We start from the raw sequence: 144179 nt of genomic DNA, 5'->3' as shown, positions 1-144179 counted from the left end.
TACTGTTCGCTAGCAAGTTGAAACTGTTCTAAGAACACACGTGGTGTCCTGAAATGTTCGTAAAGAAACAAAAATTAAAGTGTTCTAAAGAACACACTATATCTGTCCGTAATGTTCGCTATGAACTTACAACTGTCCTAAGAACACAATTGCTGTCCTGAAATGTTCGTAAATAAACGAAAATGATGTGTCCTGAACAACAGTACAACTGTTCGTAGTGTTCGCTAGCAACATGAAACTGTACTAAGAACACACGCGGGGTCCTGAATTTTTCGTAAACAAACAAAAATTAAAGTGTTCTAAAGAACACTATACCTGTCCGGTACTGTTCGCCAGCAAGTTCAAACTGTTCTGAGAACGCTATTGGTGTCCAGAAATGTTCGTACTTAAACGAAAATGGAGGTGTCCTGAAGAACACTATACCTGTGCATAGTGTTCCCTACCCAATTGAAACTGTTCTAAGAACACAATTGCTGTCCTGAAATGTTCGTACATAAACTAAATTACATGTGTCCTGAAGAACACTATATCTGTCCTTACTGTTCGCTACCAAGTTTAAACTGTTCTAAGAACACACGCGGTGTCCTGAAATGTTCGTTTCACGTGTGACGCACTTTTAATTACTTCAGAACCCAAACAGTGTCCGTAGGACATGAATGCGCATGCGCTAACCAATCTCCGTGCACTTGGTGTCCTGCAGACAGGCACTTCCTTCACAGACTAGTTCGCAAACAGATCATATGACCGCACCCACGCTCATCGTGTGTCCTGAAATGCGGACACTGTTCGTGTCCCCGAACAATTTAAAAGTACATTTTCAGTTAATCCATAATATTTTTCAATAAAATCTCACCATGCCACAAGTCCCACATAGCAATCTTGAGTTTCTATATACTTTTTGAAACTTTCCGATCCTTTTTTTGTGTTCGATCTGTCCGCGCACAGTGCGCATGTCCGCGGACCGCGCACAAGCACCCCTATAAAAGACCACGCCCAAGAGCTTATTCCCATTGTGTTTCTGGCTATTCTTCAGAACACAGTGATTTTTGCTGCCACCTGCAGACTACACCATCATCGAGAAGGCATCCTTGGCTGCTGAACTGCCACTTGGTGCTGCACCTGCTTCACCACCACCTCTCCAAGGGCCTGAAGAGGGGAACAGGACTGAGGATGCAGAGGAGGAAGAAGAGGATGATGAGAATGAGGTAGAGGAAATCCCTACTACCCGCACTAGGCGTGAGTCTTGGGTGTGGCGGTTATTTACCATTCATGGGAATGGTCCTAAGGCTCGTGCGAACCATGTTACCTGCAATGAGTGCAAAATGATACTCAGTCACGGGAAGCACGGTAACTACAGCTTTGGGACCACTACTATGAAGCGACACCTGAGGTCATTTCACTCTGGGGCTATTCGCAGGGTTGTACCTTGCGAAGAACGTACAAGGTTGATTTCCTCTACTTCATCCTCTGTTTCTGATCCTGTCACCACAAGGACCACCTCTGTGGGACAGTGTCTTTCTCAAGCTGCCTCACAGGCCATACAGAATGCTGATGACCCTTACCTTTCGAGGTTCACAGTTGTATGTATGTACTGTGACACAGTACTCTGCAGGGGGGAGCGACTTCGGAGTGCTTTTGAGACTATCGTCTCAGAGCACGAGAAGACCTGCTCACTACCCAAATAAAACCCACTCTACATCTTCCTCTCTCAGCTCGCCCTTTCTTATCCCTGTGGTTGGTGTCCCCCCTTTTACCCTCCTTTACCCTCCTCTCCTAGTGTGTCGTGTCTGAAAAACCAAAAAAAATACAAAATTACAAAAATCAAGAAAAAATAAGGCTCTTTTCAGAGCCGCCTTTCCCAGTTAAAAAATAGAAGTGAAAATAAATGAAGCAGGGCTCTTTGTATTTTTTCAGAAGTCCGCGGACAGTTCGCGAACATTAAAAAATTGGGTTGCTACTCCATCACAAACATTGTAATTTTCTCTGGAAAGAAGTGGTGGCTCTGAAAAGAGCCTTTGGGTGGTGTTTGTAAGTCAAAAATTGTAAATGCTTAACATCTACTTCAAAATCGTTGTTGCAATTCCAAAAAAGGTTGCAATGCATTTTGTACATTTCTCAGAAAAATCTGATTGCCAGCATAAGTAAGATGGACTCCATCTCTGCGAAAAATGTATGTACTACGAAACATAATATTTTCATTGTGAAAAGAAGACATGCCAAAATCTCTTAGAAAGCCACAAACAGCCTTATTAACATTGCGCTTTGCTTTTTCCATTTGTGGACCAAATGGAGAAGAATGAAGCCACATTTGTCTCTGCGCAATCCGTGAAAATATCACTTGAGATTTAGGAAACATGTCCATAACCTTCCTCAGTCCTTCTTTCATAGCAAATTGCAAAAAAATTCCAGTCACATGTCCTAAACTGTTCCCTCCACAATGAATTACAATTATGTCTGGATGTTGCTCTGTCTCCAAAGTAGCACAGAGAGGTAGCAAGTCCAACCACTTCATTCCACGTACTCCATGCCAGTGTACTTCCACATGTGAGAATCCAAGATCTACAGCTACTCCACAGCTTTCTGCATGCACCTTCAACCAATGTATCCACGAATCTCCTAAAATCCAAACAATCTGTTTTCTGAAACACACAGCCATAGCTATCTTTTGTTCTCTCAGCAAAAAGAGTATCTGAGAAATTCTCTCCTGGCACAACACACCCACCAAACTTTCCTGACCAATCCCTTTCAGTGCTTATTCTCATTTGCATGACTTCTGAACCCAAAAATCCCCGGATGTAACTCCCGATGTCCGCGAACTACCGCCATGTCGCGGACATATCGTAACATGAACAGCCCTTCTACCATTTCCACTACACTCTCTCTGCCATTCCCTCATTGGATGTACCTCAAAAATCACATGACCATGCACCAATCACATTCAAGACCTCTACATCTAACTGGATCATCATAGATCAGCACTGCAAATGTACTCTGAATCTCTCTGAGTACAAGTGTCATATCATTGGCAAGCAGCATCTACCAGAAATACTGTACAAGTCTTCAAGATTTCTACTTGCAGCTCCATGCATATCCATATGCATGAACACAAACTTCAGGTATGCATATTTTCTGTATAGTAGATTACATAGCTCTCAACCATTTTTGTTTTACAGGCGGGTGAAATCACCCGATTTTGTTTTTGGCGGGTGAGACGCCCATTGGAATGAATGGGCGTGCAGGAGGCTTAGCGGGTGAGTCTGCCCTTTACAAGGCGTGTGACACCCGCCAAAAGCATGTGAGTTGAGAGCTATGGTAGATGAACACATTTTCAAACAGACTTTTACCTTGTAAAATCTGTAAAATGAATTTACTGTACTTTTTTCAATTTCCTAAAATCAACTATCACCTATAAACCTTTATACTTTTTACTTTCTTTATACACACACACTCAAATCATGTTAAACTAACATTTTTTAAATGAAATATATAGACTACATGTATTCAAACAAAATTGCATGCAAACACAATCTATGTTTAAACCTTTATAAAAAATACTTATACAATTTCATAGTTTTTGTTTTTATTTATTTATTTACTTAATTACTTTAAATTAGACATGACATTGAGGCGCTATTACCTAGAACAGTTTACTTACATAAATAGTGGTATTCACTAATATATTATAAATTTCACAAGACATAGTAAAGATATTTTTTTTGCTACAGTTAGTCATTCAATACAATTTGTTCATTAAGAATATATCATATGTACTGAACTGATGCAATGTATTTTATGTAAATAAATTAGTTTGATGGTTTTACAGAAGGCACTGAGGATTTCAATTAAAAAAATCAATATCTAAATTAAAAACAGTGCTATATACAAACAAAGTTACTAATTTGAAGTTTTTAGAATTGCAGTGAAGACCAGTTTCCTGAAAAGAAGCAGCCAAATTCGAAGAAGAAAGAAAAACTAAGAAGTTACCTGTTAATTTTAAAAAAAGTAAGTAAAATATCACCAAAATATTTGTATTATTAATCAAATATACTATAACATTAATACGAGCTATTTTGGTTTCTTAAAATAGAGATTTTGTACCATTTTGTCCAAAAAAGTCCATGTCTTAAACAGCGATTTACAGCCAGAATGGCCCACAAATTTCTATTTTTGGACACACAAATTAGCCAACTGAACCACTACAATTTTCATATTATAGAACAAACAACTGTTTTAATTGTATACATTAGATTTACTATTTGTACATTTCCACACCACTAGCTTACTTTTTTTTTGTCATCTGAACCCCAGTTTAGTAACACATAAATTCAAGAATACCTATCCCTACTAATTTTAGTTCCCAATGCACAATCACACACCATTACATACATCTTTATCATCTTACTCAAACACTCATGCACACAGCATACATACATTCCAGAACACCCCATACCATATCTTCTTTATTTTTTTCAACAGACCCTAAAGAATGCCTACCAAAAGACAACTCCGTAGAAAGCAACGCAAAAGTAGAGCAAATGAAAATAAAGGTGTCCAACATAAGCATCCATCTCTAGCAGAATTTGTAAAAAAAGTTGAAACAAAACAGCTAACAATCATTTAGTGAAACACAAGAAGTTTCAAGTACAACAACTTCGCTTCCTCTATCAAAATGTAAAACAAACCAAAAAACAATTAACAGAAAATCAGCTATCAGTACAGATAAAACTACTTCAGATTTTAATATAGTGCAAAGTAAGCATACCAAGAAAAGTATTGTAGCCAAAATATACCGTCACAAAGTCCTTCAAAATCTTATAAAAACAGGAGAGAAATCAGGTTCAAAGCTTAAAACCTATTGTAGGAAATTAATCTTAGAAGCATTGATGGACAGTGCAATTCTTCTCAAAAGAAATGTATTTATTTTACTGTTAAACAAAATGAAACCACTAACAAAACTAATAACTAAATTACAAAAAAGACTTCTCAATAAGCAAAATGTCAACAGAAAGAACTTCTTAAGTATCTGCGGAGGTGAATGGAATCACACTACGAGCACAGAACCATATTTTAATGAAGAAGCGTACAAACAAAAGCAAACAAATTGTCATGATCTCTGCTTCCAAAAGGTCAGGGTTTTCCCAACTCCCTTGGAAGCAGATCCATAACTCAGGTTCCGAGTGCCAACCAGTCCCAATTAGGACCTTTTGGACCCAGTCCTGGCGCCAGTGGCACCAGGCTCATAAATATGCCCAGTCCCAGCGCTGGAAGCGCCGGGCTCATAATGCTTGGGTGGACTTACCTGCAGCAGACCATGCTGCTTACTTGCCTGCCAGTTGAGCCTCTGATCCTCTTCTGTTTGGAACTACTTTTCCTGTTGGGTGGGGCAGGAGCCACTCCCTAGATTCAGAACACTGGAACTCTTCTGGAAAGCAGGACCCTTTTCTTACCTAGGCGTGGCTGTGGAAGGAGACACCTAAGCACTACAGGAGGCTATTTAAACCACACCCGATGGATGAATCTTGCTTTGCGTTATTCTGCATCCTCTGCAGCAGAACGCTCATCGTGTCTTCTGCATCTGATCCTGGGCCTAAGGAAAAAGGCTTACCATCCTGAATCCAGTCTTCAGCAACACCTATAAAGACAAGAAAGAACAGGTTAGCATTACGGTCTTCAGTGACAGCTCTTCACTTACCTGGTCCATCGGCTGTCACCAACGCCTCACGCTGCATTCCGGCATCTGAAAGACAAAGGCTTACCTACTCTTCGTGCGCTCCGGAGGTCTTCACACTGCATTCCGGCATCTGAAAGACAAAACAAGGTGCGTTTAAAGACATTGGGGAACTTTAATACTCACGTGCCATTACTCCTTTCCACATCTAACCCAGTGGGTATTCCGGCACCCTGCAGCCGCTCCGAACTTGTACCTGCAAAATAAAAAGACAGTTAGAGCGCATCGTGAAGCAGGCAACAAGCGCTTACTTACGTGCTTCCAGGCGCTTCTATTCATCACACGGGCTCCATCTTCAACTCACTTCAGCCCGTCATCCGCCATCGCCGGAACCCTGCAAAACAAGAAACATCATTACTAAAGACTTTAAAGACATTAGAATTACTCGAAACTTACCGTTCGTGCAGTAAACGACGGACAGCAGTCCTCTGAAGTCAAGAGGCCTGCTCCCCTTATCCAGTGAAGAAACTGGTTACAGCACCCTGCCCCGAGGCAGATGGAGAGCACGGCGTTCACTTACCTAAGGTGAGAGCGTTAACCTTTGGGGTTCTACAGGAGAAGAGAAAGGGAAGAAGAGAGAGACATTCAATAACCCAGTTCCTTAATCCCATATTTTCTATCTGCAGACATCTTACCCTTCGAGTCAGACATACAGTGCACAGAGGTCCAGCCCAAAGAGCCAGCCGTGTGTTACACATCACCTTTGAAGATACGGTATACGCCCAGTCAAGACCGGCGCCTCTACGGGAATCAGGTGAGCGTTTCACAAATACAATTGCCATAAATAGCAGTGGTCGAGGTTATGAAAAAGTGAATAATACCATAATGGAACAAGAAGTACTCCTTACAAAAATATGTCCTGAAAACTTAGAATTACCCCTCCAATCAACTGAATCAGAACGTCTAGTGTATAAATGGCCATGCACGTCAATGTGTAACATTCCCAAACAATGTTTCAAATCTTTACACCAATTCCTCAATAAATATGTATAAAGCAAATACAAAATCAAAATTAAATTACTGCAAAATATAGATACCGGTCCAGTGCGCAAGTACACAGGACTACAAGGACATTCATTGGCCTGCATTACAGGACCTACTTGTAAAACCACTTTCCATGATATCAAAAGGATATCAACACATTATTCAACTATAAGAAATCTAGTCTATAAACTGTACTATGCTAAAAGTCCTGCCTTAGCACTAGCAAAGTTAAATAACATCCTTCTACATGGTACAGCAGAAGACCTACTTGAAGAAATTCACAATATCCAGAAAAAATATTTTGGACGTGAAAGCCATTTACAGAATGAAATAGCTTTAAACCAATTAAGCAACAATTCTACACATGGCAACCTTTTGCTAAACACATACAAAAAAGAAATACTAAAATTTAAAAGTACATCAGCTGAAGTACCAAACCATGTATGTGTATGTTGTCATAGAATTTTTTATAAAAGTAACACAAAAACTGTGGACCTATCATACAAAATAGAAGACAATGAAGATTCTAAATGGTTTGAATTAGCTCTCTACCTTCTAGCAGAAAACAAATATGAAATAACTGAGCCCTAATACTTTGCAGTTATTGCACTACAACACTTGACAACAACCAAACTCCTTCACGTTCTATCACAAATAATTTGGAATTATACCCAGTACCAAAACCTCTACAACAACTTAATTTATATGAGAGCATCATAATTCAAACAGTACACCCATTTCAAGCAATAATACGCCTTCAACCAAAAACAGCAAATATACCTCCCTCTGAATTGGTAAAAGGCATTTGTGGAAAAATAATTTATTAACCATTAAATCTAAAAGAAAATGTGCATACTCTAGGAGTGCAACGTCCAATGCAGCAATCTTTAATTATATTAGTAAATGGAGTACCTACAAAAGACAAAAAAATATGGCAACAGCGGGTAGATTTATATAAAGTTAGACAAGCCTTCCAATATCTTAAAGAGAATAATGAATATTACAAAGAAATTAATATTGAAGAAAACTTGAAAGATACAACTGAAATAATTCAAGAAACACAAGAAGCTGGTCAATTTGAGCTACTAGATCCTGCTACAATATCAAATACTTTAGACCATTATACAATTCATCCTTTGCACTGTAATGACACCGTACAAGATGTAGTAGAAACTTACCAAATGCGTCAAACAAAAGGATCGCCAATCAGTATATGGGAAAAAAGTATAGAGGCACGTGCTTTTCCTCTACTCTTTCCTACTGGCAAAGGAGGAAGGTATGATGATAGACCTATTCAAATATCAGCTTCAGAATACCGCTCATTACGGATGTATTCTGAAGATCCCAGATTTAGACAAAATGTGGAATACATATTCCACCTACTCTTTGAAAGTGAACTAGCAACTTTATGTTACGGAGTTGCACACATATTAAAATCAGGATCACACTTTCAAAATATGACAGCTACACAATTATTAGAGAAAGTGCAATAAAAGGATGAGGTTTTACAATCAAATATTACAAATCTATTAGTAAATATGCGTGGTACTAAAGAGTACTGGTTTCGACGTCATGGCGTTGTACGTTGTATGATCAGAAACCTTGGCCCACCCACTTGGTTTGTTACATTAAGTTGTGCAGAATATGCATGGGAAGATTTACATGATTTCCTACGCATATCAAATAAAAACAAAACAAACATAGATATTCTAACACCTGGAGAACTTTGTTCTTTGGATCCTGTTAATGTTTCAAGATATTTTCACCACCGCTTCATTGCTATGCTACATTTTATTTGTAATAAAACTGTTCCTCCCCTTGGAGAAGTGCAACACTTCTTTTGGAGAAAAGAATACCAAGCCAGAGGAGCACCACATATCCACATGCTTTTATGGATTAAAGATGCTCCTAAATTTGGTCAAGACAGTGATGCCACTGTTTTACAGTTTATTGAAAAATATGTCAGTTGTGAAATTCCATCAGAAGCCACAAATAGTGATCTTCGTGCACAAATTTTACAATTTCAAAGACACAAATGTGGAAAATATTGTCGTCGCAAATACAAACACAAAGGCAAATACTACACCAAATGCCGATTTGGTTTCCCTAGACCAGTTATAAATACAGGTCAAGTAAACAACCTCATGTCTTCAGTTAGACATAGTGTTAAAGGTAAGTCACCTAAAAATACATATTACATAAAAAGAAAAGAAGAAGAAAAATATATCAATGATTATAATGCAATTATTGCCCACTTATGGAACGCAAACATAGATGTGCAGTACATTGCAGACAATTCTACTGCAGTCGCACGATATGTCACATCATACTTAACTAAAGCAGAAAAGACAGAGCTCCAAGACCTCTGGAATGACCTGTCATCAGATAAAACAGTATCTCAGAAATTATACAGCTTGGGCATAAAAATGCTCACCCATAGAGAATGTGGATTTTATGAAGCAGCTGATCGTTTAACTGGTACTTCATTGTATGGTAAATCTGAAAATATAGTATGGCTAAGTCTTGGTCCAGCTAAATCTAGAAAAAGAGTTCTAAAATCATATGAAGATATAGAAACAATAGCCAAACATGTTCCCAACAGCCAAGACATTTTTAAAAAAACAATTTATTGGACACATACCACCCAAACAGAAGCAATACTTTGGAAAACATGTGTCCATACCAAATAGCCCAAAACTACACATACAAAAATAATATGAAACCTGATGAAAAAAGGTAAATATAGAGTGACAGACTGTGAAGGCAGCTTAGTTAAACTCACTAAACCAAATTTAATTAATCATATCAAATTGTCATTGAAGACTCCTCAACATAAAGAAGTATATTACATGTCCCTGCTACAACTCTTCAAACCATGGAGAAAAGAAGAACAATTACTAGATAACTATGACTCATATGAGGATGTTTTCAAAGCAAATGAAAGCACTATAACTGATGTAAACTTTACACAGTACAAAACAATGTTGCACAATGAACAGCAACATGAAGAAGAACTCCAAGCCCAACTAGATAAGGATACTCCTGACAGTAGTCAACCTTCTGTAACAGGAAGCCAAGAACCACTGGGAGAACCACTAATAACAAATGAGGCCGAATTAGCTATGATAGAAGTAGAAAACACCATGTGTCAGTATGAAGATAAGGAAGACTTAACTATACTACAATCAAAACTAAACAATGAGCAACGTAGCATTTTTCAAGAAGTAACAAAACAAATTGCACATGGTGTAAAACATGAAAATAAAGAATGTTCCTGCCATAATTATAAACCTATACTACTGTACGTTAGTGGTGAAGCTGGTTCATTCCTAATCAAAATCATTATTGAGTTCCTTCAACAATTGACAAACAACAAACTGTCAGCTGTTGTCACTGCCCCCACAGGTTTAGCTGCCTACAACATAGGTGGTGTTACATTACACCGATTACTACTATTACCAGTAGAACACCAGAACAAATTAGACTATTACAGACTTTCTGCAGAAGCTGCAATGGAATTACGCAGAGTATTGAAACAAATGAAAATGCTACTAATAGATGAAGTGAGCATGGTCTCCAACCTGATGTTAGCTTTGATTCACCTCAGATTACAAGAAGTACTCAAAACAGACTATGAAGAGCTCTTTGCAGGAAAACACATTATTGTTTTTGGAGATCTCCTTCAATTAACACCAGTAAAAGGTGAACCTATTTTTAAAACATTAGGGCACAAACTCTGCCGTAAAACTGTTGGCAGCATTGGAAATGTCAACCTTTGGCAACATTTCCAATACAGAAAATTAACAGAAAACATGCGCCAATCTGCAGATCTCACTTATGCCAACATTTTAAAAAGTTTGAGAGTTGGTATACTTTCTAAAGAAGCAGAAGCAACATTGAAAACCCAGCACATTAATGCACTTTATGGCGATAATGCATGTGCTACAGATGTTATGGAACAATTAGTCCACAAAAATGTCAATTGTATGGCCTTAATGCCTACTCTTGCAAGCTGTCTCAAATTCAATGAAATAATGTTAAGTAAAGAAATGCAACCAATAATGGAAATTAGCGCCACAGACAAACTAGATGTACATGGTATGACACTACCCATGTGTGACCAAGCCACAACAAGACTAAATAATTTAGAAAAATCAATCTCAAACACAGCAGGCTTAGAAAAGATGTTAAAATTATCCTTAAATTGCAGAGTAATGCTTAAACATAACCTTGACGTGGACCAATGACTAGTTAATGGAGCACTGGGTACAGTTGTTGGCTTTCAAACATACCCACGTGACAACAAAATTCAGTTTGTCAATATACTCTTTGACAAACTTTCAGAAATAAAACGGATTGGACGCTCAACAGCTAGATTCCTTCTCTTCAAAGATATGTATGTACGCAGAGAACAATTTTCTCTAACTCTTGCATATGCAGTCACGATTCATAAATCACAAGGTCTTACCCTAGACAAAGCAATGATAGATATTGGTAACACAGTCTTTAAAGAAGGCATGAGCTACGTAGCACTATCACGCTTACGTACACTTGACGGTCTATTTCTAATCAACTGTGATGCAAGTAAAGTAAACGCTGATATTCCTTGCATTTTAGAATATAATAGACTTCGCTCACTATACACTCCCCATCTAAACACATATTCTGTTCCACAAAAACTAAAACATTGTAAAAGAAAACTAAATCAAACAGAAATGCAACAGGACGTCACTGCAAATCCTCCAAAGAGAGTAAAAGAAACTAATACTTCATCAAGTACCACAAACAAAAAATAATCAATTAGAGTACTTCTTTAAAGAAGGAAGACAAACTCCAAAAAAAAGCAGTTAGATACAGAACTACCTGGACCATTTAAATTCTCAAATATAGTTGGTGTAAGTTGCTATGCAAATGTAGCAATGAATATTCTATTTCAATTACCACCAATTGTTGACAACATTTACTTACACAGTACAGACCCATTGTGTTTGCAAATGTTAGTACTTCCCAGAAATGCAGCAAACAATCCTGACAACACATATAGTGTTTTTGGAATAAGACGACAATTGGACTACTGTGCTGGAATGGTGAAATTCACTATAAACTCACAGGAAGATCCACAAGATTTTCTAATGTACTTACTACAAGTACTGGAAAACAAAAACATACCTATAAATGAAATCTTTCAGATTTCATACATGTGGAAACATACATGCACTCTCTGCAACAATGTGACACAAGAAGAAATCCCCAATGAACGCTTCATATATATATCAATACCAAATTGTGAATCCATTCCATTTCAGCAACTTGTACACAATGCAAACCATGGTGCATTATGCTCTACCTGCAATTCAGATAATTGCTCCACGTTAGTAATACAAACACATAGTAAATAGGTAAAACTAATGCTTCTACGTTACAATGCAGATGGTACCAAAAACAACTGCAAGCTGACTGGATTCACACATGGTCAAATATCACTTGGTAAGAAAACCTTCACAACAATAGGTATAATCTACCACGCAGGAGCCACAACCAATTCAGGGCACTACACTGCATATAATAAAAAGAAATGTGGATGGTTTGAATGTAATGATAGTACCATTACTCTAAAGCAGAGATTACCAGCAAATCTTACAAACGCTTATTTGATGTTCTTAAAACCAAAATTTGATAAATAAACTGTATTTAAACCTTTAAATAAATTTGTGATAAAAAAATATAAACTGTTAGAATACTCTAAAAGCTATCTAACTGCTCAAAGATTCTACAACAACTAATCAGATAAATGAATACCACTAAATTAGACCAGAAAATACACAGTTAGAATACGCCAATTGGTATCTAACTGTCCCAAAATTATAAATTTGTGTTAAAATAATATAAAGTGTTAGAATACTCCAAAAGCTATCTAACAACTCAAAGATTCTACAACAACTAATCAGATAAATGAATACCACTAAATTAGGCCAAAAAATACACAGTTAGAATACGCCAATTGGTATCTAACTGTCCCAAAATTTAACAATATCCAAATAGATAAATCAAAACACTAAAATATATTAAAAAAATAGACAGTTAGAATACGCCAATTGGTATCTAACTGCTCCAAAATTGTATAATATCAAAACAAATGAAGAATCTGTTACTGCTCCAAAAAAAATACAACAAAGCAAAGTATAAAGCATTAGCCAGAAACAACAAGTGAACACTGAAAACAAACAAACAAATAAACTGTAGCATAACAGAAAAAGTTTTTTTTTTTAAATCCAACATGTATTTTTTTTTCTCCCACAGACCCAATGATTTTAGCAACAAATACAGAAACTGAGCAAATTGCACAGTACTCTGATTTGTACTCTACTAAATATGAGGGTCGAAAAAAAATAAAATTATATTGCTTATACAATGTAATAAGTCATTACAAAATACTAATACTAACATGCTATTTTCTTTTATCACAGAAATAAAGAAGAAAAACATGGACTCCCATTACTAGACCAAACAGTAAGTATACAATAATAAGGACAACCATAGCAGCATATCACATCCATCGTATCTAATACCTTTGTTCCTTATACATTTGTTTTTCACCCAAGGTTATAAGCAAATATGAATGTGATATGCTGCGGTGGTTGTTGCCAGGGCATAGAGTCTTGGGTGCATGGCCAAATGGCCATGCACCCAAGACTCTATGCCCTGGCAACAACCACCGCAGCATATCACATCCATAGAGTCAAACATTTCAACTATGATCTATGGGAAACTTTTAATGTCCGCGAACAATGTGAGTGTTCTTAGAACACTTTGAACTTGCCAGCGAACAATATGGACACCGTTTTCAGGACACCCCCTACGAACATTTCAGAACAACGCAATAGTTCTTAGAACACTTTCAACTTAACAACGAACAATACGGACAGCGTCCTAAGGACACCCCCTACGAACATTCCAGGACACCGGTAGTGTTCTTAGAAGCGTATTCAGAACACCACCATCTTATTTATTTGCAAACATTTCAGGACACCGCGAGTGTTCTTAGGACACATTCAACTTGACAAAGAACAATACGGACAGCGTCCTCAGGACACCCCCTACGAACACTCCCCGGACACCGGGAGTGTTCTTAGAAGCGTCTTCAGAACACCACCATCTTGTTTATTTGCGAACATTTCAGGACACCGCGAGTGTTCTTAGGACACATTCAACTTGACAAAGAACAATACGGACAGCGTCCTCAGGACACCCCCTACAAACACTCCCCGGACACCGCGAGTGTTCTTAGAAGCGTCTTCAGAACACCCCCATTTTGTTTATTTGCGAACATTTCAGGACACGGCGAGTGTTCTTAGGACACATTCAACTTGACAGAGAACAATACGGACAGCGTCCTCAGGACACCCCCTACGAACACTCCCTAGACACCACGAGTGTTCTTAGAAGCGTCTTCAGAACACCACCATCTTGTTTATTTGCGAACATTTCAGTACACCGCGAGTGTTCTTAGGACACATTCAACTTGACAGAGAACAATACGGACAGCGTCCTCAGGACACCCCCTACGAACACTCCCGGGACACCACGAGTGTTCTTAGAAGCATCTTCAGAACACCCCCATTTTGTTTATTTGCGAACATTTCAGGACACCGCGAGTGTTCTTAGGACACATTCAACTTGACAGAGAACAATACGGACAGCGTCCTCAGGACACCCCCTACGAACACTCCCCGGACACCGCGAGTGTTCTTAGAAGCGTCTTCAGAACACCCCCATTTTGTTTATTTGCGAATATTTCAGGACACCGCGGGTGTTCTTAGAACACATTCAACTTGACAGAGAACAATACGGACAACGTCCTCAGGACACCCCCTACAAACATTTCAGGACACTGGGAGTGTTCTCAAAAACGTCTTCAGAACACCCCCATTTTGTTTATCTGCGAACATTTCAGGGCACCGCGCATGTTCTTAGAACACATTCAACTTGACAGAGAACAATACGGACAGCGTCCTCAGGACACCCCCTACGAACACTCCCGGACACCGCGAGTGTTCTTAGTACAGTTTCACTTTGCTTGCGAACAAAACGGACACATATTGACTCCTTAGAACACCCCCTAGTCAGTTTATTTAGCAAATTTCAGAACACCTGTGATGGCCGCAAACAAATCGAACACAAAAAGAACGTCTAACACATAAAAAACACAACTTTCATCCTATCTCATACACTCCCACCCTCCCCAAACACTCCTACACACCAACACACTCTACAAAATACACATTTTGAACAAAGTTTCACCGCACTGTCCGGGGACGTCCACGAATCCAAGATGGCGGGCGCTACCAAAAAATCTGACACGCTTCACGCTCCACGCCGTCCAATCAGCGAACACGTTGCATGTCCGCGAACATCACGCAAGACAATTGGCCAATCAGGACACTGTCCGCGGAGCGAACAGGGAAGTGTGTCCGCGAACCGAACACAGATATCACTAATTTTTTTTTACCTACTTTTTGGTCATTTTAAAAAAAACTACTGGACGGATTTTCACCAAATTTGCAAAAGCACGCTTTCGGGACCAAGCCGCTACTCCTGGTCCAAATTTGGTGGAAATCTGTCCAGCGGTTTGGGCTGTAGGCGCGAGCAAAAAAAATTTCCCATTCACTCTATGGTGAGTGAGTATAATGTATACAAATATGAGCATATAGAGGGAAGGTAGAGTAATAAAAATAAAACTATGAGAAAGTGCTGATAACCATAATGATTATCTTCATGCACAGAAAGGATTGCTCTCTTTCAAGCCTGTATCTTCCGCTATGTATATGTTTCATATGATGTGACTGGACCCTAAGTCTACAAATATAGTACCTTTTCAATTTTTACTTCCTGACTGTTACTGAAGAAAACTATGTGGCTTCGATATGTCAGTAAAGGATAAAAAGGGAGAGCCAGCCATGTGATGTCATCAGTGATGTCATCAATGACATTTGTGATGTCATCTTTGATGTCCTGGGTATTAGTGTTAGCAGTGCACGGTGGCGCGAGTTATGCTTGCTTATGTTACCATAACTGCCGAATTTCAGGGGTTTTTCGGTTTTACTTTGAGCCATAACGTCCCTTAAACAAAGTTTTTTTACTGAATTTCATAGGCTTTGAGTAGCGCAACTTATAATAACGTCCCTTTCACAAAGTTTTTTCACTGAATTTCATAGGCTTTGAGTAGCGCAACTTAACCATAACGTCCCTTTCACAAAGTTTTTTCACTGAATTTCATGGGTTTTTAGTAGCACAACTTAACCATAATATCCATGACTTCATATACATGTAACATAGAACATACTAACCCCCTCATAGTGATTTTCATGTCCGCGGACTACCGCCATGTCCGCGGACACATGAAAATCTGAGCGTGGTGAATGTAAATTTAAATAGTGTGCCCCATTTCCCCTTTGAATTGGCTCTGAAAAGAGCCATTTTTTTTTTTTTTTTACAGATGCTTGACAAACACCTGTTATTTTGTATTTTTGTTCTTGTTTTTTTTTCTTACTTTACTCCTAAAATCTTCAAATAACATTCACCAATGCAACCCTTACATTCCAAAATAGAAAGGCATTTCCCGTAAAAGATAAAGAAATGCCATCTTCTTTAAAATTAACAGCATTACTGGCATCAATATTCTCATTGTTACAGTAGAACATACCAGGTCTAAGCATGAAGGCACACATGCCTCGGTTGATGACACACCTAGCAATATTTTGCTGAGGACAAAAAACTGAACTATTGACCCATATTGCCCTAGGTAGTAATCCCGAAAAAATTACTTTTGCATTTGGAAGGATCTTCATTACTGCTTGAACAAAGCATTCCAAATCAGCCAACAAAGTAGGGGCACTGACGCTGCCCAAATGGAAAACACCATAGTGCAAAACTACCACATGCGGACTGTTCATCGTGGCCATATCCTCACAAACTTGTACAATTCCCTGTACATTGCAATCAGGCACACTGCTTCACACCACCTCCACTGCTTTCACATCAAAGTTCTTTGCAACATGCCTGCATTCAGCGTACTGCTGTAAACCATGCACAAACATATCTCCGAGCACCAACACCCTGACTTTCTCCACTTCTGCCATCTTCACCACACACAGTCTCTTTCAACACAAATCCACAACCTCGACATCTGATTGGCTGATCCGTACGTCCAGGGAGAGCGAAGTTATAAGCCGCCCAAAAAGTGCTCTTCCCATGGAAACAGCAACTTAACATAACTACATGGCCACTACCGTGGCCATGTAATATATATATATATATATATATATATATATATATATATATATATATATATATATATATATATATATATATATATATAGAGAGATTTTACATGGCCACGGCAGTAGTTATGGTTAAGTTGCTGTTTCCATAGGAAGCACTTTTTGGGCGGCTTATAACTTCGCTCCCCCTGGACGAATCCTCACCAAAATTTGCAAAAAACGTATATGGCCCACTCTGATTTTTTTTTGCAAATTTTGGTGAGGTCTGTTCGAGGGGGTTAAAGTTATAGGGGGGGTCCCAAATTTTTTTTTTCCCATAGACTGAATGGGGAAAAAACTTTGCTCACGCCTACAGCTCAAACTGCTGGACGGAGTTTCACCAAATTGGGACCAGGAGCAGCGGTTTGGTCCCGAAAGCGTGCTTTTGCAAATACGTCCAGTAGTTTTTTTTTAAATGACCAAAAAGTAGGTCAGAAAAAATTAGTGATATCTGTGTTCGGTCCGCGGACAGGACAGGGATTGGGCAAGCAGCTTGCGTGATGTCCGCGGACATCTGACGTGCTCTTCCATTGGCTGTGGGGAAGCGTGCAGTGCATCTATTTTCAGAGACGCCCGCCATTTTAGTTTATCTTTGCATCAGGCCTGCGGAGGGCCGAAGAGCGGGATCTGCGGCCTGCACAGTAAGACACCAGCAGCCTTGCGTGTCTCCCTCCTGTCCCCCCAGGCCCCGATCATGCCCCGTTTGTGCTCGTGTCCCTCCCACCACCCGCTCATGCCCCGTGTTGTGCCCGTGTCCTCCCCCACCCCCGCTCATGCCTCGTTTTATGCTTGTGTCCCCCCATCCCCTGCTCATGCCCCGTTTTATGCTCGTGTCCTCCCCCACCCCCGCTCATGCCCTGTTTGTGCTCGTGTCCCCCCCACCCCCCGCTCATGCCCCGTGTCCTCCCCCACCCGGCTCATGCCCAGTGTTGTGCCCGTGTCCTCCCCCACCCCCGCTCATGCCCCTTGTTGTGCCCGTGTCCCCCCCACCCCCTGCTCATGGCCTGTGTTGTGCTCGTGTCCCTCCCACCCCCCGCTCATGCCCCGTGTTGTGCCTGTGTCCCCCCACCCCCCGCTCATGCCTCGTGTTGTGCCTGTGTCCTCTCCCACCCCCGCTCATGCCCCGTGTTTTGCCTGTGTCCTCCCCCACCCCCACTCATGCCCCGTGTTGTGCTCGTGTCCCTCCCACCCCCGCTCATGCCCCGTTTGTGCTCGTGTCCCCCCCACCCCCACGTTTGTGCTCGTGTCTCCCCCACCCCCCACTCATGCCCCTTGTTGTGCTCATGTCTCCCCCACCCCCCGCTCATGCCTCGTGTTGTGCTCATGTCCTCCCCACCCCCCGCTCATGTCCTGTGTTGTGCCCGTGTCCCCCCACCCCTCCACTCATGCCCCGTGTTGTGCCCGTGTCCCCCCTACCCCCACTCATGCCCTGTGTTGTGCCCGTGTCCTCCCCCACCCCACGCTCATGCCCCTTGTTGTGCTCGTGCCCTCCCCCACCCCCCTGCTCATGACCCGTGTTCTGCTTGTTTCCCCCTCACCCCCCCTGCTCTTGCCCCGTGTTGTGCTCATGTCCCCCACCCCCCGCTCATGCCCTGTTTGTGCTGGTGTCCCCCCACCCCCCGCTCATGCCCCTTGTTGTGCTCATGTCCGCCCACCCCCGCTCATGCCCCGTGTTGTGCTCGTGTCCTCCCCCACCCCCTGCTCATGCCCCGTGTTTGTTGGGCCTGTGTCCTCCCCCACTCATGGCCTGTTTTATGCTCGTGCCCCCCACCCCCCGCTCATGCCCCGTGGTGTGCTTGTGTCCTCCCCCACCCCCCGCTCATGCCCTGTTTGTGCTCGTGTCCCCCTCACCCCCCGCTCATGCCCCTTGTTGTGCTTGTGTCCCTCCCACCCCCTGCTCATGCCCTGTGTTGTGCCTGTGTCCTCCCCGACCACCCGCTCATGCCCCTTGTTGGGCCCGTGTCCTTCCCCACCCCCCGCTCATGCCCCGTTTGTGCTCGTGTCCCCCCACCCTCTGCTCATACCCCTTGTTGTGCTTTTTTCTCTGCCAACCCCGCTCATGCCCTATGTTGTGCTCATGTCCTCCACCACCCCCCGCTCATGCCCCTTGTTGTGCCCGTGTCCTCCCCCACCCCCTGCTCATGCCCCGTTTGTGCCCGTGTCCTCCTCCACCCCCCGCTCATTCCCCTTGTTGTGCTCGTGCCCCCCCACCCCCCGCTCATGCCCCGTGTTGTGCTCGAGTCCTCCCCCACCCCCCGCTCATGCCCGTGTTGTGCCCGTGTCCCCCCCACCCCCCGCTCATGCCCTGTGTTGTGCTTGTGTCCCTCCTGCCCCCTTCATGCCCCGTGTTCTGCTCGTGTCCCCTCCACTCCCCGCTCATGCCCCTTGTTGTGCCTGTGTCCCCCACACCCCGCAGATGCCCCGTGTTGTGCTTGTGTCCCCCTACCCCCCTCATGCTCTGTGTTCTGCTTGTGTCCCCTCCACTCCCTGCTCATGCCCCTTGTTGTGCTCGTGCCCCCCCACCCCTGCTCATGCTCCGTGTTGTGCCTGTGTCCTCCCCCACCCGCTGCTCTTGCCCCGTGTTGTACTTGTGACCCCCCACCCCCACTCATACCCGGTGTTCTGCTTGTGTCCCCTCCACTCCCCGCTCATGCCCCTTGTTGTGCTCCTGTCCCCCCACACCCCGCTCATGCCCCGTGTCGTGCCCGTGTCCTCCCACACCCCCTGCTTTTGCCCCGTGTTGTGCCCGTGTCCACCCAAACCCCCGCTCATGCCCCTTGTTGTGCTTGTGTACCCCCACCCCCTGCTCATGCCCCGTGTTGTTCCTTTGTCCTCCCCCACCCCCTGCTCATGCCCTGTTTGTGCCTGCGTCCTCCCCACCCCCTCTCATGCCCCATGTTGTGCCCGTGTCCCCCATCCCCGCTCATGCCCGTGTCCCCCCACCCCTGCTCATGCCCCGTGTTGTGCTCGTGTCTCCCCCACTCCCCGCTCATGCCCCGTGTCTTCCTGCCGTTCCCCCCACCCCCCGCTCATGCCCCGTGACTCCCTTCTGTACCCCCACCCCCCGCTCATGCCCCGTGTCTTTCTCCTGTCCCCCACCCCCCGCTCATGCCCCGTGTCTTCCTCCCATCCCCCCACCCCCTGCTCATGCCCCGTGACTCCCTCCTGTACCCCCCACCCCCTGCTCATGCCCCATGTCTCCCCTGTTCCCCCCACCCCGGCTCATGCCCCGTGTCTTTCTCCCATCCCCCCATCACCCGCTCATGCCCCCTGTCTCCCCCTGTCCCCCCACGCCCCTGTTCATTCCCCGTGTCTCCCTCCTGTCCCTCCCACCCCCCGCTCATGCCCCGTGTCTCCCTCCTGTACCCCCCACCCCCCGCTCGTGCCCCGTGTCTCCCCTGCTCCCCCCAACCCCCGCTCATGCCCCGTGTCTTTCTCCCGTCCCCCCAACCCCCTCTCATGTCCTGTGTCTACCTCTTGTTCCCCCCACCCCCATTCGTGCCCCGTGTCTTCCTCCTGTACCCCCACACCCCCGCTCATGCCCCGTGTCTCCCTCCTGTACCCCCCCACCCCGCTCATGCCCTGTGTCTTCCTCCCATTCCCCCCACCCCCCGCTCATGTCTCGTTTTGTGCCCATGTCCCCCCCACCCCCGCTCATGCCCCGTTTGTGCTGGTGTCCCCCCACCTCCCGCTCATGCCCCTTGTTGTGCTCTTGTCCCCTCCACCGCCCACTCATGCTCAGTGTTGTGCCCATGTCCTCCCCCACCCCCGCTCATGCCCCGTGTTGTGCTCGCGTCCTCCCCCACCTCCTCTCATGCCCCGTTTGTGCTCGTGTCCGCCCACCCCCCGCTCATGCCCTGTGTTGTGCATGTGTCCTCCCCCACCCCCTGCTCTTGCCCCGTGTTGTGCTTGTGTCCCCCCCACCCCACGCACATGCCCCTTGTTGTGCCCATGTCCCCCCATCCCCCGCTCATGCCCTGTGTTGTGCCTGTGTCCTCCCCCACCCCCTGCTCATGCCCTGTGTTGTGCCTGTGTCCTCCCCCACCCCCTGCTCTTGCCCCGTGTTGTGCTTGTGTCCCACCCACCCCACGCTCATGCCCCTTGTTGTGCCCATGTCCCCCCATCCCCCGCTCATGCCCTGTGTTGTGCATGTGTCCTCCCCCACCCCCTGCTCTTGCCCCGTGTTGTGCTTGTGTCCCCCCACCCCCCGCTCATGCCCCTTGTTGTGCTTGTGTCCTCCCCCACCCCCACTCATGCCCCATGTTGTGCCTGTGTCTCCCCATCCCCCACTTATGCCCTGTGTTGTGCCCGTGTCCCTCCCACCCCTGCTCATGCCCCGTGTCTCCCTCCTGTCCCTCCCACCCCCCGCTCATGCCCCGTGTCTTTCTCCCATCCCCCCACCCCCGCTCATGCCCCGTGTCTCCCTCCTGTCCCTCCCACCCCCCGCTCATGCCCCGTGTCTTTCACCCAGCCCCCTTCCCCCCGCTCATGCCCCGTGTCTTTCTCCCATTCCCCCACCCCCCGCTCATGCCCTGTGTCTTCCTCCCGTCCCCCCCACCCACCGCTCATGCCCCGTGTCTTCCTCCCATCCCCCCACCCCCTGCTCATGCCCCGTGTCTACCTCCTGTACCCCCCCACCCCCTGCTCATGCCCTGTGTCTTTCTCCTGTCCCCCCAACCTCCGCTCAAGCCCCATGTCTACCTCTTGTTCCCCCCACCCCCCCTCATGCCCCGTATCTCCCTCCTGTCCCCCCACCACCCACATCTCCCTCCTGTCCCCCCCACCCCCCGCTCATGCCCCGTCTCTCCCTCCTATCCCCCCACCCCCCGCTCATGCCCCCTGTCTCCCTCCTGTCTCCCCACTCCCCCACTCATGCCCCGTGTCTCCCTCCTGTCCCTCCCGCCCCCTGCACATGCTCCGTGTCTCCCTCCTGTACCCCCCCACCCCCCGCTCATGCCCCGTGTCTCCCCTGTTCCCCCCGACCCCCCGCTCATGCCCCGTGTCTTTCTCCCGTCCCCCCAACCCCCGCTCATGCCCTGTGTCTACCTCTTGTTCCCCCCACCCCTGTTCATGCCCTGTGTCTTCCTCCTGTACCCCCCCGCTCATGCCCCATGTCTTCCTCCCGTTCCCCCCACCCCCTGCTCATGCCCCGTGTCTTTCTCCCGTCCCCCCACGCCCTGCTCATGTTCCGTGTCTTCCTCCTGTTCCCCCCAAACCCCACTCATGCCCCGTGTCTTTCTCCCATCTCCCCACCCCCGCTCATGTCCCGTTTCTCCCTCCTGTCCCTCCCACCCCCCCGCTCATGCCCCGTGTCTCTCTCCTGTTGCCCCACACCCCCTGCTCATGCCCCATGTTTCTCTCCTTTTCCCCCCACCCCCGCTCATGCCCTGTGTCTCCCTCCTGTACCCCTCCACCCCCGCTTATGCCCCATGTCTTCCTCGTGTTCCCCCATCCCCCGCTCATGTCCCGTGTCTCTCTCCTGTTCCCCCCACCCCCCCGCTCATGCCCTGTGTCTCTCTCCTGTTAACTCCCACCCCCCGCCGATGCCCTGTTGTGTTCTCTTTATACACCCCGCCTTCCCTTTCCATGGTGTCTATCTTGGTAAAAGATTTTCCTTTCAACACCAGTACTCCGCAGGCGTACCGGTTTGGGAAGAAAAAGCTTTTTTTTACCACCCCGCGTTCCCACTTTGAGAACCTAGGATGCTAGTGGTCTTCATCCATTGAAAAAGACGTTATGGTTATGTTGCACTAATAAAAACCTATGAAATTCAGTGAAAAACAAATGGGTTAAAGGGACGTTATGGTTAAGTTGCACTAATAAAAACCTATAAAATTCAATGAAAAAACTTTGTTAAAGGGACGTTATGGTTGTGTCCTGAGGACGGTATGCCTGTCCTTTTTGTTCGCAGGCAAGTTGAAGCTGTTCTAAGAACACATCATGTGTCCTGGGATGTTCGTCAATAAACAAAATGGGGGTGTCTTGATGACGGTGGATGTTCGTCAATAAACTAAATGGGGTTGTCCTGAGGACGGTATGCCTGTCCGTACTGTTCGCAGGCAAGTTAAAACTGTTCTAAGAACACACGCGGTGTCCTGAAATGTTCGAAAATAAACCAAATGGGGGTCTCCTGAGGATGGTATGCCTGTCCGTACTGTTCGCAAGCAAGTTGGAATTGTTCTAAGAACACATCAAGTGTCCTGGGATGTTTGTAAATAAACAAAATGGGGGAGTTCTGAGGACGCTAGACCTGTTTGAATTGTTCGCAAGCAAGCTGAAACAGTCCTAAGAACACACGCGGTGTCCTGAAATGTTCGAAAATAAATTAAACGGGTGTGTCCTGAGGACGGTATGCCTGTCCGTTTTGTTCGCAGGTAAGTAGAAAGTGGTCCAAGAACACTCAGCTGACATTTAAAGTGCTCACATGGCTTAGTTAAAATGTTTGACTCTATGGGTGTGATATGCTGCGGTGGTTGTGGCCAGGGCATAGAGTCTTGGGAGCATGGCCATATGGCCATGCTCCCAAGACTCTATGCCCTGGCCACAACCACCGCAGCATATCACACCCATAGTGGCTTATAACTTTGGGATCCAAGAACAAATTGATAAGCAACGAAAAACTATTTAAAGAGAATGTTATGGTTAAGTTGCACTAATAAAAACCTATAAAATTCAAAGAAACAACTTGGTTAAAGGGACGTTATGGTTAAGTTGCACTAATAAAAACCTATGAAATACAATGAAAAAACTTTGTTAAAGGGATGTTATGGTTAAGTTGCGCTACTAAATACCTATGAAATTCAGTGAAAAAACTTTGTTAAAGGGACGTTATGGTTCCAAGTAAAACTTAAAAAAATGAAATTTTCCAGTTATGGTAAGCTAAGCAACCATAACTGGTGCCACCATTGTGCACTGCTAAGACTAACACCCAGGACATCAAAGATGACATCACAAATGTCATTGATGACATCACTGATGACATCACATATCTGGCTCACTCTTTTTACCTTTACTGATATATCTAGGCCAGTTACAGTCAGGAACTAAACATTCTAAAAGGTACTATATTTGTAGACTTATACTTCAAATATGTACTTACAGTAATTCACTTGGTGTCCACTCACAGCATATGAAACATATACAAAGGGGAAAACACAGACTTGGTAAAAGCAATGCTTTCTATGTATGAAGATGATTAGTAAGGTTATCAACACTGCCTTATAGTTCTGTTGTTTTTTTATTACTGTACTTTCCCTGGATATGGTCATATTTGTACACATTGCACTTACACTACTTTCCGTAGGGCCTAATCACAATATGTGATAGTTATACATAGGGACGTATTAGCTTTGAAGCACAGCAATCAATTCTGTGCATGAAGATAATCAGTTAGGTTACTTCACTTTCCCTGTATATGCTCATATTTTTATGTGTAGATTTCTGTTTGTGTTTTGTGTTCAGTAATGCAATAATGTAGTAAGTGGGTTGTATTAGGTACTTATTCAATGTTTCACAGTATGCAAAACTCTAATAAGAAAGCATTTATAGTTTTAGTATTTAACATGGCAAGATTTTTAATATTGCATCACCATCATGTGTCCTGCAAACTATGCCTATGTTACTACATGTGTACCTTAGTATATTGGAAAAAACTTCATAATAAAAAGGTATTTGGATTAATTCATTGCTTAATGCACTATGTACCTCATGATATTGATTCCAATGATCCTTGACACTACTTTTATTAACATTACAATAAGAATCCCATGTACAGACTTTTCATGAAAGGTAAATGCATATGTGATGTCAGCAGTGATGTCATCAATGACATTTGTGATGTCATCTTTGATGTCCTGGGTGTTAGTCTTAGCAGTGCACGATGGTGGCGCGAGTTATGGTTGCTTATCTTACCATAACTGGCGAATTTCAGGGGTTTTTCAGTTTTACTTGGAACCTTAATGACCCTTTAACAAAGTTTTTTCACTGAATTTCATAGGTTTTTAGTAGCGCAACTTAACCATAACGTCCCTTTAACAAAGTTTTTTCATTGAATATATATATTACACAGCCACGCTAGTGGCTGTGTAGTTATGGTTAAGTTGCTGTTTCCATAGGAAGAGCACTTTTTGGGCTGCATATAACTTCGCTCCCCCTGAACGAATCCTCACCAAACTTTGCAAAAAAAGTATATGGCCCACTCTGAATTCATTTGCGAAGTTTGGTGAGGATTCGTCCGGGGGGGGAAAGTTATAGGGGGGGTGCCAAAACTTTTTTTTTTTCCCCTGGACTGAATGGGAAAAAACTGCGCACGTCTACAGCCCGAACCGCTGGACGGATTTACACCAAATTGGCGGCAGGAGTGGCGGCCTGGTCCCGAAAGCATGCTTTTGCAAATTTGGTGTAAATCTGTCCAGTAGTTTTTTTTAAAAATGACCAAAATGTAAGGCAAAAAAATTAGTGATATCTGTGTTCGCTTCGCGGACGGACTTCCCTGTTCGCTCTGCGGACAGCACCCCGATTGGCCCATGGCTTTGCGTCATGTCCGCGGACATGCGACGTGTTCGCTGATTGGACGGCGAGGGGCGTGGAGCGCGTCAGATTTTCTGTGGCGCCCGCCATCTTGTATTCGCCGTCGACCGCGTACAGCGCGGTGAAACGTGGATAAAAATTGTATTTAGTGCCGTGTGTTGGTGTGTAAGAGTGTTTGGGGAGGGTGGGGGAGTATGAGATAGGTTCAATGTTTTGTTTTTTTATGTGCTAGACGGTTTTGTTGCGTTCGATTTGTCCGCGGAGAACACGGCTGTTCTGACATTTTGTAAATAAACTAAATGGTGGGGTGTTTAGAGGACGCAGTATGTGTCATTTTTGTTCGCAAGGAAGGTAAAAATGAGCTATGAACACTCGCGATGTACTCAATTGTTCGTAAATACACAAACTGGGGGTGTCCTCAGGACGCTGTCTATATTGTAATCTGTCTAGTTGAATATGTTCTAAGAACAATCGCGGTGTCCCGAAATGGTTGCAATTACACAAAATGGGGGTGTTCTGAGAACGTTGTTTGCATTGTTCGTTGTCAGGGTGAAAGTGTTTTAAGACCACTCCTTTTGTCCGCTAATAGTACAATTTCCTATGGGCGTCAACCGACTTTTTGTCCACTAAAGAAACGATAAATCCGGCTGGTGTGCGCCGACATTATGTGATAATCCTATGACTGGCGCTATTGACCTGGCTGACTTGCTTTTGCGACACTAAATCATATCTCCCGCCCCTAAGCCTGATATTATCAAAGCATTCATATTCCCCGCCTCTCTCCGTGACGTTACAGGGTGCGTCATCAAACGGGCCCAGTTCTCTGCAGTCCTAAGTGACTTTACACAGAACCCGGAAGACAACACATATTATGTCACAACACAGCGCGCCACAATTCGGAATATGAAACAGTGATTTAAAAGCAAACAGCAAGATTGTAAATTTTGTAAAGTACATTTATTTGACATCAAATGTTTAGAGAATATTCAGCAATTTGCATTTGTCTTTGTTGTCGATCCGCAAAAGTTCATGTTGAGGCACGCAATGTTCCTTTGCGGTACAGAGGGTGTTAGATCAGCTTACAACTCAGTGTGCCACAATTCGGAATATGAAACTGTGGTTTAAAAGTAAACAGCAGGATTGTACATTTGGTAAAGTACATTTATTTCACATGAAATGTTTAGTGAATATTCAGCGATTTGCCATTGTCTCTGCTGTCGATCAGGAAAAGTTATTTGGAGCCATGCGTTGTTCCTTTGCGGTAGATAGGCTGTTGGTTTATGATAAAAGCAGTAAATGGTCACCCTGATAATCAGAAGGTTGCTCCAACAACGAGCCATTAGACCACCCTATTGGTTGGTATGTTGTTTGTAGCTGCTAGTACTGCGTAAGGGCATATTGGTCCTTGGCGATTGTCCCATAAAATGGTGAGGGTCATGAAGTTGCATATTTGGACCTGCACCTGGCAGTTGAAGACCCCATCCGCTGGAGTCTGCAAATCGTGACATAGGCAAAATGGGGCCACATACCTGTTTTAAAAAACATAAATTAGTCTCACCAGCCGATCTTCATTAAAAATCATCATTTTATTTATTAGGGCGTGAAACTATTTGCTATCGAAGATAGTGCAACGGAGTATGTTAATAATAAAATAATAATATTTTCCCATTCATATAGCGCTAAGAACCGTGAGGAATCTAAGCGGTGCTTATTATTAACCACGGTGTGTGGTGACCATTTATCGACCATGGAAGGATGAAAGGCTGAGTTTGGCCTTGCCGGGTTTCAAACTTGCGTTAGCAAGCTGTGCACGGATGTCAAAGCGAGCGTTGTACTCGCTGTGCCACTTGACAGGCTACAGTGAAGTGGCACAGCGAGAAGAGCGATTGACCGCCTATAGACCGGTTACATTATTTCTATTAACCCACCCTGTGCCGTCTGCCTTTTTCAGAGCCCTCTAAACTGCTGTTATGGCTGTTAATGTGGAACCAGCCTATTTAAATGGCGTCCCTCAAGTTTAGGGATGCGCCGACAATCACCTTCCCAAAATCACACGAGTATATGAACAAGGCGTCTCCTACCTGGTCTTCGGAGGGTGTTCGGAGGAAGGGAGTGATTCACCTGACACCCTCTCTCGGCGCTGACCAGTCGGCGCAGAGTGAAGACGCCAGGGAAACCCTCAAGGGGGAAAAAACCCTCGCTGATGGAGTCCAACGGAGGAGGAGCTGGACGGGACAGGATACAGATGCGTATTTCCGTAGAGTAGGTTTGGCGTCTTATTCCTTTGTGTTGAATTCAACGTCTCCTTCCCTCAGCTGTCCGTGTCGGCTAAAAATGAGAGGGGAGAGGGTATGCCTGATAGAAAGGTAGGTGAGAAAGGAAAGTAGGTTCAAGAAAGTGGAACCTACCCTAGGAGTGAGACTGTACGGAGATGTGGAGAGATTGGATCCCACGTGCAGGACGAAGGTAAATATCTATGTGAAACAGACACGTTGGTAAATGAATGCAGTTTCAAAGAGAGAAAGTATTGCGATTACGGATGTCTTTCTTCCTTCCCGTACCGTAATCCCGACTGGGTGTTGGAACTAGTATCTGAGGGCCATGTTTTGGATTCCAACCGCAGTGGCAGTCGGGAGGTGTGGTCCGAGTGCGTGCAGGATGTGGGTTGAGCTGTGCAGAGAAAACAGAGGAGAGGGTAAACAAGCACTAGTGGAGGGAGTATATAATGGATGACTGATGAAGAATGCTGCCTACTTAAAGTGGAAGGGTCCCGTAGGTTTCCGTGTCGTGTTGAGCTATGAGAGGGCTGGCTCAGGAGTTCTGGGGGGTGAACGTGAGGGTTCCTAGCGGAAGGGAGTAAAGAATAAAGGCCGTGAGATAAAGTCCTCTTGATATTCGGCATCCGAGAAATTTAGAAGCGATACTCACGAAGCGTGGCTTCTGTGTACAGTAGCAACACGATGCTGTGATGGATCCAGGACCGGAAATACGTTCCTGTGATGAATGGGGGGAGCTTGGTCTGCGGTCTCCCGAAACACTGCACTGTCCACCGGTAAAACCCCGGCCATCCTGGATTGGGGAGTTTGGATATTCGAGATATGCCGCCAATGGCGCCAGAATGACCATCTGCCGAAAATACTATGATTGTTCGTAACAACGACAGGGGATCAATTTGGCGGTGATAGTGCGCGGTAGAAAACATTATGCCACTTTCAACGAACAAGTTCAACTTGAGCGGTCTTTAATGCTACGCTATTATAATTATATTTGGTATACAATAATCTAAAGGGTTACTTACAGTACAATTGCAATTTCCATTGTCTACGAGTGGTGCAGTCCCAAAATAGGACTCCGCCTGTGCCAACGATCTTTCGCATAGTGATATAATATATAAAAGTGGTTTCGTTTCAGAAATTTCATCTTTATCTTCTCTTACGTTTTAGCAACACTCCTTCAAGAGAAGTCTTTCATCACAATCTCTGTCTGTCAAGGTCAAAACACAACAAAACCTTATAGTCCGCTTCGTGAGCCTCTCTGGGGCCCGAGAAAAAAATGGATGCAGCTGACCTTCGCTGTGAACGAGCATAAATTCTTACTTTGCAACATTCTGTGTAAAGCCATCTGTGAGAAGTTGGTTTTTGCACGCCATGTTTGTATATTGTTTGAGTGATATTAAAAAAAGTTTGTTTAAGGGACGTTATGGTTCTAAGTACAGCCGAAAGACCCCTGAAAATCGCAAGTTATGGTAAGCTATGAAAAATAACTCAGGCCACCACCGTGCACTGCTAAGACTAACACCCAGGACATCAAAGATGACATCGCAAATGTCATTGATGAAATCACTGATGACATCACATGTGTATGTACTTTTCATGGAATTTGTGTCCTAGGGATTTTTATTATAATGTTGCGAAAAAAGTGTCAAGGATATTGCAATAAATATCACACCGTTATTAGTGCTTTGAACGATGCATTGATATAAATAGCATTTTATTATGGTATTCTATCTAGTATACTGAGCTACTAATGGAGAAACATAGCATTGTGTGCAGAGTACAAGATGAAATATACAGGGTTAGAGTAGAGGTAGAGTAATAAAAATAAAACTATGAGAAAGTGCTGATAACCATAATGATTATCTTCATGCACAGAAAGGATTGCTCTCTTTGAAGCCTGTGTCTTCCGCTATGCATATGTTTCATATGATGTGACTTGACCCTAAGTCTACAAATATAGTACCTTTTACATTTTTACTTCCTGACTGTTACTGAAGAAAACTATGTGGCTTCGATATGTCAGTAACGGATAAAAAGGGAGAGCCAGCCATGTGATGTCATCAGTGATGTCATCAATGACATTTGTGATGTCATCTTTGATGTCCTGGGTGTTAGTGTTAGCAGTGCACGGTGGCGCGAGTTATGGTTGCTTATGCTACCATAACTGCCGAATTTCAGGGGTTTTTTGGTTTTACTTTGAACCATAACGTCCCTTTAACAAAGTTTTTTCACTGAATTTCATAGGTTTTTAGTAGCACAACTTAACCATAACGTCCCTTTAGCAAAGTTTTTTTACTGAATATATATATATATATATGTTGTAGTTATGGTTAAGTTGCTAAACCCATAGGAAGAGCACTTTTTGGCTTATAACTTCGCTCCCCCTGGGCCAATCCTCACCAGACTTTGCAAAAGAAGTACATGGCCCACTCTGAATTTGTCTGCAAAGGTTGGTGAGGTTTCGTCAAGGGAGGTCGAAGTTATAGGGGGGGTCCCAAAATGTCTTTTTTTCCATAGACTGAATGGAGAAAAAGGTTGCTCATGCCTATAGTCCAAACCGCTGGACGGATTTTCACCAAATTTGTGGCAGGTGCAGTGGTTTGGTCCCGAAAGTGTGCTTTTTAAATTTGGTGGAAATCCGTCCAGTAGTTTTTTTTAAAACAACCAAAAAGTAGGTCCAAATAAATTAGTGATATCTGGGTCTGGTCCGTGGACTCATTTCCCTGTTTGGTCTGCGGACCGGACTCTGATTGGCTTAGAAGGCAACATGCTGTCTGCGGACATCAGACACGCCACTGATTGAATGCTGAAAAGCATCAAGTGCATCAGATCTTTGGAAACGCCCACCATCTTGGATTCGCAGACTTTGGCCGCTCTTCACGGACATCGCGGTAAAAACATATAACAAAACACAACATTGCACTTGTCAAACTTATGAAATAATCTCTGGGGAGTTGAGGGGTAATGAGGATGTGAAGGGATATAGCTGCAAGAAGCAAAATAATGGGTGTTTTTCGCCATAAAAATCAGTGAACAGTCCGGATGTTCGCAAACAGTCCGATGAATTTCGCGGACACCTCTGCATTACAGGGTTGGTGAAAAGCAGTTCTTGGATGGCTTATAACTTTAGCACCACTTAATGAAACTGCATGACATTTTGCAATTATACTCCTGACCTGATTTCGAATGAGTTATCAAAGTTTGCTGGGATTCTGTCAAGAAGGGGCAAAATTAGAAGGGGGTCCCAAAATGATGTAAAGGCTTATAAATGAGGTGTCATTTGACAAATCTACACTTAATTTGGAAACTGATAACAGATCTAGATATAAATGTTTTTGCAAAGTTTGGTGGGATTTTTTCAAGAGGGGGCAAAATTAGAGGTTGGTCCCAAAATATTGTAAAGGATTATAAATGTGGTGCCATTTGACAAATCTACATAAAGGTTTGGAAAACGATTATAGATCTAGATATAAATGTTTTGGCAAAGTTTGGTGGGATATTGTCAAGAGGGGGCAAAATTTGAGGGGGGGTCCAAAATATTGTAAAGGCTTATACATGTGGTGCCATTTGTTGAATCTACACAAAGGTTTGCAAAAAAGATTATCAGGCCGATTCATGGAATCAACGTGCGCCGAAAAAACGGCGCACGCGTGCGAAAACCTGCGATCCGCAGAGAAACAGCGGAAATCGCAGTGCAAGTGCGATTATCGCACAGAAAACATCGCACATCAATTCATGGAAGTCCGTGCACGCACGAAATGTGGGATGTGCGCTGAGAAAGTGCGCGGCGCACGCTGGCGCACAGGTCAATGAACGCCATGCGATAAGGCCACAGCGAATTCACACCTAGCGCGGCGCACATAACAAAAGTAGGCGTAACACGGGGCGTCACACGCAGAATGGGGAACAACTCGTGAAAATGTGGGCGTCACGGGGGAAGTACAGGAGGCAAGTGCGCAGAACGCCCACACGCTCGCCTACAACACGTATTCATGGAATCGAATAGGAAAAACAGCGCACGGCCAAAGACGCGCACAGGCCCATACATGTCCGCCACACGAAAGCAGGCGGTAGCGTCCCTGCGCAGGAAAAAAATGTGCGCCAAAGTCCTACACGCGCGAGAAGGCCCAAACGCGATCGGGCTTGGGGGAGCGTGTGCATGTATTTCAGGGGTGCGCGTGAAGTTCCACACGCGATTGGCCTGGGCGCGTGTATTTCAGGGGTGCGCGAGAAGCTTCTCACACACGATTGGCCTGGGCGCATGTATTTCAGGGGCTCGCAGGTGTTTTCACACGCGATCAGGCCTGGGGGAGCGTGTGCGTGAATTTCAGGGGTGCGTGTGAAGTTCCACACGCGATTGGCCTGGGCGCGTGTATTACAGGGGCTCACGGGTGTTCTTACACGCGATCGGGCCCTGGGGAGTGGGGTACGTGTATTCCAGGGGCTTGCGGGTGTTTACACACGCAATCGGGCCTGGGGAAGCATGTGCGTGTATTTCAGGGGTGCGCCTGAAGTTCCACACATGATTGGCCTGGGCGCGTGTATTTCAGGGGTGCGCGAGGAGCTTCTCACACGCGATTGGCCTGGGCGCGTGTATTTCACGGGCTCGCGGGTGTTATCACACGCGATCGGGCCTGGGGGAGCGGGGTACGTGTATTCCAGGGGCTCGCGGGTGTTTTTACACGCGATCGGGCCTGGGGGAGCGGGGTACGTGTATTTAAGGGGCTCGCGGGTGTTTACACACGCGATCGGGCCTGGGGGAGCGTGTGCGTGTATTCCAGGGGTGTGCGAGAAGTTCAACACGCAATTGGCCTGTGTACGCAATTCCATTGGACCAAAGGCCCTGACAGCGCAGGCGTGTCTGTGACGTGACACGCGCGGGCGTATCCCTGTACCCGGGGGAATGTTACAAGACCAAAAACTGCACGTCCGAGTGTCAGCCTGCGTGATTGGAGGATAGTGCCTCAGTGCGTATACGCGGAAGTGACGTTGGACGTGTGGTGCGGTTTAAAAGGTGCGTGTAGTACGTCATTTCCTTGTACGTGCTTCCCGTGGAGAGCGAGTGGGTGAAATCTGTACTTCTTGTAGGTTCACACGCGATTTACTTCACAGCGTTTCCAGTTCGTACTCCTTGTTACCTCTGTCAGTATTTTTCTGATTTTCTTTTCGACCTGTTTCCTCAAACAGCGTTGACTTCTCCTTTTGTCCTGTCTCCTCAGACAGTGTACAATTCTTCTTTTGGCGGGGGTGTTGCCAACGCCCACACGTGCATATTTTTCACGGTCTTTTCCCAGGCAGACGGTGAGTCGAGCACGTATTTACCAACTGTGCTAGCCCCGTGTGTAGCGTACCCCTTCAGAGGTCATTGTAGGCTGCGTGTGACACGCATACGTTCATTTTTGTGTTCCTGGGTGCCACAGCGTAGTGCAGGTTCCTTTTCCCACGCACGTGGACTACGAGGGGTCGCGTGCACGTCATTTTCTGTTTTAGGGGTGCCTGTGCGTTGCGTGACCCGTCATCTTTCCCCAGGGGTTACATACAGCCTTGCTAGAGCACTTGGGTACGAATTCCATCTAGTACCCTACCCCTTTGACCCCCAATTGCCCAGGACAATTGTCCACTGCAACTCCCATACGCACAACTCCATCAGTGCCATGGCTGGGAGGCGAGCAAGTGGTAAGGGTGGCAAAGGTGGCCGAGCCTCAAGAGGTGGGCGTGGTGGACGCGGTAGGAGACGTGGCCAGGATTTGCAGACTCCCCCAAGCTCCCCACGTGTGTAGGACCAGTCAGGGACACACATCCCCCCCTTCCCCATGGTTGAGGGAAACGTGACTGACACCATCCCTGCTCAGCCCTTGTTGGACCGGCCTGTTGTGGCAACTGACCTAGCACAGGGTGACTCCCAGGCTGACTTCCAGGTCGCCAAGTCTAGGCCACGAGTGGCGGCGCAAGCCAGTGTCACCAGGCCACGTGGTACAGGGGCAGCCATGTCATCTGCTGCCCCGAGTAGGCGGGGTGGGGAGGCTGCAGGGGCAGCTGCAGCTCCGTCCATCCCAGCTCTGACTCCCCCAGCAAGGACAGTGTTGGTCCCGGTACATCAGACTGAGGTTCCCCCTGCCATAATCACACTTCAGCTAATGCCTGCAGATAGTCATGTGGTCAGTGTGCCATCGCACACTACTACTACACAGTCCACCGGTGCTCCTGCCTCTAGTGTCCAGAGCGGCGTAGGGCACACCGGATCCCCACCACCCACAAAAAGAAAGAGGAAGAGTGCTCGTCCAGTACAGGCTGATGACCCCGACACGGCTACACGGTCCGGCACGCCAAGGAAGCCTAGCTTCAATGATGCTGAACTGGATGCACATGTGCAGTATGTGTCCGAACATGACGCCGAAATGTTGGTCACTTCAGGGTGTAGGATTACACCTGCTCGACGTCAGGCACACTGGCAGTCCATCGCGGACAGCATAAGTGCCCTTGGGTTTATGAGGCGCACAGCTGTTGAGTGCTACAAGCGCTGGAACGACCTTAAGCGTAGGGCAAAGAAAAAGCTGGCCTCAAGTCATGCCGCAACTCTGGTGACTGGAGGTGGGTCTCCACAAGAGGACATAGAACTCACTCTACATGAGCATGTTGCTGGGACCTACGTCACAGAGGAGCAGATCCAAGGTGTGGGAGAACTGCCAGATTACGAGGCATTGTCCGGTGAGTGCACATGCATGTGTGTGTGATCCATGTGTATGTAGTTTGTGGGAGGGGATTCGGTTGAGTGCCAGGTCAGGGTGTGTGTGCCTGAGTGTTTTGTCCCACCCATGTGCTTCATCCAATGCATTCTGCACCCCGGGATTTGGGTATTACAGTGTCCCTCCTGGCCACAGTAGGCGTTTTGCACTACATTGCGCCAGTTGCCCTTGAAGTGGCATCTTGCTACCACATTGTTCCGTATTAAGCTGTGTTCATTCAGGCTGATTGTAGGAATTCACCTGGTTCTACTGCGCATCACTCTACCCCATTGTCACATATATGTCATGCCCATGGTACATGCCATCTGTGTGATGGCATGTGTCATGTATGTGTATTGGACATGCCACTCACAGGCCAATGTGTGATGGCACTGCTAGCCAGCATGCAGCTGATGTGTTGCTCTCCCATCCTGGTGTCATCAGTGTCTGACATTTTCCTCCCCTTCCAACTCATGGACAGTGCATGCATGGGAGGGTCATAGTCATGTGGGACATGTGTAAATCAAGTACTGGTACTGTAGCTTGTCTGGCCTAATAGCATGCCATGGTGCTAATGCCTGTTTCCATTTTTTGTCTTTCTTGTTTTTGCAGAGCGCTGACGCACATGATGCTGTTGAGGGAGAGGAGATGGTGCAGGCCCAGGAGGGATCTGAAGCACGACCAGGCACCAGTGGGGGACGTGGTTTGGTGGTGGGGGAGAACCCTCTCTTGCTGCAGGCCATACTGTCCCGGGGTGTCCCTGGCTGCACCTCCCCAGAACTCTTTTCAGGTGTTGATTCGGATGAGGCCTATGTGGATTCGCAGGTATGTGTTCATGGAAGGAATACTGTTCTGTCCGACCCACCTGCACCAGGGGTAGAGCCCACTATGGGGATGTCAGTGTTGGTAGGTGCGCCTGTGGTGGTTACGGATGCAGGGCCACACTCCGCAACATCTGATCCTGTTCCTGGGCCAGCAGTTCAGAGGGGAAATGCAGTCCTGCAGCCTCAGGCAGTGCCGACACAGCAAGGCGCAGTTCGCCTTGCCCCAGACAGGTGTGGTGCCTGCCATCGCGGTGGCCGTCCGCCACCAGGCAATACCGCATGGGAGCAATCCATTTACGGTATGGCCAACCAACAGGCAGCATCATCCGAAATGATTGCTCAGGCCATGGAGAGGGTGGCCACTTCCATTGTCCCCCCAGAAAGGCAGATGGAGCTACTACAGCAGGCAACAGACTCCATTTGCCTATCAGTCAGGGAGGACATGTTGGTGTCCAACAGGGACAGACAGGCGGCCCTGGACAATCTGAGGGAATCAATTTCTATAGATGCCCAGGGACAGAGGGAAGCCCTGAGGGGAGAGGTCCGGCACCTCAGGCAGACTCTTGTGGACCTTGAGGCTTCCACTGTCACCAGGACGGAACAGCTGCTGCAGCGCGTCACCCGTACGCTCTCAGCAGAGATGCAGGCAACTCGGGCGGAGGTCCGGGCAACACGTCGGGTGTTGCATGGGGATCTCCGCACCATATCCCTCCAGAACGAGGCCTTCCAGGCCCGCATGCTTGCTGCCATGGAGGACCAAACTAGGGCATTGCGTGGGCTGCCTCCCATGGCACCACCACCTCCTGTGGCAGCAGCAGCAGAGGTTGAGGAGAGCGAATCCAGCAGTGAATCTCCCACTATTTAGTAGATGTGCAGGCCATGAGCCCATGGAGGTGTTTTTTTTCGCAACATTCACGCAGGTGGCTGTTGGTGGGCACCCTGTCCTCGGACCTCCTGGGTGGCCTCCCCCACCCCCCTTGGCCCACACATGGCCATTTTTTATTTTTGATTTTTTATTTTTGATTATTGAATTTTTATTGCAGTGTGTTGCCTTGTGTGGCTCCCGTGGGCATCCACTGTATTCCGGCTGGGCACATGCAGGCTTGTCCTGAGTTTGGGTTAGATGCTTGGGTCAGTGAGACACACACCCCTCCTGCTTCCCGTTTTCATGGGCTTGCAAAGGGTGTGCCCAAGTGACAGTGAATTACACAGTGACGTTGGACTCCCATGAGCTGTGTGGGCAGTCTGTAATCAATACTGTGTATACATTCCTAGTGCATATTGTTGTTGTATTGTGCGCTGCATGGTGTATAGATGTGTGCTTGTGCATCCATGTCTCCCTCCTGATTTGCAGGTTCATTCCTCATGTCTTCACAAGGCCGTCCACTTTGGAGATGGGGCTCATGTTGTGAGCAGTGGACTTCCAGATGTGCGTGGCAACAACACTGTACAGTTGAAGGTGGTGGATGTGCTGGCATTCTCATGTTGTAAGACTAAGTATCCTTTGCCTTAGTACTGTCATGTTTATGCTATGTCGATTGTATTGTGGTGTGAGGATGTGAGGGTGGACGCCGGAGAGCGGGACGCCCGGCCAGAGGAGCCCGCTGTACCGCGGGCATGTGCGGCGCTGAGGGCGGGCGCCGGGGAGGTGTCCCTGTTAAAGGGAGAGCCTTGTCGGCGTCCCGCGACAGTGCCGGCGTTGCAGCCGCAGTGCCGCGGGTGCCCACGGCCGCAGCGCCGCGTGTGCCCACGAGGACCCGGGCCACTAGCGCTGCGGCTGGGCGACCCGCGAACACAGCGTACCTCGGCGGCCTCCGGCGGCGAGCGGCGGCGGGGCTCGGGAATTAGAGAGCCCGGCTCGTGCTGACCACTCGGCGTCGGAGGTGCACCAGACACATGGTCAGGAACCAGACAGGGAGGACATATCAGAACCCCCTCCTTACCTCGAGCAGGGCAGACCCCTAGCAGCAGCATGGGGCCTCGCGCAGGACGGGCCTCCGGGAAGCATACCTCAAGGGAGACACCATGTTGGGGGGGCGGAGCCTATGGAGAGGGCGTGGCTGACAACAGGGAGGGGGAGCCGGAACCAGGCAGCCAAGGTAAAGGAGGAGGAGGGAAGGGGGCAGCTCTATTCATAGAGGGTGGGTGCCTAGAGTCCCCACCAATCGGAAAGGGGGGGAGGGAAGTTGTCCCTGATTGGCCCTTTTTCCCTCCAAGCACCGAGTATAAAAGGGACTGGCCTAATGGCATTTTTGTTGCTTTTTTCAGGGAGAAGGAGAGGAGAGTGAGAGCAACTGGTGGGCCTATCCGGGTCCGTGAGAATAGGAGACACTTCAAGGGAAGTGGAACTCCTGGTGCCTTTTACTCACAGTGAAGTAACTGTGGGGTCAACCTGGAGTCCAACTACCGTGGTTAAGACATTACATTTAACCAGTGTGTAATAAAGGTCTACAAAAAACTCCAGATCGGCTACTGTCCTGATTTCCACATGTGGTAAGTATTTGGTCATGTGTGTTGTTGTTTCTACATTCATGTGGGCATATTGTGTGTGGCCAGTTTCCATTAGGGACACTGTACTTTGTGACACGTATCATGTTTGGGGGATGACTTTGTTTGCTCTCACATGGCATGTCATGCCATGGTGTGTTGGGTGGCGGTGCTGGTGAGGGGTTGGGTGACATGGCACTGTTGTCATGTTGTGTCTTGCAAGGGGGTAATGATTTCAGCAGCATAGAAGTGTGTCTTTTGAACACAGCATTGGTGCTGTTTGTGTAGTTTGGGAAGCACACAATGGAACACTTCCAGATGTACAATCTCAGGCTGGTATGGTTGTGACAGTTGAGTGTCCATTGACACATCATAATTGTCAGTAACAATCATCATTGATTGTCAGCTGGTATGTGCCAGGGCTGTGTGCACTCCACAGGGGTGTGATTTTATGTGAAGTAATTAGCCAAGAGCTGCGTACGGGTTGCCTCACCCCGTGCCCTTTCCCCTCCCATGCACAGTGGGCATGCATGTGGTTGGGGATGTGGGGGCACCACCATGTCCACGGCCAGGCCCCGGCGTGTTGCAACGTTGTGCAGGACACATGCTGCCACTATGATCCTGCACACTACTGGGGGAGAGTATAACAGCTGCCCGCCAGAACGGTCAAGGGAGCAGAAGCGTGACTTGAGCACTCCGAATGTGCGCTCCACGATGCCCCGGGTTGCAATGTGGGCTGTGTTGTATCTTGCCTGGGGCGGCGTGGTTGAGTTCCGAATTGGCGTCATCATGTGGGTGCTGAGAGGGTAGGCACTGTCCCCTAGGGAGGTGGTGATGGGTATCATCAGTGGGGTTGTGACATTACTCAGTATCTGACATGCATGCATGCGCAGTGGCATTTATACTCACCGAGCAGCCATGTATCGCCATGCCACCCAGCTTCTATGTCCCGGTTTAGGGTAGACATTCTGTAGATGAAACTTTCGTGGGTGGAGCCTGGATAGTTGGCGTATACTGAGGTGATGATTCCCTTGGCATCACATACTACCTGGGCGTTGATGGAATGCCATTGCTTGCGGTTTCTATAGATGTGCTCAGTTGCCCTGGGGGGACGTAGAGCCACATGGGTGCAATCAATGGCACCTAGCACTTTGGGGAATTGTGCCACCCTGTAGAAGTCCTGGGCAACAGCCTGCCTTTCTGCAGGTGTTCTGGGCAGGTATATGTGCCTGCGGACTGATGGGCGTGCAGTGATGATGGCCAAGACCTGGTGTAGGCAGCGTGACTGCGTGGCCTGTGACACCCCCCCACTATGGCACTTGTCCGCTGAAATGATCCAGTGGCCAGGAAGTGCAGTACATTGAGGACCTTCTCCAGGGGGCTGAGTGCTTGGGAGCACAGGGTGGTTGATGTGAGGTCATCCTCCCACTCACTGACCGGGTCGAGTATTATGTGAGGTGGAAACCTGTACCTCCCATACACATGGTCATCAGGCATCCCAAAAAGGCTGGTTCTGGGTGTAAAAATTCTGGCCCGGACTATCCTCCTCCTCCTGCGGTATCCCACGGCCACTGCTGCTAGGAACGGTATGTTCATCCTGGCGTCTGAGCTTGTTTGTTGTTTGCGTGCACTTTTATGCTGTGCGGGTGGACGTACGCCTACTTCCTGCTGGCGTATGTGTTTCCGGATTGGCCACGTTCGTTTCCATGAATACGTGTTGTAGGCGAGCGTGTAAGACTTCCCGCGCAGCCCTGGAATACCCGCACCCAGCCCAATCGCGTATGGTACTTCTCACGCACCCCTGAAATACACGTACCCCGCTCCCACAGGCCCGATCGCGTGTCAAACCACCCGCGAGCCCCTGAAATACACGCGCCCAGGCCAATAGCGTGTGGAACTTCTCACGCACCCCTGAAATATACGCACACGCTCCCCCAGGCCCGATCGCGTGTGAAACCACCCGCAAGCCCCTGAAATACACGCGCCCAGGCCAATCGCGTGTGGAACTTCTCGCGCACCCCTGGAATACACGCACACACTCCCCCAGGCCCGATCATGTGTGAAACCACCCGCGAGCGCCTGAAATACATGCACACGCTCCCCCAGGCCCAATCGCATGTGAAACCACCCGTGAGCCCCTGAAATACACGCACATGCTCCCCCAGGCCCGATCGCGTGTGAAACCACCCACGAGCCCCTGAAATACACGCGCCCAGGCCAATCGCATGTGGAACTTCTCACGCACCCCTGGAATACACGCACACGCTCCCCCAGGCCCGATCGCGTGTGAAACCACCCGCGAGACCCTGAAATACATGCACACGCTCCCCCAGGCCGATCGCGTGTGAAACCACCAGCGAGCTCCCGAAATACACGCACACGCTCCCCCAGGCCCGACCGCGTGTGAAACCACCCGCGAGCCCCTGAAATACACGCGCCCAGGCCAATCGCGTGTGGAACTTCTCGCGCACCCCTGAAATACACGCACACGCTCCCCCAGGCCCGATCGCGTGTGAAACCACCCACGAGCCCCTGAAATACACGCGCCCAGGCCAATCGCGTGTGGAACTTCTCGCGCACCACTGGAATACACGCTCACGCTCCCCCAGGCCCGATCGCATGTGAAACCACCCGCGAGCCCCTGAAATACAGGCGCCCAGGCCAATCGCGTATGGAACTTCTCGCGCACCCATGCAATACACGCACCCAGGCCATTCGCGTGTAATACTTCTCGCGCACCCCTGAAATACACGCACCCAGGCCATTCGCATGTGGGACTTCTCGCGCACCCCTGAAATACACACACCCAGGCCATTCGCGTGTAATACTTCTCGCAGGCGCAGCCCTTTGCGATGGTTTTGCGATCTTGATGGCTTTTCCTTGCGCGAGAGCGTTCTTGGGGGCGTAACTGGCGCTGATGCAGGGTCGCTGCGCCACTCTGCGCCACGTCTGCTTTGGAGGTGGGAATCCATGAATACGCTGTGCGCGGAAATTGATTTTATCGCACGCGGCTGGCGCAGACTTTCGCACGGACACGCTGTGCGCCAGCCGCGTGCGACACTTTTGGGAGGAATTACATGAATCGGCCTGAAAATATCTAGATATAAATGTTTTCGTAAAGTCTGAATGGATTTTGTCAAGTGGGGGCTAGATTATATGATTATTGTATGTGCATACATTTGACACTTTTGAAAAAATAAAACATGGTTGGATTTCCAGCAAACCTGTGTAATGAGCATTGGCAAGGACCTGAAAGTATGGTTTTGCAAATATGCATGTGTTTTATTTATTGACAAGAGTCATAATGTAGGTACAAAAAATAGTGATATACCTTTGGTGACTGAGGTGTAGCCTGTGGCCATGGACAGTGGCCAGATTGTCCGGGTCATGGAATAAGGTCATGATCCGGACAATCTGGCTACTGGCCATGACCATGAGGGACAACACATGGGGTTAAAGTGGCCACGTCCACCTGGGACTGGCTTTGTGGTAAAGTTATTTAAAATTGGGATAGGTTTGAAAGGGAAGAAAAATGTGCTTGGGGTAATATGGTCATAGGGTTCTCTTTTTACCTTCTGCAGGCTACCATGGAAAGCGAAGAGGGGCCTGTATGGAACCCCGCCTACCCGTTCCATGGTGGCAATCTTGGAAAAGGATTTTCCTTCCTGAGGCGTCCCAGTATAAGAAGACATTTTAGCACTGCGGGTTCCCGCTTTACAGGGTCTGGAATGGGGGATAATGTTCGGAGACCTCGTTATCCACCCTCGCTTTGCTTGGGCTGCTAACTTGGGCTGCCGGGCCAGTATCCACTGTTTCAGTCCCTGGAACGGGTGATGAACGCCAAAATATTTCCATTAGCATAACACAAAATGCAAATGAAATGTTGGAAAATCTTATTGAGTCTATGTACTTTACTGAGAAATGTAAAGTAGATGGAGTCTATACGTTTCTCTTTTAGTTCTATTATTTAACTGTAATAGGTGGTTCCTAAAGGAACATTTCTTTTGTGGTTTTTGGATGTATTTTATTTTTGGCAGGAGAGCTTATAATGAAAAGTGGGGAGGGAAATGAGGGAAGATGCACCAAACACTAATATGGAGGGGCAGGTGGACAGGGGAAAATGTTGCGCGTGTGTTATTTCTAAGGTAGGGGGCAGTGTTTCTCATGCTCCTTGATTACATTAGTGGTGGTGGCTCTTGGGGCGGAGGGATGGCATTAGCTGATGCCATTTTAAGATAAATAGCAGTTTTGCTAAAAGTATGTACTGTGTACTAGATTGTTAATTTGATAATGAGTAGAAATAGGTGTATGAGCTGTGCAAGGGAAATTCTGAAGTTGAAAGTTCCTAGATCAGTAAAAAATGCAGTTCCGAACTGTCTGTGAAGCACGGCTCTTATCGTGAAGTACTGATGGGTTCTCGGACACGTCATCATGCCGCGTGCCAGTGTATGGTCATGTGGCACTGTCCGGAAGGTCCGCAATGAAGTCAGATGTTCATAGACGTCTACGGATGTAAAACCAGTTGAAATAGTTGCAAAAAGTGTATAGAAGTGTTCAAAATGATTCTAGAAGGTGGGAAATGGCACAGTTTTAATATGACACTTTGGAAATTGTACACAAATATTGCTATATTGGGTAAGTACGATATTTGTAAATTGTAGGAAAATAGCATACATTGGTAAAAACCCATGAAATTCACAGAAAAAACTTTGTCAATGGGACATTATGGTTAAGTTGCACTAATAAAAACCTATGAAATTCAATGAAAAAAACGTTGTTAAAGGGGCATTATAGTTAAGTTGCACTAATAAAAACCTATGAAATTCAATAAAAAAACTTTGTTATGGGACGTTATGGTTAAGTTGCACTAATAAAAACCTATGAAATTCAATGAAAAAACTTTGTTAAAGGGACGTTACGGTTAAGGTGCACTAATAAAAACCTATGAAATTAAATGAACAAAACGTTGTTAAAGGTGCATTATAGTTAAGTTGCACTAATAAAAACCTATGAAATTCAATTAAAAAACTTTGTCATGGGACGTTATGGTTAAGTTGCACTAATAAAAACCTATGAAATTCAATGAAAAAACTTTGTTAAAGGGACGTTATGGTTAAGTTGCACTAATAAAAACCGATGAAATTCAATGAAAAAACGTTAAAGGGAATTTATGGTTACAAGTAAAACCGAAAACCCCCAGAAATTCACCAGTTATGGTAAGCTAAGCAACCATAACTCGCACCACCACCGTGCACTGCTAAGACTAAGACCCAGTTTCTGTTACTGATGACATCACATGTGAAATCCATTTTGATGAAAAGTCCATACAAGGAGTTGTGTTTATATTGTTGGTAACAAGATGTCAGGGGTGATCGGGAGACCTATCATGAACTACTTAATCTATTAAAGAATGTACTCATCTAAAATCATTGTATTGGAGTATTGTTGTTAATACAGAAACCTAATCATATATAAACATAGGCAATGACTGCAGCATGCACCATAGAAGTACACTATTTATAATCTTGTAATTTTGGATTGTACAATCATGAATGCTACCTTATCAGAGTTTTGAGTAATGTTAAACATGTAATAACTAGCTTACAATTCAAGACTTAAAACACTTGTGCTTGTACAAACAATACATATAAAGAACCACAATGCATACACATCAGAGGCACATACAGGGAAACTAAATTAAGGACGAAAGAGCATCATCAGAAAATGTTATCAATATTAAAGTTTAACTTCATGCATACAAATGAATTGTGTGTTTGAGGCCTGCTCATTTCCTCATGGATGAGCACCATGAGCTGAGACCAAACCCTAAGGAAAGTACTTAACAAACATATGACAAGCTTAACGTCTAGATATTTAGCACCTTTTCAATTTTAATATTCTGACGGTCAATTAACAAAACCACCTGGCCTATATATGTCAGTGAACAAAAACAAGTGGCCCAGATATGTGATGTCATCAGTGATGTCATCAATGACATTTGTGATGTCATCTTTGATGTACTGGGTGTTAGTCTTAGCAGTGTACGGTGGTGGCGTGAGTTATGGTTGCTTAGCTTACCATAATAGGCGAATTTCTGGGGGTTTTCGGTTTAACTTGTAACGATAACGCCCCTTTAACAACGTTTTTTCATTGAATATATATATATATATATATATATATATATATATATATATATATATATATATATATATATATATATATATATATATATATATATATATATATATATATATATATATTACACGGCCTGCAGTAGTGGCCGTGCAGTTATGGTTAAGTTGCTATACCCATAGGAAGAGCACTTTTTGGGCGGTTTATAACTTTGCTCCCCATGGACGAATCTTCACCGATCTTTGGAAAAAAAAGTATATTGCCCGCTCTGACTTTGTTTGCAAAGTTTGGTGAGGATATGTCCAGGGGGAGCAAAGTTATAGGGGGGGTCTACATTTTTTTTGTCCCATAGACTGAATGGAGAAAAACTTTGCTCACTCCTAGAGCCCAAACCACTGGACGGATTTTCACCAAATTTGTGGCAGGAGCGGCGGCTTGGTCCCGAAAGCGTGCTTTTGGTGGAAATCCATCCAGTAGTTTTTTTTAAAACAACCAAAAAGTAGGTCCAAATAAATGAGTCATATCTGGGTCCGGTCCTCAGACTAATTTCCCTGTTCGGTCCAGGGACCGGTCTCTGATTGGCTTAGAAGACAACGTACTGTCTGTGGACATTGGACACGCCCACTGATTGGATGTGAAAAGCGTGAGTCAGATTTTTGGAAACACCCGCCACCTTGGATTCATCAACTTTGGCCATTGTCTGCGGACATTGTGGTAAAAACATATAAAAAAGCACAATATTGCACTTGTCAAACTTATCAAATAATCTCTGGGGTGGTGAAGGGTAATGAGGATGGGATGGGACATAGCTGCAAGAAGCAAAACATGTGTGTTTTTCTCCGTAACATTCAGTGAACAGTCCAGATGTTCGCAAACAGTCCTGTGAATTTCACGGACACCAATGCATTACAGGGTTGGTGAAAAGCAGTACTTGGAATGCTTATAACTTTGGCGCCACTTAATGAAACTGCATGACATTTTACAATTATGTTCTTGACCTGATTCCGAATGAATTTGGTAGGATTTTGTCAAGAGGGGGCAAAATTAGGGGGGGGCAAAATATTGTAAAGGCTTATAAATATGGTGACATTTGACAAATCTACACACAGGTTTGCAAGTATAAGTAAGTATAGATCTAGATATAGATGTTTTCGTAACGTCTGAATGGATTTTGTCAAGTGGGGGCTAGGTTATATGACTATTGTATGTGCATACATTTGACACTTTTGAAAAAAATAAAACATGGGTGGATTTCCAGCAAACTTGTGTAAGGAGCATTGGCAAGGACCTGACAGCATGGTATTGCAAATGTTCCTGTGTTTTATTTTTTGACAAGTGTCATAATGTAGGCACAAAAAATAGTGATATACCTTTGGTGACTGATGTGTAGCCTGTGGCCATGGGCAGGGGACAGATTGTCCGGGTCATGGAATAAGGTAATGATCCAGACAATCTGGCTACTGGCCATGACCACGAGGGATAACATATGGGCTTAATGAGGCCATGTCCACCTGGGACTGGCTTTGTGGTAAAGTTATTCGAAATTGGCATAGGTTTAAAAGGGAAGAAAAATGTGCTTGTGGTAATATAGTCATAGGTTTCTCTTTTTGCCTTCTGCAGGCTGCCATGGAAAGTGATGAGGGGCCCTGTATGGAACCTTGCCATCTTGGAAAAGGATTTTCCTTCCTACAGAAAACCTTTTTTTAGCATGTTTTTTAGCACTGTTTCTGCTTTGGGAACCTAGGGTGGTAATGGCCTTCTTCCCACATTATAGGGGCTGAAATGGGGGGATAATGTTCCGGAGACCTGATTATCCACCCTCGCTTTGCTTGGGCTGATAACTTGGGCTCACGGGCCGGTATCCACCGTTCCAGTCCCTGCAACTGGGGATGAACTCCACAAAATTCCCATTAGCATAACACAAAATGCAAATGGAAATGTTGCAAAATCTTATTGAGTCTATGTACTTTACTGAGAAATGTAAAGTAGATGGAGTCTATCATTTTTTTTTTGTTCTATTTTTTAACTGTGAAAGGAACATTTCCTTTGTTGTTTTCGGATGTATTTATTTTTTTGGCATGAGTGCATAGAAGGAAAGGTGGGGATGGAAATGAAGTAAGAGGCACGAAACACCAATATGGAGGGGCAGGTGGACAGGGGAAAATGTTGCGCGTGTGTTATTTCTAATATAGGGGGCAGTGTTTCTCGTGCTCCTTGATTACAACTGTGGTGCTGACTCTTGGGTATGAGGGATGGCATTAGCTGATGTTATTTTAAGATAAATAGCAGTTTTGCTAAAAGAATGTACTGTGTACTAGATTTTTAATGGATAATGAGTAGGAATAGGTGTAGGAGATGTGCAAGGGAAATTTCGAAGTTGAAAGTTCCTAGATCAGTAGAAAATGCAGTTCTGAACTGTTCGCGAAGCACAGATCTTTTTGGACAGGTCATCATGCTGCGCGCCAGCGTATGGTCATTTGGCACTGTCCGGAAGGCATAGCTCTCAACTCACACGCTTTTGGCGGGTGTCACCCGCCTTGTAAACAGCTGACTCACCCGCCAAGCCTCGTGCACGCCCATTTGTTTCAATGGGCCTCTCACACCGCCAAAAATAAATTTGTGTGTTTTCACCCGCCTTTCCGACATAAATGGTTGAGAGCTATGGGAAGGTCTGCAATGAAGTCAAATGTTTGTAGATGTCTATGGATGCAAAACCAGTTGAAATAGTTGCAAAAAGTGTATAGAAGTGTTAAAAATGATTCCAGAAGGTGGGAAATGGCAGAGTTTTAAGGTGCCACTTCGTAAATTGGACACAAATATTGCTATATTGAAATTTTGTATGTATGATATTAGTAAGTTGTAGGAAAATAGCTTGCACTGGTAAAAACCCATGAAATTCACTGAAAAAACTTTGTTAAAGGGACGTTATGTTTAAGTTGCACTAATAAAAACCTATGAAATTCAATGAACATTTTTTGTTAAAGTGACGTTATGGTTAAGTTGCACTAAAAAAAACTATGAAATTCAATTAAAACACTTTCTTAAAGGGACATTATGGTTATGTTCACTAATAAAAACCTATGAAATTCAATGAAAAAACGTTGTTAAAGGGTCGTTATGGTTACAAGTAAAACCGAACAACCTCATAAATTCGCCAGTTATGGTAAGATAAGCAGCCATAACTCGCACCACCACCGTGCACTGCTAAGACTAACACCCAGTTCCATTCCTTCCTCTCCCCTTGCCCCTCCCACCTCCTCCTCCTCCATACATGCTGGTGACTACCTGTGCTTAAAGTGGACTAGTTCTACCAGATTGATTATGCATCCTGATTTGGCATGTTACTTTTGGATTTGTTTGGGCTTTTACTTCCTGGAAACCCACATCTTGCATTCGACATCCTGCAAATTCTACGCATGTTGCAAAATCTCTCCTGTGAGCCCTTGGATTGTTTGGACTGCCATTCCTTGTTGTTCCCCTTAGATCATCCATGTTTTGGCAGATAAGGTCCCTCAATGTTAGGGAGAATTCTCCAGAATGGCTAATTTCCCTTACCTTTTGAGTCCCTCAGCAGCTTTGCTGGATTTCTAGGGATTAATTTTTTCACCTGGTAAGAGTGTGAGCCTTTTTTTCCCACTCTTACATGTGTTTTGCTGTGTGTTGTACATTTTTATGCTCATGGACTATGGAGTCTCACCCACCCCATAGGCATCACGTTTTTACTATGTGTGACACAGCACCTTTAGTGCAGTGACACAGGGTTGTCTTTTCCGACTTCCCACTTTAAACTCCATTTTCTGGTACTGACTACTCTCTCCCAGAACATAAAGTTGCCATTGACTTTACTAGTCTTTTTAAATTTACAGACCCAGTACACCCTATATTCCAATAGAGTACTGGACGGGTTAATAGTTATCCCCTTTTGTCTGATTCTCATGGAACATTAGTACGTACCCCTTTCTCTAAGATTTGGCTGGTGGCAGTGGTATCTACCATTTTTATTCTACCGCAGACTATGAAAATAGCCTCGGTACCATTAGAGGCTATGTTGGTAGACTCAAACTCAAACCCGGTAATCCACTTTTATTTTAACTTGGTTCTGGTCGAGTTGTTTCGCCATATCTTTTTGTAAAGGTCTTTCTAGTGTTTTACTCTGCACGCCAAATCAGGTTTAGTTCCTTTGTTCACCGTCCTTTAGCGGGCTTCTACAGAGAAGCCCTCCTTAGGTGCCTGAGTGTCTGGGTGGGCAAGGCGTGAGGGAGGTGTTTGAGGTCCCCTGCACAGGGTCTCCTTGGAGACCCAAGTTGCACTCTTGTTTAATTGGCTAGGTGGTTGTCATGCCAGGACAGCCACCCTGCTGTGTGATTGACAGCCAGGCTGTGTGATTGGGTGATTTGATGCATAAAAAGCCAGTCAATGAGAGAACCAACGAGAAGCTGAAGGAAGATGACTGCTGCAACTACTGGACACCCGGTGAAGCCCTGCTGCAGGTATGAATCACCTGAAACTTCGACGACAGAGGAGATCCGCAAGAAATCCTCTTCCCTTGAGCCTTGTGGGAACAACCAGCTTGCCAAATGCCAGACACCGGTCTTCATCCTGGTCGAATTTGCTGTGCATCGCTGCAGTAGATCGGATAGCCAGTGGGAAGAGAACCAGTTTGGGTTTTAAGGAGCGCACCTTTTATTTGTCGCTTTGCCCCGCTGCTGGCTTCTTCCTGGGCAGTGCAGGACCCTCCAGCCATCCTCCTTCTTGTCACCATGACTGAAGCTTCAGGAACCGTGAGCCTGCAGGAACTGCCAGGAAAACTGCCTCAGCTACAGCATTCTTCTTCTTTATAGGTACTGTGCAAATTCAGTCGTTAGTTTTGTCTGACCGGAGTGAAAGTGTTTGAAATCTTTCGCCTCTCCAAAGGTTTTTCCTTCTCTTCTCCTTTGAATAACATTTCCTCCGACCAACTTCGTTTTGAACTCTTGGCAAAGACTTAACCGCAAACTACTTTTAACTGTGTGATCCTCTGCAAAGACTCTGAACCATTAACATCGGCCCAGGCCTATTGACTTGAATCCTAGTTGTAGTAAGCCTTTTCTAGATTGCCCTGCCTATAACTTGTTGATGCTGTTGATTTTGAATAACCTTGTCTTTCCTCCCCTTTTTAAATTGCTGCAGTGCCATTTTGTTAATATGATATTTGACTGGTTAATTGTCACCAGTCTACTGGAAGGACTCGTGTGGATATCCCACTAAATTTCTTCTTATTTACTTTGTATAGAAGTTGTCTTTTTGTATTTGATTTCTTCAATAATTCTTGAGAAAATGTTGATAATTCCGATGAATTTATGGTAAAAATATTTTTATTCAATCATTTGTATTTTTGTGAGGCCTTTAGCAAACATTATACTGTTCAATGCATTTCGGTCAATAATAGACCTTCATCAGGAACTGTGTAAAACGTTGCTTCAAATCTTTGGCCTGATTTACTATTTTTCCTTAATGGTAATTCCAATTTCTCTTCACTCAAGCACATTTGTTTATGTTAGCCGTTGCATGTCTTTTAATGTCACTTCTTTGACTTCCTGTTGTGTAGACCAAAGTAATAGCATCCGGGCACCTTGCTCGCGTGAAAATTTGCCATTTTGCTCACACTTCATTTTTTAGCTTAACTTGTCCAGAATTGTTTGGGGATTGGTGTAGTGTATTAAGACTGTGATTTTCTGCTGCTTTATGATAGTGAACTGTTTAATAACTGATGGTGTAAAAAATAAATGTATATTTTTTTACTCAGAAACCTTGAATCAGTGTTTGTTTGAATCATAGTAATGGTTGTCCTTTGTGTAACCTCTTGTACTGCTCACTTTACTCTTGAGATAAGTCTGGCTTCTCAGCCATCGCTACCACTTTACTGTGTAGTACAGGCTTGTACTAAAGGTGAAATTGTGCTTACACTTGTAGTCCTAATTGTCTGTAGTGTTCCCAAAGGGTACTGCAGGTGATTCTGCCTAACACTCGCTTTCATTAATTTTTCTTTTGTCGCGCCTCATTTCATCGTGCGGTTTCATGGCCTATGTACTCAGTGCCCAGGGAGGCATCCTGTTATCACTTAGGTGTACGACATTAATCTAGAAGACTAGTAGGTGTAATGCTCAAATTCCTAATACTCTTTTTTCGCTCTTATTTCCTTTTCTAATATTGTCCTTGTTTCCCTCTGTAGCTTGGTGGTCCTCCGGGTTCAGTGACAGGTTACCGCCCGCCTTTTTGTTTCACTTTAGGTGCTCTGTCCATTCCGGAGCTCCACTGGGTGTTTTGGGATATTGGGTATGGAAATCCTCGCACACAACTCAGGTACTTGACAACTGCGACAATGACTATTGTCCTTCATTCACATTGTTTAATCAACTCAATACAATGTTCAGAAAAAATATTATGATGTTGAGTTTCATTATCCTACGTACTGCCATGTTGAACTGACAGAAAATGTAAATCACAGTACTATCTGATGCAGGTCAACAATGCGAATAGGCCACCTCATGCCTCCACATCACTATCCTGTCTATGTAACAGCCCACAGGTCAACCCCATGGCCTTCATGTTTTTTCAACACCCACAATGTTTTCTCATTGGTTGAACGGGCCTCTCCAGCTGCCCTTCATGTGTTAACGTCAGTTTCAAATTCATAAAATGTCCTCTCTTCATCACCATTTGTGTTCCCTTTTCCTTTCCCTTCGGCCCTAAGTCTGACATAGGCATGTGTGTCTCTACATCATTCATGTCCTCCGATGTCTCCTCTCAGCGACCCCATGCCTCCCATACCGACCCATTGTCTCCCCATATGCCTTCCAGAAATTCTGATCCCTTTATATTCATTTTGTTAGTAAATTGCCCCACATTGCACAAAATATCCATTATGACCCTCGTGTCTTTCAATTGACCCCGTATACCTCCTTTTTCATTGACCCCATACCTGCTGATCAGTTATGTCTGCTGATGTCTCCTTTCTGGCTACTTGCCATCCACTAGCAAAATACATAGTCCAAAATGGATGCTTTTTCTACTCCAAATGCTTTTTGGAAGTTTTTATCTGCATTGTGAATTTGAGGTTTTTAAGAACAGACTAACAGCCTGATTCATGGAATTATTTGCGTGAAAAACGCAGATCTGCGCGCCTTTTTGCCCGAAAATCCCTGTTTGAAGTATGGGGATTTTCAGGCAGAAAGGCGCGCAAATCTGAGTTTTTCACGCAAATAATTCCATGAATCAGGGTGTAAATCTGCGACTCACCCTAAAGTATGCCTGAAATAAACCACAAATGATTTGTTATTCCTATTCTTTCTTATTTAGAGTCATGGCTCAAAGTGGCACACTTGTTGAACCTCTTGTTTTTTTAAGAGAACTGAGCAAGAAAGCCAGCCACTCCAGAAACAAAGAGCCACATGCAGCTTCAATTTAAAAAAAAAATAAAAAAAGATTTTAATTCTTTTTAGGAGTAGCAAGGGAGACCATAGGGCTAGCAAGGGAGACCTCAGAGGCCGTAGGTGCGACCCCTGGCGACCCCTAAATGATGTCCGTGGGCCCAGACATGATTTTCCATTCACACAATGGCTGCAGTAATAAACCTGCCCATGACTCCAATATTCAGCAAGGACCACCTTCCCCATCTCCTAAAGCCAGAGGTGAGGGGATTTGACCATCACTCGGAAAGGAAGAAGCCCGCACTCGCTTGTCCTGCTATAAATACTTTAATGAAATCTTTTTTCCTTTAGAGATAGGGTGCCCCACACTGGCATTAAGCAAACTCTGAGGGGCTGATTCATGGAATTATTTGCGCCGAAAAACGGGGATTTGTGCGCCATTCTGCCCGCAAATCCCTGTTTAACAAATGGGGATTTGCGGGCAAAATGGCGCACAAATCCCTGTTTTTCGGCGCAAATAATTCCTTGAATCAGCCCCTAAGTTTTTTATATTAAATATATTTAAAATTCCCATTCTTATGAACACAAAATAAACTGCAAATAAAATACATTTAAAAATACATACATAAAAGATTAACAAAATGTACATAAATACGTGTAATCTCTGTGAATATTGCATAAACGAATGTGATGCTCACGAAGGAGTAGAAAGTAAAGGGAATGCATTCTGTAATGTTCTGTAAGACATACGACTTCAGCACATTGTTTCTATATCTAAATACTCGTGCCTTTATGTACTTAAGGGGCTTGTAGAGCACAGCGTGGGTCCATGTATTCACTTACTTCAGTGGGCTCTTACCATCATCTCTAGTTGTCTGGAATAGTCGTATTGGTCGAGACTTCTTTTGATGCTGATGTCTGGGGAATCTGAGTGGCCAATACAGGATGGAGAATCAGCCCGCGGTCTCCTTCGGTGGGCGTTACACAGGAGTCACACCAGAGTACAATGTGTCATTTGCACAGTGACTGGGCGTGATCCCGCACCAGGCAGCTGTGGCCTTTTATCCCTTTACCTCTAGCTGCAGAAAGACTCACTGAAGAGGGATGTCTATCCGGTAACTCTTTTTGGAACTTCTAGTGATTTTCACGGGTTCTGGATGAGGACGTATTGTGTAGGTTGCTTTCACAAGCACATTGGTTCTCTGCCCATGCAGTCTCGGACTGTCCTATAGAGCAATAGGCCAACCAAAAAAGCAAAATGGTAGTGTGGGCCAGTTTTTTGGGTCAAAGTGCGCCATTTTTTGGATGAGCTGCTTCGCAAAGCGGTTAGTAGTTTTGACCAGTGCAGCAGAATAAATATTCTTTAAAATGCACAATTTACATCACATTTTATTTTTCAAAACTCCCCCTTGGTTACTATTCAAACAGTGTCACAAAGGGAATGAATAGCCATTTGCAACCGTGGGCAGCCTTTTTCATTGGTGCCCCATACCATTTTATGGACCAGTCCGTCCCTGTGTCCATGGCGGCCATTTGCATTGCCAGAAGTGCTTTAAGTGTCATTCATTGCTTAACCGGGAGCCAAGACTGGCTGATGTGGTCTAGCTAATTGAGATGCAGTCATGCTCGTTCCAACTTTTTCCTTAATATTTGAAGTATCTGGTTTTGATAGACCAATGTACACAATGATACACGTGTCTATTCTCAGGATGAGAGTTCTATTAATGTTTATGAGTTTGTTGAAGCATGAAGAGGAGCGCAACTTTTTGAGCAATGTCAACTGCTAGCGCGGGCTCTTGTCTAGAGCATTAACTGGGGCGTGAAAGTGAACTCTGAGTCGCACATAATGCTCGGCTTTTCTCTAATGAAATTAAACAAAACATCAATGTTTATAACATTCACTTTGGTTCTTGCCATAAGAACACACAATAAACCTTAATATTAAAAGTACAGTCGCCATGCCACATGGTACAAGTCCTAAGCAATTTGTGCGGGGAATGTGAAAAGCTAGCTTAAGTTAATAATAATGCAACACGTAAGTATCTATAAATGCGTGTGCACATATACTTTGCCAAATAAGATCCAATGTAATGCATTTTAACAATGGCATGCCCTGTGTTGGAAATAAGTGATTTGCTAGCGAGGAATAATTATTAACTCTGGAGTTGCAGGCTTCACGAGGAAATGTAATACACGTGCCAGTTGTGACCAAGAGTTGCAATGCTGGGCCAAATAAAAGCGGGCAAATCACATGGCTGGACTTCCACGCACCATCACAAGACCACTTCAATTATCGACTCCAGATAAGAACATGACTTTGGAAAATATTAACTACATGTCTGGTGCCACTGCCAACAATCCCTGACCTTGATTCACATTGTTCAATAGACTTAGGACAATATTCCCATTATTTTGTCTGTGCCGCCTGCCTTACGTTACAAGGTTTCGGTCCACACGATTAATTGAAAACCTAAATGCTGTGGATCGCGTCACCAGATATATTCCCTTACAAGTGTCTCCCCTCAATACAGTATTATTAGACGTAGTCTTCTAGTTTTTTATAAGCCATTTAAAGCTACAGGTGGAGGTAGCCATATATGAATATCGACCAAGGTCATTTTGTAATTAAGGGGTACCGTTGTAGGATTTTTGAAAAACAAATCCACAAAGATCAGCAATTCTTTGGGAGTACAAAAGAGCACACTCATTTACAGAACAACAGCATTTATAGAAAATAAAAAACCTTGGCCCGATTAACATAGACTGCTGGTGACAGCATGTGACGAGTAATCAACTCTTCACAAGCAATCAGCTCTTCATACCTGGTCTTTGCCCCGATTAACTTACACTGCTGGTGACAGCATGTGGCGAGTAATCAGCTCTTCATATCTGGCCCTTGCCCCGATTAACGTACACTGCTGTTGACAGCATGTGATGAGCAATCGGCTCTTCACGAGCAATCGGCTCTTCATATCTGGTCCATGCCCCGATTAACATACACTGCTGGTGACAGCATGTGGCGAGTAATCGGCTCTTCATATCTGGCCCTTGCCCCGATTAACGTACACTGATGGTAACAGTATCTGATGAGCAATCAGCCCTTCATATCTGGTCCTTGCCCTGATCAACATACACTGCAGGTGACAGCATGTGGCGAGTAATGTGCTCATTGTATCTAGTCAGCATTATTTAATAATTGAACCTGCAAGTAATAAGACGGTCAATCTACAGCTTCACAGTTCCTTTCCCATTGGAACCTACGTACTGCACACCTAGCAACCAAATTACCCTTTGACCCCTGAACACACATGTGCAGAAGAAGCCTGGGGCTAGCCTCTCCACCGTGTGGCGCCCGTTCAAAAAACCATAAAAATGCAACACGACTGAATCATCAGTCATGTTCCTCCCCTCCTGGCCAATCCAGAAACATGAATTAACAATGCTTCTACCCAAAGCACCACAGACTTCCCTCCATCTGGCTATGATACACTAAGAAAGGTTCTCTAGGCAGGAGACGGGTGGATGGCTTCATATGGTGGAGCCTATATCAAGAAACAGGGAAAGCGAGACAGGACTTGAGATCGTTGTATCACCCCTTGATTAAATGTACCACTAGCTTATTGAAGTAATTCCGACACGCTGCCCTTCAAACAAGATATGTTTATTGGCAGTCCCTGCACCCCGCTGCATCCACCTTCCTCTCACCTTCAATCCCCGTCTCTCTAACCCTCTACTCCCCAAACACACGCACCATTCAAACCACAACATTCCGAGCACGCAGATGCACCATCCACGCGGACGCAGCGGAGACACTTAGGCACTGTATGATAACACGTGCACAAATTGTATATCATGTAACACATACAACACTCACCTTACTCATGTCTCTGTGCCCTTGTGTATAACCCCACAAAGAAAGATATTGCATCCTCCAACCCTGACATTTCTGAGACAATTATTCTCATTATCTTGAAGTGAGTATACATGTATTGGCTATTAACCTCGCTGTTATAGGTAAGTCATCATTGTGGATAAAGGCAACATGGGTTTTGATTAAGACATAGAAAGATCAACTCATTCTGGAGGTATAATCTTACACGGCTTTTTTCCCAAATCCCAGAAATCATGATTTACAATTACCTGCCAGCTTCCTGGTCCTCTCATTCATCATCAGAGGGAAGCTATACCCCCAACCCGAACCATCCTCGGTCAGCAAATTAAAAGCAATAAGCTCCAACCTGAAGCCAAACACTCCTGCCCATTCAAGAGCCTCACCTCCAAACCTTAGCTAACACCTTTCAACTGCTGCAAGAGAAGGTAGCATGCACAGTTGATAAATAGGAACTGATAAAAACCTGAAAGCTGAACTTGTGCTCAAGAAAAGAGATGGCCTTCTTCAGTTTACATGCAAAGGTTCTGCATTTGAATTATTTTGGACCACTTCACAATCACCAGATAATTTTACTGCATGTCCCATTCACCAATGTGGCTACAAGACTGCTTGAAGTGGCACCAAAAACATGACTTCTAGACTTTCATCAGTGAAGCCCAAATCCCAACCCAAAACGCTCTTATTTATTTGTAAGAAACTAGCTAGCCCTATAACAACCAAGATCTCAACCACCACTTCTAATGACATTTTAAAGGACTAGACAGCTATGCTTACAAAAATGGACTCGTATAGGACACATATTAAATTTAGCGACTTGTCCAGTATCCCTGAATTCCCCATGCTGACACCGCCCAGACTGCCACCTCACTGTAAATAAACCATGTAACCTCTCCCCAATAGCCGAAACTGACTTTGAAAATATCCTCATCTCTTCCAAAAATCATAATCTCCAACTGATGTCTGAATTGTGAATACCCTTAATTCTGTACCCCCACTGTCATTTCCCACACAAGCATTAAAGTTGTCAATGTCTTGGTATTAGTTTTCCGGTATAGGGACTCTAGTGGGGTTATGTTCGCTCCATCTAGGGTATCGGGTTTAATGTGAGGTAGCGAGGGATTGCCATGTAATAGGTCATTTATTACTGCCATCTGACTCGCCCAATAGTACGTCTGTATACGCGGCAATCCTATGCCTCCCTCCCAGATGGAACGCTGCAGGGTGTGGAGCGCTATTCTCGGGTGTCCATTGTTCCAAAGGAGTTTCCGGAGGATTCTGTCGATTCTGTGAAACTCCCGCCTGGGGATGTGTAACGGGGCATTTTGGAGTGAGCGAAGAGTATATGCGGCCAGAGGATGTCCTGGGAAAGCGGGGAAAATCTGGGAAAAGTGGGAGAACGCACAATAAGACTTTTGTACAACACAGGCCTGTGGCCGGAATGTAAATGAAATGTAAGAGTGTACATGTAATCGCTAACATAACCTTACGTTGTTGAAATCTGGAACTTATGTTCTTTTGTGAAGTTTTTGGTTGCTGGACCCCTTCAGGGTCATTGTTTTTTGTGTATTATGCAATAAAATCAATAAAAGTGTTTAATCAAAAAAAAAAAGTTGTCAATGTCTTACCTTCGGTTTAGTCCACACTCGTCAAAATAAGCCATCGGCTTAACATTACTAAAGCAACCGTATGCAGATCCTAACATTCTGGCAGCCTGCCAATATATCCCATTCAAATGTGCATCTCATCTTGCCACCTGAAACCAAAAGATTATATCAGTAACTCTAAATCTATCTTCAAACCCCTCCTTACTGCAGAGACAGCATTGCTGAATGAATGGTAGGGGAGAACTTGGAATAACACTACTTGATCTCTCACCAGAATCTGTCACCATTGATCATGATGTATTTGACCATTGACCATCTTGCACTATGGGAGGAATTTGGAAGTACAGCTCCCTTATGCAGAGCTGTACCTCATTCACATTCTTTGTCTGCCACCGCAGCCATCAAGTCAAATTGTGTTCACCGAATTTATTTTGAAAATATTTACTTTTTTCCACTGGCCCACATCATCAAGGACTATAGGTTGGACTTTAAAATGAATGCATATGATTTTCAGTTTTATTTACATAAAACTAAATGCTAAATCAGATGCTTGAGAACAGATTGTCCGGTTTTGTAAAGTAGTCGTGCTACTCGAAGGCTTTGGCAACCTTCAAGCAGATATGGGCCAGTAAGGTCCTTGCTCCAAGTCTCACGCCATTTACAAACGGCGGCCTTTCCTGTTCTTGTGTCTCCATACGTCTTGCAACGTTTCTACTCCTGCAGACTTTGGATGTCAGAGATTCTGTTCTGGACTGAGAGCCGCAGGGATATACGGATGTACACACTTCTTCCGTACTGCGTTTGAACCCCGAGACTATATTTAGGTAATTAGTTTATTGTTTGTCACGTTATGCTGCCAGTAACCAGGAGAACGGGCTGCTGGTACATGATGGAGTGTTACTTTACTTTTCCTTCATGCCACTTTGAATATCGAGAAAGCAACCTTGCATATTGCTGTCAATACACCTTTACGTGGCCCCCCTTATTTGGCGAGGACTGACCCTCCTATCAGGTACGATTGATTATCCTACGGGGCAGGATAAAAATAGGGTAGGGCGTAGCCTATTGAGTAATTATTTTCCTTTTGTTTCCAACTTAGTGCAGTTTCTTCCGACCTGAAGAACCGCTCGCCTGCACACCCCAGTACTCCAAGTTTATCTTACATTTTGGCTGGAATTGTAAGCGGGCTCTGTTCATTACTACAGGACCTCCTTGCTTTTCTTGCCTTAGTGCCGACGCTCCATGGTTCCTGTAAGCCAGGTCAGAATACACCGATGCATAGATTGGCAATTGCCCAAATGACTGGGCTATTTTTCTGGGCCCATCTCCTTTACTGAACCATAAAAAAAAGTGATCTTTCAGCTGTACCAACCCCTCAGAAGCATGTGGATGATAACCCTAAATCTAACCAACAATGACCCAGACAAGTTTAAAAGATTTGTGGTTGAACCTTACAGGAACATACATCTACCCTTTGAACACCATCCTGATCAACCTGCCTACGGGGATTTACTTCCTTAAATTTCCCCAATCGATAAAGATATTACTCTCCTACAAACTTCATGAATATATAGTCCAGCACTCCGATGGAATTGACCAATTACTTCTTTTCATTCCATCACTTCTCATATCCAGTCAGATGCTTAAGATTGGTCTAACAGCATCTATTTATTTTATAGGTTCGTACCCAAATCTGTTGGCATACTTTCTATGTGCGACCACTTGTGAACTGTGTTTCGGGTGCAGTGCAACCCTGTTTCCTTGCGTGGCTGCTTCTTTGCCCCTCACCATCATGGCCGCCTATCCTCCTGACACTGGACTGCCATTGTTCTGGGAAGGACCTCACTGATTGTCCTTGTTGGCCTGAAAAAGCTAATCAAACTTAGCTGGCAGACGAATGCCGGCCCCACTCCTAAGGCTCCTGTCTGCTCCCTGTCCACTGCCGGTTTGGGGCGTGAGGTCTCCCTGGACCCCTCTGAAGCACCTTGAGGATGGTGCGCTCACATTTTTCTAGAACCCCAAACTATCATGACACTATCACTTCTGCAACCATGGTTTAGTCCCCCTATCTCGACATTCTTCACCCCAGACTTTCCACCTTCACCTCATCTCACCCTTGTTCCATGCTTATTGCCTGTGACTGGTCTGCGGTTTGTACCATTTACTGCTATTTCAAAGTTAGCTGTTAGTACCATTTGCTGCTATTTTAAAGTTAGCTGTTTGTACCATTTGTGCTACTTCAAAGTTAGCTGTTAGTACCATTTGCTGCTATTTCGAAGTTAGCTGTTTGTACCATTTGCTGTTTTTTTTTACCTTGGCTGCACACAGTGACTACCCAGTGCTACCCGATCCTGCCTTTCCCCCCATTCTCAGTAGAGAGTATGGGCGCCTGGCTTGAGCCCTGATCTACCCAGGTGGGTTAGTAATCAAAAACAAAACAGTGATCAGGGTGACTGAACGTGGTGTACACACCTCACACAGTTTTCACAAGGTTAATGACATTGGTGCCAGGCAAAAGACAATCTTCATGTTGACCAAATGATTTAATGCATAAAAGTAGTTTTTGTTAAAAAATCTTAACAGGACACTTAACAGTTCAGAAACAGTATATCTGAGTGATACATTATTGTTAATCCAGCTCAATATGCCTAGATCACAGTAAAAAACAACATGTATATTCCCTTGTAGCGGTCAGGGATCAAAGTGCAATAAATGAACATGTAGACAACGTACACAAGGTGTATCTATAAACGTTGGCAGTGTAAAAATTGACACTGAAAGGGGAGTCAACACAACAGTGTTTCAGCCATTCATTAGCTAATCTATGTTGCTGAGGATCTGATTGCCCTTCATCAGGAGAGGAAGTAAAAATGTGGTGAAAATCTCCTGTTTCTCTCGTGTTTTTGTAATTCCACAGCATGTTTCTGCAACATCATAACTTATGTGAATAAATCATCAATGGGCTTGTGAGGTGATGTGGTTTTTCAGCCTGCTAGTACACAGTGCTCTGTGTTAGCAGGCAGAAGCACCACGGCACTGCATAAGCCCATTTATGATTTATTCTTTTCTGGCCCCGTTCGAGGACCGGTACCAGCCTTGACCACACAATGCTCATCACGATTCCCCTACACTTGTTGTGAAGATATACAGCTTGTGAGCTCAGCAAAATCATTCAACTTAGTGACTTGGGGTATGAGCATTATTCGCAATCGTCAGCCAGCACCCAAATGTACACAGAGGTTATGATGTTGTAGCAACACGCTGTGGAATTACAAAAACACGAGAGAAACAGAAGCTTTCCACCACATTTTCACATCCTGTCCTGATGAAGGCCAATCAAATCCTCAGCAACATAGATCAGCTAATGAATGGCCAAAACACTGTTGTGCCAACTCCCCTTTCAGTGTCAATTTTTACACTGCAAAGGTTTGTAATCTGATATACCTTGTCTACATGTTCAACAATACTTGTATGCATTAAATCATTTGGTAAAAATGAAGATCGTCTTTTGCCTGGCCCCTTTCCCCCATCTTGTCACCCTCCCCACCCCCTTCCACTACTCTCTTTTTTCTTACCCCTCCTCCAGGACACCTATGGCACTCGCTGTCTCTCCTATTTTTTCTAACTGTTTCTCCATTGACTATCCTACCCTTCTCACTAAGTCTGGTTGGAAGAAGTTCAAAAAGGATATCTTGGCCTCTAACACCAGTCTCCCTATCGCTGACACCTACTCCAGCACTTCCTCCAGACAGACCCTCACCGACATCCTCTTTGTTGTTCCTTCACTGGACCTTTGGACTCCTCATATGGTCTGTGTGCTTTCTCCCTTCTCTTCATCACCCATTAATGGTGGCACCCAGTGGGAGGCACTCCTGGACCCCTTCCACTCCTCTAAGGTAATCATTAATGTATACTTTAATGGCACTGTCATGGTCCAAGGCCCTCGGGCCAACCTTCTCCTCTTTGATAGATGCTTCCCATTCCTCATCAATTTTCCTTTCTTCTCCTGCTGTTCCCTCTCATCCTTCTTCAGCTTCTTTGCCTCCCCGCTTCTGCCTCCTCCTTGGCTACCTTGCCCTCTCCTCCCTCCTCTTCTACCCCCCCGGGCTCCTTCTACACCTCAGCAGGGCGTACCTCTGATTTGTACCCCTCCCCAGAAGCCCTTCAAGAATGGCAACTTTCTCCATATTGCCACTATCAACCCTTGCTCAGCTGTCAAACAGTCCTCTGATATCTGCCGCCTCCTGGAAGAACTTGACCTTGATGTTCTAGGTCTTACCGAAAATTGGTTCACGGTCATCTCTGTCACAAGCTTTGACACTCTACTCCCTGATGGCAACAAGATCCTCTCCGTGCCCAGATTCAATGGTTCCAGAGGGGTTGTAGCCTTGATCTTCCTGGAGTGGATTCCTGCTCTGTCATTCCTATGCAGGCATACTCCTCTTTCGAATGCATTGTCTGCAGGCTTTCTCTCTCTCCTGGCCACTCTCTTACCATGGGTACTATCTATCGGCCACCTGGTCAGATCACATCCTTCCTCTTTGAGTTCACAGAGCTCTCATCCTTCCTCCTGGCCTCGACCACTCAACTCCTCCTTCTTGGAGACTTCAACATCCATCTGGATGCTTCCTGTCCCTCCTCTGGACTATTTCACAACATCTGCAACTCTCTCTCTCTATTCTCCCCTGTGGCCCAACTTACTCTGCAGGGCACACTCTGGATGTTCTGATCTCTTCATACCTCCCCCTCTCTATCCCTCTGACCACTCCTCTCCGGAAGTGATCACTCTCTCCTTTCCTCCCATCTCTCCCTCTCTACCCCTCAGGCTAAGCCAACTCCAACACTGCCACCTACCTTCTTGCTCATCCGACCCATGAATCGTGTGTCAGGTGAGGCTTTCGCTACCACGTTCTCTCCCCCTCCTCCTCCTCTGGCTGACTCCCATCCTGACACAACCCTTTCCTTGCTCTACTGTTCTATCTCTGATACTCTTGGTGTTCTTGCCCCTGTCATGAGGATCCGCTAGAAGCCCAAAAGCCAAGTGCAATTCTTGGTACGACTCTGACATAGCTACCCTTAAACACAAGTGTAGGGTGGCTGAGAGGAAATGGCAGGCTTCTTGTGCATCCTATGACAAACTGGTCTGCCACCTGCTCCAAAGACAATATCGGCTCCTTGTCTGCACTAAGAAGAGAGCCCATATCCAAGCCCGCATCTCTGCGACATCTAACAAATCGGCCAAACTCTTCAAAATCTTCAAGGAGCTGGTCAACCCTGCTGCAGTCAGTACCTCTCCTGTCGTCTATCATGCCCAATGTACGGCCCTTGCCTCTCATTTCATCTCAAAACCCCAGGACATCCTGTCCACCCTCTCATCCTCTCCTCATCCTCCCCTTCTCTCTCTGCTACCTCTGGCCCCCTTGCAGCTGCCTCTCCGCCCTCTTTCTCATCTTTTCCTCTGTTCTCCCCTGATGTGATTTCCAGACAAGTAGCTTCTTCCCTGTTCATCCAAAATGATCAAGGAGCACATTGACACCCTTGCTCCTGCTCTGGCTGACTTCTGAAACCATTCCTTCGCCTCTGGAGCCTTCCCCTCCACTCTGAATCACTGTCTTGTGCATCCTCTTCTCAAGAAACCCAAAGCGAACCCTTTTGCTTGGCTAAGTATCGCCCGATCTCTATCACTTCTTTCCTCGTCAAACTCCCGGAAAAGCTGGCCATCTCCCAGCTTAATCTTCACACTGATTCTGTTGGTTGTCTCCATGACCATCAGTCTGGCTTCAGAGCTGCCAGAAGCACAGAAACTGCTCTCCTGAACATACGTGAAGACTGCTCTCCAACCTTAATTGTAATATCCCATCTGTCCTCATCCTACTCAATCTTTCTTCTGCCTTTGACACGGTCAAACATGTCATCCTGCTCAATTGCCTCCGTGATAACCTGGGTATCACTGATCAGGCCCTGGCTGACCTCCTTCCTCGCCAGCCGACCCTCCCATGTCCAACTTGGGTCCTTCCTTTCCTCTATCTCACATTCTACCTGTGGTGTTCCCCAGGGTTCTAACCTCTCTCCCTGGCTTTTCCACCAATACCTGGTGCCACTCGACCACTGCAATGCTGCTCTCTGCTCAAACTTGCAGTGCTATGTGGATGACACCCAACTTGTTTTCAGGCTCCCCTCTGCCACCTCTTCTCACTCTCTCATCTCACACTGTCTGTCTGCAATACAGGAGTGGTGTGTCACCAACAACCTCTGCCTTAATGCCAGTAAGACAGAGATCCTCCTCATCAGCACACCTGCGCCTTCCTTTCCTGTCACTCTCTGGCCAGCCTCCCTCGGCCCTTTCCCTGCTCTAACTTGCGAGGCTAAGAACCTCGGGGTCATCTTCGACTCTATGCTTTCCTTTTCTCCACACATCTCTGAGATCTCAAAAATGTCTAACTACCAACTGCACCTCCTCAGAGGTATTCTTCCTTTCCTCACCTTCCCCCGGAATCTCACTGTCTCCAGATCTCTGGTTCTCTCTGGGCTGTACTATTGCAACAGCCTCTTTCTAAATCTGCATGCAACCACTCTCTTCCCTCTGAAGCTCATCCAAACAGGACTGCGAGACGTGTCCTTGGCCTCAAGCCCTGGGATCATATCCCACCAGCCCTGAAATCTCTTCATTGGCTCCCGTGTCTGCAAGAAATAAATTCATGGCCTTTGCATTATCCACAAGGCTTTCTGGGGCCTGGGTTCACAATACCTTCAACTCTCCCTGTGTAAATACCTTCCTACTTGAGCTCTCCGCTCCTTCACCTCCAACTCCCTCATGGTCAGTCACTTCTCCAAGCAACGGGTTGGGGTAGATCCCTTTCCTCGGCGGGGGCCTCCCTCTGGAACAGCCTCCCTGCCTCTCTGAAACTTGAGGAAAACCATCTTCGGTTCCGGAAGCATCTCTAGACCTTCCTCTTTGCTTCTGCCTTTGCTCTTCCTCTCCCCTTCTAATCTGTCTGCTTTGGCACCGGGCACCTGGTTACCCTCGGATTTCGGGCCCAGATCCCTGCACTCTCAGCCACATACCCATACTGCATCCTGGCAACCCTTGCACTAGGGTCTGTATCTGCTACCCTACTGTCCCCTTCCAGCACTTATCAGACATCCGTTGTCTACACCTTATGCTCGCACTTACAACCTGCTGTCCGCACTGCCTGTTGTTCTATCACATGTTCAGCATTTCCACTCCTCCCCTACCCCTCACACTTCCCCCTTCCCTCTCCCCTGCACTTGCACGTTATCAATTTTACTGGGCATAGTAAGATTGTTGTTTTTTTCTCCCTTACCCCCTGACCCCCCTTGCCTCGTTGTGCTCTGAAACAACTGTGTATGGGGGCGTGATACAAATAAAATTTCATATCATATCACTTCCGGTGGCCCTCCTACTCCTCTCTACATTCCTTTGCACTGTGAGGCTGCCACCTGATGGAATGATGTGTCCAACAGCACTTATTTATTTTATAAGATCACAGATGTGCCCTTTGCACACACACTATTTCCTTGAATTAATCAGCCCTAATTCAAGACATGTCAGTTTTCCCTATTAGAATGATAAGTTAGCTCGTACACGAATTTCATGAATTTGGGACATGAGGCTGAGTCCAACAGCATCTATTTATTTGGTAAGATCCTACCCAAATCTGTTGACCTGTGTTCTATATACGACCACTTCTGGGGGCCCCCTTACTCCTCTACTCCCCTTTGCACCGTGAGGCTGGCAAATGATGGAATGCAGTGCTTAACACGTTCAAATAAATACATAGAAATACTGTTCATATGAAGTTGAATTTTTGCTTGCCCACCCTTATTTCATGAATGGAATCAAATAATAGAATTGCTCATGCTGTGCTTGAGTAATAATGCTGTGTTCTCTGCAATCCAGGCTAAGGTCTGAAGGATCTCCAATTGACTTGTACATTTCACTTTTCTTGACCTCTGACATGTAGATCCAGCCGTTTGGACAGATGCTGGAGGCTAAACTCACTCAAGACCATATCTGCTTTTGAACATAGATGCGCACTTCATTTGCACACACAACATTTCCTTGAAGGCATCAGTCCTAAACCAAAACAAGTTAGACTTCCCTACGAGGATGATAAGTTGGCGCACACCAAGAGTTTCATGTATTTGGGACATGTGGCTGACAGGTCCAAAGTAACATTTCTGTACCACACCGCATTTCAATTCATAACTGCTTCGACGCGGTGCAAAAGAACCACCCACCATTCAACAACTGAAAACCCCTGTGCCTTACCCTGTCCAAAACGCCCTCCTTAGAAAATATAAAGCAACAGAAAAGAGAGGTGCGTGCTGTGTGCTACAGTTCACGAGACACCACCACTGTGCCCCAGCCCACAAAATAGGAGAAATAAAGGATGGAGAAGGTTCAGCCCTTATTGGGGAGCACAAAGTCCATTGAGCAATGATGAGAGAGTCAACCCCACAAAAAAAACTCCTGCACTGTGTAGCCTGGACCTCAGGCCGATCCTAGCACACACCCCTCAGAAAAATCAAGGGCCAGTAAAAGTGTAGCCTGACCGCCAACGGCAAGCTCCAGCCCACAACCTGCAAAGAATATTAGATGGGAAGTGTTTAGTACTTAATTCGTCATGATGATGGCTAGTACTGTGTTCTCAGTCACAAAAGCGCTGAGATTGGAAGCGGACCTACCTTTTACATCCTATCTGGCACTGCGAGTTCTCTCACAGACTCTTGCCAGCAACGATCACTGCAACGCACTTCCTGGAGGAGGCGCGGCTTCGTTTGGACACGTGATCTGATCACGTGATCTGGGGCGGACTCAAAGGACGGAGTTTGCCGCCCGTTCCGCTGTGTTCTCAGTCACAAAAGCGCTGAGATTGGAAGCGGACCTACCTTTTACATCCTATCTGGCACTGCGAGTTCTCTCACAGACTCTTGCCAGCAACGATCACTGCAACGCGCTTCCTGGAGGAGGCGCGGCTTCGTTTGGACACGTGATCTGATCACGTGATCTGGGGCGGACTCAAAGGGCGGAGTTTGCCGCCCGTTCCGCTGTGTTCTCAGTCACAAAAGCGCTGAGATTGGAAGCGGACCTACCTTTTACATCCTATCTGGCACTGCGAGTTCTCTCACAGACTCTTGCCAGCAACGATCACTGCAACGCGCTTCCTGGAGGAGGCGCGGCTTCGTTTGGACACGTGATCTGATCACGTGATCTGGGGCGGACTCAAAGGACGGAGTTTACCACCCTCGCGGCGTTAAGCCCGGCAGGAGACAAGCCCATCGGCTGTTGTGCGGCTGTTTGGCGGTCTGAGGCGCACCTAACAGGTAATTAACTAGCGCGTTTTGCGCGCACCTACACCATCAAGCAATAATTAAAACAACCGTAATGAGACTGCGCAGCTCGCCTCTTGAAGAAGACATGGATGTACAAGAGGGGTCTTACCTAGAGGCAGGGTGCGAGCCAGGGAGGGGGGCATCTATTGTCTCAGACGTAGATCCAGTAGCCTCACAGGACACTCAAACCCATTTTGACGCACAACAAACTCCAGCGGGAAGATTCCCCAATCTTAACATTCAAAAAATTTGGAAAAGAGGGTTAGAGTACACTCTGACAACTGAAAAAATCCAGACAAGAATTAACGATCACTTCCCCAGGAAAAGGAACAAGAGTACCAATGACCTAGAGGGCATTATTGACACTACCTGGCATTTACCAACACATAAACCCAATACCCCGGCCACAAATACATCAACAGAGGGGTCAGAAGTAAACACCACCCCAACAAACAAAACTCAAGGAACCAGGGCAATCTTACTGAGAAATCACAGCCAACAAGAAGAGCCATTGGCCATCTCACCAGAAGGTCCTCCATTGGCATCTGAAAACACATTGGCAGCCCTGAGCTATGTTTTAAATTCTCTGGTCTCAGTGTTCGAATTACTAAGAACAGAGGTGCAAACACAAGCAGGACATCTCTTGGAAATGTCGCAGGAAATTGCGAAAAATGAATCATCTATGGTTGCTGTAAACAATATCATGAATAGCATTCTGATTCCAATTCTAAAGGAAACACAAATAGAGGGCATCAAACAGGGGCTAGACATCGCCCAAATTCAAAGCCTACTGAAGGAGGGGGCAAAAAGTAATTCAACCACTCATGAACTCATAAAGACAATACCCTCGGAAATTCAAAAACTGCAAACCCAGAACAAGACTCTAAACGAAGAAGGGCCAAAAGATCTCTTCGATGATACACCACTCTCAGACTCAATCTTGGAAGAATTTCGAAGGCTGGCAAATGTAGATATTGACTATATAGAAGTCATCAACAACAGCCCTCAAAAAACCCAAGAGGAGGAAGAAAAGAAAACCGACAGTTTAAATCAGAATATCGAGGCACCACAGATACTGAGAAGGAGAAAATGTCACAAAAGGGGCAAACAACGAGAGGCTACCTCTTCTCAACCTTCAGGTGGAACAATGAAGAAACCCAAAAACCAGAAAAATAAGGCAAAAAAGAAAGCAGGGACAAACACATCCCTGAAAAATCTTACTACTCCCACAGCTGAAAATACAGCTGATTCCATCGTTATTGCATCTCCAGTTACTAACCTTTCAAAAACATCAAAAGCACATGACGCCCTCGTAAGCAAGTGTGTTCCTGAGAGAACCCAGGGCAAAAAGACGTGCTCAATAGGCAGAGAGAGTCCTAGTAAAATCAAGGTTCAAACATCAAACTTTGGTATGCAAACGGATTTTATTTTTCCATTACCTGCAGCTTCCGACAATCAAAAAAGCACACCGGTCTCTACAAACATCAAGATTGCGCCAATATTTCTAAAACAAAATTTACATAAAGAACCAAGAAAGGAACTCAGCGGGGAGCCCAAGCAAGCATTTATAAAAATGGCCCCTATTTTTCTGAAACCGTCAGGTAAAAAAGCTCCTGCATTACAAGAAAAAAATACACTTCCCGTGTCAGCCATCAAAGATGTGACATCACCAAGCTTCTCATTCAATGAAGTTGTCTGCTGGAACGGGTCCGGGAAATTTAAAAACCTGGAAATGTGTCCTCAATATGGAGAAAGAGAGAAAAACGAACAAAAACAACAAACCCTTATGGTAGGAAAAGAGGAAGTAGCGGCATCAAACTTTACAATCCCAAGATTGTGGCTTAGACTAGAGAATCAAAGTACAAAGACATCACTATGCAGATCTGTCCTATTGTCAGAAATTCAAAAGAATTACAATCTCTTTTTTTTCGATTCAGAGGACATTGAGTATTTAGCCTTCCCATTCAGGGAGGACAAATTCTTTGTGGAGATAGCTCTCACCTCAAGAAAGGCACAACAGGCGCTTATCAATAATAAAGACGATCTGGCTAAAGAAGGGCTCTGGGTTTATGAATCAGAGGAAGAAGGTGTCACACGCCGCGGTCCCTGGCAATTGTGGAAACGCTGGCGGTGGAGCGGCCATTAACTTTGCCGTCACGTAATTACGTTCTTGTCCGCAGCGGTCTAGTTTCCAGATCAGCGATGTCCTTTTAGCCGGCACCAACCCGGAAGCAGATGCGTTGCAACCTTTCGCGTCAGGCTTCCGGGTTGATACGCTGTAGGTCTTTCCTCCGCGGCGCTTCGCCGCTCTTTCTTTCTACTTGTCTTCAGAATTGCACTCTCTTGGCTTACCTTGCTATCTAGGGTAGCGTTTCCTTGTTTTCCCCTTCCCTCGTCTGTCTTCTCAAACTCCTCCGTTCAGTCAGTCCTTTTCCGGTTGTCCTGCTTGTCTGCATTTAGTACCCTGTGCCTGCTATCCTGCTACCTGGCTCAGCTACGAGGGGTTTTTTATGCCCGCTGGCTTTTTCCCCTTAAACCGGTCTGCCCCGGTACGGGAGCCCCCTTGGCCCCGAGTTAGAGGGGCAGGGTGGCTTCCTCTCGAGGCAGACCACATCGACAATCCAGGGAAGAAGCATTGAGAATCCGGAGATTCGGAGTTGTGTCGGACCAGGAAACGACAGGTGAGGAGACGGGCGTGAGGGGTACTCAGGAAGGTGGAGTGCATTTGACGGAACGCAAGAGTGAGCTTGACAGTTTGCAACGCCAAAAGGAAAGGATGGCCACTTCGGAACAAATACAGGAACTAGTGGCCGCGGTCCAGGCCCTGAATGTGGAACTCCAGAATGTGAAAGCAGATAATGCCGTATTGAGACAGATGGTCTCTACTAGGGATACAAGGGATTCTGACTTACCTCCCATGGCTTTATCCTCTGGCAAGTTCGATGGAACTCCGAAACGTCTAAAGGAATTTTTGGAAGCTTGTTCTATTTACTTCACCTTTAGACCTCAGTTGTTCCAAAATGATCATACCAAGGTGGGATTTATGGTATCCAACCTAACGGGGAATGCATTAGCTTGGGCTGCCCCTTTGGTGACCAACAATAACCCCGTCATAAGAGACTATGAGGGGTTTTTGTCCTTATTGCGCCAGACTTTCGAGCAACCAGAGATGATACATGTGGCTGCGGAAGGACTCCTGGATGTTAACCAAGGTTCTAGAGATTTACTGACTTATATTTCCACATTCAAACGTTTGGCTTCAGAAGCTGGATGGCCAGAACGGGCTCAATACACCATATTTCGTCGAGGTTTAAAGGATGAAATAAAGGACGAACTGGCAAGGATAGCCCGCCCCACCACCCTGTCTGATTTGTTCTCCATTGTTACTCAAATTGACTATCGCCTTAGTGAACGCAAGGCGGAAAGAAAGAAGCAAAGAGCCCCGGCCTCTTTTCTACCGAGTACCCACTCATTGCCCTCCCTACCTAACTCCGATAACAAGGAAGAACCAATGCAAGTGGGGTCTGCTAGATCTTCCTTGACTCCTGAAGAAAGAAGACGTCGGAGGAATGCTGGCCTCTGTATGTATTGTGCATCAGGCACTCATTTACTACGAAACTGTCCAGAAGTTCCACCTAAGCGGTCGGGAAACGATCAACCTCGGAACTAAAGGGGACGAGTAACCGAGGTCAGAGTGCTAGTCCCTATGTCACTGTGACTGTAGCTTCACAAGCCGTCTCGATGGACTCTCGTCTCATGGCAGTTCCCATCCAGTTGGAGACTCCGACAGAGGTTCTTACAACCATGGCTCTGGTAGATTGTGGTGCCGCAGGCATATTCATGGATACCATGTGGGCACACCAACAAGGACTCCCTCTGTTAAAACGAGAAGAATATCAGAAAGTAGAGGGAGTTGACGGTTCACCACTCTCGTCAGGACCAATTACCCATTCCACAGTATCCTTGAAGGTCCGGGTTTTCCAACATTCGGAAGAGTTACAATTTGATTTGATACGAGCAGCACATTTTCCTGTGATCCTGGGAATTCCTTGGTTGAGGAGGCATAACCCGCTCATCGATTGGGCACAAAACACCTTGGCTTTTTCCTCCCCATATTGCAAACAGAATTGTTTATCCCATGCTTCAGAGGAAATGGTACAAGTCCTTACTCCACAACAGGAAGGAGTACATGAGATTAGTAGGGTTCCTCCAGAATTGGCAGAATTCAAGGAAGTCTTCAAAGATGATCCAATCTTAGATCTACCTCCACATAGGCCGGAGGATTGCGCTATTGAGCTGGTGCCAGATGCCCTGGTGCCGTTCAGCCGCATGTTTTCTTTGTCTCTACTAGAAAAGAGGGCGCTTCGCAGATATTTGGACTCTCATTTGACCAATGGCCTCATTCGTCCCTCCAAATCTCCGGCTGGAGCTTCGCTGTTCTTCATACCTAAGAGGGATTCGACTGAGTTAAGGCCCTGCATTGACTATAGAGGTCTAAATAAAGTCACAGTTCGGGACCGATACCCTATGCCTCTGATAACAGACATATTGGAAGCGGTTCAGGGTTCTACCATCTTCTCTAAGCTGGACCTCCGGAGTGCTTACCACCTTCTACGTGTTAAGGATGGAGACGAATGGAAGACCGCATTTCGTACTCCATTTGGTCTTTTTGAGTATCGAGTGATGCCATTTGGCTTGGTTAACGCTCCTGCCATATTCCAGCGCTTTATGGATCGTCTATTCTCTGACCTGCTATACCTCAGTGTCATAGTATACTTGGATGACATTTTGATTTTCTCAAGATCCCCAACTGAACATATAGTACATCTCCAGACGGTTTTGCATCGCTTGCAGTTGCAACATCTGTTAGTTAAACCTGAGAAGTGCATCTTCAAGAAGTCATCCGTTCCATATTTGGGATACATTCTGTCCCATGATGGTATTATTATGGATCCAAGGAAGGTATCTGCCATCTTGGACTGGCCCATTCCCACCTCTTTGAAAGATGTTCAACGGTTTCTGGGCCTGGCCAATTTCTACAGAAAATTCATCAGTCATTTTTCACTGATTGTGTTACCAATAACCTCATTACTTAAAAAGGACGCTAAACCGTTTTTCTGGTCAGAATCAGCTGATCAAGCTTTTGTTGACCTTAAGAAGAGATTCTGTTCTGCACCCATCCTAACTCAACCGGATCAAACCCAACCTTTTATCGTAGAGGCTGACGCCTCAGCAAGCGCGTTGGGTGCAGTACTACTCCAGCTGAAAGATGAGAAGGAACATCCTGTAGCATATCTTTCGAAAACTCTTTCTTCCAGTCAACAGAACTATTCAGTGATAGAAAAAGAACTTTTGGCTCTCAAGGTGGCCTGTGAAGAGTGGAGACACCTGCTACAAGGCGGAAGGCATCCGTTTACTTTACGTACAGACCATAAGAACCTGAAGATTCTCCGTAACATGGAATGCGTCAATTCAAGGCAGGCCCGCTGGGCACATTTCTTCAGCCAGTATGACTTTATCATCACGTACATTCCTGGCACCCAAAACAGCTTGGCGGATGCTCTGTCTAGATGCCGGTCTGCAGACTCTTATTCCCCCTCAGTTAGTCAACCAATGTTTCCTCGAAACAAGATTGTGGGAATGGTTTCGGCATTCTTGCAAGATATAAGATCGGTAACCAAACCCGATTTGGCAATCACAGTACCCAATGACTTACAATCTAAAATCCATTGGTCTGAAGGTCTTCTATTGGTAGGACAACGTTTGTACGTTCCCTCAAGGTCCTTACAATCTAAAGTTTTAGAATGGGGTCACAATCATGTTACTGCAGGACACAGGGGAGTTCGAGGCACCCTTGAGCTAATCTCTCGATCTTTCTTTTGGCCTTTACTCTCACATGATGTTAGGCAACACTGTAAAACGTGTGTGGTCTGCGCCCAAAACAAGAACTCCACGCATAAGCCCTATGGGTTGCTTACGCAGCCAGACTTGCCCAACCAGCCATGGTCCCAAATTTCCACTGATTTCATAGTAGATCTGCCCAAATCTCAGGGGAAGACTTGCATTATGGTAACCATTGACACATTTACCAAGTTAGCACATTTTTCCGCACTACAGGGTGTGCCGACAGCCTCCGAGATGGCCGAGGTGTTTCTCAGGGATATTTTTAGGCTCCACGGTCTTCCCGATAAGATTATCTCAGATCGAGGTAGTCAATATACTTCACGGTTCTGGAGCGCCCTGTGTACACGGTTAGGAATCGAGAGGGCTTTATCATCAGGTTTTCATCCTCAGACCAACGGTCAAACTGAGCGGCTTAATGCCACTCTGGAACAATATCTCAGGTGTTATGTTAACAAGAATCAGGACAATTGGGTGAACCTTCTGTCCACTGCTGAATTTGCATATAATAACACTGTACATTCGGCCACGGGACTGAGTCCTTTTTTTAGTTCCTATGGACATCACCCTCGCAGCATACTCCCAGTTTTTCCCTCTCATACTAACATACCCACCATCGAATCCACACTTGATCAAATCTCTAAAGCCCACGACACTGCTTTACAGAGTTTAGCTTTGGCCAGACGCAGATATAAAGACCACTCTGATCGGGCTCGGTTACCCTGTCCGGAATGGAAGGAGGGCGATCGGGTCTGGCTATCAACTAGATACTTGCCTAGGTGGGTACATCCGACCAAACTAACCCCCAGATATATCGGTCCCTTCAAGATTATCAAGAAGATTAATCCAGTGGCATTTAGATTGCTACTACCCAAATCCATGGGCCGGGTACATCCGGTTTTTCACTCCTCCCTTCTCAGCCCTGTGGATCCAGACACCCCGATGGGCAAGACTACTGGGCATTTGAGTAATCTCAAATCTGGACCAGAGGAATATGAGGTGTCTGCCATCCTTGATTCTAGATACCATAATGGCAGGCTAGAATACCTGGTGTCATGGAAGAACTATCCTAGTTCCGAGGACTCCTGGGAGCCCAGGTCGTACATACATGCATCTAGACTCATCGGGCGTTTTCACCGGACACATCCAGGGAAACCTGGAGGGTTCGGATTGGGAGGGGGATATACTGTCACACGCCGCGGTCCCTGGCAATTGTGGAAACGCTGGCGGTGGAGCGGCCATTAACTTTGCCGTCACGTAATTACGTTCTTGTCCGCAGCGGTCTAGTTTCCAGATCAGCGATGTCCTTTTAGCCGGCACCAACCCGGAAGCAGATGCGTTGCAACCTTTCGCGTCAGGCTTCCGGGTTGATACGCTGTAGGTCTTTCCTCCGCGGCGCTTCGCCGCTCTTTCTTTCTACTTGTCTTCAGAATTGCACTCTCTTGGCTTACTGGCTTACCTTGCTATCTAGGGTAGCGTTTCCTTGTTTTCCCCTTCCCTCGTCTGTCTTCTCAAACTCCTCCGTTCAGTCAGTCCTTTTCCGGTTGTCCTGCTTGTCTGCATTTAGTACCCTGTGCCTGCTATCCTGCTACCTGGCTCAGCTACGAGGGGTTTTTTATGCCCGCTGGCTTTTTCCCCTTAAACCGGTCTGCCCCGGTACGGGAGCCCCCTTGGCCCTGAGTTAGAGGGGCAGGGTGGCTTCCTCTCGAGGCAGACCACATCGACAATCCAGGGAAGAAGCATTGAGAATCCGGAGATTCGGAGTTGTGTCGGACCAGGAAACGACAGGTGAGGAGACGGGCGTGAGGGGTACTCAGGAAGGTGGAGTGCATTTGACGGAACGCAAGAGTGAGCTTGACAGAAGGAATATCTGGAAATTACCGGTGGTATAATCAGACCGTAGAGGAACCCGCACCCACTGCTGTGGGTACTGCCGGAACTACTAGAGGGCTCCAAAGCAACGTAACAAGTGGTCTCAGATTAAAAGACGATCTGATAACTAAACTCCCAGAAATCATCTCGCAAATCCTCCAGAAACTGGGCGAGGAACAGAACAGTCTTTAGTCGGAGAGGCCTTAGATTAGTCTCCTGGAACACCAGAGGCCCAAGCTTTTTGAAGAAAAAGCAACTCAAAAACGACCTCTTAGAGCGCAATGACATCTTATTATTCCAGGAGACATGGTTAGCTAACTCTATCGAGATAGAGGGCTTCACAGTGCAAAACCTCATGGCCTCTCAAAAAAGCCAAAGGAAGACCAGCAGGAGGAATGTTAATAGCAACCAAAAATTCCGCCATTAAAAATGTGGCCACGCTATGTAATAACCCAGTGGGCATTCAGGCCTGTAAAGCAGAGATAAGACAGAGTGACTGCCAGGCCAATCTCATTTTGGTAAACATCTATTGGAACCCAGCCATTTCCAAACTCCGAGACTTCATAGAAACTCTAAATGAACTCTTCTCTAGGGTCAAGATGAATCACATAGGAGCACAGATTGTTGTAGCAGGGGACCTGAACACAGATCTCATTAGTGTAGGAAATAGGAAAAACAGCTTACCTAAACACAGTACCACACAGAAAGGTAAACAATGGTGGGACTTCTTCCAATCATGGGATCTCGACATGATATCTGAAGACGATAGCAGTACGGACAACCCTGGACCAACATGGCGGCAGGGAAGGTTGCAATCAATTATAGACTACATCTTCGCCTCATCATCACTTACCCTGCAACAATATCATCTCACCTTAGATTGGGAAGGGGGAAGTGATCACGCGAGGATGGAACTCTACTTTCCTGAAATTCCGTGTTCTGCAAACCCACGCATCAGACAGGACTTGGAGGGCTCTAAAGGGAAACTGAAAGTAGTCAAGTACAAACATGGGGGGGAAAAGTTGAATGATCAGCTAGCAATAATTCATCCCTCAATAGTGGCCGAAAAGTGTCATCCAGAAAAATTCGGAAAGTTTATATGGTCCACTTGCCGACCAAGTGAAGTACAAATAGTGGGGAAACAGACACACCTCCATCACTTCGACGAGGAAACTTTCAAAAGAAAAAGAACTCTGCGACAAACACTGCGAAGTATAAGACAGACCAGAGCAGAAGATCCTTTAGGCTGTATTCAAAAACTTAAAAAAACCAAACAAATTTATAGAAACTGGTCCAAGAATCACAAACATTTAAAAATTCAAGAGGATGGGGAGAAAATGCTTTCGCTTCTTAGTACAAATAACTGCAGAAACTTTTGGGCAGCTCTAAATCAACTTGAAACTGGCCAAAATAGTTCTCTCTGCAACCTAGTGTCGGAACACAAGTGGGTAGACCATCTGGCCAAGAACTTCGAAGCAACAGGCTTAAGAGACATTAGCATCAGCAACATCACCTGGTCTCTGGATTTTACCGAAGAGCATATTGAAGAACTTATAACATCATCCTCTACCTCGAAAGCCGCAGGTCCGAATGGCCTCACATATCAGGTGTTAAAAAATCAGCCAAAACTCTGGTCAAAACTGCTATTCCATCTCTTTCAAGGAATCTTGAGGGAAAAAACGTTTCCACCATCGTGGAAGAATGCAGTGATGATTCCATTCTTTAAAGGGGGTGATAGGCTAAGTCCAACATGCTATCGACCCATAGCCCTCTTGGATATAGACAGTAAAATATTCATGAGAATATTAATGAGGGAACTTTCTCTTTGGGTGGACTCAAATGAGATTCTCCCCCCGCACCAAACAGGTTTCAGGAAGGGTCTTTCTACCAGCCTTAATGGCCTTACACTGAACCTGTTGAGCGAAAGCTCGAATGAGAAAGAAGGCTCGCCGCTGTATGGGGCATGGGTAGATCTGTCCAAGGCATTTGACCTGGTGGACAGATCTCTCCTCTGGCAGAAACTGAACAACCGGGGAATTCCAGCCCCCCTGCTGGCTATGCTCGTCGAACTACATAAAAATACTACGATCAGAGTGAGGCTGGATGACGCCGGCAACCTTTCAGAAGCAATCCAGGTCCTTAAAGGGGTACGACAAGGATGCTTGGGTGCACCACTGCTTTTCAACCTTATTCTATCAGACATTGGAGACTTTCTGGCCTCGGCGTCGCTCATCTGTCCCAGGATTAACAGCAGAAGACTTCACTGGCTGGCCTATGCGGATGATCTTGTTCTTTTGGATGGATCAGCATTAGGACTGCAACATCTTTTATCCAAACTCAATGAATATGCCAAGTTAAATGGCCTAATAATCAACCCACTAAAATCTAAGGTCCTGATTTTCAAACATCCAAGAAAAAAGGTAACATCAAGGATCTGGGTGCTGGACAACGAGGAAATTCCCCGAGTAGATGAGCTCATATACCTGGGATACGAAGTCTTAGCCCATCCAACTGTAAATAAGGTGAACTCATCAATTTTCAACAAGACCTCGAAAATCATTGCGCAAATGAAAAACTTAAACGGAACATTTTGTAAATTTTCATTGTCACCACTCAAGAAATTCTATGTAGGCAAAGCAGTTCCTGTCCTCCTCTATGGATTGGAGGCAAAACCTTTGCTGTGGAACTATGATTGGAACAAAATTGAGGGCCTTATTTGGAAATCATCCATTTCGCTACCAATGTGCACATCGTCAGTCAGTCTGAGGTTCGAACTAGGCTTGACCTCATTGAGCTGCTATGCAGAGTGGAAACTTCTCTCACTCTACCGTAATATAATCACAGCCAGTAAGGCCACTCTCTTTTTCGATGTAAACCAACATCTAAAGAAAGCAAAATCAAACCAGCTATCGAGCCTAGAAGAGAAGATTGGACAGATTCTGCATAAGCTTGATTTAACAACAGAAATCCTTCTACAAAACCCCTTGAAAGTAAAGAAAAATCTAAAAATGGCTGACTGGATCGACACAATCACAAGAGTCAGAAACCTAAAATCACTGAACTCCTTCCTGATAGCAGACAGGAAACTTGGAACCATGCCACGTTACCTGGAAAAATTCCCAGATCGTGAGATAAGAAACAGCTTTCTCAGACTGCGTCTGAACTTAGCCTACACAGGAGAAATATTGGCTCAAAGAAACCAGGGAGAGAAGGCAATAAAATTCTGCGAAATCTGTAAAACTTCGAACCTCCAAACCTTGAAACATCTACTGTTGGAGTGCGAAGGCACATGGGCCATGAGAGTGTCTTTACTGAGGAGATTTGTCAGCAGAGAAGAGAGTCTAATTCAAGATGCATTCTGGAACAGACTGATCTCCGGCCAGGAAATCATGCTCACTGCAGCGATAGTAAAAGTATCAGAGGAACTTACTATTCTAACAAAGTATCAAAAGTTGACACAGCCTACTGAGCTTCCTGGTTGACATTCTTTGGCCTCTCAGTTATTCTAGTTATTCTCTGGTTTCCAAGAACCGTTTGTAATTTTATTTAAGGAAATGCACTATTCTTTTGTAAAGGTTTTCTTTTAAAAACCAAAAACAAATAAATAAAAAAAGATGGCTAGTACAGAGCCCAATGACAGAGCAATGTCAATAGAGCCAACCAGAACACCCTGCAAAGACAGCTTCGGGTTAGATGGCATTCCCATGCACGATATGGTATAATCTAAGAGAATTAAACAATCTTACCATTGAGGCTGCTGATGCCCCAATGGAAAAATGCTCGCCCTGCTCAGGAAGGTTTGATATCCTTGATTATTTCATAAATGTAGACTTCTACCAGTCACGTGGGCCATATTAAACTGATGTGCAGAGGTATTGAAAACCTTTGATCGAACATCATTACCCCTTTCCTTTCACCGAAGCGTCTGATCCCAGGTGGCGCCTTTGCCTAAGAAGACACCTGAAAAACATGCCAATTAAGACAGGGAAGTACCCTGAGACCACAATGTCCATGGCTTGCCCACACACATGTACAATAAAGAGATGAAACGGTTCAGTGTGAGGCGCTTGATGGAAGTAAGGAATGCAACTTGAGATGAGGTAAATGTAGGCCACTGGCCGCAAATAAATATAATGTAATTAATTCCAACTAACACCTGTTCCACACCACTGGATCACATCATTTGGATAGCCATTGCCTTTACAAAAGACTGACCAAGAACAATGCTTTATGCAAGAACCAGCTTCTAAAACAACCAGGGAAATTAATAGGTAGAGTATAAGGAAGATGGAACAAACTCCAATGGATCTGAGCAAACACCACTGAAAGTAATGATTTGACGTGGCACAGGATCCTCACTCGCCTAGACCCAATCATATCTTACCTCCGAGAGCAAGCTGAGCTGCATTTCTCCCTAAGGAATGAACTGTGAATCTGTAGGTTTCAATTCCCAATATATGCAGCTCAAGTTGACAGACTTTCTTAGCACTGGATCCAAGAAACACTGATCACATCATGGTTAATCTTGAATGTCCCTTTGATACTTCGAAGTCTTCCGGTCAAGACACCAGGCCTAAATATTGCCCAGCCAAGACAATTCATAATACATTGAAATCTATTGCCCCAGGTCAGTCTTTGATCCATGCAAATCTTTAGGCACATGTTGACTTTGCAAATAGCGCTCTGCCAAAACCCCCTCCCACTCATTTATTATTTTCCACCTTCACTCCTGACCAATAGCTCAGATAATCCTCTCTTGCTACTGTAACTTGTAGCTTTGTGCTGATCACTATTAGATCCTGTACCGGCTAAATGGCAAGCGCTGTCAGGAAAACTCAATTTTGCCTCCACACTCCAGTCAGTAAACTCCTATAAGTGTGCATCCTGGCTGAAACGTAACCCTTAACAACAGGGATCATGTTCATCCGGGAACACCCACACTACTGTAATGAATGCCATTGGCCCTCGGCGCTTGACAAATGCAACACCCCTGCTAAATCAATAAGACTTTGGATTTGTGCTTGACCGCAATCACTGTCTTAAGTGCATTAAGTGGTTCCATGTATCAATTCAGACTACTTATTTAAATCTTTCTCTTCCTCTCACTTTTCAGATAAAGTAAACATTGAAATGTCCTCTGGAATAAACTCTAGCAACAGCCTCCTTTTGGGTGTTTGCTCTATCAGAATCAAGTATATACAAAGTGTCGAAAATGCAGTACCAAGACTTCCAATTTATTTGAACCGTAAGGATCACATCTATGCAGAGATCACTATTCTCCACTAGTTGCCTTTTACAAAAAGATCAACATTTACAACCACCTGCAGTGTATTCAAATCAATGCAGTTCTTATGATGCCCAGTCACACTCCAAGGATCTACACACACTTGATGCCAAACCTGCCTGAATCCTAAAAACCTAGCAGAAAATCCAAATGGGAAGATCTTTTTCAGTCCTCAGTGCCAACTTGTGGAACTCTCTGTAGGTCTCAAGAGGTTAGAAATAGTAGCATAATCATTTCAGGAAGAATCTAAAACCTATTTTAAGAGAGCTCACTTCCAATCTTTTCCCTCATTTGATAAGCTGAAACCCTGTCTTCTCCAGAATCCATGACTCCCTGCTATCCTCATCTGTTACCAGCTACCTTGTTCAATGCTGTGAAACCACTCGTGGCATGAGGATCATCACAAGTTCGAACAATTAACAAAGAACTAAAGAAATTGAGCTTTACTCCACTGTCACATCTAATCTTGATATAATGATTTATTCTCTGCTAATGCACATCCCATATTTTGCATCGGGGCGAGAGACCATTGGTAATCAGAGATTCTTATTTGCTAATGTTTAATATCAGGGGCTAACCCATTAATTCCCCCCACCATGACATTGATTATTAGAAAAGGGGTGACTTTACCCAGGAAACGTGCAGCCTATCACAAAGCAAGCTATGGCTGATAAATGACTGTGCTTATATACCACTGAGTGATTCTCATTCTGCATATGGGATATGGACGATGCGAAAACATGCATGGGTAAAAGTGATAAGATCTTCAAAATACACAAAACATACAAGCCTGGTTTGTTACAGGTTTGAAGTCTGAGGCAATCAACACTGGAAGTAAAGTGTGACAAATTGACTTCTGCCCTGCAGGAGTACAAGGAAGAGTAGAGGCTAAAACACCCACACAGCCATCACATGTCTGCAAACCAAGAGCCAACTCAATCATAAAGGTAAAACAGGCACAGTCAAGAGAAATACCTCCTTTGCCTTTTGTGGTAATGCAGGCAGAGGGAAGGCTATACTCCCTAAGAGGGGTGCAAATGTGGTTCAAGAGCAACTCAAACAGTGAACTGTAACAGTCCAAAATAAAGGAATGTCCAATCAAGGTTCTATGAAAATATATATTTAAATCAAGCACACCATGTACAATAATAACTAACTAGAAAATACTGTAAACATCCACGCCGGTAGGAAGAAAACAGAATATGCAAAGATAGAATAGATGCAGCACTCTGGGTAATGAGAAAGAGAAGAGAAAAAGCAATTTAAAGACCACACTATTCAAAAAGGATATTTCTTGATTTTGCAAAAGGGATTCAAATGACCTAGCCATTCTCTAGGGCCCAAAGATAGACCAGGCAGTCAGATATCAGTCAATTATACCACTGCAAATGTCTTGGGGGTTCGATAGGGTCAAACCACGTCTTCTTGACGTTGACCACAGTGTCCTCTGGGGTTGCAGATACGACAGATGTGATTGTCCAGTAGCGATAGACCCTGAAGCTGGCAGCGAGTCAGGGTCAGATGGAAGGGGAGCTGCGGGCACGTAGCCTCTGTTCTAGCTGTGTGGATCGGGCAGTTACTGCGTCTGGTTTGGTAGTCAAGAGATGACGGCGGTCGAGGTTTGCGGAACACCAGGCTCAGGTCGATCGACTCACAGGAGTGGCAAGTGGCAAAGAAGAAGCTGGAGTTTTGCATGGTGACTCGAGCAAGGCAAGGCAGAAGTACTTTGTAGTTCGAGCCGAGGCAATTATGCGCTTCAGCAGGCACGGTGTGGTGGCAAACGGGGTAGAACAGTGGACAGAGGTTTTGGAGAACAAAGGACATCAAATATCAGCATTGAAGCATCTGGCTGTATCATCCAGCTTTGAGGCACAATTGAATAATGGCTGTTCTGGCTTCCAGGTTGGTTGGGCCCCACTCCAGCGTCTCAAGGGCCAATGTAAGTCTGTGTCTCAGGCAAAACATGAGGGAGGCTGGCACACACCTTCAGGGGACCTGCAGCACAGTGAGGTTCTATGCAAAAGGATGGCTAGCAGAGAGGTAGGCGGATGTACCAGCAGCAGTGTTCACACCAAAACGCCTCTGGGGATGGTTAGGAGACAAAGCTTATCTCTGCCTTTGCAATGCCTGCCTTCATCCCACAACTGGAGAACCTTCGAAAGAACTGCTCTCTAAGTAGGGTCCAACAAAATCTTCTCAAGTGATGTAACAAAGATGCTTCAAGATGATTCCCAAAGCGGTGGGAAACACCTTCTTTTATAGGACAAATTCTTCAGGTGATTGGACTAAAGCTAGTCTGCTTTTCTATCCCTGCCCTTGATATGAGTCGACTTTGCCCTTCTGATGTCCCACCCTAAGTGCTTTGCTCTAGAGGAAGTGGAGGGGACAGAAAAGAGAAAGAGAGGCAGAGAGATTCAAAATGGTGGAAGTTTTCTTCCCTTGAACAAAGTTCCCTGACTACTCTTTCTCTGCCCCCTCCCTTCTTTCTCAGAACAAAGGCCTTTAGAAATGCAGACCTCTCGTGTGAGGCCTAGCTCTTTGCTAATGGGTGTGCCCTTTCATTCCTGTTCCCAGGCCAACATCAGTGGATGGTTGCCCCTGGAGAAGGGTGTTACCTGCCATTACAAAGGAGCCTGTTTGGACAAATACACATAACCCTTCCACAGCTGAACTGGGCCCACGGGACTGACACATGTGTGATATAAATGTATTGTTGCTGGGATAAATCTGAGAGATGCTGGCCTCCATAACCTAACTAAAGTATTGCTTATAGTTACAGTTTAGCCTGCCACAAGGACAGGATCTCAGAGTTATGCAGTTTTTGGAATGGGGTGCATATCTTAAATGCACCCCCTGCACTGCAGAGACTTGGATATCACTGCAGCTGTCAGGAGGGCACCTGTGACCTCTGAACCTGCTCTGTGCCACTGGTAGAGCAGGCTCAGTGAATCAGGATACTAATGCAGCAAGGCACAAGTACACACTATGATTTCGGGATGGAGCCTATGAAATGGGAATCTGATCAACATAAATAATAAAAAAATCCTGATTTCTTTATTAAGAATGTATATGGGGGTCTAGTAAAGAGGTAAGAAGGGGCTGGAGAGGATTTAAAAGAACAGGGGAAACAGAGGGGTTGAGGGGGACCCACCAAATAAAAAATAAAAACATAATTCAATATTTTTTCATCAAAAAAGTTTTGGTAAAAAAGCATTCTCTGTAATTCCATCTGTTAACATCACATAGATCTGAAATACTCATCATTGTTCATCACAGAAAGGTGCCATTCTTCCACATTTCCTCTGATGTCCACTTCATTGACCTTGGCTTTTAAGCTCAAAATGCTTCCATCATGGAAGAAGAGAAACATCACAGGCAGTATTCATCATGCATGTAAAGTTGGTTGCTCTAAATGGACTGATACACTTTAGGAATAAAAACAATTGTTTTAATAAGTGCAACACCATCTGCCACTATTTCCTCCAATAACTATGGCCTCTCTTACAGGAATGCTTGCCACCAAACTGTTCTCCCCTGGATTTGTGAAATTCTACATTCCCCTCTGATTGGATATGATGTCCCCGAACCCTGAGGGAATGGAAGAATCTGCATACAAATCTCGCTCGAGATGGTTCAAAGGCATCATGCATGCATGAAACAATTATATTCTCATGAAAAAATCAATTAAGATGCACAAATTGTCCTTCAATTACGAAGACACACCTTCAAGCACAGCATAACCTGAGAAACCATTGCAGAGAATAGGTGCCCCATTAAGATGATAAATGAAGAAAAAAATCACGTTGACCAAAGAAAAGTGTAACTTAGGCTGCGCGATATTCTCATTTGTCAAATCATCTGCTATGGCCTCCTAACAAACCTTGTCCTTGTTATTCGGAAAGCAACAATTCTGCATTACAGAATAGACTTCCCGACCAGGAAAGATCGAGATGAAGGTGGTGCCAGTGGTTTTGAAATTGGCTGGCAAAGAGCATATTTCTCCTACTAAAGTCACAAAAGAGCATAATATTTTCTCACACTAACTGAAAACCAAGAAACAAAAACAAATCCACGAAATGAATAGCTTGATTGAGTCTGGGAGTGTCCTTCTAATACAACTGGATTTATTTAATGATTTAAAGATTAAAATGGGAGGAATGCCCGAATGATAAAATAGTACACGAGGGGCCATATTTTCAGATCCTTTTATAATGCAAGGACAGAAGGCAGAACTCCCTCTTACATGCCAGCAGAGAAAATAATTTTTTAAGGTCCCCGAACAAGTGACCTGGAGCTGAGGAGCAAGGCCCATTCATATGAGACAGACAGATAATGTTGTTCCTGTCAAACCTAAGACCGAAGATGGAAAAAAATGTGCTTGCTCTAGGCTTGAGAAGTTGGTAGTGGTAACAAAAATGGAACACAGGCAGTGCTCTGAGATCACCTTCCCCACCCATCACTTTTTGCTCACATGCTGGTAAATTTCCTAAACTGACAAGGCTTGCACTGACCTCCTGGGGATGGTGCTAGGCGGAGCTACCAGATCTGGCCAGACCAATCAGATTATTTGTCCCCTATAAACTGAAATTATACCTATACTGTTCACCCAATCCCATTTCAGCAAGAGCGAGGAATGTATCTTTTGGTTGCGAGGTCACAGTAGTTTAAACTTCACTGCACGCCTGCAAATGAGCTGAGAGTTCATTTGGAGCTGTAGAATCTGTGTGCACATCCCTGATTGGATTATAAAGCAGGAATTTGTCACATTTCTGTACTCTGTTTCTTGGGCATGGGGGATTTCCCTCGAGCCAACCCCCGTTTTTTTTTCGTTTTTTTTAATTCCACTTCACGAGTGCAAAGTTGCCATACATTGGGGCCATATGCAAATACATTGCACATTTGGGCCATATTCAAAAACATTTGCACCGTGATGTGTGGTATAAACACTACGGCAAACATTTCCATAGAGCAAAAAACATGCACTGTCAAAGAATTGTTGCAACAGGGCAAAGTTTGCCCTAGTGCTAGTACCATTCCGTATTACCACTAGGGCAAACATTGCCCTGTTGAAAAAATGCTTTGAAAGTGCATGTTTTTTGCAATAGGGAAATGTTTGCCCTAGTGCATATACCATGAAAAATTCCCCTAGTCCTAATATGATGCACTGGCACCAGTGCAAATATTCTGTGATCTGCCCCGAGATATCAATAAATGCAAAGTAATCTTATCACAGGTAATTTTTCATCATTCACTGAACTGGAAATGTAGAGTCATTGCAGTAGAATCAGAACATTTAAAATACTATTAAGTATCTGCATTTGACATCAGTGCCACTTTCTCTTTTCACTTTTTGACTCAAATGCCGACTCAAGTAAGTCTCATTTCACAAACTAAAAGGAAGAGCCAATCTCTTTGCTCATTGATGATCTCTCTGTAGAGATTCATATCAACCATCACTCACAGGGAACTGCAACCTACTATCACAATCGTTTCCTGGTATGCCTTCTCAATGGTTACCCTATTGTAATATTACTCTGTGGTATCCATTATTGACTGTTTCTTGTCTATTATTATTATTATTATTATTATTATTATTATTATTATTATTATTATTATTATTGTTATTATTATTATTATTTCCCCTTGGTGATATTTCTCCCTGATATCCATTAGTAATTGCCCCTTCACTGTAATATTGCTCTCTGGTATTCATTATACATTTTTGGCTTTCCATTATTGTTGACCCACTTGGATATTGCTTCCTGGTATCCATTATTTTGATGTCCTTCGATTAAGATTGGCTCACTGTGATATTACTCCATCGCATCCATCATTAATTTGCATCATTTTATTATTTTCTCTCTACTGTGGTATTAAACCACATCATCAATTATTACATGCTGCCCCTCTATTATTATTGCGCTACTGTGATATTGGCCCATGGCATCCAAAATTAACTGTATCCCACTCTAATGTTGTTCCATGGTATCAATTATTAATTTTTGCCCCACTGTGATATTGGTACCTGGATACATTATGAATTGCTGTGTTTTCTTATAGACCTCTGCACAGTGAGTTTGCCCAAATGTTACATGGGTGCTGTACAAGACCACATTAAATTACATTGCTAAACATCCATCAGAGAAGACAAGAAATATGTAATAAACAGAACTGCAAAGCTCTTATTTTAGCACTAAGTTATAAGGAGAGCATACACTATTAGAAAAAGATGGGATCTGAAATTAATAGTCCAATCTTTGCCACTACAAAATGTGAACTTGCTAGCAGTGATAGCTGATTCCTTTCAATTGGCCCATTTGTTATTCCATGAGATATTGCATCTTCATCTGTAAAAAATGTTTAAAAAACATCAATCCCAAAACGTAAATAACCCAAATATCACCTATGAGGAAGTGAAAAAGAAATTTACACATCAGTTTAAGGGAGAGCCAAACCACCAAACTCTGGGGTTGATCTCACTTCTAAGTTTATGAGTCGCTTTATATTTTGCCTATGAATAACATTTAGATACATGAGGGGATGGCCTTCTTCAAAACACACAGATATATATTACACGGACTGCAGTAACAGCCGTGTAGTTATGGTTAAGTTTCTAAACCCATAGGAAGAGGACTTTTTTGGGGCGGTTTACAACTCTGCCCCCAGACGAATCTTCATGAAACTTTACAGAAAATGTATATGGCTCCATCAAAATGTAGTTTGGTGAGGTTTCGTGGGGGGGGCAAAGTTACAGGGCAGGGGCCCAAAATGTGTGTTTTTCCCAATCAATTAAATGGAAAATAAATGTGCTCATGCCTACAGCCCAAACTGCTGGATGTATTTTTACAAAATTTGCAGCAGAACCTGCAGCTTGGTCCCCGAAAGAGTGATTTTGTAAATTTGCTGTAAATCCATCCAGTAGTTCATTTTAAAACTGCTAAAAATTAGGTAACAAAATGTGCAATATCAGAGTTCGGTCCAAAGACTCACTTCCCTGTTTGGTCCACAGATGGGCCTCCAATTGGTTTAGAGGATTGGTCAATAAAAAATCGCAAGGTGTGTCATATTTATGAAACGCCCATGTTGTATCGACTGACAGTCACGGCGGACCACGGACAACCCAGTGAGGAAAAATTCTGGAAAACACATTTTGGATTATTTTGTGGTGGAAAGTAGAGCTTGGAAGGGTGGGAGAGTGGAAAAAAGATGATATGGGGCTATTTTTGTAAGTGAAGAAAGGTTGGGCAGGTGTCGTAGCAGTCGACAGACACTGCGCTAGTTCGCAGATAACACTGTGAATGGACAGCTTGGGAAAAACATTTAGAGTTATTTGGTGAGCGAAAGAGGGTTTAGAAAGAGTAGGGGAGTGGAATAAAGATCATATGGAGCTGATCCTATAGGTTGGAAAAAAGGGTTTGCAGATGCTGCTGTGTCCGTGGTCAATTTCGGTGTCTGCAGACATGATGTCGATTGCAGGGGATGAGGGTGAGTTTTACCAGTTAACGGTGTAAGGTACGTACTTGTTATATAGTTAATTGTATTGTGGTGGTTGTGGCCAGTAGCCAGATTCTGGGGGTAAATCTGGCCACTGGCCACAGCTACCACAGTAACAATATGTGTGTAGTAATTATAGGTAATGCAGTGAGATTATAAAGTGTTTGTAATATGGTGGAATTATATAATTGAACCGTATATGGTACTTATGATTGTAGTACAATTGAGTATAGTGCTTATAGAATATGTATTTGATTGTATGTGGTATGGTTACTTAGTTCCATAGCGTTAGGAAGCTGGAATCTCTGATTCATTTTCTGTGGAAGAAAAACAGTATAATTTGTTAAACAGGATAGTTTAACAGCTTTAATTGTATACAATTTTACATAAACATTAACTTTTTTAAACCCTCATTAATATTACATTCTAAGTACTATGTTTGGTACAACATTAGTGTATGACACAATGCTGTTGAATGGACATCAATTAATCATTGGGTCATTGGGGAAAAAATCCATTCTGGATAAAAAAAAAAACAACTGATTACAATTCTGTGAGTGTAAGTGTGATACCATGAAGAATTGTGATGGTGTATTTGAAGTGTTTGCAATGGAGGGTTTTGTTTAAGTAATTAGATACCTGTTCGCATTAAAGCCTTAGTATGACATATTGGCTATGTGAGTACATTTGTATGGTGGAATGATTGTCTGAATTGCAAACAGGGCAAATTATGCCATAATTTCATTCTGCATAAATTGGTGAAATGCAATGATTCAGAATTTGGTATGGCTACATATACAAATCGTTCATTAGGGATGTGCTCTTGTGAAACATGGTTGCAGAGAGTGCATGTATGTTTCCACGTGTATGTCATCTGGAGGATTCCATTTATAGGGATGTTTTTGGGTTCCAGTACTTGTAGTAAGTACATTAGGAATGATTGTGGATCTTCCTGTGTGTTTAGGGTACATTTAACCATTCCTGCACAGCAGTCCAATTCTTGCCTTATACCTGAGACACTGTAAGTGTTGTCAAGATCAGTTGTGGCATTTCTATGAAGGTCGAGCATTTGCAAGCACAACTGGCCCCAGCCGTTTAAGTAAATGATGTGAAACATTGGTGGCAATTGAAGAAGAAGATGGATTGTTACATTAGCATAACAATTTACTCCAGTTGTGTTGCTGAATTTAAATGGACCAGAGAGTTCTGTTTGTGGATCGTTTTATGGACCTGAGGATTTTTGTGGAGAAGAGACTTCTGTGTCTTTGTTTTCTGATGGACATGCAGTTGACTTTGTACTAGTTAGTTTTGTGGTTGTATTCTTTGATGCAGAAGGAGTTGGACGTTGTTTATTTAGTGAAATTGTTCGGCGATCTGTTATAAAGTCTGTTTGTATTAGTTCTCTTTTTAAATGTTTTGTTTTTTGAGGAACAGGGTACATATCTAGATATGTGGGGTTATAGTGCATGGAGCCTGTTGTATTCCAAGATGAAAGAAATGTCAGCAATGACTTTATTTGAATCAAAGTTAACTAGGATTAGACCATTGAGTGTACGCAGACGTGAAAGTGCTACGTAACTCATACCTTCTTTAAAGACTGTCCTGCCAATGTCAATCAATGCTTTATCTAGGCTTAGACATTGTGATTGTGCATAGTGCCAGCATATGCAAGAGATAGAGAAAATTGTAATCTGTGTACGTCATTGAAAAGAAGGAAAGTTGCTATCGTGCAGCCATTTTATTTAACTTCTGCAAGTTTGCCAAAGTGGATGTTGACAAACTGAATGTTGTTGTCATGTGGATATGTTTGAAAGCCAACAACTCTACCAATTGTTCCATTGACTAAACCTTGCTCTACGTCAAGGTTATATTTTAGAATGACTAGACAATCCAGCTGTGTTGGAGATCTATTTTACTAAGCTATTTAGACATGTTGTTGCTTGGTACCACATAGGAAGTGTCATGCTATGCACTTCTAGTTTGTCTGTGGAGCTGATATGCAATATGGGTTGCATTTCTTTTTTCAACATTGTTTCGTTGAATTTACTACAGCCTGCAAGGATTGGCAATAAGGACATACATTTTAGATTTTCTTGAGTTAATTGTTCCAGGACATCTTTAGCAGATGTGTTTCATCTATATAGCTCATGGATTAGTATACTATTTAACATGGATTGTGCATATTTAGTAAGCAGACCAGTTCTAATGCTTTTTAAAATGTTAAAAAACATTTACTGGTGTTAACTGTAGGAGGTCTCTGAAAACAATAACATCTTTTCCTCCAAACTGTTGTTTGTAGTTGTTGTATAGGACTTCTTGCATTCTGAGAAGAATTAAAGCCAACATGAGGTTGGAATCCATGCTTACTTCATCTATCAGGAGCACTTTCATTAGTTTCAGAATTCGGTGTACATCAGTAGCAGTAACTTCTGATAATTTGTAGTATACTCATTTGTTTTGGTGATCTACGAGGAGGAGCAGTAGTCAGTGTAAAGTTACACCTTGTGTGTTGTAGGCAGCTAAACATGCTGGCGCTGTTGCTACAACTGAAAGGTTGTTGCGTGTTACGTTTTGTATAATCTTGCTGAATATTTTAATTAAGAATGTTTTACCAGAACCAGCTTCAACACTTACATACAGGATCAAACGTTCAAGATTGTTACAGCTTCAGGTTTTAGTTTCACGTTTAAAACCATGTTCAATTTCTTGAGTGACATCTAGATAAATGGTGAGTTGTTCATCATTTATATGTGATTCGAGCACTGACAAGTCTTCCTCCGATTGTTTATATTGATACATGGTATTTTCTACCTAATTCGTGGATATTTCTGCTTCATTTTGAATATGTGGTTCTGCAAGTAGTTATTGGCTTCCTGTAAGCGAAGGTTGGCTGCCCTCAGGAGTGTCTTTATCTAGTTGAGCTTCAATGTCTTCCTCTTGTTAGCGTTCATTGTCCAAAAGTGCTTTGCATTGTTTGAAATTGTCATTTGTTATAATGCTTTCATTTGCTTTGAATGCAGCTTCAAATTAGTCATAATAATTCTTCTTCTTTTCTCCACGGTTTAAAAAGTTGGAGTTGGGCAATGTAATACAGTTCTCATTCTTGTGAAGATGTAAATTATTATTTCATATGATTAATTAAACTGGGTTTTGTGAGTTTCACTAGGCTTCTTTCACAAGTTGAGACAGAATATTTTCGAGTTCTCTTTTGGTGTGACATTGTTTTTGCAGGTGTAGTTTTGGCCAATCTTGTACATGTTTTCCAAAGCAGTACTTATATGGCAAATATGAACACATTGTCTGTCTAAATCTTGATTGCGCGTCATCTAGAAAATGAATACTAGAGATAGAAAACATAGCCACAAATGATCCAAACAGCCAGGACATATTAACAATTTAATTGACACATACTACCGATGAAAGTATCTTGATCCATTAACAGGGTCAAGAGAACAGAGTTCTCCTGGTGTTTTTATATCTATTCCATCTTTATTTTGGTTTGCAGCGCATAAGAAGTTGTGCAAGTCATCCCATGCATACTCTGCACAACTTAAAGTAAAATAACATGTGGGTTGGCCTATGTTGCTTGGCATACAACACACATTAGTGTCACATCAGAACAAGTATTCTTTTGTATCCCACATGTTTGCCAACCAAGAGATTTCTGATACTTGACTGCAAAACTTCATCTTTGTCTTTTATCTTTTGAAGCAGTTGGGTAGCAGACATGTTTAAATAGTTAGAGCCTGTTTTTAATGTGTTTGCAACTCCATAACATAGAGTTGCTTGTTCACTTTCGAAGTGGAGGTGAAAAATATATTCATAATTTTTGTCTGAATCTGCGGTCTTCAGAATATTTTCTTAAAGAGTGATATTCTGATGTGCTAATGTGTGTGGACCGTTCATCATATCTTCCTACTTTTCTTGTAGGAAAGAGTAGAGGAAAAGAACTTGCTTCTACACTTTGTTCCTGTGTGCTCATTGGGGATCCTTTGACTTGAGGCATTTCATATGTTTCTAATGCATCATCAATGGTGTCTTTGGAGTGTAGTCGGTGAATTGTATACTGGTCCAAAATGTTACAGGATCTACACATTAAACTCCGCCAGTTGCTGGTGAGTGTTGAATTATTTGGGTGGTTTCTCTTCTGTTTTCCTCTACGTTTATATCTTTGTAGTATTAATTGTTTTCTTTTAGATATTGTAGGCCTTGTCTAACTTTGTTCAAGTTGACTAGTTGTTGCCTAATTTCTTTGTCTTTTGCTGGTATAGCATTAACTAGTACAATCAAAGATTGATCTATTGGTCGCTGTACTCTTAGAGTTTCTAGATATTCTTTGAGATCCAATGGCAAATATGCTACTTTGCCATGGATGCCCTTTAGTAACTCGAATGGAGGGAATTTGGCTGATTTCGGTTTAAGGCTTATTATAGCTTGAAATGGGTTTATTGCTGGGATTATAAGGCTCTCATACAAGCTAAGTTGTTGGAGAGCTTTTGGAAGTGGGAATATTTCTAAGGTTTTCGTGATAGCACGTGATGGCATTTGGTTATTGTTAAGCTTTGTGTTGTAGTTCGTGCAAATTGTTGAGGGGTCAGTTATTTTGTATTTAGTTTCTGCTGTTAGATATAAAGCCAATTGAAACCACTAGGATTCGTCATTGTCCTCTATGTTGTAGGCTATATCAACTATTTTTGTGCTGTTTTTATAAAAAGCTTTGTGACAACAGACACATACTTGGTCTGGTGTTTCAGCAGATGTGTTTTTAAATTTAGCCTTTTATTTTTTCTATGTCTTTGTTAGGACGTTGGCGTTTATGAGGTTTTCAGCAATGGTTTCTGAATTTACAGAATGTTTCAGTTCCAAAGTATTTACTTTGATTGTGTTCTATTTCTTGAAGCAGATCTTTGGATGTTCCATTTAGGAGGATGTTATTTAAATCTTGCAGTTCTAGAGCAGGACCTTTTGTATAGTATAGTCTATGCACCAGATTCCCTATAGCAGAATGGTGTGTTGCTAACATTTTGATGTGATGGAAGGTGCTTTTGCAAGCAGTTCCTGAAATGCAGGCTAATGAATATCCTCGCACACCAGTGTGGCTGCGCACTGGATAGGAGTCAATGGTTTATAACATTTTCATTCCACTTTTGTCTTTAAGTTTCACATAGTGATTGATGAATTGTAAAGATTTTAAGGATTGTTGTCATATGTTACACTTTGAGCTGCATGTCCATTTTTACACTGGACGGTTTGTCTGGGTGAAAGGAGCATTTGTTTGAAAATGTGCTAGGGACACTTTTTTTTTAAGGATTTCTTTTGCATTAATGTTGTCTTCTACCATTTCAAACCCTCAACCATTAATGTCTATGGCTATTGTTTTTTTTTGTTCTTGTTTATACGCTTCTTCATTGAATTATGGTTTGGTACTGCTTGTGTGAAACCATTCACCATCACAGAAGTTTGAAAATGTGTCTATATTGACACTGTGCATATTTAGAAGTACTTTTTGTAATGTATTTATTAATTTAGATATTGGTTTTATTCTGTTTAAAATCAATATAAACAATGTCTCTTTAGTAGAAAAGTGCTGTCAATTAGATTAGTCTAATGTGGTAGTTTTTGAGGGTAGATCATGACTTTTCAGCTGTTTTGATAAGATTGTGAAGAACTCTATGGTAGAAATTGTTTTGTAACATCAATTCTTTTGAATTGCTTTACCGTGACTATGTTAACACTGGTAGACAAAGTGCCATGTTTGTTAGTAGGTTTGCCTTGCGTTGTACATATTTTTTTTACTTTTAGTTTTTACAAGATGGGTCTTACCTTTCATTTTGTTAAGTGAGGTTACTAGCTCTTTTGTTTTAATGTTTTCTATAAATTGTTTTAGAGGTAGATGACGACCATATGGTGTGGTTTATTCTTATCTGCTCTATTTTTCCTTCTTTTCTACACAGTTGCTTTTTAGTAGGCATGTAGTTGTGAAGTTTGGGTTTGAAGGTTGTGTAATGCATATTCATGTATATGCATGCATTGTGAATGGGTGTGTGGGTGTGGAGACCTCAATACAGTGCTTTTTGATTGTGAGCTGGCATATGAGGTGTGGTTGCAAAGGTTGTGAGAGTAAGAGGCTGTAGAGGTGTGATGGCGTTGGGTTAGTGAGTAAGGGTGTGGTTGTGTGATTGAATCAGTGGAGACATTCTGCTGTTTTCTAGAAAACAATAGTTGTTGCAATGGTGGTGTTTAGATGGGAATTGGAAGAGTGTGAATGGTGCAGTATAATGAGTTAGAGTGAAAGAAATGTTAGATTGAAGAGGGTAGTATGGGGTAATAAATAATGGCACTTTGTTGTTGTAATTACCTATACATGGTACATTAATGTACTTACTTTGTAGGATGTGAAGGGTATTCCTTTTTGGGTTCTTGTTGTCGGCAATGTGCTCCTTTCCTGTAATTGTAAAAGAAAGTTAGTGGGGATATGTAGTAATTGTGAAGTACTTTTAGTAAGCAAGGTTGTTATTTATTAAGGTAGGAGGAGTTGTTGGGAAAAACAGTTAATGAAACTGCAGGATTTTTAAAAATGTTTGTTTTTAGAAGCATTTTCATGAAAGTTAAGAAATGTGTTTGCGCATTTATAGAAGCTCTGTGGGTGACATTTTGTAAAAGAGAAGAACAGTTGATGGAAAAGATGTACAGTACACTTTTTAAATGGCAGTTGGTGTGTTGAATTTTAATATGTTAGGAGTATATGCATACTTGCCAACATTATGCATTCTAATCTGCAGGTGTTTATGCAGTCCTAGGTTTTTTGTTTGCGTTCTGGAATTTGTAGTTCCACTTTCACATTATAAAGTCCCATATTGTAGATAAAAAATCAGAACTGGATATGCACCTACAGAATGGAATGGGAGATGTTGGAATGTATACATGCATTGGCAACATGTTAAACTGGGACACACTAACTGACACTTACAAATGGTCAACAAATGAATACTATTTGTTTTTCCTTTCTTTTATGAAAAAGTGACACAGTGCTGCTATAAATGCACATATGCATTTTATTTTAACTTTTATCAAAATGCTTTAAAAAAGAAACATGTTGCAACGCACAGCATTTTATATGTTTAATTCAATGTAAATGTTACAGTTTCGAATCTTGAAGTCCAGTCTTGTTTTATTCTTTGCATTCCGGGACTTGTAGTTTCAGTTTTATAATCAGAGAAGTGGAATTGGAAGTCACAGAATGCAAAGGAAAAAATGAAGACTTGATAAGCACATACAGATTGGAATGGGTGATGTTGGGATGTATGCGTGTGCTGCCAACATATTAAACTGGTGCACACTAAGGGCCTGATTCACAGAACATTTTCCTATGGCATTGTGCCATTATAAAACAATGCCATGCATCAGGCCCTAAGTGTCACTTAAAAATGGTGTACACATCTATTCTATCTGCTTTTCGTTTATTTTATGAAAAAGTGACACACAGTGCTGCTGTAAATGCAGATGTGCATTTGTTAACTTTACTTTCATGAAATTGCTTTTAAAAAAAACATTTTGAAACACAGAACATTGTAATTATGTGCTGCTTCATTTGAGCGGGTGCTGAATGCTGCAATGCATGGCATTTTCTAGAGTTGTTGCAAAAGAGAATATACTTATTGATAAGTGTATTACAGGGTAAGTAGCAAGAACATTATATATATATATACTAATGAAAACCTATAAAATTCAATGAAAAACCTTTGTTAAAAGGACGTTATGGTTACAAGTAAAACCGAAAACCCCTGAAATTTGCCAGTTATGGTAAGCTAAGCAACCATAACTCGCACCACCACAGTGAACTGCTAAGACTAACACCCAGGACATCAAAGATGACATCACAAATGTCATTGATGACTCAAACTCATTCTAAATAAGGTCAGGAATATAATTGCATTTTCATTAAGTAGCGCCAAAGTTATAAGCCATCCAAAAACTGCCCACAAACATCTGAAGTGTCCCCGAACTTCACAGGACTGTCCACGAACATCCGAACTGCCTGCTGACTTTCGCGGTGAAAAACACCAATTTTTTTGCTTCTTGCAGCCACATCCCATCTCATCCTCATCACCCTTTACCTCCCCAGAGATGATTTGATAAGTTTGACAAGTGCAATGTTGTGTTTTTTAATATGTTTGTACCGCGATGTCCGCGGACACCGTCCGCTGTCCGCTAATCCAAGATGGCGGGCGTTTCCATAAATCTGACGCACCTCACGCTTCATCCCAGCCAATCAGCAAACACGTTGCATGTCCACCGACATGACGCAAGCCGATTAACCAATCGATGTCCTGTCCGCGGAGTGAACAGGGAAGTGGGTCCGCGGAGCGGACATAGATATCACTAATTTTGTTAATTCCATTTTGGTCATTTAAAAAAAAACTACTGGAAATTACTAGACACCAAATTAACAAAAGCATTCGGGACCAAGCCTCCGCTCCTGCCACTCCTGCCACAAATTTGGTGAAAATCCATCCATCGGTTTGGTCTGTAGCCGTGAGCAAAGTTTTTTCCAATTATGTCTATGGAAAAAAAGAAAATGTGGAACCCCCCTATAACTTTGCCCCCTCTAGATGAATCTTACCAAACTTTGCAAGAGTGGGCCATATACTTTTTCTGCAAGTTTGGTGAGGATTTGTACACGGGGAGCAAAGTTATAAAACCCCTCAAAATCCTGGAAATATGGTAAAACGAGGAGAGGGGTGCACTCCAGTTCCCTGCACAACCTTCTCATCACCTGCACTTGCTGTGAGCTGCAAGTTAAGACTGCCTCCCTCATGACGTGTAAGAGCACAGAAACTGGTCGGAGGAGAACACTAATGGCTGAGAAGGTTGTGCAGGGAACTGGAGTGCACCCCTCTCCTCGTTTTACCATATTTCCAGGATTTTGAAGGGTGTAATCCTCAAGACCTGATAGGGTGCTGCACCGGGGTGATATATGCCCGGCTTTGGAGTGCCTCACTGCAGGCTACTCCCCCCCTTTCTCCACTGTGGGATTGGGCATGAGCTTTTTCCTTGTTAAACCTGATGACTACATCTACCAGAAGCCCTTGCAGCAGAAATCATCATTGATTATCATCACCTGCACTTGCTATGAGCTGCAAGTTAAAACTGCCTCCCTGATGACGTGTAAGAGCACAGAAACCGGTCGGAGGAGAACACTAATGGCTGAGAAGGTTGTGCAGGGAACTGGAGTGCGCCCCTCTCCTCGTTTTACCATATATATGAAACACTTGTGTATAGACGCGTTACAAATGCCTTATCATATCATATCATATCATACAGTAGTGGCCGTGTAGTTATAGTTAAGTTGCTGTTTCCATAGGAAGAGCACTTTTTGGGCAGCCTATAACTCCGCTCCCCCTGGACTAATCATCACCAAACTTTGCAGAAAAAGTATATGGGCCACTCTGAATGTTTTGCAAAGTTTGGTGATGTTTGGTCCAGGGGAGAAAAGTTATAGGGGGGTTCCAAAACGTCTTTTTTTCCCATAGACTCAATGGGGGAAAACTTTGCACACGGCTACACGGCAAACTGCTGGACAGATTTGTACCAAATTTCTGCCAGTGGCAGGGGCTTGGGCGCGAAAGCGTGCTTTTGTAAATTTTGTGACAATCCATTCAGTAGTTCCCTGAAAAACCAACAAAAAGTATGCATGTAAAAATTAGTGATATCTACGTCCGCTTTGCGGACACACTTCCCTGTTCACTATGTGGAAAAGATTGCAATTGGCTATTCTGTGGCGTGCTGTCTGCGAACATGTTGCGCTTTCACCCATTGGTTGTGGCACAGCGTGAAGTGCATCGTAATCTTTCGATACGGCCGCCATGTTTACTTTGTTTTCTGTTGAACGCAAACATCGGCGCTAACAAACGTAACCCAAGAAGACACCAAGGCACTTGTTGCACTTATGGAACACTGTTTGGAAAGGTGAGCATTAGAGAGACGTGGTAGACGAAAAACAAACATGGAATAATTTTTGTTACCGCTGTCATACGGTACGGTGCGCCTTACAACTCATTGTATGAAATGAACTTACTGCGTTCATTTTACAACACATACACATCATTACTGCAGCCAGGCTGGCATCCTACTGTTTGCAATCTGAGACTGCCACCTGCACTATTTTGTACATACAGCCCTTCTGCACGTTTCGAAGATTAGCCGTTCTCATGAATAGCCGCTGATATGTTGTTGCAAAATGAGAATGTATTTGCATTCAGAGTGAAGGCCACTGCGTCTTCTGTTTTCAATACGAGCTCAGTATGGCCGCATATTTGTCAACACCCATAAGGGTCCCTTGTTTTTTAACCTTGACGTACAGGGAAAGAGTAGAAAGAATGTAGGGAGTAACAGTTTGAAAAACATATCGCTTGATAAGGTTATGCTTTAAAAACATTTGCTCCGACCATGCAAAATTAGTTCCTGAAGAGCCAATGATCCCCATACATTACTGTCTGCCTGCAGCGCACGCAATGGAGGCCGTCCAAATCATGTAAGTCTATGTCTGCCAACTATATAGCACATTGACGTTATTTCTTCACTTTGCCCACCTAAAAAAAAAAACATTCCCTAATGATTTACAAGAGTAATGTTCCAGTGCCATGTTTTTGCCCATTATGGACATTGCACATTGTCGCTGTTTGTAGGATACCACTACATGTTCCCAAATTCTAATAATATTTAATAAAAAAAGTATGTGTTAAAATTTTGTTTTGTAGAAAGGTTGCATGGTAATACACGTTTTGTTTGCCATTCTACCGCGCTGCTACCTCCAAACCATAATTTTATTATTAATAACAACATTCCAGCTTTCAGTGCCATTCCATTTTCTAACCCTAATATGGACATTGCACATTGTCGCCTTACCTAGAGTCCCACTGAATTTCGTCCTATTGAATTACATTTTCAATAAAAATGTTATGTGTCATAACTTTGGTTTATCCAAAGGTTGCGTATTCATACATCTTTTTTTTCCCATTTTCCCCATCAGATATTTCCTTCCCTATTGTCATTGTCACGGATTACAGCTACCGATTGACGGATTTTGCAACCGTCAACTCCAATTGTTTATCTCTGGATGTCTGAGCGTCATAATTCAATGGGATGATCGTGTTGGCCCTCTGCGTCCGTACGCTTCTGTCGTCATCAGACTACTTTGGCAGCACCGCTTACTTTCTGTGTGAAAAAACAACGTGGCCTTTCAAATTTTCATTGTCACCCAAAGACACAACCTTTCCACTTCTATGGAAATGTGAATAGGGCGATCATTTCGCACAGGTAATTGTGAAACCAAACAATTTTACTAATTGCATAGGGAGATGATTTCGCTCAGTTTATTGTGAAATAAAACGTATGTACTAATTCTTATATGTTTGCGTTTTCTTTACAAATTTACTCTCTGTTCTTATAATGTAGTATGCTATGTTGCAGGACGTAATGTGTTCTTTTATAGTTGCTCCATCACGACACGTACATCCATATCGACGCATTTGTTTAAGCAGCCAAGGAACATTATTGAGAAAGGTACTGTGCACCACTTGCATTGGGTGCGGGAGGGTCAGGCCCATCTCATATGCTTTAGTGCCGTCCGGTCATTTTCTGTCACCATCAGGCCAATTTCTGTCACGCAGATGCCCCATGGCCAGAAATGTTTGTGAAATAATACATGGTTACACCCTCCAAATACACATATCTACCTTTCGACTTGTTCCACTTACCACATTATATGTGGAAAGGTGAGTGGTGAGTGGTAATGGTGTTGCTGCCTGTATTGCTGACGTCATTATCCTTCACATCACATAGTTTCTTTGGGATTTTATGTTAACTTAAGTACAGTACTCCTTTGCGTTTTTTACACTCCTTTTTATAAAAAAAAAATTACTACATGTACAACACATGTATGTAAAGGTCATTCACAACGACCGAAAAGCTTTGTGGTGTGCATGTGATTGTGTTCTCATTTTAAACAAGTGTCGTCATGTACATAACAAATCAATGGTACAGCTTCCGTCTCCGAGGGGGAGCCTCTATGTATGGTTAATGGCCACAATGTTGGGGATGTGGCTTCTGGTCCTTACTGGAAGGGACAAAACATGGCATTTAGGTTGCCATGTCCACCATGCACTGTCTTTGTGCTAAAGATCTTGCTCATAACCACACATTTGGCAAGGAACACAAAGGTGGTTCTCCCATTACGGGGACACTGTTTCATTTTTGCTTTCTGCATCCTGCAATGGAAAGCGAAGAAGGCTTTCTATCCTACACCCCTTTTCCCTTTCTATGGTGGCCATCTTGACAAAGGATTTCTTTTCTTCAGCCGGGAACGCCGGAGGCGTTACGGGTGAAGAGAAAAAATCCTCTTTTTTGATACCACGCATTACTGCTGCAAAATCTCAATTGCTAATGGCATTCATTCCGCACTCTTTGGAGGGGAATGGGGTTTAATGATCCAGATATGTCGGTATGCACTCGTGCTTGTATTGTGTTCAACACTTGCATTGTGGAATTCTGCAACTGAAACTTTCCAATTACAAGTTCCAACCAGAACACCCAATGTACTTTCCCACTTTCAACCAGTTACACATGACATTGTGAAGTGTGTATGATTTTTCGAACACGCCACCATGCGGTGCGCCAGCATAGGATATTGTACATTTCTTTAGAAGGTGGCCAGTTACTTCAAATGTTCCATTACTGTACTATGCTTATGTGTTACTATTAGAACTCTGATAAGTGTAGTACAACATTTCGTTAAAGTAGTATTATGATGCATTTACACTACTAAAAACGTATGGCATTCAGTTAAAAAAAACTTCTACAGAGACATTATGATTACGTTGCCCTCCCAAAAACCTGTAAAATTCACTACTAAAAAAACTTTGTTCAGGGGACGCTATGGTTAAGTTGCCGTGCCAAAAACCTGTGCACTTCACTACAAAAAAAATGTCGCCCCCCTTTATGTTTCACATTAAAAACACAAAACCCCTGAAATTCGCCACTTATGGCAGGCTGAGCCCCCTTACTTGCCATCACCACTGTGCACTGCTAACAGTAACACCCAGAACATGAAAGATGTCATCTCAAATGTCACTGATGACATCACTGACGGCATTACATGTATTAACACAATTGTGCCCTAATTCTTGAATTGTTAGCTATTTATTCCATTTTTAACATTACTTACAACTCTGATAAGGTAGCTTTTATTATTGTACTATTGCCTATGTGTATGTATGATTAGTTTCCTGTACTGACAACAACACTCCAATATAATGTTTTGTTTAGATGAGTACATTCTTTAATACATTAAGTAGTTCATGATAGGTCTCCCGAGCACTTCTGTCATCTTGTTAACAATATTATATACGCCTCATAGGGACTTTTCATCAAAATTAATTTCATATGTGTTGTCATCAGTGATGTCATAAATGACATTTGTGATGTTATCTTTGATGTCCTGGGTGTTAGTTTTAGCAGTGCACAGAGGTGGCGTGAGTTATGGTTGCTTAGCATACCATTACTGGCAAATTTCAAGATTTTTTTCGGTTTTACTTGTAACCATAACGTCCCTTTAAGAAATTTATTTCACTGAATTTCATAGGTTTTTGTTAGTGCAGCTGAAACAAAACCTCCCTTTAACAATGTTTTTTCAGTGAATATATATAACTATATCTAGTACAGGGCCTGTGGTAGCAGCCCTCTAGTTATGCGTAAGTTGCTCAACTCATAGAAAGAGCACTTTTTAGGCAGCTTATAACTTTGGAGCTGTTCGACGTACCCTCGTCACCACCTCAGAACAATGATGCAAATTTTGGTATGGTTTTGTTCAGTGGGGCAAAGTTATAGGGGAGTACCAACATTTTTGAAATCCTCATAGACACAATGGAAAACATTTTTTGCTTGCGCCTTCAGCCCAAACCGCTTTACAGATTTTGACCGAATTTGAGCAAGGAGTGGTGTATTTGTCCCGAAAGCGTGTTTTTGTAAATGTGTTGTAAATTAGTCCAGTCATTTTTTTAAATAGGGCAAAAGGTAGGTAAATAAAAATGTGTAATATCTGGGTCCTATCTGCCGACTACTATCCTGATTCGGTGTCCGCTGACACCACTGGACCAATCAGATGGTGGCTTGTTGACACTGACAGCGGACGGAGTGGTGAGGAAAGGTCGACATCGCATTTGGGATTACTTTGTGGCCATAAGAGGGACTGCAATGGGTGGTGGAGTAGAAATGTTTTTAACAGGGAGGCTTTTGTATAGGTGAAAAAAGGGTTTGCAGGTGCCACCGAATCCGCAGACAATGCCGCTAACCGTGGATAGTGCAGTAAGAAAAAAGTCTGGGAAATGTATTTGGTGTTATTTGGTGGCTGAAAGAAGGCCTTAAAAGGGTGGGGGAGTGCAATGAAGTTGCCATGGATCTATTCTAATTGGTGAAAGAAAATGGTCTTGCTGCTACCATGTGCATGGTCACTGTCCTTGTCCGTGGACACAAACACATGTCCACAGATGTCAGTGGAATTGGGTGGGTTCCAGTTGAGTCTTGCTATTTGAAGGTGTACTGTACGTAATTGTTAGATGGTTTGATTTTACTGTGGTGTTTGTGATCAGTGGCCAGATTTTTGTGGGCATGTCCACAGGCCATGACCCCAAGATTCTATATAGCACTGAAAGACACAGGGAACCCTACACTCTGGGCTAGGGTATTAATATAACAAATTAGCTCTGAAAAAATGTATCCAGAGGGATTTTTATTTTATAAGCAAAGTATCAAAAAGGGATTTTATTAGACCTGATACATTATTTATACAAACAAATTAATTTTGACTTAATCGGCACTTAAACAAATTATTTACATTGCAGGAAAATTACTTAGTAAGACCATAACAATTCATACAATTGACAATAAATCATTCAATCACTCGTCCACAGACAGCCAACTTTCATACAACAATCTATAAAATGTCTACCCAACGACAATCCATATATGGTAGACCCTATTCAAAGTCATAGCTGGCATGTTTAATTTTTATAAAGTGCATTCAATGTACAGGACCACTGCAGTTATGACAAATGTGGTCAATTCCTGGTGTGGATCAGTTAGATTTACAATACGATCATATCCCCAATTTCTCAACCGGTTTTGATGTGTAACAAAAACATTTAGCCAGGTCTTCATCGGGAGAGCACAATTATACTAGAAGAGAGAGAAAAACATACAACAATTGTAAGATCCTATCTCTAAAATGACATATAAAATACTGTGAGAGACCCTTCATAATATGAATACCCCTGCAATCAAACTATATTTAAACATCATTAGAAAATAGAACAAAAAAATGGGCAGACCAAGAACAAATAACTCTCTTGGGTGCACCACTTATTTCCTGGTGTGGAAGTGCCACCATGAAAGACTGGTGCCCTGGGGCCGAGTAGAGAAGTAAGCCAAGGAAAATGTACAGCCGTATCAAAAGAAACAGAGGCATGCTAAACTTCCTGAAGCAAGGTGAAGGAATTAGCCAGGTGGTGCCCAAAAGGAACCATATCCCAGAAAAGACGGCCCCATAGTAGCACATGCGTGGCATGCAAAAGTAGTAAATGTGGCCAACACAAAGTTCTCAAATAGTCTAGCATAACTAACCTTATAGATGGACAACAGGAGGCAATTGCCCACAGTATAATAAGCTAAAACAGCCAGCATGGCCCAGCAATTAATCAACAGTTCCTGTCGATTATTCAATAAGAAAAATGTGAAGCTCCCCACAAATGGTGTCCACATAGATCGTGAATGGTGAATGTATCTTCATGCAAAGCACTTACCACATAAAAGATGGCGTGACTGTTGTCACAAGGATAAATATTATGTCATGACCCGAAGTAAGGCTCAAGGTAAGGCTCGAAACGGGTGGTCTCACGCATCAACACACACTCGAATCATCTGTGTGATGGAAAGAGAAATTAATGACATGTACACATTATGGTGTCTAAGTATACAGAGAATTGGTAAAGTGAACTGATCTCAGTCTCATGGGGCCTGCATGAACTGACAACAATGATGGCTCCCACGATAAACCCAAAAAGGGTTACATTCACCTGATATAATGGTCCATTGACCAATGCGTCTTGCTGTTCATACCCCCAAACACACTGGCGTGCAGAAAAGCCATTTGAATAGCGTCCTACAAGTGCCTGCAATTGATACCAATACGGCTGATAAATGCCCGAATAGTATTATTGTGAATCATGATCCCCATACGGCATCAAGCATCGCCGTAGGCCTACCATAAATTATCAATAGTAGTTGTTCCAACACTGTGGCCACAGCTAGAAGTAAAGTCCACCTACCGTGTTGGATGCATATTGTGTAAAAGCAGTAGCCCACAAACGCAGTCTCCCGTTGTACGCCACTTGCTTGCTCCCATCTGATTTGATAGCACACTCGTATGAACTGACTCACGCGATGCTTCCTCTAATATAAAGCAACCAATCAGCAAACCCGTTACTGCGTGTCACGGGACCAGTGAGCTGATCAGGAGCATCTAAACTTGACCCAGTATGCAATTAACGGCTTTAACATAATTGCCTGCGTGGCGTGCAAGGCATCACGCATTAGTTGATATCATGAAGCGCAAACGATATGAAATACAAATTGTACTGTGAGAGATATGACTATACATGCACAATGGCAAATCTCATGATTATTCAAAAGTTATTAGGCCACCTACAACTATTTTAAATACCTGAAGGTACAAATTAGTGTGCATGCAATTGTATAATAGTGATAGAATTCAGAATGGCAGAGTAGGAACCATAAATAGGCCACGATATAAAACTATGGCAGGATTTCGCCTCAAATTGTACAAGTGCTATCTCAAGGGGGCCAAAAGATTTGACAGCTACCACAGTTATTGCCTAGTAGTCCCCATTAAAGGGATCACATAGTCCTAATGGCATATAGATGCCCAAGGGAAGAAGAACTTCTGTACAAACCAGGAAAAATGTATGGGACTAACCATTGTCATAAAAAATACAGATCTATTACAAGTTAGGATTCTAAAGTTCCATTGTGTAAAGACCTTTCGTAAGGGACTTAAGATTGAAAGTCCATAGCTGTTCTTTCTACACCAGATTGTTTGTCATTTGTACATCATTATGTGCCCTTACTTTTCCTGTGCAGAACCATAAAAGTTGGGCCGCTGTATGACCCATCTCCAAGAAATGCATGACCATGGGGGCATTCAGATTGCGTGTTCTTATTTTTGAGCGGTGTTCATTAATGCGTAGGTGAACTTCTCTTGTGGTCTTCCCAATATAAAACATTTTACATGGGCCTTGCACCGCATAGATTACATTTTTACTTTTACATGTTGTAAAAGTGCATAGGTTCCAGATTTTTCCTTCTACAACGGAAAACAATCTGTTGTAGAAGGAAAACAATTCCACCCCAGGAATTTATCACATTTGTCATAACTGCCATGGTCCTGTACATTGAATGCACTTTACAAAAACTAAACATGCCAGCTATCACTTTGAATAGGGTCTACCATATATGGATTGTTGTTGGGTAGAAAATGTATAGATTGTTGTATGAATGTTGCTTGTCTGTAGACAAGTGAGTGAATGATTTATTGTCAATTGTATGAATTGTTATGGTCTTAATGAGTAGTTTTACTGCAATGTAAATAATTTGTGTAAGTGCCGATTAAGTCACCATTATTTGTTTTGCATAAATAATGTTACAGGTCTAATAAAATACCCTTTTGATACTTTGCTTATAAAATTAAAATCCCTCTGGACTATTTTTTTCTGAGCTAACATGACCCCAAGATTCTAACCACTTTTCAGCAGCTCAGTGAGGAACGCATTTGTAAAGAGCAATATTCTGATGCACTCATTTGTGTGGATCTTTCAACATATCTGCCTCCTTTTCCTGTAGGAAAGAGTAGTGAAAAGAAGGTGCTTCTACACTTTTCTACAGTCTGTTTGGAGTGTAGTGGGTGAATTGTATACTGATCTAAAATGTTGGCTGCAATAACTGGATCTACATGTTAAAGTTGTCCAGTTTGTGATGAATCTTGAATTATTTGGATAGTTATTTTAAGTTTTCCTCTATGTTTATATCTTTGTAGTATTCATTGTTTTTTTTAAGCTATTGTAGGGCTTGTTTAAGCTGAATTGTTGTTGCCACATTTTTTTTCTTTTGTTGCTACACCATTAACTAGTACAATCAATGATTGATCTATTGGCTGTTGTACTCCTAGAATTTTTTTCTTTAAGGTCTAATGGCAAATATACTACTTTGCCACAAAACCCTTTAAGTAACTCAGGTTGAAGCAATTTGGCAGTTTTTGGTTGAAAGAGTATAATCGCTTGAAATGGGTGTACTGTTTGAATTACAGTGCTCTCTTACAAGTACATTTGTTGGGGAGCTTTAGGAAGTGGGAAGATTATTAGTAATAGCATGTGATAGCATTTGATTATTGTCCATTTTTGTATTGCAGTATGTGCAAACTATTGAGGGGTCAGTTATTTTGTATTTATGTTCTGCTGTTTGATTTGAAGCTAAATGGAACATTGGAATTCCTCATTGTCTTCTATTTTGTAGGCCATATCTACTATTTTAGTGCTCTTTTTATAAAATGTTCTGGGACAACAGTCACATACTTTGTCTGGTATTTCAGCAGATGTGTTTTGAAACATAGCTATTTCTTGTTTGTATTTGTTTGTGAGGTGAGTGCTGAGGTTTTCGCTAATGTTTTTAAAATTTGCTGAATATTGTAAGTCAACTTCAGTTCCTAGATATTTTCTTTGCATCTGTTCCATTTCTTAAAGGAGTTAATTGGCAGTGCCATACTCGAGAATGCTATTTACATTTTGCAGTTCTAGAGCAGGACTTTTTGCATAGTATAGTCTATGCACAAGATTTTGGATAGAGGAATCGTGTATTGCTAACATTTTGATGTGATAGAATGTGCTTTCGCAAGCAGTTCCTGAAATGCAAGAAAAGCAATGTCTTTGCAGTCCTGTGTGGATGTGCACTGGATAGGAGTCCATGGTTTGTAAAGTTTCTATTCTCCTTTGTCTTTTATTTTCACATAATGATTTTGAATTGTTGTAAAGATTTGAAGGATTGTTGTTGTACATTACATATTGAGCTGCATGTCAATTTGTATACTAAACAGTTAGTGTTGGCAAATTGAACAATGGGTTGAAAGTTTGTTGGGGAAGTCTTGCCATAATGGTGTTTACTACCATTTCATAGCCTCTGCCATTAATGTCTATGACAATTGGGTTTCGTTGTTCTTGTTTATAAGAGTCTTCATTGAAATATGGCTCTGTGCTGCTTGTGTGAATCCATGTCTCTGTCACAGAAATTTGAAAAGGTATCTTTGTTGACATTGAGCATGGTTAGAACTACTTTTTGTAATGTATTGATTAATTTAGTTAGTGGTTTTATTCTGTTTAATATTAGTATAAACAACTTTCTCTTTAGTAGAAATGTGCTGTCAATTAGAGCTTCAAGGATTACTTGTCTGCAGCAGTTTTTAAGGGTAGATCTTGACTTTCTAGATCAGGGGTCTCCAACCTTTTCATTGGCTAGAGCTACTTTCAGTGAAGGGCCAACTGTGGAGAGCTACTCGCGGGCAATATCATGGGTGGGGGATGTTCATAAACATTGGAACTTGTACTCATTTTATTTGCTGTACATTTTCCCTTTATAAATAGAGGGAATGACATATGCCTTCACAATTATGTTAATAAAGTTTAAAAACCTCTTTATTGCATTCTTTTTATTAGAAGCTGTCTCATAAAAAGACTTTCACAACATAGGAAAATGATTGGGACATGAAGGTTCACACTGTATTCCATCCACCAGTGCTGTGCAGTCTGGTGGTATAACTTGATACAGCAACTCGGATGGAGCGGTCAGCTATCAATAGTGTAATGCAGCCTGGTCAGAGGAAAAATTTGCCTTCCATTGCATATATGATAAGTTCAGTGCTAGCTTTCTGATTTGACAGCACAGAGCAGGGAGTTTCTATTTCCTTCTGTACATCCCTATTACACAGGCAATGAAGCAATAGCAACGCCGTACAACAGCTCCTGTCTGTTGCCAGAATAAGAAGTTATTATTCAAGCCTGAATGCTCACAACATGGCCTCTCAGCTGTAACAACTTTGGTACAGGTCTGTGCCATGTCTACAGATAGGCGCCCTCCTGGACCCACCGCCTCCCCCATATTCGTGTTCATCCATCCACTAGTGCAACCCAAAGAACCTGCATTGGCCATAGCCCATTAGAAATGTTATATAACTACGCAATCATCTTTCTGTTTGAGAAGATAAGGTTTGATGTGAACCAGTTTTATTTCTCTCGAGATGGGTCACCCAGATAAAGAAACACCTCATTGAAAATTGAACTTTCCTTGCATATATTTCATAGACTCAGAGAAACAGTACTGTACACCATTAAAAAACCTTTTAGATGTAAAAGTCAAAGTGGTAGCTTGTTAGCTTGCTCCCAGAGCCCTGCCTTTTCCAAATGTAGCTCCTGTAACGGAAAATTCGACCAGGCCAAAACAGAGGCATTTAGCTATTACGCTCAATGTCTCTGCTTCGTCCTGGGCTAATTTTCAGTTACAGAAGCTACATTTGGACACAGCAGGGCTCTGTGAGCAAGCCCTGCTCATTTCCTAAGTGTGACAGGCTAAAACCGTGTCTGTGTGACTGTCTTTCACACAGACACTGTTTCAGCCTGCCACACTTGGGAAAGGAGCAGGGCTTGCTCCCATAGCCTTGCCATTTCCAAATGTAGCTCCTGTGGAAGATAATGAGCCCAGGGTGAAACGGACACATGCAGCTATCATTTTAAGTTACAGGAGCAACATTAGGAATGGCGGGGCTCTGGAAGCAAGCCCTGCTAATTTCCTAAGTGTATTGTATTGTATTGTATTGTATTGTATTGTATTGTATTGTATTGTATTGTTGTTTATTTATAGTGAGCACCGGGCCCGTAGGCATCTGGGCGCAATAATGATTACATGGTTACGTATGGCATGGACACTGAATACAAATTTATACATACAAAATGTGTGACAGACTTGGGCATCAAATAGAGAACATATACAGAAACAATGTGTGGCAGACATAGGCGTCAAATACAGAAAATATACAGATACAATTTTAGTGATGTCCAAGAATGATCTTATCCAAGTGGTGGCTTCCTTGGAAAAGTATGTGGCTGTTTTAAGGTGATTGCACAGGATATTGTGGTTGACTAGGTCGAACGTGGCAGATAAGTCTAAGAGAAGAAGAATGGAGACTTCTCCTTTGTCTTTACGGTCGTCTAGTTGATTCTTCAGGTCAATGAAGGCAGTCTCTGTCCTATGTCTCGGTCTGAAGCCTGATTGGCGAGTGCCCAGTAGGTTGTTAATCTCAAGATAAGCTTGAATCTGGAGATAGGCAGCTTTATCGAGGATTTTGAGAAGGAAGGGTATGGTTGTAATTGGCCTGTAATTGGTCGAGATGTTGGGGTCTAGATTATGTTTCTTTAGTAGTGGTAGTACCCAGGCATCTTTGACATTGGTGGGGACTGAGCATTATTTGAAGGAGGAATTGATCAATGTGGCGATGAAAGGGGCAAGGTTTTTGGCAGCTTCTTTAATGATAGGTGCTGGGCATGTGTCTCCTAGACATTTGGAAGGTTTGAGGAAGGGAATTATCTTTTCAGCCTCGGTGGTTGAGATGGAGTTGAATTTGAATTGGTGACTGGGTTTGGTTTGTTTGAGGGAGGTTTCTTGAAATATAACTTCTTGTGTTTCTAGGGCAACGTTATTTAGCGTAGCTTTTTTGGTACTAATTCTTTCTTGGAGCAAGGTTATTTTATTCCATAGGGCATCTTGGATGTCTTTACACCAGGATTGTCTTGCACACGGACACTGTTTTAGCCTGTGACACTGAGCAAAGGAGCAGGGTTTGCTTCCAGAGCCCCGCTGTTTCAAAATTCAGCTCCTGTTGCAAATAATGAGCCCCGGGCCGAAATGGAGGCATTTAGCTATCATGCTGAATGTCTCTGGTTTTCTAAGCTTCTCTTAGAAATGGCAGGGCTCCGGCGAGGAAGAATCCCTGCCATCTAAAAGTAGCTTACATGATTACAAATGAGCCCAGGGTGAAGCGTAGACATTAAGCATGATATCTAAATTCCTCTTTTTCGCCCTGGGCTCCTCTCGGCAGAGGTGCAGGCAAGCTGCCTGCACCTCCTCCTACAGCACAAACAGCTGTGTGCACATGTGAGGAGGGGCTGCACTAGCTCGGTGTGCACACATGAACAAAAAAAACAAAGTCACAATCCACCTCCCCTGATCCATCCGACCTCACCTCACCTGAAATGCATCCTCTGTCCTCAAATGCACCGGTCCGCAGAGTCCGTAAAGTTGTGTTACCTTTTTAATTAGTTTGGCGTTCCGCCCCTGTCCTATGAACACTTGGGCGCAAGCGCATCTAATCACCTCTGCCCTCCGAACACCGCCCCTGTCTGCAGATGTCTATAGAAATGTGACATAGTTTAATTATTCGGGTGTCCCGCCCCTGTCCTACGGACACCTGGGCACATGCACATCCAATCTACTGTGCGCTCCAAACAGCGCACCTGTCTGCAAGGTCAGTAAAGTTTTGGCGTACTTTTAATTAGTTTGGGGATCCCGCACCTGTTTTGGGTACACCTGGGCTCATGCACATCTGATCCTCTGTGCCCTCCGAACACTGTGCCTGTCTGGATCTGTCTGCTGCATGTGGTGCACTTGTAATTAGTTTGGGGCTCCCACCCCTGTCCTATGGACATCTATGTGCATGCGCACACCGCACCCCACGCAATAGGTGTCCTACGGACACCCTCCCATTCGTGAACATTCGCGATGTAACCATGTGACCACACCCACGCTGAGCATCAGTCCATATTCGCGTACAGTGTTTGGATGCCCGGATACCTAAAATGTGCTTTTTCCACCAATCCAAGGTGTTTAAGGTGAAATGTCACCCTTGCAGAGGTCCTAGACCTCGTCGATCTAGGGACTTTTTTCAACTTTTTGAGCCCAGCTTGGGGTTCAAAGTGTCCACGGAGTACGCACCTGTCCACGGAGCGCTCCCCTGCACCATTATAAAAGGCCACACCCCACTGCTGCTCCTCATTTTGGCTGACCAGGACAGAGCACTGCTCCAGATTACTACTTGCCGGAATTGCTTTTGGCTCCTTGCCGGAATTGTGTTTGTGCTGAGATGTGCTACTTTTGAACTGTGCTGTGCTACTTTACTTTTGGGGTGCTGATCCAAATGGCAAACATGATTGCTGCTGCTACTGGCACCTCAGCACCACCCCTACCACCAACACCATCTTTGGAGGGCCTGGGGAGGGGAACAGGCATGGTGATGTAGAGGGGGATCAAGAAGAGGAAGAGGATGAGGTAGTGGAAGTCCCCACTACCAGCTGCCAACATGAGTCTTTGGTGTGGAGGCTCTTTTCCACCGTTGCGGTCAAGGTTTGCGGCAAGCCTGGGCTGTACAGCTATGGGACCAGCTCCATGTGGCAACACCTGAGGTGGAACCACAAGGCAGCAGTTTGGAGGGTCTTCCCCTTCAAACAAATAGCACATTGAGTTCCTCTATCGTATCTTCCACATCTGCTCCTGTCAACACAAGGGACACTGCTGTGGGGCAGCGGATTCCTGACCAGGCCTCACAGGCCATACACAATGCAGTTTACCTTACCTTTAGAGGGTCACTATACTGTGTATGTGCTGCATGGGGGAGCAATTCTGGAGTGCTTTCGAGGCTATGGTCCGGGAGCACGAAAGACACTGCCCCCTAACTCCATGAGGCCCACCCAACATCTTCCTCGCTCCAGCTGTCCCTTCGTCCCTGTGTTTGGTGCCCCTTCCCTACCTTGCCTTCCCTTCCTTGTATGTCGTGTACAAAAACAAAACCTGAAAATTATGAAACAACAAAAACCAGTTTAAAAATAGAAATACCAAAAAAATGGTGCAGGCCTCTGTGCAGCCTGCAAAGTCCATGGACAGCACGGTAGAAAGTGGTGGCTATGAAAAGAGTTTTGTTTGTTTTGTAAGGTTTTTTTCAAGGATTTGCAATAAAGTAGGCAACACCTACTATGTAGTGCTTGCTATATGTGCTAAAAGGGCTGCAAAGCATGTTGGATATTTCTCAAAAAAAGCTGATTGCAGCATCAGTAAGATGGACTACATCTGGGCGTAAAATATTGGTGCTACGAAATGTAATGTTGGAAGGACGACATGCCAACATCTCTCAAAAATGCGCAAGCCCTGTTGACATTACGGCTCGCTTTCTCCATTTGTGGTCCAAATGAAGAAGAGCGCAGCCACATCTATCTCTGGGCAATGCGAGAAAAAATTACTCGTGAGTTTGGAAACATGTCGATGACTTTTGCAAGTGCCTCATTCATTGCAAACTGCAGTGAGATTCCGGTAACATGGCCTAAACTATTCCCTCCACATTGAACAATAATAATGGCTGGATGATGGTAAGTCACCAAAGTGGCACAAAGGGGAATGAAGTCCACCCACTACATGCCGCACACTCCATACCAGTGCACATCCACATGATGAAATCCAAGATGTGCAGCCACTCTGCAGTGTTCTTCATACACCTGCAACCAATGTATCCGTGAGTCCTCCAAAATCCAGACACTCTGCCTCCTGAAATACACAGCCATAACCATAGCCATCTGCACTCCTTTCACCAAACAAACCCTCTGCCACACTCTCTCCTTGCATACCACACCCAGGAATCCTCATTGGCCAATCCCCTCACCTCCACAGTCCCATTTCCATGCCTGCCATCCTCCAAAGCCCTGGATGTGGCATGTGCGATCAGCAGACTACCGCAGTGTCTGCAAATAGATTGGCCAATGCAAGGGGGTGGGGAGAGAAATTTTACCCAGGGTAGGATATTTCCCAGGTTGTGGTGGCTCTGAAAAGAGCCTTTTTTTAAAGGTGCTTGTAAACAAACACCTTTTTGTTTTGTGTTTTTTGGGGGGTTTTCTCTTCTTTTCCTCTTTACTGCCTTACATCAACCTCTGCAAAGCATCCCATAGATTGCGAAAGAAAATGGCATTTCCAAGGTGGACAAAGAAATGCCATCTGCCATCTGCGGTGAAATAGTGCACACTAAGGGAATCAATGTTCAAATTGTCAAAGAAGAACATCCCAGCACACAAGCCTCTGGTAACGAGGTACCATCCATCATTTTGCTAGGGACAGATGACATTGGGGTTGTTCCATAGTGCTGTAGGTGGTATTTGTGAGAAAACCAGAAAAAAGCAGCATCAGTGCCTTCACCAAGTCCTTTAGTGCACTGAGCAAACTTGGAGCACTGATGTAACCCAAATGCTCTCTTCCACAGTGCACCACTACAACATCAGGAGTACTGAAACTGGCCATGTCTCTGCAAAGTGCAAGCACTCCTTGCAAATTGCGGCCAGGCACATTGTAGCACAGAGCCAGCACAACTTAAAAAACAAGATTGGCCGAAATTTCTCTTCCCTCTGCATACCTCTCCAGATCACACATAAAAGAATCTCCCACCATCCATACACTAACTCTATGCATCTCTTCAACAAAAGCCATCTTCACTCCACAACCAACAAAGCAATGAAATAAAGTATAACCCTCTCTTCCTGTAAGGAACAACCTTAACACCAGATTGGCTAATCCTAAAAGTCCCATTTCCATGCCAGGCATGCTGAGAAGACCCGGATGTGGCACGTCCGGTGCGCGGGCTACCGTGGTGTCCGCAGACCCAGTAGCAAAGGGGCAGCACTTATTCCAGTTCCACTTCACTCTTTGCAGCACTCCCTCATTGGCTACTGTTAAGCAGTCAAACAGCCATCCACCAATCACATCGAAGAACTCTACATCTAACTCTGTCATCACAGTTCAACGCTTTAGATGTACTTTTGAACACTCAGAGTACAGGTCTGCTGTAAATCTAACTCCAAAGTACCTCTATCACAAAGTATTGTAGAGCTCTCCAAGATTTCTGCTTCCAGATGTATCCACATCTGCATCCATCAACACAAACTACAGGTATGCATATTTCTTCTAGAGTACATTTGCACCTCTTTTACAAATGCATAACCTACTTAATAATCATACTCTCCTTTGTCCCATCTCCTAACATCAAGTGGCAGTTACTTACAATGCTGTGTGCTTTCAAACTTTTATTTTAATACCCACTTGCATAACAGTTGCAAACCACATATTTCAATTTTAGCAGCACTATCTGTGTTTTTTGTTAAAAAAAGATAACCCATTTGCACAGCAAGTTCAAGTGCCATATCCTACGTCAAACTTCAATATATTACCACAACATGCATGCTTGCCCATATCACCAATTATAATATGCAAACTGTGATTTTCTTATTTCCTTCTGTCACTTTTTACAACTACTTCTCCCACTAACACACCTGCTGTAAAATTCCCAGAATGCACCCAGAAAATGAAAACTGCATGTATATTACCAAAGCATGGCAAGTACATAGATTGCACAATTAACAAGATGCACTGCGCTTACAACTACTCATTTCAGCACCATTTGAAGGAAAGCAAACAAATGCATGTGTACATTGGCAACAGTGATATCTGTAAATTTGGATAAATAAATGAAAGCAACAGGAAATGATTTCTGCAACATACTGCAATGGCACTCATGTAGGAAACATCTATGTCTGGGAAAGTGAATAATATTACACACACTAACATTCTTCTTTCTATTCTGTACATCTTTCTGGGCTTCTGCCTTTTTTCACCCTACCAGGACTTTCACTACTCCATTTTCAATGCAAGTATTGCAACAACAACTCGCACACTTGAAAAACTACAGCCACGTAGTGCATACTTATCACTGCACCACTGGCCCCTATACCAACAATGCTCCCTGGTCCCCATTCCTATGCAGTGCTGTACAATTGCACACACATACTGGCTAACATTTTCCAACACCTGACTTTCCAGGCCAACATGGCCTGTAATATTCTAGTGACACTGGAAATCTTGCTGCTAAACAAGTGTTAAGAATCTAGTGGCAACATGTCTGCACCAACAGCAGTATTAGAACCGTATTCGTAATCACGTGCAATGTTGATAACTCTTCCTCCCAACAAATCCTCCAACAATGTAAAATAGTGTGCTCTCCTTGTGCAATTATGGTGCCATTAACACGTATACCCACTAACCTCCTTCCTTCTCAATTGCAGTGTAGGACAGCCCCCTGAAAGACAGAAACGTCTCTACTGGAAGGTAAAACCCAGAAGAAACCTAGTCTTGACATCCAACAAAGTAAGTGCAGTACTGTAGTAGTATTCTTCCTGTTACTCAGGCAGTGCTTTGTTGTTCTTTTGTAGCCTGCAACATTCTATCCAACCCAACAGCATTTGCTTCAATCTTACTCATTGCACCTCAGCAGGTCTACTCTTTGTATTCTCATCTGAACACCAGTATCGTAACACCCACTAGTTTTGTGAAAACATTGTAATGTCCTTACTTATTCAGGCACAGTGCACTGTCATACACACTGAAGCAAACCTTTCACACATCAACACACACAGATACCAGTAGAACCTTCCCAACCAGAAATAACAGCCCATTGCAAAATCACCCATCCCTCTAGGTGTGCCTACCCTGATAATCAGACACTCATGCACAGTGCATGCAAATAAATTGCACAACTTTGAAACCCACACTTTCCTTTTTTATCCAACAGACAAAAGAGAATGTCTACCAAAAAGCAACTCCATGGAAAAAAACGCAAAAATACAGCAGATTAAACTAAAAGCATGCAAAATAGTCATCCGCCTCTAGCAGAGTTTATATGAAATGTTAAAACAAAATAGCGCATACAGTCACTGAGCAAAACCGAACCAGCTAGCAGGAAAAAAAGTGTGGCCCTCTTCCAAAATGTAAACCTAAAAAGAATTGTATTAAGAAGTACACAACTACCACTAGTGCTAGCACTGCATCTGCCAATGTTAACGTAAACACAGGTAAGCATTCCCAAAAATTTATTTTGCAAAAAATATTCCACAATAGAGACTTCAGAACCTTATAAAAACAGCAGAGAAATCACACTCAACCCTTAAAAGCTACGGCAGAAAACTGATCCTGGAAGCTCTCATAGACAGTGCAATGCTCTTCAAAAGGACATTGTTTATATTAATTTTAAACAGAATGAAACCATTAACAAAATTAATTAGTAAACTACAAAAAGAAATTCGCAACATGCTCAATATCAGCATAGATCCCTTTGCAAACTTCTGTGCAGGTGAGTGGATTCACACAACCAGCACAGAGCCATATTTCATTTAAGAGGCATACAAACAAGAGCAGACAAACCCAATTGCCATACCTAGCAGTGGCAGAGGGTATGAAATGGTAGACAACACCAGTGCACAAATACACAGGACTGCAGGGACATTCATTAGCCTGCATTTCCGAGCCTAATTACAGAAGCACCTTCCGCCATATCAAAATATTAGCAACACACCATTCCACTATATGAAAAGTCCTGGTTTAGAACTGGAGCATTTAAATCACATTCTCTTACATGGGACAGCCAAAGAACTCCTGGAAGAAATAGGCCACATCCAAAGCAAATACTTTGGAAGTGAAGAGCACTTGCAAAATCCAGTAACTTTAGAAAAGAGTAGCCACAACCTCACAGATGCCAACCTTCTAATACACACATACAAAAATGAAATAGCAAAGTTTAAAAGCACATCTGCTTCAGTACCAAACTTAGTATGTGTGTGTTGTCACAGAACTTTTTATACAAAGAGCACCAAAGGTATATAGCGTACAGAATTGAAGACAATGAGCAATCCTCATGGTTCCAATTAGCTCTCTACCTTAAAGCAGAAAACAAATACAAAATTACTAACCCCTCAATACTGTGCATATACTGCACTACAAAGCTTGATAATAACCAAAAGCCTTCACAGCTCATCACTAATAACTTGGAAATATTCCCACTTCCAAAACCACTCCAACAGCTTAATTTGTATGACAGCATTATAATCCTAACGATACAACCATTTCAAGCGATAATACGCCTTCAACTTAAAACAGCCAAGTTGCCTCCTTCTGAATTACTAAAAGGCATTTGTGGCAAAGTAGTTCATTTGTCATTAGATCTTAAAGAAAATGTAGACACTCTGGGAGTTCAACGGCCAATAGATCAATCTTTGAATATCCTAGTGAATGGTGTACCTACAAAAGACAAATAGGCAGTACAAAAACATGTTGGACAATGAATGCCAACAAGAGGAAAAGGTTGAAGCACAACTAAATGAAGCCACTCCTGAGGGCAGTCAACCTTCTGTTACAGGAAGCCAAGAACCACTTGGAGAGCCACTCATAGTAAACAAAAGAAGAATTAGCCATGACTGAAGTAGAAAACACAATGTGTCAGTATGTGGAATCTGAAAAGAATGTTGCTCTACTCAAATTACAACTCAATAATAAACAACGTAGCATTTTCCTGGAAGTAACTAAAGAAATTGAAGATGGTGTGCAGCATACTCCTGTATGTAAGTGGTGAAGCTGGTTCAGGCAAAACATTCTCAATAAAAATCATCAGCAATTTCTTCTATAAATTGACAAACAACAAGCTTTCACCTGTTGTAACAGCCCCCACAGTTTTAGTTGCCTACAACATAGGTGGTTTAACTTTACACCGATTGCTGCTCCTTCCAGTAGAACACCAAAAGAAATAAGAGTACTAAAAACTTTCAACAGAAGTTGTTATGGAGCTACGCAGAATTCTGACACAAATCAAAATGCTCCTAATAGATGAGGTGAGCATGGTCTACAACCTAATGATGCCTTTGTTTTACCTTAGATTGCAAGAGGTCCTTAAAACGAACTGCAAAGAACTATTTGGAGGAAAACACGTTATTGTTTTCAGAGATCGTATTCAATTAACACCAGTGAAAGGTGAACCTATTTTTAAAACTTTAAGACACAAACTGTGCTGTAACACACTTGGCAGCACAGGAAACGTAAATTTCTGGCAGCATTTCCAATACAGAGAACTAACTCAAAACATGCATCAGTATGCAGACCTCACCTTTGCTAACATTTTAAAAAGCATTCTGATTGGTGTCCTTTCTAACAATGCACAGCCTATCTTAAATAGTAGACTCCCCCATGAGCTATATGGGCATAATACATCCGCTGCTGATGTCAGGGAACAATTAGCACACAAAAATGTGAAATGTATGTCCTTAATGCCAACCCTAGCAAGCTGTGCACAATTCAATGAAACAATCTTAAAAAAACGAAATGCAACCAAAAGTGCAAATTAACTCCACAGACAAACTGGAAGTGCATGGTATGACACTGCTTATGTGTCAACAAGCCACAGTACGACTAAATAGCTTAGAAAACACGTCTGGTTTGGAGGAAATGTTAACATTGTGTTTAAACTGTAGAGTAATGCTAAAACGTAACTTTGACATGGAGCAAGGTTTCGTTAATGGAGCACTTGGTACAGTTGGTACAGTTGTTGGCTTCCACACATATCCACATGACAACAACATTCAGTTTGTAAACATCTACTTTGACAAACTTTCAGAAGTTAAAAGGATAAGACTCTCAACAGCCCGATTCCTTCTTTTCAAAGACATGTATGTATGCAGATAACAGTTTTCTCTGTCTCTTGCATATGCAGTCACTATTCATAAATCGCAAGGTGTAACCCTAGACCATGCATTGATTGACATAGGCAGCACAGTCTTTAAAGAAGATATGAGTTACATAGCACTGTCACAGCTACGTACACTTGAAGGACTATTTCTAGTCAATTTTGATATAAACAAAGTCAAGGCTGACATTCCTTGCATTGTAGAGTACAACAGACTACGTGCACTCTACACACCCCATCTCAATATGTACCCTGTTCCCCAAAAAGGAAAATGTGTTAAAAGAAAGGTAATGCAAACAGAACTTATAATAGATCTCCCAACAGTACCACCAAAGAAATTGAAAGCAGCTGCTACTCCATCAATTTGCACAACCACAAAATTATGTAGTGCAAACGCAAGTGCATATCCAACAGCAAAAAGAAAGAGAAGTATGTCTTCTAAAAAAAACAGTTGGAGCTCCAGCAAATTACACAGACACAGAACTGTCGGGTCCATTCAGATTTTCCAACACAGCTGGTGTAAATTGCTATGCAAATGCAGTAATCAATGTTCTGTTCCAATTGCAAGAATTGTTGAAAACATGTACTTGAACAGCATAGACCAGTTGTGTTTGCAAATTCTCCTCCTTCATAGAAATGCAACAAACAATCCTGACAACACTTACAGTGTCTCAGGAATAAGGAATTAATTGGACTACTGTGCGGGAATGGTAGGATTCACCATAAACACACAAGAGGATCCACATGAATTTCTCATGTATTTACTGCAAGTGCTTGAAAGCAAAAACATACCTATAAATGAAATCTTCCAGATTTCATATATGTGGAAACATACATGCACTCTCTGCAACCATGTGGCACAGGAAAAAATTCCCTAATGAGCGCTTTGTGTGCCTAATACTTAATTGTGAATCCATTCCATTTCAGCAGCTGGTGCAAATTGCAAATCATGGCATATTATGTGCTGTTTGCAATTCAGACAATCGTTCAACCTTACACATAAACTTACATAGCCAGTACGTAATAGTAATGCTTTTAAGATACAACCCAGATGGTACCAAAAACAACTGCAAGCTTATTCGCTTCATACACGGGCAAGTATCGCTTGGCAAGAAAACCTTCACAACCGTAGGCATAATTTACCATACGGGTTCTACAACGAGTGCAGGTCACTATACAGCATACATTAAAAAGAAATATGAGTGCTTTGAATGCAATGATACTTCCATTACTCTGAAACAGAGATTAGCAGCAAATCTAGCAAATGCCTACTTACTATTTATGAAACCTACCTTTACTCACTGACCTGTAAATGCAGCGTAACCTACTGCCCGATACCCACCAGCAGGTATGTAACTGCAAACGAAAAATACCCTTCTGCCCTGTGAAACTGTAAGCACTTAGCATCAACCAACTGGCCCGTGAGTACATCCGTTGTGCTGCTATACAGATTTTTCCCCAATGACCCAATGATTATAGACACAGAAACAACAACTGTGGAAAACATGCACTAATATTGTTTCACCCATTTACTTATAAGTTACTGAGTATGAGTTTCTACAAACTGTCCTCACAAACTTGTAAAACTACCAACTGTTAGAATATGCCAACTGCTGTCTAACTGTGCCCATGCCACTGCGATGAATCCACCAACAGGAATGAAGGTGCTTCAAAACGTACCCTGCAAAAATGTGAAACTGTGAACAGTTATAATACACCAACTGGTATCTAACTGCACCCGTAATACTACAATATTACTTTCCATTACTACAAAAGTTAAAATCCACCAACAAAAATGAAAGTTCTTCTGAAGATGCCCTTCAAGACTCATAAAGTACCAACAGTCAGAATACGCCAACTGATATCTCAGTACACCCACAGTACTACAATGTTAAAGCCAGTGGTCAAACTGCTAAAATCCACCTTCAAGAATGAAACTGCTTCAAAAGATATCCTCAAGAACTGTGAAACTAGCAACAGTTAGAATATGCCAACAGGTATCTAACTGCCCCGACAATACTGCAATATTAGTTTTCAATAGTACAGTACTTAAAATAAACCATCAGGAATCAACTGCTAATTCTTGGGTGCATGGCCTCCTGCCATGCACCCAAGAGTCTAGGGGCTGGCCACAACCACCACAGCATAATACAGCCATGCACCCAAGAATCTGGCCAGTGGCCACAACCCACCCACATAGGCCAGCCGCCCGAGGCCCTGTCCACTTCTGTGCACATACTATTACATTACTTGCAGCCAGTAGCCAGCCTCTTGGGTACCTGGCCTCTGCCCATGCACCAAAGAGTCTAGGGGCTGGCCACAACCACCACAGCAAAATACAGCCATGCACCCAAGAATCTGGCCAGTGGCCACAACCCACCCACATAGGCCAGCCGCCCGAGGCCCTGTCCACTTCTGTGCACATACTATTACATTACTTGCAGCCAGTAGCCAGCCTCTTGGGTACCTGGCCTCTGCCCGTGCAACGAAGAGTCTAGGGGCTGGCCACAACCACCACAGCATAATACAGCCTATACAAACATCCTCATACCATCTAAATTCTACTCCACTACCCTAATGAAGCCTGCCTGCACTCACCAGATAAGCCGGCCGCACAAGGCCCTGTCCACGGACTACCATGGTGTCCATGGACTGCCGTGCTCTTCACAGTCTTCTTACACTTAAACAAATACATCATATCAACCATCTTTCACTCCCCCATCCTTCCCAGCCCAAATGCCCCAAAACATGTTTCCCAGCCCTGTTCAGCCCTGTTCATATCTGTGGATATCCGCGGATACAACATAGCGCGCGTTTCAGAAAAATATGGCGCACATCACGCTTTTCGACAGCCACTCAGTGGGCTTGCTGAGTGTCTGTGGACATCACGCTGCACTCCAGACCAATTGGCGTCCTGCTTGTGGAGCGAACAGGGAAATGAGTCAGCGGAGCAGACCCAGATATCACTAATTTTTTGTGACCTACATTTTGCCTGTTTTAAAGAAAACTAATGGGCAGATTTGAACCAAATGTACAAAAGCACGCTTTTGGGACCAAGCCACCGCTCATTCTACAAATTTGGTGAAAATTAGTCCAGCGGTTTGGACTGTAGGTGTGGGCAAAATTATTTTTCCATTGTGTCTATGGAAACAAAAAATTTTTAGGACTCCCTTACAACTTTGCAGGCCTCAAACACACACTTTATTTGTATACATGAAGATCAACTTTAAGGTTATTAACATTTTCTGATGATGCTCTTTCTTTCTTCCTGACTTTTGTTTCCCTGTATGTGCCTTTGATTTGTATGCATTGTGGTTCTTCATATGTGTTGTTTGTACTAGCAAAAGTGTAGTAAGTCTTGAATTGTTAGCTAGTAATTACATGTTTAACATTACTCAAAACTTGCATAAGGTAGCATTCATTATTGTACTTTCCAAAATTACAAGATTATAAATATTGTACTTCTATGATTCATGCTGCAGCCTTTGCCTATGTTTATATATGATTAGGTTCCTGTATTAGCAACACTCAAATACAATGGGCCTCATTACGACATTGGAGGTAGCCATGCCGCTACTTGCGGCATGGCTACCCCCATTCTGGGTACCGGGTCTGGGTTCCCTGAATGGGGAAATACCGGGCTATTCTGACCTTGGAGGGTCCGGTATTTCCCCACTCAGGGAACCCGGACCCAGTACATCCCCATTCCCATTTGAGCCCCCAAAGGGCTCAATGGGAATAGGGAGGATGCAAACAAAGGGCCTGTTAATAATGGGCCTGTTGTTTGCATCCTGGTCTCCTCGCGCGACCCGCTAAGGACGCCTGGTTTTACCAGGCATCCTTACCGGGTCCCGCATGGTGACCTCGTAATGAGGCGGTAGGGGGTTAACGGGGCGGTCATCTCTACCGGCTCGTTAACCCCCTACCGCCAGGGTCGTAATGAGGCCCATTGTTGTTTAGATGAGTACATTCTTTAATCAATTAAGTAGTTCACAATAGGTCTCCCGATCACCCCTGACATCTTGTTACCAACATTATAAACACAACCCCTTGTAGGGACTTTTCATCAAAATAAATTTCACATGTGATGTCATCAGTGATGTCATTAATGACATTTATGATGTCATATTTGATGTCCTGGGTGTTAGTCTTAGCAGTGCACGGTGGTGGCGCGAGTTATGGTTGCTTAGCTTACCATAACTCACGAATTTCTCAGGTTTTTTGGTTTTACTTATAACCATAACGTCCCTTTAACAAAGTTTTTTCCACTGAATTTCATGGGTTTTTACCATTTTATCAGTGCATGCTACTTTCCTACAACTTACTAATATCATACTCACCCAAATATAGCAACACTTCTTTCCAATTTACAATGTTCCACCTTCAAGCATCATTTTTAACTCTTCTATACACTTTTTGCAACTTTCTCCACTGTTTTTGCATCTGTCCACATCCGCAAACGTCTGATATCATCACAGACCTTCCGGACAGTGCCACGTGACCATGCGCTCGCACGCAGCATGATGACGTGTCTGCGAAGGCGTCTGCACTTCGGAATAAGGTTCATGCTTGGAAGACTGTTTGCAACTGCATTTTTTGACTGATCTATTAACTTTCAAGCTCAAAATGGACCCTTGCACAGCTCCTACACCTATCCTTACTCATTATCCATTAACAATCTATTGCAAAGCACATACTTGGACGAATATTAGTAAAACTGCTATTTCTCCTCAAAATGGCATCAGATATTGCCCTCCCTCATCCCCAAGAGCCCCCACCACCACCACCAGCTGGAGGACCTACACAACAGAAAAAGCGCAGTACTTCCAAAGACAATGAAGAGGACCAAGAAGATGAGGTAGAGGATGTGCCTACCTCTAGCACCCAGAGAGAATCATGGGTGTTGCAGTTCTTTATCACTGTTCGGAGTGTACCAAAGGCTTAACAAACAAAAGTGAAATGCACAAAGTGAGAACCCGGGGTGCTAAAACATTTTCTTCCTACAGTTGGACGCCTGCGGCATCCTGCTGTAGGAAGGAAAGATTTTCCTTCCTACAGCGGGACTCCTTGGGTGTCCCGCTGTAGGAAGGACAATCCTTTTCCAAGATTGCCACCATGGAAAGAGAAGGAGGTGCTCCGTAAAGAGCCCCTCTTCCCTTTCTATGGCAGCCTGCAGAACCCTATGACCATATTACCACAAGCACATTTTTTTCCCTTTCCAACCTATCCTACTTTTGAATAACTTTACCTCATAGCCGGTCCCAGGTGGACATGGCCACTTTAACACAATTTTACATCCGCAACAGGAGATAACAGCCTGGCAGCCCAAGTTATCGGCACAAGCAAAGTGTGTTTGTGTGCGCCCTGATGTCTGCAGGTTTTAGCGTGTTATAAATACATAAATAAATAAATAACGAGGACTCCGGGCCATTATCTTCCATTGCAGCCCCTGCAATGGGGGATGAACGGCCATTAGCAACTGTGGTTCCCAAAGCGGGAAGCCGGGGTGCTAAAAAATAGATTTCTCTTCCTACAATATGAAGGAAGGAATCCTTTTTCAAGATGGCCACCATGGAAAGAGAAATCGGGGCTCCGTACAGAGCTTCTCTTCCCTTTCTATGGCAGCCTGCAGAACCCTATGACCATATTACCATGAGCACATTTGTTTTCCCTTTCCAACCTATCCTACTTTCGAATAACTTTACCACATAGCCGGTCCCAGGTGGACATGGCCACTTTAACACAATTTTTTGTCCGCAACAGGGGATAACAGCCTGGCAGCCCAAGTTATCAGCACAAGCAAAGTGTGTTTGTGTGCGCCCTGATGTCTGCAGGCTTTAGCGTGTTATAAATACATAAATAAAAAAATAAAGAGGACTCCGGACCATTATCTTCCATTGCAGCCCCTGCAATGGGGGATGAACGGCCATTAACAACTGTGGTTCCCAAAGCGGGAATTCGGGGTGCTAAAAAATAGATTTCTCTTCCTACAGTATGAAGGAAGGAATCCTTTTCCAAGATGGCCACCATGGAAAGAGAAGCCAGGGCTCCATACAGAGCACCACTTCCCTTTCTATGACAGCCTGCAGAACCTTATGACCATATTACCATGAGCACATTTGTTTTCCCTTTCAAACCTATCCTACTTACGAATAACTTTACCACACAGGCGGGCCCTGGTGGACATGGCCACTTTGACACCATTTTACGTCCCTCGCAGGAATGGCCATTAGCCAGATTGTCTGCTTCATGAACTTATGCCATGACCCAGACAATCTGGCTACTGCCCACGGCCACAGGCTATACCTCTGTCACCAAAGGTATATGACTATTTTTTGTATCTACATTATGACACTTGTCAAAAAATAAAACACAGGCATATTTGCAAAACCTTGCTTTAATGTCCTTGCCAATGCTCCTCACAAGTTTGCTCAAAATCCGCACATGTTTTATTTTTTCAAAAGTGCCAAAATGTATGTACATACAACAGTCATATAACTTAGCCCCCACTTGACAAAATCCATTCAGTCTTTGCACAAACATTTAAGGTTGTATCTATAATCTTTCTCAAAACTTTTGTCCACATTCGTCAAACAGCAACAAAGTTATAAGCCATCTAAAAATGTTGTGACCCCCCCTCTAATTTCGCCCCCTTTTGAGAAAATACCATCAAACTTTAGAAAACCATTTATATCTAGATCCAAAATCGTTTTGCCAAATGTTGTGCAGATTTGTCAAATGACACCACATTTATATGCCTTTACAATATTTTGGGACCCACCCTCAAATTTTGCCCCCCCTTGACAAAATCCCACAAAACTTTGCAAAACCATTCAGGATAGATTCTAGAATAAAATTGCAAAATTACATGTAGTTTCATTGAGTGGCGGTAAAGTTATTAGCCATCCAAAAACTGCTTTTCCCCAACAATGTTATGCAGAAATATGTACAGATGTCCTAGGACATCTGAAGTGTCCGCGGACACCACAGGACTGCCTCAGGACATCTGGAGTGTTCGCGGACTGTCAGGGGTGAAACAATCCGTTTTTTGGCTTCTTATGGCCATATCCCATCCCATCCTCATCCCCCCACCTCCCCAGAGATTGTTTCTTGAGTTTGACAAGTGCAATGTTGCTTTTTTTATGTTTTTGATGCGCTGTCCGCAGACCCCAAAAAAGTCCACGAATCCAACATGGCAGCCGTTTTCGCAAGAAACTGACGCATTTCGTGTTTTGTCACAACGCAATTAGCAGCTGCGTCCCGATGTCCGCGCACCACGCAAACATTTTCTGGGCCAATCAGAGGTTGGTTCGCAGACCGAACAGGGAAGTGAGTCCGCGGACTGGACATGGATATCCCTAATTATTTTGCCTTGCATTTTGGTTGTTTAGAAAAACTACTGGGCAGATTTACACCAAATCAACAAAAGCACACTTTCGGGACCCCCCTATAACTTTGACACCCCTTGACCAAACCTCACCAAACTTTGCAAAAATAATTCAGAGTGGGACATATACTTTTCTTGCAACGTTTGGTGAGGATTCGTCCAGGGGAGGGAAGTTATAAACCGCCCAAAAAGTGCTCTTCCTATGGGTTCAGCACCTTAACCATAACTACATGGCCGCCACTGCACGCCATGTAATGTATATATATTTGTAAAGTGTTACAAAACAAATCTATATAAATAAAAATGTAAATGTTCGTTTGTTCAAAATCTAAAATCTAAGTTCTTCACTGATTGCTTTGAAATGTGTACACAACGTTGCATTCGAACAGGCACGTGTTTTTATATACCTACTATACATAGATGTCACACCTGTGACAGGTAAAAACATGCTTTTTCCGAAAAACAGCGCCATCTGTTGGACGTAAAAGCAACACACGCTATTCTGAATATTTTACTGCAAAACAGCACCATCTGTTGGATGTAAAACTCTATTTTACGATTCCATTTCAATGGGCCTCATTACGAGGTGGGCGGAATGGGTTTAACGGTGCCGGTAATGGTGCCGGTGCCGGTAATGGTGCCGGTGCCAGTAAACCCATTCCGCCCTATTACGCGGTTCCCTTGAGGGAGCCGCTCAGAACATCTGGTCAGACCAGACGTCCTTTGCGGGTCCCGCAAGGGGACCAGGGAGCTAATAAAGGGCCTGTTATTAAGGGGCCCGTTATTAGCTCCCTCCCCATTCCCATTGAGTCCTATGTGGGCTCAAAAAGGGAATGGGGGTGGGTTTTTTGAATGAGGAATTACCGGGTCCTCCAAGGTTGGAATGACCCGTTAATTCCTCATTCAAGGAACCTGGACCCGAGTTTGGAGGCAGCCAATAGCACCATGGCTGCCTCCAAACTCGTAATGAGGACCAATGTTTCCAATTTAGAATGGCTCAAATACGTGCCGAGGAAGCAGTAGAGCGATGTGCAGCCAGACATTAGGATGCACGGTTGCGAGCACCGCGATCGTGTTCTGCAGCTTCAGATCTGCTTCGATCTCAACAGAATGAACGCGACAGGCTTAGAGTGGCTGAAAGACTTCAATGAGAAACAGCAGATCAGCGTCGAACACGACTCTGTGCTCAGCAATCACGCTATTACAATTGCCTTGCATTCTGGTACAACCCAGCTGATAATTATAGTTTCAGCAGGCATGTTCTCATCAGCACCATGACTGAAGTGTGTCCTTATTGCAAGGCTCTGAAATTTAATGGAGAAACTAAAGGAATGTGTTGCGCCCCTGGGAAAATTAAACTGCCTCAACTTGGAGAACCAACAGAGCCATTAAAAGCTACCCACAAGCATTGTCAAATTAAACATATTAGAATCATGCACTTTCTCTTTTCTTTCTTTTCCATTTAACCAGACTGAGCCACAGCAACGCATGGCCGGGGACAGATAGTAAAACAGAAGCATAACTGTAGTTTGTCTTCTTAGATGCAGACCTTGTTGAATCTGCAAGTAGAAATCTTGGAAGGTTTCACAGTAGTTTGTGATGCAGGTGGCTGTGGTTAAAAGGAGATATGCACTAGTGTACATCTGAAGTGTTGAACTGAGATGACAGGGTTAGGTGTAGAATTTTTGGATGTGATTGGTGGATGGATGTGTGACTGTTTGAAAGCAGACAATGAGGGAGTGTTACAAACATGAAAGTGGAAAGGGTAGAAGGGCTGCCTTCTGCTTCGAAGCCTGCGGACAGCGCAGTAGTCCGCACACAGAAGACTTGCCATCTGGGTCCTTTGAGGATGCCTGCCATGGAAAGAGGACCGTGGGGATTAGCCAATGAGGTATTCTTTTTGTGGTTTACATGAAGACAGGGTAGCAGGTGTTTTGTTTGTTGTGTGCTGGGAAGATGGCTGTGGCTTTCGCTAAGAAGAAGATGAATGTGTGGATGTTGGGAGATTTTTTGATTAATTCATTGAAATGTTGTACTGAATCTTGTGGCATCTCTTCTGCTATTGGATTGCAGGGAATGAACGTTTGGTGGTATACAGTTTCAGTGCTGAACTGGGTGAGTTTACAGTACTGATCAATTTCAATGGCCAGACATTATTATTGTGGATTACGGAGGAAATAGGTTGGGCCAGGTTACTCCAATAGGTTTGCAGGTTGCATTAGAAGATATGTTCCGAAGCTTAATGGAACTATTTCCATATGTGAAGGCAAGTCTTGCTAGCCCCAGATCCAGTAATAGTTCATCAGTGCTGCAGTGCCTATTCTGATCTCTGGGACTAGGATAGTCCTGGTACACCACTGGTTTGATCCTACAGAGACAGTTCCTTCACTATAAAAACACAGTTTGGACGTCTTTTCTTGATGTATTTTCACCGGTTTCTCAATAACTGCAATCGGACAATCCTAAAAGTTCTTCGGCTTTGCATGCGTGTGTTGTTTCTTGCCACTCGTTGTTGACATATCTCGCTCCTTCGATCACCAAATGTGGTTCTTTCAGACATTTGGGGTTAGTGGAACTGATTTTGCATTTTCCGGGGTCAGGATCGATGAGCTCTAGATGGACGTTGCGTGCATGGAAAGTGCCTCTGATCTTACATAGCGTACAATTAATTATGCATTGGGTCACCATCATGGGTACTTCTTGTGGTACTAAGACCTTGGGTGCCCCAGATGATTGCAGTATTAAGGAACAGTGCTCAGGATGATGAATGTCTTCTACTGAATCAAGTCTTAAACCATGGTATGCATCATATTTGCATTGGCACGCTTGCCTTTTCTTTCTGCTATTACGTATCATGTGCCTTTTCATTACTGGACTTTTTGCTGCTAGTAATATTTACATTGCTGTTTGCATTACATAAGGAATTTTTTATATTCAGCATTACTATTATTACATATGGTGTTTTGGGAGCTGCTACTATTTGCAAAGGTCACATTATATATTGGTAGTGCCTTGGTTATATTATTTGGTTCTGAAATATTGAATGGTGCACTTTCATTCGTCCTTTTATTCAGGTCAGGGCTCAGGCTGGAACTTATTTTTATTTCCATCGAGGATATAGGGCTTGAGGTGAATCCAGTTATATCAGAACGTACAAAGGTAGCTTCAGTGACATTGGAGGATTCTTTAGTTACATTTATAAATGATTCAGTGATATTAGAAGATAAATCGGATAAATCAGTTGCCTTTGGAGGTACACTTATGTTTCAGGTCCCCCTAGTCCCCACCCCCTTCTTTATATGGGCAGCCCAGATAAAAGACGTTCCCCAATAAATCACTAATGAGAACATCATTATTGTGATTCTTTGGAAATTATACCGGCTCCAGCTCCAGTTCCCTTGTCAAGCAGCGAACGCGCTGCAACATAATAATTTACCTATACGTCCCTCGTGCAACTGCAAGTTATTGGGAGCCTACGGTATAATTTCCAAATTATTGAATTCAAACCTCTGTACACAACTTATAGACAAGCCAAGACTAAGCCTCAGTAGAAGAGCAGGAAGCTCGAAACACGTGTCAGGCTGCAATAGTGTTGATTAAAACCAACCAATATTATCAGCATTTGTGCTTGTTACTCCATGTGTGTGCGCAGTGTGAGAGCAAACCCATTCTTCTCACTGAAGAAAAACTGGCATATTCTTAAATTGGATGAAGATTTATCATAACATATCGAGGACGGTGTCCACATACCTTTCAAAAAAGCAAAAAGCCTAAAAGACATTTTGAGCCACTCACATTTTACAGTTCTAGAAGACAAAGGTCTAATCCAACTTTGGAATAAAAAAACGCTGATTGGAAATTACAAATGCAGGGCATGCATCAGCTGCCCTATTCAGAAAATGGGAAGAAAATAGTCAATTTACCAAATGGCATGAAGTATCAAATTAAAGATTTTATAAATTGCAAAAGTAAAATCGTCGTTTATGTTATTATCTGCATCTGTAATAAAATATATGTAAGCAGCACAATAAGGAAACTGAAAACACGAATTCAAGAACACATGAGAACTATCAGCAAACAGGACATAAAATACCCATTCGGCTATCATTGCATGACTGAACATGCAAACCAACCAACAAAGGAAATTAAGTTCTTTGGAATTGAAAAGATCTCAAAGCCACAAAGAGGAGGTAATTTGGAAAAAGTACTTAGATCCAGAGAAGCTTATTCGATTTGCACACTGGACAGCTGCCATACAGGCCTTAATTCGGACACTGAACTCATTCATATTCTATGACTAATCATGACTATGACCATTGTTCAGCCAGAGAGGAAGCATCAAAGGAAGCCAAAAAGACTTAAGTTAGAAAGTGTATAATCTGTTTATTTGAATGTACTATGTACCATACTTGTGTGAATTAGCCCAAACATTAAATACACCAAAAGGTTCATATAGCACGCCATAAATACTATCTTTCAAAAAATGAACTTCAAATCCAATGCGGTCAAGAAGAAGTGTGCAACATGACAAAACAAACAGTGATAATACTATTAAAATATAAGACAGCCCAAACAACACGTTTATTATCCATACTTTACCAAATATCTAAATAATTGAAATCCTTTGTGATTCTGAAAATTCCGAAAATACATTGCCCAATCCAACATGGCCGAATAGCGAGCGGTCATGTGACACTATAGTCTGATGAGCGTGCAATTCTGCAGTGAGGCGGTCACGTGATAGTGATCACGCACGTGACCGCGACTCCACAGTAACAGAAATACGGAAGTTTCCATCCTGTTTACAGGTTATCATGCTGCTAGAGTCTGCTTGACCGAGAATCACAGAGCCACATTATATAAAGGTAAGGAATCCTCTGACTCTTCTATAGGCCACAATACACTAATGCCATATCTGCATAGTGTATTTAGTATAGTGGCGTCACGGAACGCAGATTCTTTAATTATACTGTCTATTTTCTATTGGAAAACCGTATGTTTTACCTTCTTCCTATATAGACCGCTTATTAGAAAACGCTACTTTGAGAAGCAAGAAAGTTTCCTTTACAACTAATACAGGACGCAATCGCTCAGCATTTTCATAAACAGTGAGTGTCTGTGTTTACTACATTCACCAAACACATCTATTAAGTGTGCATAGTCTCACAATTAATGAACTATTCGGAATTCGAAAAACTTCAGCTAATGTTTGGTTTCTAAAACACAAGAAGTATTGGTTTTATAGACAAGTAATCCTATTAACTAGCATATTTACAATTGGAAAATGAAATGTGAATTTATTTTGGTGAAAGGAACCAACACTACTAAGAAACATTGGAAATGTAAAAATGTGGTTTTGCAAACCAAATTTCTTTTTTTCCATCCCCCCTTTTCTTTTCCCCCCTTTTTGGTTTTTCCTATTTGTAGACATATATTGATGCTCTAAGGAAATTCCCTCCTGAAGAACTGTCTGATGTATATTTAAAAAAGACAGCAAAACATGTGTCGAGGGTCCCAAATAATATGTGACACTGTAATAAACAATATTGTGCAAAATAGAAAATCAGAGTTCCTCTCTTCATTCTGAATCAAAACTAAGAAAAATAAGCAAAGGGCGGAAACAGAGGTTTCCAAATTTTCTTTATGCATAAAGAAAAACTACCAATTGCATGTTTGTCAGATCAGTCTCTGACAAGGTAACCAGAGTGCAGCCCTTGTTTATATAAAGAGACAAAATGGCTCGCCAAGAAGTTGTGTAAGACTGAAAAGGACCAAATAGTCCTTATTTTACCTATGCAAAATACATGGTAATGCTTTCACTAAGCAGGTCTGTTTGTTTATAAATCAACAGTGCCTGTTCTGTTCATAGAAGCAAAATATTGGTTTGCAGTTACTTTCTCTTCACATCTATCATGGGGAATAATACTAACTCCACGCATGGATTATGAATTATCATATTCATGTTAGTCTACAGTATACTGGTACATCATTTTCTATAACTGCCATGGGTCATCATAGCTTCCAACATAGGAAGTGTCCCATAGATAGGCGTTGAGGAATTGTGTAGCTGATGGTCCACCATCTGTTGCTATTGATACACCACTTATTTTCAAGATGCCTGAGTCACTGAGGAGGATGTCCCACAGAGCTTCCTCTCCATAGGGTACACCCACACTGCTCACACAACTTTCAACAGGTGTCAATGTTGTACTGCCCATTGATTCAGTCACTGCTGAGATTGACATTGATGGTATACTTGGCAACATTTGAGCTGGTTGGTAATCTTTCTGCTTCCTGCATTCATTCGCCTGTTGAATTCTTCAGGTGGTGTAGCAAAGCATGCTGGGAAGTTATGTACTCCTCCTTGTGATGCTTGCTGTGAGTCTTCCTGCCCCAAAACATGTGCATAAAAAAGGTCAAGTTTACTCTGAAATGTGGGACCACAAATAAGCCAGCAGGTTATTAATGAAAGCATTAACTCCAACTAACTGTGGATTGCCACTCAAGGTTGGAAGCAGTTCACTCACCTGATCTGCCACATCGGCATCACCTGTTGAGCTCAAGCATTTACACCAGAGGCAGAAACTCACTGAAGGATCATTGTTATGGCTAACCAGTTTGGTGGTCTCTTAGAAAGGTCATAGCGCAAAGCGGACAAAACACAATAGCTTTAACCTTATCCATTATTGAAAATAACCCATCTAGACCTCTGCTGAGAGTGTTGCAGTATTCTATGATGGAATTGCAGCCTGCCCAGCAAATCAACCATTTATTTAACAGACTCACAATTTATTGTAAAATGTATAACCGGGAGGTAAAGTACATATGCAAAGCAGGAGCAGGAGGATTGTCTTGCTAGTTTGCAAACTAGAAAATCCATTTAATTTATTGTCAAAACTCAAACTATGAGGCCTTAGCCACTGTGCATCAACCTCTTCCAACTTCTCCAGATGTCATAACCCATGCATGCACAATGTTGGTGTTGCCACATTCCATAAACCCTTTGGCCCTTAAATTCCCCCAGTATCCTTGTTGCATGTCAGAGGAAGGCAAATTCATCCAGTGTGGCATGAAATCAATGTACCCAATGCTCTGATCATTAGTCCAATGTTTGCCTCATGGACTATTTTAGCACCCACCTTACTCTGGCCATAACTTCATTTAACAACTCTGATACACATTTACAAAACAAGAAACCGTGTTGATGAACTTTCCAGCACTGTTCGACTTTCCCATTATCCACAATAATCCAGGGTCTTCCACACAAGAGTAGGGCAAGATTTCTATTGGCAACAATATAACCAAGACTGCATTGATCCAGCACTATCTGTCATGGGATCTGCAATATTTTGGCCATGCTCAAACACTTCCATAACACTACCCTGATGCTATGAGGGATCAAAGCCATGTTCCGCTGGGTTGTATGGGGTAGGGATTGGCATCCAACTCCCAAGCAATGACGCAGCTTCAGTATTTTCTGGGTTAATTGTGCAGACATGGAGTTTAAGGTACTCATCTTATGGTTTGGTGATGGATGCATCTCAGACCTTCTTACTTCTTCCCATGTCTGTTTATGGTTCCACAGCATATGGGACTGCATACTTGTGGGTCTCAATTTGTTTCTGGTTTCTGGCAGTACACTGTTTTAAGAGAGTACACAAGGTGCCTGATTCTGTTTCTGTTTAGTCTCTGTGAAGTACTGCCACATGCTTGAATTTCACAGTGGGTTAGTGCACAGGAAGGGGTCGTGTGGCATGATGGTGCTAGTGGAGTTCTGGATGTCTCATAATTATGTTATATCTGAGCTGTGACAAAAGGTGTGTTTCATAAAGAGATTATACACTGTTAAGGTCAAGCTTCTATTAATACGGCAGCCTGTACATTTGGTGTGTGGTATTCCTCTTCCTCCTCATTATTGTTTCTTTCCAAGAACAATACTAAATTATGGAAAGACCTTGATGATTCATAATCTCTGACTAGATCAACATCCAGCTTGTCATCATCATTAAGTGGATGCGGGTGGAAGAGATAAAGACACCTGACATTTTCAGTGTTCTCCCATTGTTCAAGTACTTTGTGCACTGTTCATTCATGATCATTTGGTAGATGATTTGCACACCTTCCCCTTCTGCCTCTGAAATAGTCACTGGAACGCAAAGTGCAACGTCTTCTGTCAGTATTGTGGATGTTCATCATAGTTGTGAAGTACCGGATATGTTCTTGAACTTGCGGATGGCCCCAAGAGTGACTTTCAACAGCGTATGCAATGTGATTTGTATGATAACTTCAATTGACCAAGTGCAATACTGCTAATCTAAGTGGACACAGAAAGTGCTGCTTCATAAGTGAAAAGACCATGAACAGTGAATCTCCACCTAACTCTGGCTCATTTGCATGCTGATCTGTTATTCCATATGTGCCCAAATGTATGTCAACTACCTCCATGAATCTCTGCTGCTCCCCCCTCCAGAAAAAAAGGGCAGGTGTGCATTTCCCAATGGCATGTGTCTCATCCCCTCACTTCATTAGATGGATCCTGACTGGTGTAACCTGCATACCCGACTCTATTCTGATCTTGCCCATCAAAATCAGATGAGCATTCCACGCCCATAAGCTGCCAACAGCCTTTACGTTCTCCTCCTCTCAGGTGTCACTAGATGGCACATATCTGGCGCACTCACTTCGAGATACTTACACTGGCTGGTGTAGTATGCCCCTCCCCAAATCGCTGGTGCTCCATCACAGCAAAATTAGGTGGCCATACCGCTTCTCACGCCTTTCATCAGGGTTCCTTGGCTCCAATTGCTTCCTCTGCCTGGTGTTGCAGCATAGCATTTGTCTCATCCAGTCACTACAAGAGACGGACAATGACTATTGTTCCACCCACATCCCTGAATCTCTTGTGATGGGACTTAGGCTGCACCTTCCCTCCAAATGACTCAATCGTTCACATTTCCTGTGTAAGCAATACTATCCCAAAATGTCGCTCTCAGACTGGTTCCCAGTCACTAACTACATGTCCCTTCCCTTAATCCTATAATTTACAATAGCACCATTCTAGTTTATTAAACCTTCACTAACTACCCAAAGCATGTCTCAAATAATCATGCCTTGCTTCTAGAAAATCTATCTGAGGATGATATGATACGATGTGGCATTTATAACACGCCTGTACACAAGTGTTTCTAGGCGCGACAAGAGAAGGAGGGGGAAACAAGGGTGGACAAAATAACAATTTTACTAGGCCTTGTGTCATTCAGATCGCACAAGTGCGGCAAAGAAGCAAGGGGAGAAGAGCCGGGGGAGGGGAAGGGTAAAGTGCAGTTAACTCCCAAGTGCAGCCAGCGGGTGGCTCATAAGTGCAGAGAGATGGGACCATAGGGTTGCAGATACAGACCCTTAAGTGCTGGGGAGCCCGGAGGTAGTGCAAGGGCAACTGAACATGCAGGAGCCAGGGCCAGAGTTCAGAGGGTGACCAATGTGCAGAGCAGTAAGGTGCATCAGCAGGGGATAGGAAGAGAGAAAGCGGAAGCAAAAAGGAAGGTATTGAGTTGCTTCTGGAACCGGAAGTGGTTCTGCTCAAGTTTGAGAGAGGCAGGGAGGCTGCTCGAGAGGGAGGCCCCAGCCGAGGAGATGGATCTGCCCCAAACTCTATGCTTGGAGAAGCATCTGACCTTCAGAGAGTTGGAGGTGGATGAGCAGAGAGCTTAGGAAGGAAGATATTTTGGAAGAGAAGGTTGGAGGTAGAGTGGTTCCAGGCCCCAGACAGCCTTGTGGGTAATGGTCTTGAGGTTGATCCTTGCAGCCACAGGGAGCCAGTGAAGAGATGTCAGAGCTGGAGAGATATGATCCCTGGGCTTGAGGCCAAGGAAAAGTCTTGCAGTCCTGTTCTGGAAAAGTTGTAAAGGTCAAAGAGTAGAGGCAGGAAGATTTAGAAAAATGCTGTTGCAATAGTCCAGCCTAGAGAGGACCAGAGCTCTGGAGACAGTGAGCTTCTGGGGGTAAGTGAGAAAAGGAAGAATACCTCTGAGGAAGTGCCGCTGTTAGTTTCACTTCTTAGAGACGTCAGGGATGTGAGGAGAGAAGGAGAGGGTGGGGTCGAAGAAGACACTAAGGTTCTTAGCCTCACATGAAGGAGCATGAAGAGGGCCCAGAGTGGGAGGCCAGAGAGAGAGAGGAAAGGAGGGAGCGGGTGTCCCAATGAGGAAGATCTCAGTATTACTGGCATTAAGGCAGAGCTCATTGGCAGCACACCATTCCTGAATTGCGGCCAGACAGTCTGGTTTAAGAGAACAAGCAGAGGTGGCTGAGGGGAGCCTGAAAGTGAGCTGAGTTTCATCCGCATGACGTTGAAAATTGGATCAGAAAGTAGCGATGCAGTGGGCAAGAGGTGCCAAATAGTGATTGAAGAGTCAGAGAGAGAGGTTAGACCCCTGTGAAACATCACAAGAAGAGAGAGAAAAAAAGAAGAGACGAAAGACCCCAGTTGGACCTGAGAGGGTCGGTCTGTGAGGAAGGAGGTCAACCAGTCCAGGGCCTGGTCAGTAATACCAAGGTTGTCCCGGAGACGATTGAGCAGGATGGCATGGTTGACCATCTCAAAAGCAGTGGATAGATCATGGAGAATGAGGACAGAAGGGAGATTAGAGTCAAGATTGGAGAGCAAGTCTTGACAGGTGTTCAGGAGAGCAGTTACCGTGCTTCTGGTAGCACTGATGCCAGATTAGTGGTCATGGAGGCAATCAACAGATTCAGTATGTAGATTAAGCTGGAAGATGGTCAGCTTTTCCAACAGTTTGCCCAGGAAAGGAGTGACAGGGATCAGGCGATAGTTAGCCGGAGAGGAAGGATCTGCCGAGGGCATCTTTAGAAGGGGGTGCACAAGAGACTGCTTAAGGGAGAGGGGAAAGAGGGGAAGGTGAAAGTTCCAGTGGCAAATGAGTGATTGCAGAAATCGGAGCAAGGGTGTCAATGTGGTACTTGATAGTTCTGGATGAGCAGGGAATAAACTGCTTTGATGAGACTTTCATAGATCAGACCTGTCTAGAAACATTGTCAGGGGTGAACAGGGGAAAGGAGGAGAAAGGAGGAGGAGAGACAGCCTCAGACGGGCCAGGAGTGGTAGAGGAGGAGGATGAAGGGGTAGAGGAAGAAAGGGTGGACAGGAGGTCCTGAGATTTAGTAGTGAAATGAGAGGACAAGGCCATGCAGAGGGCCTGGGATGGAACAGGACAGGTAGAGACTGCAGCAGGATTGGCCAGGTCCTTGCAGATTTTGAAAAGTTTGGCCAAGATGTTTGATGCCGCAGAGATGCAGCCTTAGATGTAGGCTCTCTTCCTAGAGAGGACAGAGAGTCTGTACTACCTTTGGAGCAGGCGGCAGGCCAGTGTGTCAGGGGGTGCGCCCAAGGCCCTCCACTTCCTCTCCACCACCTGACACTTGCGTTTAACGGTGGCGAGGTTGGAATCATACCATGAGTTGCACTTGGATGTGGGCTTCAAGTGGAGCCTCATGACAGGGGCAAGGATATCAGAGTGTTAAAGACAGAGATGAAGGTTAGAGAGGGCTGTGTCAGGGTGTGAGTCAGCCAAAGGTTCAGGAAGAGGAGAGAAAGTAGCAGCAAAAGCCTCAACTGACACGTGCTTCATGGGTCGGATGACCGAGAAGGTAGGTGGCAGTGCTTGAGTCGGCTTGACCTGCGGGGAAGAGAGAGAGTGAGGTGGGTAGAAAGGAGAAAGTGATCACTCCAAGAGAGAGGAGTGGTGAGAGGGTTAGAGAATGGGAGGTCTGAGGAGATCAGAACATCCAGGGTGTGCCCGGCAGAGTGAGTCGGGCCCAAGCGAAGAATAGAGATGGAGAGAGAATCACAGACATTGTGAAAGAGTCCAGAAGAAGGGCTGGTAGCATCCAGGTGGATGTTCAAGTCTCTGAGGAGAAGTTGTGAGGTAGAGGCAAGGAGCGAGGAAGAGAGGTCAGCTACTCAGAGAGGAAGAGGGTGACCTGGCCAGGCGGCATGTAGATAGTGCCCACAGTGAGAGAGAAGCCAGGAGAGATGGAGAACCTGCAGACCAGGGATTCAAAGGAGGAGTAGTGCTGCATTGGAATGATAGAAGACGGGATCCACTCTGGGAAAATCAAGGCTATGCCCCACCGGGATGGTTGGTTCTGGGTTCGGAGAGGATCTTGTAGCCATCGGGAAGGAGAGTGTCGAAACTCGTGCCCAAGCTGGCTGTGAATCAAGTCTCAGTGAGACCGAGTACATCCAAATCAAGCTCTTCCAGGAAATCACAGATGTCAGAGGAGTGTTTGGCAGATGAACGAGAGTTGAGAGTAGTGATGTGGAGTAGGTTGCCACATTTGAAGGACTTCCGGGGAGAAGTATAGTCCAGAGGTACACCCTGCAGAAGTGTTGGAGGTGCCTGAGGATGGGCAGAGGAGGAAAAAGAGAAGGCAGGGAAGTAAGAGAGGGAGAAGAGAGTGCCATAGGGGTGGCAGAGGAGGGATGCACCAGGGTGGCCATAGAAGCATCAAGAGGTGCTGAAGTGGTGGCAGAGGAAGGAGCGGCAGAGAAGCCAGTGAGGGGTAAGAAGGGATAGCATGAGAGAATGATTTGGGGATTCAAACATAGGTCTCCCTTTAAACTTTGTGGATGAAAATCAGACAAACTTTCCAAAATGGTACATCTGAAGTTCCACCTCTAGGAATAACCAACAATTGGGGTGATACAAATTCATGCAGAAAGGTTAATCCAGGCCATCTCTAGAGCCATACGAGAAAACAACTGAATGAATTTAGGTAATATTATTTTGTTCTAATGTAGACTTCTCTTAGAGTTTGTTGTGATAAAGGTGTGTTGTGATTCACGTTTTGTTATCACATGTTACGAAGTGTGCTGGCCAGCATTTCTGAGGAGCTATTGCAGAGCTCTACAACTGGCAACATTTGAGCTGCATCTTTGGGTTGAGAATGTGATTGTTTCATGCCTACCTTAGACCATGGAGGAATGCTGCCTGAAGAAGGAACCCTGGCTTACTGGGCTTTCTTGAATGTGTGCCATGCATAGGGGCTGGAAACGGTTAACATCCAAATGGTGTAAGTTCCTGGTTATCAGGGAAGTGCTCACTGCATATTATCAAACTTTAATAATTCCTGCTCTGAATTGTACTGCTTAACGTCACTCAACAATGGGTCCAATACTTTTCAAGATCCCACAATCAACCAATCTTTAGTGTATCTGGGCTCAATAATGTTCCCCAAAACATTGCTTTTTCATTAGGTGCTGATAAAAATTGCTTGTTGAATTAAAAATCTGTAAATGTCAATGCAATGCCTTTTGAATCTTAGAAAAATAAAGGTGCATAAAATTGTTTAAACCAGGTTAATTACTAATCAAATTCAAAAAGTGCAGAAAAATTAAGCTTGGGTTCCACAACTAAACAACCCACACAAAATAGTGGTTCACATTTCTTCCCCCTGTGTCGCCCAAACTGGCAACATATTTCTTCATATATATATAAAGATAAAGGTCCCGTCTCCAGCAATGCAGCTTACTTATGTTTGGGGCACAATTCATGACACAGCAACCAGGTTGATTCCCCTCAATCCCAACCAATTAAGACACCCCCACCTCAGGGAATCTTTCATGCACTTGAAAACAAGAAAAGAAATGGAGGTGCAGAATCACCTTGTACCCAAGAAGAACAGAATGGGGCTAGTGTTGTGCTTAAAATGGCCTAGTTATATAATTACTTCATTGCTATTAGTGCAAGCATGTTTACTTCTCGCCATTATAGGATACTGGCTTTTCTTGAAGCTGAAGGAGAGGGAAATTACCCAAGTACGTGGTGACGAGCAAGAAGTGAGGTTTTCAAACTATACAGAGAGGCAGGACAAAGCCATGCATTCTGATGTGGACATTTCACACGTAATTCGGTGCAACATTCCTCTATGAAATTCATGGAAAGTGAAAGTGGGCAGGATTGGCTGGCCAGTGGAGGAGGTGAAGTAAGTGGGGAGGGAAGGAAAGCAGACAGTGGATTGGAGGGAGAGGAGGCAGCGGTGGAAGTTCTAGGGTTGTCCCCTATATAGTTGTATGGGGTGTGGGTGGATGAATGGGGTGAGGCAGATCATCTAGGGTTTCACAGAAGGCCCCATAGTTGGAGTCATGATAGAGTCCTGGGTGGCGGGATAACAATGGCCATGAAAGCAGTGATTTTGCAACTCCCCTTCTGATACAGTATTGTATAGTGGGAGTTGTAGAACCAACAATCAAAAGAGGGACCAATGAAACACCCCTCGCTAAAAAAAACTAAAAGAGAGTCGAACCTGCACCTCAGTGAGATGCGTGAACTCACCAGACCGATCACATGGGTTAGACTTCCATAGTTCCACATTTTAAATGAAAGGAACGGAGCGATGTTGTCCAACAGGGAAGGTTAGAACATCTGCAACTCGTTCTGATGAACAGACTTATAGTCAATTGGCCTCATTACAGCGTGCGGTAGAGTGATAATGGCGCCATTAGAGTTGCCGCCTCATTACAACGTCTGCTCGCGGGTGCCGCTAAGGACGTCTGGTCAGACCAGACGTCCTTAGCGGGACCCACTAACAGATCAGGATGCTAACAACGGGCCTGTCATTAACAGGCCCGTTGTTAGCATCCTCCCCATTCCCATTGATCCCCTATAGGGGCTCAAACAGGGGATGTACCGGTTCCGGGTGCCGAGAAAGGGAATTACCAGGCCCGCCAAAGTCAGCATGGCCCGGTAATTCCCTATTTCTGGAACCTGGACCCAGTACCCGGTTTGCGGGTATCCATGCCGCTAAAAACGGCATGGCTACCTCCAAACTCATAATGAGGCACAATGTGTGCATATCTCTATTTGTAATCTGCTATGCTTTGTCTCCTGTAAATTGCAGTTTTTAAGTGTTTTTTGTGTAGATAAAAAGAGGTACCTACCCACACAGAGAAAGAGAGGGTGAGAACATGCCTGCAGATAAAATGGGATTATACAGGGAGACACCGAAATGTTGGGAAAGACTGGGTGGAGATGAAGAAAGAAAATAAGAGCACCTGAAAGAGCACCAGAGAACATGAGAACATGAGACAAAGACCTATCATCAGTTGAGAAAATAGTGCTATAAGTTAGGAAACAATTGGAGAGTCAGAAAAACAGATTCCGCCATATGGCGCAATTGAGAGTGAATACATAGAGAGTGATACAATCAAAAGAAATGATAATGAGACAAACACATAAATAGGGAAACAAAATGTGGAACACAATCATGAAGGGATGCAAATAGAGAGATACTCTTTACTCCATATATGTGAGAGATATAGATTAGAAAGGAATACATTTAGAGAATGAAACAAATAGAATTATGGAGAAGAACACAAACATAGATGGTGAGACATAGAGCGTCTATTATGGTATTTTAGAAAAGGGCACATTATCTTTTGATGTACTGCCTTCTGTGTTTGTAGTTGGAGCGTTAGCAAGAAGCAAGCCACGCTGTGTGCAGAAAGTTAACACAACCTTATGCGATGATAGGGTGCCCCACAACTAGGTAAGGGTGTCTTTACGGAGCTCAGGCGCCACATATGCTTACCCTCACCCTCTTTACTGCAACTCATTTTGTACCTCTATGCACTACTGCATGCTCGATTTCCCTACCAACACTGGGACGGTCAGCCAACAACATGGGGCACGCTTGTTCTTCAACATGGTGGCCTGGCAGGTCACCCCTACTACAGGGTACGTCAATGAAGCTTGGCTCGTCTTGCACAGTCATTGAAATGCCTGGGTTGGGCTCTTGCACCACTACACCACTGCCTTGATTTGGCACAGGTTGCACAGCCAGGGCACCGGGACTGGAAAGAAATACATTGTCCACTGATGGAGGTGCAGCTAACATCAGCCTGTTTTATAGCAGGGCACCTCCTATTATTACATTTTATTCTTTCTCATCTCTCCCCATTTACCAGGTCTCAGAATTCAGTGATGACCCATATGGGGAACCCCACTACCACGGGATCCATTTCCGCTTCGGCATAATAGGCACCAGTCAAACTCCAACCCAGCATAGTCTATCTCTGAAAGGGTGGAGACCACTGGAGCATTTGAGGGTAAGTGACTACGGGTGTACTTACTTGGCTATCTAAACTATTACCAGTTGTGTACTGACATGACACTAAACACACATACATGTTCCTACAGGGTACATGAAGATGCCCTGAAGAAGGTGACACGATTTACATGTTTGATCGCTGAAACGTGCCTGCCCAGGGATCCCTATGAAGTCCTTTGGATGTCCTGATACACCACCCTGAACTCATGTACACATTGACAGACCCTAATCTAGAAAAATGAATTCTAGAATTTGAGAGAAAAAAAGTCTGGACACATTAGTGGCAGACCCTTACCTAGTAATATAAACCCTAGAATTTGGAGAAAACAAAAGAAATATATTGTCTGGGGAGTCATATTGAAATTACTGGGAAATAAAGAAGCAAACTTGTTTGCATGTTTGTGAACCACTGAATGAGTGGTGCATCTGTTTCTTTACTTAATTGTTTATTCCTCTTTTGCTATCCTTCTTACTTACCTTCTATTTCAAAAATGATCTTGGCTTCAAATGAACACCCACCAAAGCCGAGTCCATTTACACCTTGAGAGATTCTGTCTCATTTTTTACCATTATCAGATCCAAGGTATTGTCCCATGTTGTGAATGCCCATCAACTCTTGCATTCAATGATATGTTGTTTGCGGTTCCACACAACATTTGCTTGATGAACTTATAAATAAATAAAATTTTGAGTTTTTATGGGTGATTTGAACTTGTTATTATCTCTGCTGTATTTCTGTTTTGGAGCCAGTCCTGCCAGGTTCAGAGATTGGGATATCCGACATAGATACCCGATGTCACGGAATAAAACAATAAAAAAGTAATTTAATAATGCCCAATGGTGGAATTCCTTTCTTCTGTACAGAAGAAATAGAGAGTGAGACAAATAGATTGAAACACAAATAGGGAGGGAGACAAATAAAGATGAGGATTGAGTGGAATACACATAGAGAGTGAAACTTATACAGAGTGAAAAAAGTATAGTGGCCAAAGGAGAATGGGTCAAACCAAATGGGGCAAACATCAAGAAGGAGACAAGTAGAGAGGGAATTGAACAAGGGAAATAAAATAGTGAGTCAGATTAGAAGAGAGTGTGATATATACAGAGAGAAATCAGGAGTTTGTCTGAGACACAAATACTCATAAAGTGATAGATAGACAATGAGGCAAACAGTGAGTGAAACAATCAGAGATACAGGCAAATAGCGAAAGGAAACTTGGCAGGTAAGTCTAGAGGGACACACATAGCCAGGGAGTCAATTACAGAGGCAGATTAATTGAAAGTGGGAGACATAGGCATTGAGACAACTGATCAAGTAAAAGGAAGTGTGAGAAATAGATGTTGAGATGAATTACACGTGAAACAAATTGGGAATGTTTCAATTGTAGAGAGATATCAAAAGAGAGGGATACACATGAAGAGGCAGGCAAATACATACAAATTCAAAAACATAAGAAGTGAATGAGGAATATAGTGCACAAAGCAAAAAAAGGGAGGCAATTTGAGAGTAACATAAATAGAGAAAGAGATCTAGAAATCAATACAGAAACTGCCATAAACACATAGAGAGTGAGACAATTAGATTGAAACACAAATAGGGAGGAAAACAAATAAAGATGGCGATTGGAGGATATTCAGCTCCTCTCAAGCAAGCCAGAAATAAACTCAGCCCTCAGCATAAATCTTTCACCATCAAAGATGCGGTCATCCCGGTCAGAGAGGAAGTGAAAAGAATAGGTATGACACTGGAAACCTCTTTGGGGGCCGAGGCTCAGGTCATGTACCTGCAAAAAAACTGTCAATATTATACACGCTTACTCAGGTCCTTTAGACCATACCTAAGTGAAGAGAATACAGCAACAATTGCAAGAGCTATTATTTTATCCCGGCTGGATTACGGGAACACATTGATGCTAGGTTCTAGCAAAGGTTGTCTGGCTAAGTGCCAAATTATTCTAAATAATGGGGTTAGAATAGAATAAAAAAGAGGCCTTGGAGAGAACACATTACAAAAGTTAGGATTGATCTCCACTGGCTCGCAGTGGAAGAAAGAATCTACTTTATAAGCATGCCACTGGCAAACAAGTGCTTATTTGGACAAGCCCCAAGATACCTCAAAGAAAGGATCACTTTATATAAACCTACAAGATCCTTAAGATCAGAGGTCATGTATCAGATAAAAAGCACTGCATTCAAATGCACACATGGCATGGGGAGAGTAAACAAGAGATAATTAAAGTTTTTCTGCACATATCTCAGTAGACGTAGCCTAGTCTAAGTTGCCCTTTAATTGTTTGTCATTGTCTTGTCTTTGTTTTTATTTTGCGCCCTAATGTTTGTGGGCTACAGTGCAATACAAACCAATAAATGAAATAGAGAGGGAGACAAATAGAATATTGCACAATGACACATTCAGTTAAATTAAGAAGAACAAAAGAAGAGAGTGAGACAAACATTAAGTGAGTCAAACAGTGAGTCAGGTGTATTAAATGGAAGCAAACAGAGAAGGATATGTGTAGAGCATGTAGAGAAGCACAAACAGAATGTGACACAACTAGTCACGGGACACATAGATAAGGTTGTACATAGGAAATGAGGCAAAGAGAGAGGACGTGAACTACAGAGTGGGTTAAATAAAGCTCAACACAAAAAAAGATTACAAATGTTGAGATGAATACAAAGTGTGATAAAGGTGAAAGTGGGGCATATAGAAGTGAACACACATACAGCCTCAGACAAATAGAGAGCTTCAGGCATATTGAGATAGACAATAGAAAATTAAACACAGTGAGAGGAAGACAAACAGAGAAATAGACAAATAAGAGCAATCAATATCCATTGGGATATACACAAGAAGGCAACTATACAGTGAAAACTGTAGATATGAAAACAAGCAGAATGGAACAAATGGAGAGTCAAGCAAACACAGTGGGGAACCAAGAGAAATAGATTAGGAGACTAATATTGGGGGAGGTGATTGAAAGTGAGACAATTAAAGAGTGTGTAACATGTAGTGTGAAACAATTAGTTAAGGACACAAACAGAAAGTGAATCAAGCAAAGTGGGATACAACCGGAGAAGGTG

Source organism: Ambystoma mexicanum, chromosome 5q (assembly GCF_040938575.1).
Source record: "Ambystoma mexicanum isolate Mex_15411 chromosome 5q, UKY_AmexF1_1, whole genome shotgun sequence".
Taxonomy (NCBI): domain Eukaryota; kingdom Metazoa; phylum Chordata; class Amphibia; order Caudata; family Ambystomatidae; genus Ambystoma; species Ambystoma mexicanum.
Note: the sequence above shows the minus strand (reverse complement) of the source record.